The sequence below is a fragment of the Uloborus diversus genome, chromosome 3, assembly GCF_026930045.1.
Source record: "Uloborus diversus isolate 005 chromosome 3, Udiv.v.3.1, whole genome shotgun sequence".
Taxonomy (NCBI): Eukaryota; Metazoa; Arthropoda; class Arachnida; order Araneae; family Uloboridae; genus Uloborus; species Uloborus diversus.
Window position 1 is genome coordinate 105,624,214 of NC_072733.1, and position 144,179 is coordinate 105,768,392.

General features: G+C 34.2%; 1 protein-coding gene across 2 annotated transcripts; it reads left to right on the forward strand.

The window, feature by feature from the left end:
• The first annotated feature begins 2,506 nt into the window (after window positions 1-2,506).
• LOC129218055 (uncharacterized) lies at window positions 2,507-91,187 on the forward strand. Of its 2 annotated transcripts, XR_008580280.1 has the most exons (9): window positions 2,507-2,742; window positions 31,655-32,007; window positions 41,418-41,654; window positions 46,631-46,786; window positions 67,342-67,421; window positions 68,858-68,974; window positions 77,840-78,050; window positions 83,649-83,688; window positions 90,929-91,016. XR_008580280.1 is itself a non-coding variant. In XM_054852239.1 (8 exons), exons 1-8 carry the CDS (start codon window positions 2,711-2,713, stop codon window positions 91,042-91,044), a joined length of 1,131 nt encoding a protein of 376 aa, XP_054708214.1. In that variant the 5' UTR covers window positions 2,507-2,710; the 3' UTR covers window positions 91,045-91,187. The 2 variants fall into 2 exon arrangements, 1 of the variants encoding a protein (XP_054708214.1); XM_054852239.1 differs by lacking the exon at window positions 77,840-78,050 and having other exon boundaries at window positions 90,929-91,187.
• The last annotated feature ends 52,992 nt before the right edge of the window (window positions 91,188-144,179 follow it).

Here is a 144,179-nt window from a genome sequence, read left to right on the forward strand (position 1 = left end):
CGGTTATGTTTAGAGATATGCGGAGAGGGAGGTGGGCTAGATGTTTGAAATCTGTTGTGCGCCTTACCTTTTACTTTTTTTAACTGAAACACAAAACGATATTTTTGTTAATAATGTATTTTATCAATTACAATTTTTTGGGTGGGCCGGGCCCACCCTGCCCATAGCGACGAGCCGCCCCTGCCCTGTGGCCATGTATATGTACTGAATAAAATTGCTAAATAACATCACATCTTATGCTTTGGCATAGGCTTTCCTTTAAGCTCCAAAAATTGAAATGTATTTAAAATAAAAAATATTTACACCTCTTTAAAAACATTAAATTTTAAGGGGGGAGCAGGAGAGGACGATAATCCAGCTAATTTAGTAGAGAGATTTTATAGTTGATTTTCAGTTTCTCCTACCCTCTAAAACAGCGGACCCATCTAGATAATCAAAAAAATTTCATTTTTTTTTTTTGAGAATCCAAGCCAATCAGGGGTGCCCCCCCCCCACTACTAAAAAAAAATCTCGACTCTCTATTCCTTTTTTGTAGCTCATGTTTTTTTTCTGTTTATTTATTTACTAGTGGTACCCGCACGGCTTTGCCCGTAATAGAAAAATTAAAAGGTCGCCTGTATATTTACAAATAATGTATAATGAATTTTCTCGCCAATTGGCTTGTACCCATGTTACGGTTCCACGTTATGATAATTTCGTATCTCGCTAATTGGCTTATGCCCATGTTACGGTTCCGCGTTATGATAATTTCGTAATTTACTCGTCCATCTTATGATATTTTTGTTCTTAAAATTCGATCAGAAAAAGAACAAAATCGAATTTTCAAAAAATCGCTTCGAGGTGCACACCCCCATGCTACAAACTAAATTTGTGCCAAATTTCATGAAAATCGGCCGAACGGTCTAGGTGCTATGCGCGTCACAGAGATCCAAACATCCATACAGAGAGACTTTCAGGTTTCTTATTTAAAAAGAAAAGAAAAGAAGAAAGATAAAGAAGTAAAGAAAAGAAAGATAAAGAAAGATAATTTTCAGAACAAATTCTTCCCATTTTACTAAATTTCCGAGAAGAATGGGCTTAAAATTGGAATAGAAAAAGAACAAAATCGAATTTTCGAAAAATCGCTTTGAGGTGCACGCCCTCATGATACAAACTAACTTTATGCCAAATTTCATGAAAATCGTCCGAACGGTCTAGGCGCTATGCGTGTCACAGAGATCCAAACATCCATACCGAGAGACTTTCAGGTTTGTTATTTAAAAAGAAAAGAAAAGAATAAAGATAAAGAAGTAAAGAAAAAAAAAGATAAAGAAAGATAATTTTCAGAACAAATTCTTTCCCATTTTATTAAAATTCGGTGAGAAATGTGTTTAAAATTAGAATAGAAAGAGAACAGAATCGAATTTTCGAAAAATTGCTTCGAGGTGCACACCCTCATACTACAAACTAACTTTGTGACAAATTTCATGAAAATCGACCGAACGGTCTATGCGCTATGCGCGTCACAGAGATCCAGACTTCCTACAGATATCCTGACATCCTCCGGACAGAGACTTTCAGCTTTATTATTAGTAAAGATTTATTTATTTGAATATTTTTATTTACTTACTTATTTATTTTTAATTATTATTATAATTATTACATTATTCGAAAAGTGCCAATGACATGCCCCATATACCCGCACACACACGCAAACTAAAAAGTTAAATGAAATAAAATGCAAACAATAAAATGAAATAAATTTAAAAAATAAAATAGAGTAATAAATAAATAAAAAATAATTAAAAAATCCCCCCCCCACCCCGAATGCCAATTACAATTTATATGACTAAAATACGCAGTTGAAATTATCTATATTCGCTTTAGCTCCCCAAAAAAAAGTTTATACTTTAAAAGTCAGGTCACTAGAGCCAAATTATCAATAAATTGAGAAATTGAAACAAATGTCAATTATCAATTTTTTGAAATTTCATGCTTTATTTTAAAATATGTTTTCCCAATTTAAAGGGACGGCTGCCCTCCCTTGCCGCCCTCTAGATACGTCCATAGTAATAATGCAATTCGATTTAAAATATGTTTTTTATTTTACGTAATTTAAAAATGTGTAACATGGTTGGGTCCGATAAAACATTTCCTTAAAAGCACTATTCAAAGCTTATTATGAACATTATTTGGAGGGACATTCTTTCATTGAAGTACCTTAGAAGCTGAACTTTAAAGTATCCAACAATATTTCCTTTCATCTTCAATTTTATCAATTATTTTCTATTCAAAGCGAAAGCAAAACCGCTTTTTAGCACGCAAACATATGCAATCGTGCGGTTTGTTGGCAACGCTAAAAGCTCCATCTATCGGCTGAAACTGAACTATATTTCAGGTCCCCTTTCAGCTTCGGAAATCGGAGTACACCATTAATGAAGTAACTTAACTTGATCCGTAACGATTGTATCAAAAGAATTGCTTCATTTTGATTATCGCCAAATATGGCGATAAGCAAAAGAATCTAGCAACCTTTTTCAAATATGGCGGCTGGATTTTGCTGTATTTAACGGACGGTAATTTCAAGTCATAATAAAAAACCAAAAACGTCATTAATTAAAAGTGATTGCATTTGTGAATATGGAAAACATTAAGGATTTATTGCGTTGCAATATTTCTCCTGATGATGTTCGGGAAGAATTGAATTCTCGAAATATTTTAAGTCAAGTCCATGAAGAAATTCTTGCTCAAGTTAAACAATCGGTATATACCATTATTTTATTTCATTAATTCTTTTTTATCAGGGAAAAATTGACGTTTCGAAATTGCACAAGCTTAATTACTGTGTTTTTAATTTTTTCACAGATGTTAATGCAATAATGAAATTTTTTTTAGCATGATTTAAGAAGAGTGGATGTTACCAGATTTTTTAAATCGAAAATCGGGACATATCTTTGATGGGGGGAGGGGGGCAATGTCTTTTATTTTCCCTGATGTTTTATATGTTATGAAATTGAAGAGTTTCAGATCTTGCATGAGAAACTATTTTTGATTTTTTAAGAGTTTTGATTTAGCTTCTGGGTCAAGATGGAGTCAGGGAATCATAACTAGGTTTGAGAATCAGAAATATGAACCTAATCGTTCAGAAATAGAGGGGCTCCCCCACCCCTTCGAGAAGTTTCCGAAATCACAGTGCATTAGACTATCTTGGTAATGTTAGGGAGTATAACTTCAGGGACGTTTCCCCTGTCCATTTTTTGAAATTGAAAGTTTTTTTAACGCAATTACTAGCTCTGATTTGTTGGGAAGTGGGGGGGGGGGATAAGGAACTCTTCCCTTACCCCCCCCCCCACTCCCCAGTTGCTCGAATTCGTAGATCTGAAGTTGTACATCTTCTGATCTTTGATGATGTGGGCAGGAGAGATTCGGGGACTCTCCATCGGAAAATTTCTGAAATTGACCCAAACCCTTAATCAAATGTTTACACTAGAACTACAGCAGCCTTTGCATGCCTAGAAAGATGGGGGGGGGGGGGTAGTTTGGGTTTTAAAGAAAATACAATTTTTTGGAAAAATTTGTTTTGTTACACAGCACAATGATTTAGGTAAAGTCAAGGATTTATTAAGCTTTTTATGAAAATACAGAGGAGCGGTTAACAAAAAAAGTTTGCTTGGGGTCAAGATGGCCCCTCTTATATTAGGGAGCATGCACTATGTTGCAAAATATGATCAAGTTGGTGGTATTTCATAGATTTGATGATGGTGATGCCAAAAATCAACATTAAAATTTAAAACAATCATTCACTTTAGCGTGAAAAGCAATTAAAAAAGGAGATTTTTGTAAACAATGTCGCGTGACTGAAAACGCACAGCCATTGGGCCATGTCATAAAACACGATTCTTCCTCTGTTCCCCTACCGCTATGCAACAGTCAATGTTCGTTTCCCAACACATTGCTTTTGCTATCGCTATAATCAGGGTCCGAAAGTGGATGTCATTTCATTTTTTTGCTTTTTTTTGGCATTTTTCCTGTTTTAGTGAATTTTTCAAAGACGTCTACAGCACTTTTCGCTTTTTTTTAAAAAAAATTTTCAGGGCATTTTAATCTTATCTATGAGCCAAAGGTTTTCATCTCCGATTTTTGAGACCAGTACAATCTCGAAGGAGCTGTTTCTTCTTATCTGTGGGGGGTCGATAGTTCGCATTGTTCACTTTGAAAAGGAAAATAAGGGGAACGAACAAAAAGAACAGGTTCTGATACTCTGTACTGACTACATTTCAGATTCTGAGTGAAATCATTTTCTTAGAAGTAGATTTCTGAAGACTGTCCTTCTCAATACTGAAAAGCAACAGCATTAATATTTTTCACAAAAGGCAGCTTTGGGTGTTTGTGCCCTGATTCTTAGTTAAACAAACCAATGTGTAAGTTATTAAAATATTTAAACTATCAGGGGTCTGGCCAGAGGAAATTTGGGTCCGTTAACGGACCCTTCACAAAAATCTGATCAACCAAAACGGACCTTTCACAAAATCCCGATCAACCAAAACGGACCCTTCACAAAATTCTGATAAACAAAAACGGATCTTTCACAAATTGTTTATTGGAAGAGCAAATCTCAAATCAAAATAACGCAGCATATTTCCAACGATAATGTTTGGAACCTTTTTTAAAGTTTATATTAGAGGTATCAACGTATACAAAAAAAGAAAAAAAAAAGGCGCTCTTGTGACTCTCCTGCAAGCGATAAATAACTACTAAGGCCAAATAAATATAATGCTTGTTGTTGGTTTGTATGAAAGAAATTAACAGCTGAAAATCAGTTTAGTTTATAATTTTGCTTGTTTGTTTTATGCAGCGGTGTTGTTGCAAACTTAAACTTTTCTGAAAAAGTCAGTCGTAAGCACTTGTCTCCCCGCTCATGATTTAATAAACAATAATATACAGCAAAATGATCTTAGAACTGCAAAGAATAGTAGGGATGGGGGGGGGGGTGATCGCTTCAGATAGGGTTACCAACTTTAAACTTATCTCCACTTAGCGTCTGGCGGGTGTGATGTTTAACTGTTTATCGCTACTAAGCGTCTAGCGGGGGCGATGTTTAATTGTTATTTTGGGAGAAAGTTATAGGGGTTTGATTTTTCGATGCTAAAAAGGATAATTAATTTTAAATAAACTCTTATTCATCGTTTTTTTCTTTAGATGCCTACATTTTGAAAAGCGCAATCTTTTTAGATTCGATATGAGAATCATACTTTATTCTTTTTTCAAGCTAACTTCGCTTTATTAGGATGAAAATAAATGAAAAGTCTCTTTATTTTTGTAACAATGCTTATTTTAAGTTTTTAAAGCGGAAGTCTATTTTCTTTTATGAGTCATAAGTTTAAATGCTGAATCGATGGTTCATATTTTATTTATTTATTTATTTTTGAATCAACTGTGTCCAGACATTAATGAAATGTTTATCATAGGACTCTAAAATGCAATTCTAAAATAATTTTATCAGAAATATTTATTTTACAAGCCGTTTTTATACTTTTGATGTTTTCACTTTGAGGATTGTGATCTGTTTGCATCCGCTATGGGAATCCGATTTTTCAAATTTTCAATATTTAGTACGCTTTGTTAAGAGGTAAACAATTAAAATATATCTTTATTTTTGTAAAAATCATGGAGTTTATAAATTTTAAACGAATTTTGTGTTTTTTAACAATGTCTTGGTTCAAAAAGTTAAATGCTGAACCCCTGCCTGAATTTATTTATTACAATTATTTTAAATACTATGCACATAACATTTCTAGTATAATTTAACATAATGTAGAATGGTAAATAAATATTAATACTTGAGGGGTACCCATCTCCCATGAGCGATGCCGCCCTCCCCATACTCCAGTACTCGAAAAACACTCAAGAATGATATTCTCAACAGAAAAGAGGGAAAAAACACAACATTTAGTGTCAATGATGCAGTTTGCGCCATCTCAAATTCAAAAATTTCGTTCTCACAATTTTTTTTGCAAAATTTGATTTTTCACAAAATTAATTGATTTTTCACAAAAAACGAACCCTGTGAATAATCCTGGACAGACCCCTGACTGTTTAAAATGGGATTCTGGCCTCATTTCTGAAGTGCAGTTTTAAAAATTATGACAGGATTTTTTCAAATTTAACTGCTTTTTTAGGGTCATTTTTTATTTTAGTTTAGTTGGGTTTTATTTTAGAGCATTTTTAGGGTTTTACTACATCATCATCTTCCGGACCTTGGTTACGATCAGCGATTTATTTTTTGTTTTAATTTCCTTTTTTAAACGGATAAAACTAGTTTTCATGTAAAATGACGGAAGAAAGGTTCGTCAAAGACCAATCTGATGATTTGCCGAAGTTGGATAAATGACATTAAAAGTAAAAAAATGACCATAAAAACAGTTAAGTTAGAAAAAATGCAGTAATAATTTTTAAAACTGTACTGGAAATAAGGTCAGAATCCCATTTTAAATAGTTTAAATATTTTAATAACTTACACATTTTGCAAGACGTCCTAATTTTATATCCGAGGAAATGAAAGGAGTTAAGGCAATGAGTTGAGTTAAAAGCTTATACATTTGTAAAAAGGGGAATTTTTCTTCTGATAAGTAATTTATCAACAAAAAAAAAATAGTAATTTAAAAATCAAATTTTATCAGTTTTAACATCCTTCCAATGTGTAAAGAAAAATTGATGCCATGCTGTACTTGATTTTATCATTTTTAATAAGTTACAGGCATAGTTAAGCGTTTTTTTTTTAAATAATTTATAACTGAAAAATTTATTCATTTTCAACTATTTATACTATTTTTAAACCTCGACACACAAAGGAAGGGGGTTATAAGTTTGACATGTCTGTGTATCTCTGCGTCTGTGTATGGCACTTTAGCACCTAAACGGTTTTTGAATTTTTTTTTTTTCGAAATGCGAGTTGATCGAGAGTGTTCTTAGCTAGGTTACGTCTTCGGATGACATTAATTAACGAGGGTATTACTTAAAAATCTCTAAAAGGTTTTTCGCGATTTTTTCAGTTTAAAAATTTAGTACCAAAATAAAAAATAATTTATGCGTCTGATAGAATATGTTTGGACCTTCCTTGTTATATATTTTTCGAATTATAATGTTTTTTTAAAGCCTATTTTAAATATGGTTAAGCCTTTAACCACGCGATTGGTAACCAAATTCATTGTTGGTTGACAATGAAAGAAAATACAATGATTTAAAATGTTTACTTGTTGCCAGTTTATATTTGTTAACAAATAAAATACTTGTAATTAATTTTTAATAGAGAAGTATTTTGAAAGGATCTTCATATTTACCTCTTGACTCTACGTTTGTGACTCAATTGGTTTTTGTTTTAAATTTAAACTTTAGTTATTATATTCAACAATATTAAAACGCTTATCGATTTCTAATGAAGTACAATCTTATTAAAATTTAGTCACAATCCTCAAGAACATCGGAATTGCGTTGCAATTTGAAACTACAACATGATTTTTACTTCCTTTTACAAAAAAGGAAGTATTGTATTCGCGAAAAAATTTTCACTCAAAAATCGCCCTTAATTTCCATTTTGCTCACCCCCAAATGAATGTTGAGTTTTTTTTTCGATTCGACCACATGCGGAAAAGTGCCTAAGAATGTATAGACACGCGAAATATCCATTTTGACCATCACCGAGGTAATTACAACGACTTTTCTCGTGACGTCTGTATGTATGTGCGTATGTGTGTATGTGCGTATGTGCGTATGTGCCTCGCATAACTCAAAAATGGTATGTCCTAGAAAGTTGAAATTTGGTACATAGACTCGTAGTGGGGTCTAGTTGTGCACCTCCCCTTTTGGTTGCTTTCGGATGTTCCTAAGGGGGTCTTTTGCACCTTTTTGGGGGGAAATCATTGTTAATTTCGATGTAAACTCAAGTGGCGTTATAATTTGTCGGACACTTGGCGATATATCGCCAGTCTTTTGGTCGCCAAGTTTTGTCGCCAACTTGGCGACAAATTTGGCGGAGTTTTTTTTTTTTTGGTTTCAATTTGGCCATTGTTGGTGATATTTAGAGAATAAATATTGAATCACATTAAAATAGCGAATAATGGGGAAATGACATTAAATTGGAGTAAAAGGAAGTCATGTGATGCACACATCAGCTCGTTTCAATCGTAAAAAACCAAAACTATCCGAAAACCAAATTCTTATATCACAAAAAACTCGATGCAATAATAATATTTGTCGTTGAATATGATTCATTCACAAAAATGTCTTCTATTCTACATTTTTCCCCCCACTTAAAAAAAGAAAGCCTAAATTTTGCCTCAAAGTATAAAAGCCAGCTAAATGCTTTTAAAATGAGCACTCTTTCGTAACTATAAAAATCCTTATTAAAGGCAGAAAAAAACAATACATAAAGCCTAATGACTTGTGAAGCCATTATAACCACTGAACACGTTCAACTTATGCCTTAAAACTTGTGTTTGGAATGTGTTGATTCCATGTTCTCGGACTCCGCCATTGCAATGCAAGCAGAATGTACGCACGGGGAAAAGTGTTTATTGACGTCACAAGCTCTTTCTGCCCGGTAGTTTCGTTTTTGCGGGGGTGTGGCCTAATCGCTTTTAAAACTCGTTTTAATTACGTTTTAGTTAGTTTAATTGAGGTGTTATGGGTACATTTCAACATAGTTTTTCATGATCTTGCGTTTACAAGTAAGTTTGGAAATCATGCATGTTCCCTATTCTAGTGTAAGGACAATCGTCAACAATGTTTGCATGAGGTGGATGCTTTCCTGGAAAAATTTCAAAGTTTTTTAGAGGCTGTTGGGCAATGCTAGTGAGTAGATAAGTTGATGGATCCCCTCTCCGTATTTTCGGAAATTGAAATTCCAGAAATGCAATTTCTTATGATCTGCATTGATGTTATCAGAGGGTTCGGGTGTACGCCCCTAGAAATTTTTCCGCAATGGAAGCCCTAAAATAGAAAATTTAGAGAAATTATGATGACATTAAATTGAGGGATGGTTCGGGGGAATCCAAATTGAAGTTCTAATAAGGAAATTTTCGACTGAAAATTAATGGAAAGGAAATGTTTCTGGCGGATTTAGGTTAAGCATTTCTCAGGAATTTGAGTGGGGGAGTGATTGTGTTCGGGTTATACACCGGAAATTCAGTATTGTTCATTATGCTTATACCTCCCCGAACTCCCTCCCAGATTTGTTGGCGATTATTTTGCTAATTAACACAGGGTTGCTATTCCACAGAGAAACTTGAAAAAACAAAAAACATGCAAGAAATTCCAAAAGAAGAAAAATACTGAGAATTTTGAAAATTTCTTTAAAAACCTGATCGAGTGCTTCTCTCTTTTTTTTATTTTGACGTTGCAAATATCAATGCCTGAATGTACAACCTACCAAAGAAAAAAAATTGAAAAACAAATAAAAATGATAATTTTTCGAAGTTTTTTTCTTTTTTGTTGAAGAAAATAGTAAAATGCCCGTCATAAAAGCAACTCCATGTGGTGACCGGAGCAGAATAGTCCCAATGTAGTCCATACATGTCATAAAAAGTGACTAAAATGGATACCCAATCTAAGGTGTGAGGCACCGTGCTGATGGATGGATGGCATCTGGGTTGTATGATGTCAAAACGGTCCCCTCAAGGAACCGGGTGAAACCTTGTAATTTGCCTTGCACTTGTACAGGGTGGTTGTGCGGGTGTTGACCGTTTACCACTGCCCAGTTCCGAGCTCCTTTGGAGCTGGATACTGGCTTGAAGGAGAGAACCAGCAACCTTGCTGCTGGAGGAGGTGAAAGGTGCAGGTCATCAACCCACCGACTGGTGAGGGGGCATTTCTGCAACCCACCGACACTGCAGTAGGAGGGCAGGGGGTACTCATCTATGCAAAAAAATGCAACAGGCGCAGGCAGGAGAGGGGAAGCTGTTACAGAAGGCAAAAATCACTGGGCCAGCCATTCTCGAGAAGGTAAGAAAAACCAAGCATCATGGATCGGAGGTTTCAACTCCTTCGGCTGCACAAACAGCTGCATCTTAAAGAGTTAAGACTGGTCAACCAGTCCTATGCTCAAGCCATGCATATATTTAAGATGGCTGTTGTGAGAGAAACCTTCCCATCGGCGAGGTTATCTCGCGATGACATTGAACATATTCAGCTTGTCTTTCTTTTTAAGGAGGGCAGACCTGATTCTCTCTGAGGATCACGTGCTGAAAATGCAGTAGGCTTCTTAACAAAAATAGTATTAGGAAGGCTTTTGGTCTTCTTACTGGACTTTACACCTTAAAGAGCGGCACCTTGCTATAATGGATGTCAGTATTGATCCAATTTGCAGAGGTTACCTCTTTAAGGAGGAAACTATTACTCATACCCTGTGTGACTGGGAAGTGTTTTCTACCTATAGGTTTGAATACTTGAACCTTGCAAGATTCATGATATTCCTATTAGCTGTTTGCTGAATTCTGCTTCAGCTACTGGTTTGTTTTAAGATTTTTGTTTGGGGACTAGTACAATAGACCTCTGATCGCAGTGCTTGGTTTGATTGAGCCCCCCTTCATTCATTTCATTTCATCATAAAAGCAAAAATTATTTAATGTTTTATTTGTCATGCGATCTATTATCTTATTAGGTTCAAGGAAAGACTTTTTTATCAAGTTAAATATAAATATTTCAGCTTTATTAAAATCTTCTTTACTTTCCCTTATTTTTATTTAATTAGTAATTTTTTACCTGTAATGAAACTAATATGATATTAATGTTCTAATACAACTATCAGTGTTTGCTCATTGTTTGTAATGCTGCACATTCATAGGGGGAAAAGTTGTTTTTTTTCCCTCAGAATTAAGTGGAAATCCTGTAGAGTTAATCTCCTGGAATGGCCACTCTCCATTCCTTGAAAAAGTGATTGTTAATGGAGGTTGGTTGCTCTTAAAGTTCGTTTTAGTAATACAAATTATAACAATTGCACTAACATTATTTGTGTTCTGCCAGGGGCGCCGACTTGCAGAAACCACCTGGGGGGGGGGATGTTTTCAGGAGTCTTAGGGGGTATGTAATCCCAAGGAGCCCCCCCCCCCAAAAAAAAAAATCTGATTTTTGTTTTTTGAAAATGCCAGTTTACATTTACATTACCTTAATTTTTCACACAAGCATCTTTATTTTTAGGGCATGAAAATTATATACCTTGAGAAAGATATTTTTACTAAGTGTTAAAATGTTAGGAATTTAATTCATGAAAAAATGGGGTAAAAATTCATTTGGGAAGGTGTCAAAAATAGCTCCCATTCAAATTTAGAACCTGACTTGAATTTTGCAAATCAGAAATCCTTCCTCTCTGCTGCACGGTTTCAGGAACACATATTTGTTTGAGGGGCATGAGTTATTGCAGCATCGGATGTTTAGAGGGGATGGGAATGGCCAGCAGTGAATTGTGTGAGTGGGGCCAAGCTCAGATCAAGTGTCAATCTCTTTGTCTTCAGTTTAGTTAACGTCTATCAAACTGAGTAACGTAACATTTCATTAGTTGGTGAAATACTTTCTTAGAGCAGGAATTAAAAAGAAGGGAACAGGTCCAATCATTGACTTAACAAAAACTTACCCAAAGACCCCAAGTCATGTGACTCTACGACAATTAATGGTTGGCAGGTTTTGTGTGAAACAAGCAAAAAAAAAACCTGATTTCGTCCAATGCTTTGCTTTAAAATCTATCACATGACTTGGGGTCTTAGTTTCAGGAATGAAAGTCTTCATTCCCTCCATTTTATCTCTTCTCAATGGATACTTTATTGTTTTGAGTTACAATGGCTCAGTCTAAACAAGTGCAGACGAGACACATGTCGGAATATCCTCTTTTTGGAAGGTTTAGCAATTTGAATGAAGTTTCAATAGCTACTTAGAAATATGTAATGAAATGCTTCTGTTTTATTAGACAGGGTGTAAAATGTGCGGCTGGAAAGGATCCTGCTGTAGGTGAAATATCTATAACTAGTTTTTAGAATGGAACATATTTAGTAAACAGCTTCTTTCCTGTTGTCTCTAGCCAAAGAATTTCAGATATGATAAAAAAATAACATTACAAATGTAGGAATTTGCTGAAATCTAGAAAAAGAAGGTCTGACTCGATCCTCCTAAAATTTAGATCAGAATCTAAACGTTTGTTTGATATTGCTGCCTACAAGTGTCAAAACTTTGATACTTGTAGCTGTATAAAAGAAAAAAAAGTATACTAGTTTTTAGGACTCTACCGATGCATCGGCGCCGATGGTTCAATCAATTTAAGCCATCGGCATCGGCGGCCGATGCTAACTTGCTGGAAACATTGGCCCATCGGCCTCAAAAAACATCGAAAAGCCGATGGAGTTGGCCGATGTTTTTGAAAAAAAAAGGACCTTTGTTGTTTTACTTTTTTAAATACAAAGTAAAGGGAGTTATTGTTTTCATATAAAATTGTTTACTTAAAATTCAGTATGAATTTCTATTTTAGTCACCGCCGAAAGAGTTTTTGGAGCGTTCAGGTACCGAACAAGTTAATTATTGGGTTGTTTCTTACGGCTTTATGTACTTATGTATCTCTTATAAGTCATAACTCAAAAATGGTAAGCTGTAGAAGGCTAAATTTTCGCATGTGGGGTGTGCATACGTTCCAGTTGTGCACTTCCCTTTTTGTTTTCGATCGGGTGCTCTAAAAAGCCTGTTTACTCATTTTTTGTGGCTATTAATTACTTATTTTAATACAAAACTAATATAGCGTCTCAGACTGACGATCATTTGGTGATATATTGTCGAATTGGAGACCATGGAAACAAATATGAGATGGCGAAACCGGTGTTTTTTTTTTTTTTTTTTCATTTTGTTAGATTTCTGTTGAACCGATGGCAATTTTTCGATATTTGTAATATGAATCACAGTAATGCAGTCTTTTCTGTATCGCTTCGGTGGAGCTACAAGTTTGGGGCCCGTCGAAATACATTTTGGGGCCCTATTTCTCTATCACAGAAGTTGTAAAACATTTATCATAACCATTTTTGTAACTCCTACGGTGCCCCTATGTTATGGGGCCTCTCGTGCAATTGCAAGATTTGCTATATTTTAAATCCGCCACTGCACGTCAAAACAAACTCGGGTGCAAGTTTTAAAAGGGTTTTTCTGCTCAATGTTTATAATTATTTTGAACTCTACTTTTTATGACTATTTTTTGTACTTCCGAGAACACTTGCGTGCCCCTCCTCCCACTCATTCAATTTCTGAAATTAAACTCTAGTTGTACCTCTGAGTTGTTTAAAACTAACACCATTCATAAAATTAGAAATTTTTTCTTTTCAAGCTTTATCTATTGTTTAGGAAGAATTTAGAGTATTAATGTAAGAAATTGATTAAAGACGTTTTGAATGGTGACATTATTCGGAAATCAAAGGGACCTTTGAATTTTTTCTTCGGAAGTGCTGAAGTAGATTCAGAAACTCTTCCGAGGCGTTGGTGGTAGCGGTTCTGTATTAAAAAAATGAGGCCGAAGTTAAATGTTGTGAGTTACTCCAAAACCAGAGGGTGACCTCCCCCCCCTAATCCACCCTCGTCGTTTCAAACATTTCTTAAATATTTAGCGATTATTTATTTTGGTCAAGAAATCATTTTGCGCATTTCTTATACTTGTTTTACCTATATTTCGTAATACGCCATCTTTTTTGCATCATTAATAGAGATCTTTTTTTTTTCTGTTGTAAGTAACTATATTTATGTATTTATATAAAATCAATGAATAAGTTATTATATGTTATGGAAAAGTTTCAAGGATTTTCTATAATGCAATTTTGTAAATTTCAGAAAATTATTGTTGTATTGAAAAATTCAGTTAGAACTTGTTTGTAGTTCTTCATAAAAGATTAAACAATCAAATTGTTCAATACTACGTGTGCAAACATCAGATCAAGTAGTATATGTATTCAGTTATTAACTTGGTGTAAATATTGAGTTTGTTTATTGTAGCTGCGTTTTAAGAAGCCTCTTTTCATGGCTATTTCTTTTTTCCGCAAAATTTATGTCACTGTTATAGCTTTTATAAAAATGCAAACTTTTCTATTCATAAATTTTAAATAAGTATAAAAATATTCCTATTATGATTTAATATTGTAATTTATCTGCTTTTTTGTTTAATTTGATGACTAAAAAATGTCTACGAGCGATCTTTCCACTTGAATTGCGTAATTTGTCGACAGTTTCATAGTTTTATTCTTAATTTGTTTTTTGAATGATTAAACAACATAATTTAATGTTTTTTAACTATGTTTAGTGTACCTAAATCCATACATTATTACGATATTACTAAATCTTAGTTATGTGTTCAATTAAAAAAAAACAATTGGGTTATTTAAACAGTCTCTTTGTCTTTCTTCCTTCCTTTCTTTTTTTTTTTTTTTTTGGCTGTTGTTCTTTGTCTTCCATCATACATCAGTCAAAAAAGGAGAAGCCTAACTACAGATTGTACGTAGTACGATCCAAAAGTTCGGGGGACACGCTGTATAAAACATTCCACAGGATAGTTCACATTACCGAAGTACATCCAACTTCAAAAGGTCACCTTGAGGGACTATGTACTTCTGCCAGTGTTCATATAACTTTTGGAAACATTCCTGAAAGCCATTTTTCGCTACCTTCTGTGATGTAGCTTTATCTTCTCCTGAAGGAAGAAAGCGGCGTCCATGCAAATGTTTTTTTTTTCTGCTGGGAACTTGTAAAAGTCAGATGGAGCTAAGTCCGACGAAACGTTATGTTATTTGTTTGTCTTATCAGAGTATTGAGCAATCAAACCGTGCATCCTCAACATGAAAGTCGCCTTCTTCCCCACGATGAAGTTAAAGCAGCAGCGCAAGAGGCTTTACAGGAGGTTGCGATAAATGTCTTCCAGGATTCCTTCTAAAAGCTATTCGAACGTTGGCAGAAGTGCATAGTCGTTCAAGGTGACTATTTTGTAGATAGATGTACTTCGGTAATGTGAACTATTCCGGGTAAGGTTTTATACAACTTGTCCTCGAACTTTTAGATCATACTACGTACGTATGAGTTTTCAACTTACTATTTCATAACGTTTTTGAGTGACGCTAGTTTACGCGCATGAAGACATCACAAGAGAATTTGCGATAATTAACTAAGGAGGAGTTCAAAATAAATATTTCGGTCATCTATATGTTCTTTGGTACATATGCATGTACAGATGTGCCGAAAAAACTTGTGAAGTTTAAGTTGGGTGATTGTAAAATAGAAATTTAGGTCGAAATGTAATTTTTTTTTTTTGTGATTACAATTCCTTATTCGTAGAAAGGAAGTAAAGTGAAATGAATCAATGATCCTTTAAATCCCTCACAGTCTTATAAATTTATTTCTTTTGGATATTTATTTTTTTTTTGCCATCGGCCAACGGCATCGGCCATCGGCAATCGGCCATTTGGAGGAAAACAATCGGCCATCGGCAATCGGCCATCTTTAAACAATCGGCCAACAATCGGCATCGGCCCATCGGCCAAAAAATGCCATCGGTCGAGCCCTACTAGTTTTTTAACAAACGTTTCTCAAAGATCAATGTTCTGCCAGGAAAATGGTTATAAGTAACATATATAGGGAGCAACTACAAACGCCTTGCAGAAAGAAACAAGAAAAGCAAAAGAACAACAAAGAGCTACTAAACTTAAACAAGAACGGACAACTATTAATTGTGTAACAGAAACTGTTACTGGCGATAGTGATAACGTTGAAGTTAAAAGAGAAAAAAATCTCAATTTTTAAAGAGCAGCGGTGCTCATCACCAGAAGAGGAAAACCAGCCAGGGGCCCTTCAGATGTACAAGAAGATTTAAATCTACCAGGCCCTTCAAAAAAAAAAAAGGATAAAGATAAGATTTCAAATACATTCTGGAGCTTCTATTTGTGATCGTGCAGGGATATCAGATAGAGTTGCTGTAGCTAGTGCTGCTTTACGGGATTTAGGTTTAATCACAGAGGAAGACAAAACCAAGGTAATAGATGTCATGTAAATTAGATGCGCAAGAGCAAAAAATCAAAGAGATGACAGTCCTAGTCAGAAAACCAAAAATAGAGGTTTGTTTTTCGATGAACAAAAAAACAAAGCAAGTACAAGAAAAGAAAGGAACAAAGTTTTACAAAAAAGTTGTTTCAGATGTCTTTTATAGTAAATTATGATTTTTTTTTAAAACTGTATTTTGCAATTAATAATTTTTTTTTAATTTAATGCCTAAAAATGTATTGACTATCATATTTTGTTCCATTATATATAGTAGGTAGTGTGTATAAAAAGCCTCTCTCAAGCTGGAAGAAGGCAGTTGCAATCTTGCCAGCTGACAGAATAAAAATCCTTTTCATTGTTTAAGATGTTCTCATTCCATATTAAACAATATTTAGTGTGCGGTATATATTGTTATTGTGAGCGTATTATTGAATTTGTACCTGGTGAACTATAATGATATAGATACTGCGGTGAAAGCAGTGAGTTTTAATTGCGAAACTGTCTGAATGGAGCTGCTTGCCATTCCCTGGAGTTAGTGAGTGATGGCAAGCATTGGTCGATAGCCTGCTTGTAGTCAATAAATGTTGAACAATTAGGGAAATCTTGGTGGAATTGATTTTATTGCAATTAAGTAATCTCATTCAGTTTAGGCAGTATGTAACTAAAGTAAAACCCCACTAATCTGAACTAATTAGGACTTCTTTGTTTCAAAAGTTATAGAGTGAGGATATATTTCTTTCTTCCCTCTTTTAGAAACTACTACTTTAAAAACGTACAGATTTTCTTGTGAGTGGGAGCCAAATTTTACCCGGACCTAGGCATCACTTTGGCTTGATAGTGCCCTGAGATGGGTTCAAATTAGCAGGATTCTGCAGTATATTTCTTTTTGTATAATTGATTACTTTATGTAACAGTTAGAAAAAAGTTCTAAAGGTGTTGATGAATGTAGTTAGATTACATTGATTTAACTGCATTTCATCATATTTTGCCAGCTATACTCAAAATTAACAGTGAATCAGTTTAATTTCAGTTGCTATTAATATTAATAAAACTACTTCTTGTTTTAGTCTTCTTACAAAAAATTAATGGAAATAGCATCAAATCAATTTATGAATATTGAAGCTAAGTCTGATAAGATAGATGTTAATGAAGCCGATACAAAAAAAAATGGATATAGCTAAGTAAGTAATGAACGTTAGTTTTAATAATATTACAATCTTTTGCAGCCATTGGCTAAGTTTTAGGTCTAGTACATAATATGAGCTCTTATATTTTATTTACTAGGTTATTATTCTCAAGTTGTCATTTCTCCTGAAAAAATAACTGTATTTGAGGTTGGAAGATGTGACCCAACTCTTTTCTCATATGTGCTGTATGTTACTTTTTCATGTATTAGCCAAAAGTATCAGCTGGAAAATGTTTTTATTCTGAAAACAAGTAACAAAACCAGTGAAACACTTGGTTTTATCAATAGATCAACAGTGCAGAACTTTTTATCCGGGAATCAAAAAACTGGGAAACCAGAAAACCGGCAACTTTCCCCCGATTTTCCTGCCATTTTTTAAAAATACGCCATTTTGGCAATTTTTGAAAAATTAAGCATTTTTTCTGAAGTACCAAAAAGAACATTGAATGATTTCTTAATAAACACCCTATTACTCACGGAAAACTCGGGAAAATGTTTGCAAACACTAACTTCAAATGGTTATCCTTTATGCGGGGCAAAATTTCCGAAATATTTTCTTGAATTGAAAAGCACATTCGTAAGTCTGAAATTTTCGTGTTTTATTCTAACTGAAAGCTAAGGGAATAAACATTGTCGCATTCTGATGCAGTATTTTATTGAATTCCCTCAAATTAAAGGCGTTTGGTGTAAGTGACGTCGCAAAAGTGTAGGAAATGCCGAAAACCAGATTTGTGAATTTTCCGGATAGTTGATCGTGAAATCTAGAAATCCATTAAACCCAAGACTAATAAGGCTGCAGGAACTCATAAATCAAATTTCTGTTGATATTAACGAAATGCAAAAGCATTAGGTTTAACTACCATAATCGCAAACACAAAACCTTTACAAAAAATTAAAAAAAAAAACTCGATCATGAAAGCAAATTTTGTTATACACTATAGTAGGAAAATTGCACATTTAGGTTCAAAAACGTATTTTTTGCCCTTCCCTTCATTTTCTTTCGTTTTAAAACATCGAAAAGTGCTGAATTTTTTTTTCTTTTCCTAACAGAATGAGAGGGTCTCAAGTATTATGAATAACTTAAGTTTTTTGGTGTTTGAATTATTCTCTCACTATTAGTTTTTAATATTTCGACATTTATAAGCATTTCTGAACTGTTTTCTTCTTATTTTAATATGCATAACTATTTATTATAGTAATTTTAGTTTTACAAACAATAGGCCAATAGTGCTTTTTAGCGATCCAGAAAACCGGGAAATTCATATATCCAGGATAGCAATGGTCCCGCCCGCATAATTGATTTTCTACTGTATTTTAAAAAATGCTAACCTGGTCCTTCCAGCTGCCACTGGTGATTAAAAAAGCGACTATTGCTGCTATTTTGAAATGAGGTCTTACCAAACTTTTGTATCAAGGTAGAAGAACTTACTTAGAATTTTGTAAAATCGACGTAATGAAACCTTATCGAAATCCTCTTGAAGTTTTTTCACCCGTTCTTCACTGTCAGCAATCCCCTTGACTTTGACAATATCTGCAGGAATCTTAATATTCCCAGAGAGCTTTTGATTAATATCATTAATGAAAATAATAAACAATGGCCCTAAAACTGAACCTTGTTGAACCTCACATCAGCTTTTGAAAAAAATTACCCTTAACAGCTACTCTGTTTTCTCCCAGTAAACTAATTTCTAATAAATTTTAAAGTTTGCCCTCCTATTCCAATGCAAGCCAATTTGCTTAGCAGTGCAACATGTTTTACTTTCTTGAAAGATTTTTGAAAGTCAATGTAAGCAACATTTATACACTCTTTGTAATCTGAAACCATGGTAACCTTTGCGATAGAAGTGCAATAAATTATTTACACAAGATCTCCCCTTCCTAAAACCATTCTGCAAACCTGACAGCAGACCATTACCTTTAGTTTTAACAGAGTCCTATGCAGTTTCTATTAAAAACAATTGAAAAGAAGTAATTAAAAAAAAAAACAGCAACATCTCCATGCTTTTGGATTATGGTCCCATTCTCGTTTCCCAGTGGACAAACCTGACTGACATGAAGCTTTCCCCTAGTTAGCATAGGCAAAAAACTGCTTTGGATCCCTATCAATTTTTTCTGCAAGACATCGTTCTAATTCTTTTTTCTTACTTGTTTTTCCTTACTAAATACTTAAAATCATGTCTTTCCCTATGATACGATATCCTATCGGCATGATTATAAGTTGCTTTAAACTGAGGAAAATTGGACAGTTTGTAATTAAGAGCATCTTTTACCTCATTAGAGAACCAGGTGGGCCACATTTTTGCAGAAACTCTTTCTCTTGACTGAAGATAGTCGTCATTTTCCAAGCTCTAAGATAAAACCTCTTTTGAACTTTGCGAAAGTGCTACAAAATATTCCATAAACAGTATTTTTATTTGGAAGGAAATGGATCATTATGTTAACCATTAACATTCTTCTGAGGAGATAGAGGGGAAAAGTTTAAAAGCAAGAACATTTGTAGCAAGTTGTGAGAGTCGTAAGAGGCCCTCTGAAATATTGAAAAAGTCATCAATAGGGGCCCCGCCAACCAAACTGACAGTAGGCCCTTCCTGGCTTTTGGTGGCCTGTACCACTTGGTAATCCTGTGAACAGGTGTACAGAATACTTTTTTTCCATACATTTTGCCGCCCTTACTTAGATAATCTTAGTAAAAGAGAAGCATCCATGTTTCCTATATTGTATTTTAAGATTGCATTTTACAGGACAAATACATTTAGTTACTTTTATTCCAATTGTTCATTTATTATTATTATTAGTTTAATTTTTTAAAACAACGAAGGTCTTCCTTTTTTCTTCCTTTGTTGTTTAGCTAAAATGAAATTGGTGGCTCCATTTCTAAAAAACTGGAGGAGGGGGGGGGGTGATGGCCCTGTGGATGCACATGCACCCACATGAGGCAACTTAGTCCACTTTCATGGGTTCTGTTTAAAAATTTCTGTATTTAAAATGATCATTATAAAATATATTTTTTAAAAATCTTTAGCTCGGTCAATTTAGACATAAAAATAGTGATCAAATAACAAAAATTCCGGGAAAGTTAAATTTTTGTAGAGACCTTGGTTTTAGCAATACAAATAAAGTGCCAAAAGTTCCCGTCGATCCCATGTGAGCTAAAAAAGTTATTTGGGGTTGGGGTCAAAGGTCAAAATTTTAGGTTTTTTGGATTTTTCTCAAAAACGGTAAGTTTTATCGAAAAGTACCTCAGACCAGAGTTGTAGATTTCAAAATTCTCTATAAAAATGGTCCTCATGACTTTTCTCCAAGACCAAACTATTTCCCAGATATTGTGTACTCTCAAAAGACAGCTAGTCATTTACAGAATCCCCTCTACTCGCATGGCCTTGAATAACATCTGGCTATTCTAATCCGTGTGGCGTCGTTCACATACCCAGGGGTGCCCAACCCACTAAGGGCATGGGCGCACCCCTCAATATTGCGGAGCCCCCCCCCCCCCCCTTCAAAAGCAACAGCCCTCCTACAAAAAACTGAGAAAAATACCCCTCAAAACAGCCCACCTTTAAATGTTTTTTGAGCTCTCAAACTGTAACCACATTTCATACAATAAAACATAGTTTGGCTGGCGAGTCGCATTATTATCTTGACTCCTGACAATGTTTGGCCTTAGTGATACATTGTGGGTAAGATTTCTGGATTCTATTCTGACTCTAAGTAATCTATCTCTCTTGGTTAGACAACAAACCGTGGTTGACGCTTCTTTATCTAATTTTGCGCATCATCTCTTTGCTTTAGTATAACGTGAGGTATTGGAAATCATATAATTCAGTAGTTATGCCTCAAGCACCATTTGTTTTAAAGTTTTATCTGCTATTCCTTTTTTAAGAAAATGATCCGAGTTTTCCCACTTCTGCTTATCAAAGAACTCAATTTGAAATCTGGAATTGTAAATTTTCGCTATACAATCGAATTCTTCAAACTTGCCATCGTACTATGTTTCGATCATCAGCTCTCGTTCTGCAAATTGGTTATTTTGAGAACCTAAAAAATATAACACTAGGCATTGCGGATGACCACAGACGTGGCTCCAAGGGAGGGGCAGGGGGGGCAATTGACCCCCTGTCGGAAACGTCTTGCCCCCCCCCCTCCCGTCGGGGAAAATTTAGTATTTCGTCGGGGAATCTGTTTGCTTTGGCGTTTATCGTAAGTTATAAAAATTTTCTCAATGAACTCTAAAAAAAAAATTAGTAGAAAAAAGTAGAAGTATCTTATATATATATATATATATATAAAGGAAACAAAAAATCAATCCCCTTTGAGGCAAGGTTAGCCCGAGTCCGTATAACGTCGTCCAGATGGTGACCAAAATATAGCTATTGCTTCGGGGGAAATGGTGTGTTTTGATCCTTGAAATTTCTGTTTGTCGATGCAGGGTGTCGATGAGCTGGTTTTGACCTCAGGGTGTCCACTTAGACTAAAAGAGTACCATCCCCTCCCCGTCCCTGCAGAATGTAGTTTTGATTACCGATCAGATCTAAGGCGTTGTCATCGGGTTACGAGACAAATACATACGGAATGACAATAGCCAGGACGAAACGAGAGGGGAGGGGAGGGGGTTGTCATCGGAGAAAAAACATGCTTCGGAGATTTTTGCTTTTCTATTACATTCGCAAAACAGCTCTTCATCAGCATGTCAAGTGTGCAGACGCACTCATTGATTTGTTTTAAAGTACTTTTTTTCACTCAGAAGTTACAAGTAAATTATTACTATAGTTATTTACAACTTTTCTGATTATTGTTGGATTATTCTGCAACAAAACATATCGATGAGTAAACTATCCTTTTACCTCATACAAGGAAGTGTACTATAAAGATTTAATTTTTTAGTGTAATGATGTCTTGTCGGCAAATGCTAAATGCAGGAAAAAAATTCTTTAGACTAATATAATAAAAGCAAATAGATGTTTAACATTTTAAATACATTTTTCTCAAAAACTTATATTGATCTTGTTTGTAGGCTACATAATAGTTTTGTTGGGAATGACGAAGAAATGAAAATGATTTACTAAACATCGGGCTTGGCACAACCAAACAATCATTGGATTATTAAACGTCGGGTTGGTAATGCATCGGGTTTGGGTTCTTTTTGAGAAAAATGTCTGGGGGAGGGGCGAACCTTTTGGAAAAGGCAAAATTAAATAAATAAATAAATCATGAGCTAAAAGCAATTGAAAACATACATTTTGCTTCCAAATTTATTTTTTTCAGATGTTATCATGTAGTCGAAACTCATGTTTCTAACTTAAAGTAAAAGCTGCGCTCAGCCCAGACCGCTGTAATCATTTGATTGGACCAAGTCCAATTCAAAAGTCAACATTGCTCCTTCGAGATCGATCAAACCAACTTACAGACTGATACCAGATTCAATCTTGTTTAAGTTTTTTTTTTTTGCGAGCTATATTCTATTTTTTTTAATACGCTTTTTTTTCAAGTACTAAAATAGTGTAAAAAAGCAGTGCTGCGCAGTCAGAGTCGGACAGATTTTGGAGACAAAGAGTCTGAGTCGGCATTTGTAGGTTAAAAATTTCAAGAGTCGGAGTCATTTTCCCTCAATGCCTGTAACACTGCCAGTGATTGCGGGGTCGGAGTGAGAGTTGGAGTCGAATTGATTTTAAGGTAAAGGAGTCGGAGTTGAATTGTTTGTCGGTGAGTTGGAGGGGTGATTAAAAACTAATTGTATGGAAAGCCAATGTGAGCAAGAAGCAATGAGTTGTCTTTTCGTTTCCCGCGCTGTTTCTCTCTGTTGACTGCTGTCATTGGTTTTTCGAATCAAAAACAATTTTTACTGTGTATTATCTTAATTTTTGATATAATTTATAACTTAAAAAAAGTTTTGTTTGCCTATTTCTGTCCTCATATTTTTGTAGTTCCAACTACATCTTATAAGGCTTCAAAATGCAGAATTTTATATCTATTTTTCAAAATTTCCTCCGGGGAAGAAATCCCCGGGCTCCCTACAATTGGGAATATTTTGTACTCCACTTAAAAGGGAGTCATGTGTCACTTTCTTGATAACATTTCCCCTCTTAAGCCGCGACTCCACATCACCGGAAAAACGAAAACGGAAACTGAAACGGAAAACGTACGATTTTCCGTTCCGTTGTATTTCCGTTCAACTGGCCGGAAATTCTTACGCGGAATCTTGGAGCGCCATCTGGTGAAGGATTCTAGACATTCACTTTAATTTTGTGTATTTAGCGGGAAAGATGGATCGAAGAAAGAAAAAAGATTTTGCAATGATGAGTTTACATTTTCTTAATATAACAGCTCTGCTCTTGGATAAACAAAAACCATATCCACTCATATAGATGCATTGACTTCACAAAGCCCGTAATTTAGGGACAATTATCTTCTCAAGTGCCCTTAAATGATTGGCTTGCGTTATACAAATTAACCTTTACAAATTAGCAACATTTTAGGTAGTGAGGATCAAACGGAGTGGCAGTACTCAATACATAATTTTTACAAGGTGGGTCAAAACATTGAAACCACTGCACTTACACATTTCCCAACAAGATTTAATATCAAATTTTAACTAGAATGAAAACCTCCAACACAAAAAATAGGGTGCGTTTGCTGCCTCGCTTGCTCTCCCCTAGATCCAGCACCCTGCAATAGTAACTTTCAATTTTTAAATCGTTAAATTCGAAAATTACAGATCAAAGTTGATTAAAAATTTAGATAAGTGAAACAAAATTTAATTTTATATGCAGAAAAAAAAGCTATCAATGTATTTATTAGGCTAAATGAAGGAATGAAAGATATATTTCCAAATCCTGCATAAAATAACTATTCTTGTATTTTCTGATGAACACACATTCAGAATAGATTGCATTTGTTGGTACAGGAACCATTTGGGAACATAGACTGCAAGGGTTCCCTTTCCTATACCCAAACTTGTCCCTGACTTTTCTTTTTCTTTAGTAAACCGGTCCCTTTGAACTGTTCACTTTGTTTCTGCTACAGGACCTGCAAAAATTTAATTTGTTGCAGTTGATTGTTGATTGCAAACGCATAGTTCATACCATTCAAATACAGCGACTAAAAATGTTCGACTTACCCACTCAAATTGAATTTGGAGCCGATGACAGGCCACAAACTCTTCTTCATTTGGACATTTTTATAATTTTTCCTTTTTTTATTTATCGAAGAGGCAAGGATATTTCCTGACCTCTTCTAAAAATACTTCTAAATGTATCTTCATGCAGGCCCGTGTCCAGATTTTCATAAAGGGAGGGGTTTTAATCTTACCTGGGGGGAGGGGGATTCAATCCCTCACAACCTTCATAGTTTTACCACAAATTATCGACCCCAGTATGGCGTTTATGCACCTGTAAGTACTGCTGTACCCCCCCCTCTTCCCCTAGCAGAATAATTCTGATTGCTCAAGTGACCAAAGTATTCCTTCATTTTACAGGTTCACTTTTATAAAACCTTGCTTGTTTCTTTTTAATTAAATCTGTTAACTGTGCGGTTTATTGCAACAAGTGTTTAAAACTCTAAACGAATTCTTTTTATGTAAGATAATGCATATCAGATTTTATGTTCTGAAATAATGCTCAGAACGAGCTTATTGTAGATGCAAAATTACATTACTAAACACCATCACTAATACACCTTCATAGCTGCAACACCTGCCAAATTCATCATTACCTCCTTACAATAAGTAATATTAATGCTTTGTATCGGTAGATAATTCAACGGTTCTACCACCACTGTTTTTCCAAAATATTATTTCAGTCGGCAAAGCTTTAACAGTTGTAAATTACATAATATTTGAATGTTATGCAAAATTTTTTAAGTTATAAGAGAAAGAAATGCAAGCGTTTAGGTCCAACTGAGTTGAATTAGAGGGGAAAAAAATACAGAATTACTGAGTTAAAATTACAGAAAAACTTCAGAGAGAAAGGGGGGGGGGCGTTAAACCATGCTTTCACATTAAAGTTAATTTAAATCAATCGTTTTCTTCATTTGACATACTTTTTTTTTTCAATGAGATGGGTTTAACCCCTAAAACCCTCCCCTTGGACACGGCTCTGTCTTCATGGATCCACTTGCCGTCGATATTGCTGAAGAAAAACGTTGTTGACAATGTGAAGAGTTCCTATTGGCTGTTGCGAAGCGGATTCCGTTGCCAGAAACAGAAAAAGTTAAAAATGTTTCAACTCTCGATTCCGTCGTGTTTCTGCCGCTCGGAAAAGGAAACAACCGGAAGTGGGAAGGTTTTTCTGTTTCCGTTGTCCGTTTCCGACGACTTTCCGGTGATGTGGAGTCGCGGCTTTAAGGTCAATCCAACACAGGACATCAGGAAAAACACATTAAAACACGATCAACAAAAATTAAAGTATTGGTGTATGTATCAGATGAAAGAGACAGACATAGTAAAGGAGAAAAAAAAAAAATTAAAAAATGCCTCTCTCTCTCTTACACCACCGAGAGAAACATTGTTAAAACTACAAAAGGGGCCCCATACCTAAAATAGCTTTGGGCCCCGTTAAGTCTAAATCCGGCCCTGAGTTGGAGTCGGCCATTTTCCCTCCGACTCCGCAGATCTGCAAAAATGGTCCATGTAGATAAATTTTGAGGTACGACTTTGAATTGACATTTTCCTCCCTTAGTCTGGAAAGTGAATTAAAACTTAAAATTTGAAAGTATGACAGATTTCAACTGGCATGTTCAATAAAAAGTTTGAAACTAATGGTTATGCATTTTCGAATTATGAATGCTTCAAAAAATTTGAAAAATAAAAAAGTTAGGTATATAGTTAATTTTAAAAAAAAGAAAACCTTACCCAAGATAAACTTGTGCAATTAATGTTAATTACTTTGATACTTAATAGATTTGTTTATGGCGTAATATCGTCGGCACTATGCTGAACTACCGAATGTGAAAATTGGCTCTTTTCAGGGGAGCCGAAACAATATTTTTGTCCACCAGACGCTTTAGTTATTTTCAATGTTTTGATTTTTATAAATAACATTAAGTGTAAATCTTATTGTTTGAAGTACAGTAAACTCTCGATTATCCACGAGCGGATTATCCGCGAAAGTCTCGGAAAAAGAACTTAACCTTGTGAAGAAAAATTTTGTTCTGCAAAGACACGGATCTGAAATCAATTATTTTTTTTTCCCTTTCCCACGACAAGTGCTCCTTCTCAAAAAACGTGAAAGTCGAAGCATTGTCATCAACTTCTCTTTGACACGTGCCTCAAGGGAAAGCGTTCAGCTGATTTCGGTAAAACACATGTGTTTACTGATGACCCCTAATTTATCCCCTAAGGAGCGTACGACATTATCCTTATCATCTGTTCCGATTGAGAAAGGTTAGGAAAATGCCTACAGGTCTTCTGGGAATTCTCTGATGGGGTGGTCTTTTTTGGGGAACCGGACACAACGTCCAGATCCATAACGTCCACGGACATAACATCCATGACCGAAACGTCCAGCGGACAAAACATCCGAGGGACATAACGTCCGACGGACACAATGTCCGACGGACAGAAGGTCCAAGGACAGAACGTCCACATTTTTGGACAGCTAGGACATAACGTCCAGTTTTCTGAGCAGGCTGGACAAAACGTCCGGATTTTAAAGTTTTTCCTTTGTCTCAACCAATTTTGTTGAATATATTTGTGTTTGTGTGATACGTGATGCAATCACCAGCAAAAAACGAGTTTTTAATATAGAATGAGTGTATAGCCCCTCCCCCTCCCACACACACACTGACATGATGGAAAAACAAAATTTAAGTATTAGGGTTCCCCTTTTTTTAATATAAAATGTGTTTTATGACAAATGTAGCGTGGAGACGGCCCCCGTATTTTCTTGTGATTTTCCGCTTTTAGGCACATGCTTGTAAGAATTCGGAATCTTCCCTGCGGGTTGCCGAGGATAGCTGGGGATGCCTCATGAAGGTTTTTGTGGAGCACAGGGCACTTCAAGGTCATTGATTGGAGTGGGAGAAAAAATTTTGCGGATGGTAGGGCTTTTTAACAGCTGATTCTGCATCTGCGTAGAGACAGTAATCAAACTCCTTTCAGTACTTGCGGTGTACGCGTTCCTACTCATGATTTAAATTTTAGTTTATTCTAGTTCTGTTGAGCTTGAAATACAAATATTTTTTAATGCCGCATCTCTTTTAAATGTTTCACGTTTTATTTACAATACAATCATTCTCAAGCAAAAGATAATTTCTGTCTTCTTTAGCTCTGGTTTTAAACCTTCTTCGCATTATCCGCGGTGCCTGGGCCACTCAATTCCGCGGATAATCGGGAGTGTACTGTAGTAATAGCCCTTTTTGAGTACTATGGCAAACCAAAACCATTGAATTTGAAAAACGAGATTCGCGATTTTTCACCTTCGTTTGTTACCGAGTTTAGCATGGTGCCGACCATATTATCAAATTTCGTTTTTTGTTTTTCTTTTGGATTACACAAAACACAACGTTTTGTACATTCAAAAACTTAGAACCAACGGTGAGGAGTTGAAGTCGGACAGATTTTGAGGTAACGAAGTCGGAGTCAGGAGTTGAAGGTTTTAAAATTCAACAGTCGAAGTCGATCTTTTTCCCTTTTTTTGCAACTCTGCCAGTTCTTGTGGAATCAGAGTCGAAGGCTCTAAAATTCCCCCAAGTCGGAGTCGGTCATTTTTCTTCCGACTCCGCAGTCCTGCTTAGAACTACTGGTGTGACTATTCATTTCAATAATTTAAATCTCGCTCACTGCATTTTAACTTTTATTTTCTGTTTCAAACATGCTTCGGCGGCCCACACATTTTCCTCCAAATAGCTGTGATTTATATGATGATATTTTTAAAAATCTAGGAATGAAATATGTTCGCCGCCCCTATGAAACATGATCATGATTATTTATCTGATTAGCCCGGCTGCCCGCCGGCTCCATCCACCACCAGCTAAGCCTAATCGATGTAGACCTTTTATTCCCATAGAAATTAATTAAAAACCGTAAAAATTTGCACCTTTTCAAATTTTTTTAGCGCAAAATTTTTATCCGTTTCCAGTTTCTATTTGTTATCAACTAAAATACTTGTAATTGGTTTTAGCAAGCTACGCTCTTCAAAAGATTTTCAATTTTTTCTCTTGATTCTGCTTTTGCGCTAGCAAAAATTAGTAGTTGTGATCGCTTTCCCTTTTCCATTCTTTCCCAAGTTATCCCGGAAAACTAATATAATGAAAGAAAATATAAATAAATTTAATTTTATACGTGTTCTGACTCGTGAAGTGCATCTTAATATAAAGCTAGGCATCCGGCTCAAGTTTCTTTTGAATTTTTTAACTTAATATTAGTTACTCTTCTTCTATTTACTTAAGATGTGGGCTTCTCTGCTCCCTAATACCATATTTTGAGCTAGTGGATGAGCACCGCTATAACCTTGAGCCCTGGAGTTTCCACCACGTAAATATGTGTGTTTTTTAAGGTTTGATTACGGAAGGAAGGGGGGGGCGAGGAGCCCTCAGTATCTTAATCGGTCACTAACCCCATCACCCTAACGTTACCAAACATGACCTACAATTGCGTTTTCGATACTTTAATTTTGAAACTTTTTCGGGGATGCCTCGACTCTCACTCCCTATAAAATACCATTACAGATCGACTAAAATTTCGTTTATTGGACTTCAATTTCTTAAAATTCTTTGGGGGTGAGCACCCAAACCCTTCTCTCCTTGACATTACCGAAGATCATCTAAAATTGCGTTTTCAGAGCTACAATTTCAAAAATTTTGGACCCCCCTAATTTCTACACCCACAACCAAATTCCTGTTAAGTTTCTTTCTCTGCAAAAAAAAACTCTGTTGAGCACACATTTATAATAATTTTACATCATATTCAGATTTTTCGTCAAATTTTGATTTTCAAACAGTTCTAGTTTATTCATCTCGCGATGACCCTGTTCACAAACACCTAGTTTCATGTTTTTCATTTTAAATTTGATTTTTTCCCCTACATATTTCATTTTATCTATTTTAAAATTTTTATTTTTTGCTTTTAATTTTATGGGGAATTCGTGTTCTTAGACGCAAAGAATGATTAGCTTCTTTATCACCTGAATCTAGAAATATTAAGCCACAATACCATCAAGCCACAATTTCAATCGAGAATGAAAATTATGAGAATTGTTATAGTTCAACTCGCAGGCCAAGCATATGTTTTATTGTAATTAATGTGGTTACAGTTTGAGGGCTCAAAACCCATTAAAATTTCTTAACGTCTTTTGTTTCAAAGGGTGACTTATGTGGGCTGTTGCAAGCCACATTTTTTTTTTTTTTTTTTTTTAATTTTTATACTTAACCTTTGTTCTCTATCATAGGTAAATTTGACATTTTGTACCAAAGTTATGGGCTAAGTGGAGAATTAAATTTTTTTTTTTACTAGATAAGAAATGCTTTTATTGCTTATTTTTTCCGTATCTATGTAAGAATTAATTAATATGAAAGCAAACTTTTACAAATCATAACTTCTAATATTTTTTCTCCAAGTACGGAGCAACACGATGTTATTCCATTCTGACACTATATTGGTCAAATTCAAGATTCAACACATGTGTGGAACTTTAAAATACAGTTTATAATTAAAATGATCTTATGCAATGTGTAATCTACACAAAAAGTCTGCTCTTAAGAGCAATAACATCAAATTTATCAAATTTTGTTATTTGATGAAATTATTGTAAATTTTTCCAGTTTTTAAGCATTTATGATCAACTTCAAGGCTCGAGCGACACCTCAAGATATGTTTTACGGTCAAAATCCTTTTACATAACCAAATATCTTTACTAAAGGCAACTTTTCCGGGCTATTACTTAGCGTTTATCAGATTTTGATTTTCTACAATCCACCCTAATGAACATGGCCAGTACTTCAAAAATAAGTCCACCTCGTACTAGAGCGGGATTAAGTGAATCTGAATCCAGCTTTTGTTGTAAAAAACACTGCTTATTTTGTGGCAAGAAAGCGGATGAAGAGGCTGAGAAGAACAATTATCGCAGAAAAAATCATAAATTTTCTACACTTTCATTCAAAGAATCCCTTTTACAATTAGCTAAAGATCGTTCTGAGGTGTGTCAAAAGCTGCCTTTGCACGTTTAAATTTTGAATATGATTTAGTCAATGCTTTATGAATTTTTCTGCAATAATTCTGCGCTTTCTTCTCCTCAGCCTCTTCATCCACTTCACAGCCACAAAATAAGCAGTGTTTTTAAAAACAAAAGCTGGATTCAAATTCACTTAATCGCGCTACAGTACAAGGAGGACTTACTTTTGAAGTACTGGGCTCTTCATCCTCACGTTGCTGCAGAGATTGAACTTTTCCGGGTGTATGATTTTTTGCAATCGACGCGATTTGTAATGGACTTTTGACTTCTTTAATAATCAGCATTCTTATAACTTCTCCCAACACTTGCATCAATTAAAGTTGGCATTCCACGACTGCCCAGCACAACAGTTTCACCTTCAGTCCAAAGTTTATTGCAAATAAAGCAAAATTGTGACATTTTTCTTAAATATTGATCAGCACAAACAACAGTAGAAGCTTGTAATAAATATGTTTATTCACTCGAACAGCACGTTTAACTCAAAAAGAAGCAGGTACGTCAGGGGTGTCCACCTAGGAGGGGTCATGGCCCAGACTGCGACATCGAAATTTTTAAGGAGATTGTTTTGAGGGGTATTTTTTCATTTGGGGGGGAGGAGGCTTGCTTTTTGGGGATCTCTGCGATGATGAAGGGGTGCACCTTTGCCCTTAGTGGGTTGGGCACCCCTGGGTATGTGAACGACGCCACACGGACTAAAATAGCCAGATGTTATTCAAGGACATGCGAGTAGAGGGGATTCTGTAAATGACTGGCTGTCTTTTGAGAGTAGGCAATATCTGGGAAATGGTTTGGTCTTGGAGAAAAAACCATGAGGACCATTTTTATAGAGAATTTTGAGATCTACAACTTTGGTCTGAGGTACTTTTCGATAAAACTTACCGTTTTTGAGAAAAATCCAAAAAACCTAAAATTTTGACCTTTGACCCCAAATAACTTTTTTAGCTCACATGGGATCGACGGGGACTTTTGGCAGTTTATTTGTAATGCTAAACCCAAGGTCTCTACAAAAATTTAGCTTTCCCGGAATTTTTGTTATTTCCATTCTCTAAATTGACCGGACTACTTGTAGGATGAGAAATATGTAATTAGTAATATGTGCTAAAAAATCAGTTTTGTTTATTTTTTGATTACATAGAAAATAAAAATTGGAAAAAGTAGCCAATGTGCCCCTATTTAAGCATGTTTTTAGTTCAAAGCTGTTTTTTATATTAATAATAGCTTTTAATCTTTGTATTTAAATGCATTATTTTTGCAATCATGCCTGCTTGCTGCTTTTCTGTTATAGTGTTTTACTGTTGACAATATCGCTTAATAATTGTCTTCAAAAAAGAGTAAATGAAAGCTTAGAAAATATCCCTGATTCTCTTATGGAGGACATTGTTGCATCAATTGTTTCTAAAAAGCAACCTGAATCACCAAATAAAGAAACTTCATCTTCTCCAAAAGAAACTTCATCTTCTCCAAAAGAAACTTCATCTTCTCCAAAAGAAACTTCATCTTTTCCAAAAGAAACTTCATCTTCTCCAAAAGAAACTTCGTCTACTCCAAAAGAAACTTCATCTGAAGCTGATGCTTTGTTTCATGATTCACCATCAGAGGACAAACATTTTTTTCAAATCCTTCATCGTCTACTTGCAGGTTTGCCCTTTAATAATTCATTTATGTATATTGTTTTAAAACTGCAACAATTATTTTACAGGCAGTTGAAATTTTAAGAGCAAATTGTGTGAAGTAGAATTTTTTTTTACGTTGCTTGAACCTAACCGAAAATTCTAGCTATCATGAGGCTCATAATTTTTACTGTTAAGTGTTTCTTTATTAACTATTTGCCAGAATCATCTGAGTAGTTCAGGCAACTCACATGCGAGCGAAAATAATGATGCCCCAACTGATTTGGGGGGGGGGGGGGAGTGTTCCAATACCGTGAAACTCGAAGTGAGTTTGTTTTCGCATTAATAATACCCAATTCATTATTACTTTCATTTACAGTTGGTGTTGCTACCCCCCTCCCTTCCCCAATTTCAAGTACTTACAAGATATTTGAGAAAACTCAGCTTAAAAGTGACTATAATTGTTCCTAGTTTTTATTGATGGTCCTGAAAGCTTGAAATAATTGCACCTCACATCCAGGAAACACGAATGTAAGGAGTAGTAATTAGAAAATTTTTTTGCTATTTTTTTTCTTTCTTATTGGCCTGAGTTACAAAAAATGTGTTCTATGACACATTGTTCTTCACAAAATATATTACTATATTAGTATCAACTCTCGATAAGTCACTGTCCCAATGGACTGGCAAAAACCTTCGAGTTATAGGAAGTTCCGGTTGGCCTTCTCAAGAGTTTGGGATCCAATTTCGAGATGAAGGAATATTCGAATGCTCGAGATTTGTCTTTAGCAATTTTGTTTTTAAGTTTTATTACATATTTCCTTCTCAAACAAATTTTTGTTCTTTGAAAATGAAAACAAAGAAAGTTTTTTACTTTTAAAATAATCAGGATTGGAGTTATTTCATCTCCGACACTGGTTTTGGGCAGCACAGGTGGTTTTTACTATCCAAAACTCTGTGACTGTCCAAAGGTGTCTTAAACTGTCTAGAAATATTCTAAAGTTAAAAAGGTCTAATTTAATCAATTTGAACTTGCTACAGTAATAGTAGTGCATAAGTATTAAGAAGTTGTACCCAAATAAATGTTGGTAGTTATTTGAAAAGAAATTCATAGCATTAGCAATGAAACTAATTTCAGTTCCACTTATAACTCAAAAGAATGCTGTCGTGCCACTGACAACGTTGTGTATGCTTTCCGTTCTCCCGCTACAGTTTTCCTGAGTTTCTCACTTCCCCCGCCAGGGTTCACATCCTTTGCAACACGCCGGGTTTGCTCCTCCACACCAATCGTACTACTCGCCTCGTGTTTTAAAATGTTTTGGTTATGATGCGTCTGTTTGACAACATGTTCGACATCATTTGATTAGCGGTGCCGGATCATCTTTCTCTGATGGGAAGTACTACGGTGGAGCAGCTCTGGAATTGTCGAGATTTCATGATGTCGCCGATTTTGGACTCCACGATATTACCTGTGGCCTAGGAGATTTGTGGATTACCCCCCCCCCCCCACTGGTAAGCTTGTAGTCTGTATGGAGTGCTTCAACCCCTACTCAGTTCTTCAAAATGATTTGTTCCAAAATGTAACACTTAAAAGTGTGGTAGAGGGCAATGCAGCTCGAGTGTGTAATCATTTTTCCCAGGTTCGTAATGTGAGGGAATTGAGTTGCCGTGATCAGTAGTGTGTAGGTGTAAGAAGGTATCACATGGTTTCATTAGTGAGGTTCAAGTGCATTTTATTCTGGATTATCATCAAATAAAGCATAGCATAACTTAGCACATACAATATGCATACATCTTTACCCGTTGGTAGTAATTTCTACAGTAAAGTGTCATTGCATTTAGTCCCTAAATTCCTAGGTCAATTAAACAGATCATTTTGAAGAACTGAGTAGGGGGTTGAAGCACTCCATACAGACTACAAGCTTATTAGCGGTGGGGGTTAATCCACAAATCTCCTAGACCACAGGCAATATCGTGGAGTCTGGAATCGGAGACATCATAACGTCTCCAGAACTGCTACGCCGTAGTACTTCCCATCAGAGAAAGATGATTCGGCACCGTTAATCAAATGATGCGAACATGTTGCCAAACAGACGCATCAGAACCAAAACATTTAAAAACACGAGGCGAGTAGTACGATTGGAATGGAGGAGCAAACCCGGTGTGTTGCGAAGGAAGTGAACCCTGGCGGGGAAAGTGAGAAACTCCAGAAAACTGTAGCGGGAGAACGAAAGCATACACAACGTTGTGCAGCGGCATGACAAATGCTATTAAATCTGATATTTAGAAAGGAAACAAAAACTTATTATTTTTTAATGGTTACTGTATGATAGGACTGGGCAGTATCAGAATTTTAATTCTGCGATATATTGCTTACCAAATATCGATATTTTTGATGCATCGATATATTCCTGGAAGAATTCAAAGTTTTCCCGGGGGGGGGGGGGAGGACAAAATTTATAGTTCAGTGCACATTATATTGAAAAACAACAAAAAATACTACAAAACATAATAAATGCAATTGTTTTTTTAATTCAAAACTTTCCTGGAGGGGGGGGGGGCGTGCAAATAATATAGCTCAATGCATGACAAAAGTGCTTCGCAACAAAAAAGTTTGAAGATTCTATTCATTATTTTGTTTAAATCTTTTACTTTGAGCAGTCTTGATAATTTGAATATACTTAGAACTATATTTCGTATTGATATCTTAGTTTATTTTCAATCATTTGCCTTTGCATTAAGACTTTTTACTTCTTAGTTGAGTAACATTAAAGTAAAATACTATTGATAAATCTTTAAAGAATGCAGCTATAAATTTTGGAAACAATCACACCATACACCCACTAAGCACGCAGAACTATGAAATACAGTAAAACCTGTAAAGTTGACCACCTTTGTAAGTTGACCACCTGTCTATATTGACCGCTTTTGTCAGGAACGGAATTAGTCCTATCTTATATAATGAAGGAAAACCTCTGTAACTTGACCACCTCTCTATCTTGACCACCTGTCTATCTTGACCACTAATGAACACCAAGTTTGGTTTGGAGTATTGAAAAAAACCCTTTGTAAGTTGACCACTTGGTTTATTTTTTTAAATTTTATTTAGCCAATTTTTTTTTTATATAGCTTTCCAAGAATATTTTTGATGCCAGACCAGCATTTTACCAACTAAATGAAACAGCAACATAACTAAATCTCCTTTTGAGTTTAACCACCTGGGAAAACTACTAAGAACCCCTTTATTCTCCAAACTTGTTTTTCTTTTGTTGTTAAGCGAAAAATTTGTAATTTTTGATTAGCTATAAATTTTTAGGAACTATTAATATAAAATGAGTAACTTTTCATAAACAATAAGACTTTTTCTTTTTTGATCAATTTACTGAAATTTTAAATTTGCATGGCACATTATACGTCATTCTGGGAAAATAATAATTTAAGATATTATTCAAATATTTTTAGAGATTGTTTCTAAGTAATGCTAAACAATGAAAGTGAGTTGAACAGAAAGAGTAGGTGTCAATTAGTGAAGAAATGAATACATGGTGTAAGAATTACAAAAAAAAAAAAAAAAAAAAAAATCATTACCCCCTTTATAAGTTGACCACCTGTATAAGTTGACCACCAAAGTACTGCACCGCAAGTGGTCAACTTACACAGGTTTCACTGTATACCTTTACTTATTATGTATATGTCACTAGCTGCATTATCCAGCGTTCCACAGTCTACCTTGAAAATAAAAGTTTCGTCTAGTGAAGCATGTTTAACAATCAGGTTTTTTAAAAAAGAAAAAAAATAGCATAAACATTTCCCGTCAATGTGTAGAAGGAGCAACTTCATGACTCAAAATTCAATTAGATTTTTCGTAATCATTCCGTTTCACGGATTTTTCGGAGAAACCCTTAAAGGTGGTCCATCCCCACACACTCCACTGGGACACAAAAAACTTATGTGAATTCCTGAGCCTCAAACGACCGCAGGGCCATGCTTGCAAAAATCCAACATAAACTGGATTTGCATTAGGAAAACTCCTGGTTTGGTTTATTCGCATCCTTCCCCCCTTCCTTCACAGGTTTGCCAAAAGCCCTATAACAATTCTTGAACATCGAAGAAACGCAGTGCTTGGCGAAGATCCGTCGAAAACTGCCTTTGTAAAAGGAAACCCCTGAAGCGGGGGAGGGGGGGGGTCCAATTGCAGACAAAAACTACCCGATGTGAATTCTTCAGCATCAAAAGACCGCTGTGCCAGTTTGGAAAAAATCTGACATAAACTGGATTTGCATTAGGAACCCCCCCCCCTGTGGTTTATTCGCACCTGCCCCCTTTCCCTCACAGTTAGTAGAAAAGCCCTATGGCAATTCCTGACCATCAAAGAAATGCAGTTCTTGGCAAACATCCGTTGAAAACTGGCTTCGTAAAAGGAAACTCCCGGAGCAAGGGGGGGGGGGGGGGTCCGGATTATGATCAAAGAGTACCCAATGTGAATTCTTGAGCATCAAAAGACCGCTGTGCCAGTTTGGAAGAAATCCGACATAAACTGGATTTGCATAAGACTCTCCCTAGGGGTGTATTCGCACCCTTCCCTACCTTCCCTCATAGGTATGGGAAAAACCCTATGACAATCCCTGACCATCAAAGAACCGCTGTGCCAAATTCGGCAAAGATCTGTCAAAAACTGTGGATTCGTAAAGGGAAACTCCCGGTGGGAGGGAGCGTGGGGTGTTTCCGATTGTGAACGAAAACTACCCTATGTGAAATCTTGAGCATCAAAGGACCTCTCTTTGTTATATTTGGCAAAAATTTGATTCAAATTTGCTGATGCTGATCTAATTTGCATTAATAAAATTGTCATTTGGTTAAATATAATATATAACACATATGAAACTATTGTTTTTCTAATTGTTTTCTAACAATACGCATATTTTTTTAATGTTGATTTTAAAAATGCAATCAATTTTCCTTCAGCAGATCCAATCCAAAATGCATACTGTTAGGTAAATCAATTTTCTCATCAGTGACCATTATTTCACAAGCAATTTAACAGAAAAACGAATACGAAAATTTCTTAACTTTTTTAATTCCTGTATTTGACGACGACTCTTATAAACTAAACTCAAAAAATACCAAGCAATAGAGCTGCAATGAATCATTACGGCTTCAAATCCGTTAATGCGTAGAACTTACATAAAAACCCTATTTTGCGCATCCATCCAAAATATGCTTCATCTCGCCGAAAATGCGTAGAACTTATATAAAAACCCTATTTCGCTCATCCATCCAAAATATGCTTCATTGCCGAAAATTCCTAGAACTTAAATAAAAACCCAATTTTCGTGCATATTGCCGTAAATGTGTAGAACTTACTTAAAATCCCTATTTTCCCGCATATCGCCGTAAATGCATAGAACTTACTTAAAATCCCTATTTTCCCGCATCGCTTGGAACTGCCGACAACAGCGAAAATGTATCATTGTTTCAAGTGGTGCTGTGTGTCATGAATGGAATTTATGTTTTTCCTTTTAATTTCGTTCAGATCAGTTGCACTCCCTCTAGTGAGATAAATATGCCACAAAAGTAATCTCATCAGAATTTTTTTCGTTTTTCATTTTTTTTAAAATGAAAATATTTCTGTTTAGTATTTTTCTTAAACCTTTTATTTAGCGCAATATCAATAGTTTATGTGTAATTTGAACTATGAATTGTGTTGATACCTCAATCGATTATTTTTAATTGTTGCATTAAGATGCTTTCTTAACCAACACATATTCATTTTCAGAGCCCATGAGTGGCTATGTCAGCTTTGTCAGAATTTAGGGGTGTGGTCCTTGGAAGGGCCTCGCTCTGCGTCATAGTAGTATAAGTTTTGAAAACTTTATAGGGGAGGGGATTCGAGGGGTCCACCTTGACCTTCGACGGCATTGTTAATTTTCCCTTTTACTGTAATTAAATATTAAATAACTGTTTGAAGATAGCAGATAATTTCTTGAAATTTCAAACACTTACCCATCTTACCGAACTATGAAAGATTATGTTTTTTAGAGTCAGTATTTTAATTTCTCCGTAATTGAGTCTCGTATTTCTTCTTCAAGCGATTTATCTTATTGATAGAAATTTAAATATAGTTATCGCAGTATACATACCGATATATGACGGTATATCCGGATATCGCTCAGCCCTACTGTATGATAATGTTTTACATGATGTTTTTACGAATATTCTTTTTTTTTTCAAATCCTAGATTGAAAAATAAAACAAGCTAAATTTAAATTTTTGTTTCATATTTTTAATACACTATATTTCTGTTAAGTCAATGATTGCATTATATTTTGATCATTTGCACACATGTATTTGTATCGTGGTGGTTGAAAATTTTTGACTAGTATTTAAAAAATATTCTTTCAGTTCATGCGTAGGGTGATTTGCCAGTAGTTGACTATTTACTGGAAATTTCTACAAGTTCTATTTAATTTCACAGGAAAAAAAAAAACTGGAAAAAAATTGAAAAATTTTCTATGTGTCAATCAGGATCAACGGTTGCTGATCATTTTTCTGTTTTACTTACTATTTTTCAAATTATTTTGAATAGAAGTTAAAAAGGAAGATTTTGCCAGTAGTTGACCGCTCACTTCCAGTAGTTGACTAGCGTCTGCCAGTAGTTGACTATTTTTTAAACAATGTAAAATCTGAAATCTACTATATTAAAATCAGCCCGGATGCATGCTTGTATGTACTTATGATCCCTTAAAAGACGCCCCTGATTGGTTGTTGGGTGGATGATGTCATCACAGATGTCACGTGACTTTGATGATGGTTACACAACAGTGATGACTAATTGGTTAAAATATCACAAAAATTTCGTGACATTTCGTGCCAAAACTTAGTCACCAAAAAAATGGTGCCAACTTTTTATTATATATTCAACTTCTTGCCAAGTCTATAGAATACAAATACATATGATGTTATTGATATATGAGACATCGAAGGCACCTCAGACGCGGAGAATCTAGCCATCCTAGACTGCTCGGATAATGCTTAAATATTTACTAAAAATAATGCATTGATATTATGAGTGATCAGTGCATACAGTAGACTCCCAATTATCTGCAGAATAGGGTGACATGGTAACCGCGGATAAGTGAATTTCTCAGATAATCCGCAAGATAAATTAAAACCAATAGATAAAAAAAATCAACACTCGCACATACTTTTAAACTCTGCCAGTGATGACCTATTAAATTTTAAAAAGTCACAAAATTTGGCGACATTTAGCAATTTCTCGCCAAATTTGGCACCAAAAATAAGTTGCCAAAAATGATGCCAACTTAGCGATATCTCTTTAATTTCTCGCTAAGTCCATAGCAGCCACTCCAAGCAGATATGACGTCACCATCATGTAAGTCGCCGCAGTACCCGAATGTTACGGTCGACCCGAATCTAGTCAGCATAGCTGCCAGAATAATGCCTAAATATTATAATATTACTGTTAAGTAACACTTAAATGAAAAAAGTTTAATAGTTTATAGGGGTGTCAAAAAGTAAATTTCCTTATATATGGAGTCCTAGCGTCCTATTCGCTGAACCTATTGATCCAAAATTTTAGAACGGTTATTTGAAGGAATGCGTTTCCGATTGATGATTTTAAACAAAGCAGTGATATCATGGCCGCGGTTACAGTGATAGAATCTCAAAATTTTCAAATGACAACACCCAATTTTTCCTTGCGCAAATTGATCAGTGTTTGATGAGCCAGAAATAGCTTTAGATCGATCGACGTGTGAGGAAAATTGTTTGTTTGAAAATTTAAGCACCGACTGAAGAAACACGCTTTCCACTCTGCATTTTACTGATTTTTTCTTTAAGCTTTGCACATGGTGTTTAGTGGTTGGTGCTTTACTACTGTCTTACCTTGTGAGTTATGTAAAATGCTTGTCTTTTATACTGTCACTAGGATAAACAATTTTCATCTTTGCAATTTTTGTCACACGCCACTCATTACAACGCAATTTAAGGTTTTTCAATATGTGCATCAATTTGCGCAAGAAAAATGTGCAATTCGAAATTTCCGAAATTAGTTTACTATAACAAAATCTGTGTTAGTACTACGTTGTTTAAAATTTTTGTAATTAGGAGAGCATCTGTTTAAATAACAGTAACACAAATTTTGATTCTATTGGTTCAGCAAACAGGCGGCTAGTCAATTACTTGCAAAAATATTTTTTTTTTTTTGAATAAAAAAAGAATAAAATTTAACGTTGAGGAATATGATTAAACATTTTATCTCATGACAATTCTTACTAGTAAGAAAAGTGATTTCCTTGAAATTTTTTATGTGTCTTTGTAAATGTACCGTCCTAACCTCCATTCAAAACTAGTTACAACTATAAATTATAAGAGAACACTTCATGGGATGCTATAAATTAGTTCCAGCAGTCAGATTAAAATATCTACTTATTTATTCTTGTTTTGTACATATTAGTGCTCGAGTGGTCAACTCATGGGTGCAAGACCTTCCGTCTCAGGACGGATTTCCATCTTGGACAAAATTTCTGAGACGGAGGTCGGGGCGGAAAGAAATTCGATGACTTTCCTTCAGTTTTTACTAAAAAAGAAAAATTGAGTATTTGAAGAATATGCTTTAATTGCTGGACCTTTCTATAACCACGAATTTACATCCACATTCTCTCGATTTTCCGCCATGGGCTTGTTTTGTTTGCAACGTGCTTTTGGACTCGCGCCATTTGACTTTTTCAGGTAGCTCTGTTTTTTCCAACTCACTGCATTGCAGACCGCAGAGTTGCTCGCTATTCTCACTAATTTTTTGAATTGATGGCCTTTCGTCTTTAATTTTCACTTGCTATTTTTGATCATCCTTTCGTTTTTTTCTCATGAGCGTTTTTTTTTGCAAACTTGCGCATCACCGAACTTGCATTCATGGGTCAACTACTGGCAGGTGGTCAACCACTGGCAAATCACCCTACTCTAGTTGAACATTTTAATGAAGAATGTAATGAGATTAGAATTGGCTGTGTAAGTTTTCTACCATTTTAAGCATCCATTTGAATATTTTCATTCAATAAAATAGGTTTTAACTTAAATTCTAATGTTAACAAAATATTAATTATTCTAATACATTTTGTTCTGTGTTTGATATTTGCTCACAAAATAAAACTTCACTAGAAATTTAGTTTTGAATGCTTTTGGACAGGGTGGTAAACACCAGTTATTACACCATGTTAGTTTAAACGCCCTTGCTTCTGAGACTTGTAACCTTGTTTATAATGCAGTTAACTGAAATAGTAAATATGATTAATTCTTATGGGTTATTTAAAACAAACTGTCAACAATTGAATAATTTCTTAACAGCTGTAAATGAATTTGAAAGTTTTTATTATTCTTATTGTTATTTAAAATTAAAGTACCTATGCAAATCTATTTTTGAAGGTTCAACTGCAAGCATAGAATGTATAAAAAAACTTTTTGATGAAATAAACATTGAAACTGATTGTAAAGCTGATGCTACTGAAAGCATAATTGAACAGAAGGAACCAGATTTCAATTCTAAAGAAGATGGACAGAAGAACATTTCTTATGAAAAAACAGAAGATCTCTTCAGTATTCCTGAGTCTAATAGACGTTCAAAAGACATCCCAAATATTGAAGCTATTTTTGCTAGTGAAGGTAACTTGTTTGCACATCTTTCATTTTTAATTGCTATCCCTCTTTTACATAAATTTAAATTCTTTTAAGCTTCTGCAAAGTATATATGTTGTATAATTTATTTAAACAGCGAAATAGGATTGGTACATGTGAATATAATTTTGCAGAATGGTACATGAGAGTATGCATACTCTCTCAAATACATATTCAAACAATCATGAGAAAAATTAAAAGAACAGCTATGAAAAATTTTGGTACTTAACTAGGGTTCATATATTTCGTGGAAAACCTGGAATACTCGGAGAATTTCAAATTTTCTTAAAACCATTGGGAAAAACTCCAATTTTACTTCAAATCTAGAAAAAATGTGCTGATAACCTGGAAAACTAATTTTTTATAATGAACTCTTGAAATCAAAATGTGTGTAAGTTTTTTTTTTATTATCTTGTGTATATTTGAATTAAGACAAATTTTCTAATTGATGCATTGGTTTCTATATTTCTTGCATTAGAATCTTGTGGTGTCTTGTTACTTGTACCAATGTACTGTAACCCTGCATTTGATATCTTTTTGGCTGAGCAGCATATGTCCTTAAATTTCCCAAGATCAAAATACCATTTCCGTATTCAGAGGTTAATATGCTGCTGCACTTATGTAATATTGAGAGTGCATCTGGATAATTTGGGGAGTTGGTCTTCAAAATTCGAGTATAAATCTTGTTAATTAGTGCTTAATTATTTTCTAGCTTCAACCATTGAATTTGCAAGAAGTCATTATTTTGTCTTGTCTGTTGTGTCCTCAAAATACAAAATCACTCATTTCTGTGGGAAAAGAGCAAATTCACAAAAATGAGAAATACAAATTTAATGTCACAGTAACTTAAAAATTCACATCCCTTAACTATTTTTTTTTAAATATTTATTTCTTAGAAATTTTAAATGAAAAACTTTGATAACAAAAAGTTTCAGCTTTTAGTAATGAAGTAAACATATGATTTTTCTAATTCGGCTAGTTAAAATATCATTAAATATTAAAAGAGAAAAAAAAATCTTAAATAGGTAACGTAAAGCAAAAGCTCATCTAACAGAACAATTGTTTGATTTATTTCTGCTTTCAAAAATGGAGAATTCAAAGTAAAATTGTTCTTTTTTTTGGCACTTAGAGTGTACTATTTTTCTTGGTGTCTCAAACATTAAATGTGATGTGAAGTACACATTTGCATTAAAATTGATTTCTATATTCTGAAATTTTGAATTTAATTTATGTTTTTCACAATCATGAGCTGCCACAGGACCAGGGTTGCCAGGCGTCCCGGATTTCAAGGGACAGAGGGACAGTCCCGTATTTTGAAAAATTGTCCCGCGTCCCGGGGAACTTCCATACGAGACGGCTAAAGTTCTGTATTCTAGCTAATCACAATATCTTACGAAACAAGACATTATTTTATGGGAAAAAAATTAAGTAAAACAAAAAATGAAATAAAGAGCAATAAGAAAATCACGAGGCAGCAAACCCAAAAATTGTTTTCGTTTAGATTTGGTTTGTATGTTTTTATTTTGGTGGTAGACCATGAAGCTTACTCATTCAGATTTTCCCATTGGTTGGTGTGGCATTAAAAAAACAAGCTTTGTTCCACGATTCCTTTCATTACTATTTCAGATAAAGTAGTCATATCTTTATAGTGAATAAAAGTAAGGTTTCAAAGAAATTCTGGAAGGAAGTCTGTGGTGGACGTGCGTCCAGGAGACCCCATAGCACCTACAGCCTTGAAATTTTGTACAAAATTACTTCGAGCCCCGGAGGTGTGCACCAGGTGTTTTTAAAATTCGAATAAGTTTTTTTGTAATTAATTTTTTAAGCTCAAATTTCGCACAAATTGCCTATTATTGCATGTTACTTGCACATATTAATATTAGATATCATTGGAAAGGGTAAAATTTTCCGCATTCTACGCAATTTGTTTCAATGCTCTAACTTAAATACGGCGGGAGTTATTTTCGTTTTTAGCTCGAACTTTTTTAGGCTTAGCTAAAATTTAAGCACTACTTTCTTCATTAAATGTACCAGTTAAAAGCGAAGGAATTGTCCTACAGTTTTCTTTTTGGCACTACTGAAAAGAGCTGCTTTTTTTACTCGACCTATGGTCGAAAAACTGAACATCTATCTCCAAAGGAAAAAAAGTTACAAGATGTTAAAAATAAATTTCGAATATTCTTCATCTCCTTTAAAATTATTGATGTTTTATTTGACGTTGCCATAGTTACGTCTTTTCGATTTGCATGTTTCTTCTTTCCCTTATTCACAAACTTTAAGGGTTTCGATTTTAACGGAAAATTTTAGCTTGTTGGAATACTGTAGATTCAAGAGGGTAAGGTTATGGGAAAGGAGCTTGGCGCTAAAACTGACATGTTTCTGCTGTCTATAAAAAAACAGGTGTAAGCTCAATATATATATTTAATGCAAAATAATACAATTTACAAGCATAGTGATTTGGATGAATATATATACAAATGATATAGATACATTGTGTAAAAGTATACTGATATAATTATCTGCCTTTAGTAATGCGTAGACGCTTGTTGCATGCATGGCTGATTGGAGAGAAAATGCGTACTCCATTTTTGTTTTAATTTAATAATATAAAGAGCATTTATTAAACTGCTTAAGGGGACATCTGATGAGCTGTAAAATAGGTAAAAGGAATTAAAATTTCTATAGACAAAAATGTTCTAACAAATACCTTGGTTTTGTTGTAGAGACTTATATCAGGTGCATTTTATTTCTGCAATACTGAAATTGAACTGTGGGAAGAGGTTTAGCCATCACATCTGCAATAATCTCTTGAGTTGAAAGGCAAGTCTATGATGTTTTTGTTGAACAAGCCTTTAATGTGATGATACTTCGTATTCATGTGTTTGGTTTGTGAACTGTATTTTTCAGACTGTACCAGCTTTATTGTGGATTGATTACTTCAAACACTTTTACTGGCAATGACTGAGAAAGTTCCAAGTAGTTTGTAAGTTTTAGCAACCACAAAAGTTCCTGTATTGCTTCAGACAGTTCTATATATTCTGCTCCGGCTGATGATAATGATACTGCTGTTTGTTTTCTGGATGCCCATGAAACGAGCAAGTTTCCAAGAAAAGTCAGGCATCCAGAAGTTGATTTTCTATCATGTTGGTCTTGTGTCCAACCTGCATCTGAGTACACAACTAAATTTGATGATGAATTTGTTGTTAACTGCAAGCAAATGCCTTTAGTACAGTTTAAATATTTAATGACTCTCTTTATTGCATTCCAGTCTTTCTGTCTTGGGTTATAGCATTTCCTTCTCAGTATGTGAATTGCTGAAGTTATATCTGGAGATGTAACAGTTGAAATAGACATGAGACTTCCAATTGCTTGTCTGTATTGGTCATTCAAGTTAGAAGATTTTCTTTTTTTTCAATCTGTAATAATTCGTTTCCATTAGTGTGATGATGATTGGTCTAGCAACTTCCAATCCAGGAAAAAAATCTTTAAAATACAGAAGCAAAAGAGTTTCTTCAGTTGGTACTTGAATCTACCAATAAGCAAATTTCATCACACGCCTATTGTTTCAGCGCTAGTTATGGTTTTTCAATATGCTGAACAGTTTGATCAAGTCAAACATGGGTGCTGTCTTTTGAAAATTTTGAGATTTCTTCACTACAACCTGAACTTTGGCCACTGCATTCATTTAAATCATCAGACTTTCGAGCACATACCTTCAAATTATTATATCACAAATTTTAGCTCAATTGCTTCAGCGAATAGGGCTACATACATAAGGAAAGTTACTTATGAACCACGTTGTATATATTATTAAATACAGTAAGACCTCTATTGCAAACACCTATGGGGCATAAATATTATCCAGTTTAAAGGGGTGTCCGCTTTCCCCAAGGGACATGGAAAGTAAATAAAAAAATTGTTTTTAAATATTATCTACTTATTACAGAATTATTAATTACACTTATTAAAAGAAAACTTATTCTGGTATCAGAAGTTAGATGCTTGTAACTACAGAAGAATAACAAAGTGTGACAAATGCTTAAATTCCAGGTTTTCAAAAAATAAAATACTTTAAAATATGCAGAGAAAGAATAGAAACATACCTATATCAGTTTCGTAAAAAAAGATGTAATTAAAGTTTGTTACGAGTAGTTTTTGCTCATCATAATTTCATGATGAATTTTAAGTTATTGTGTTAATTTTACTCCTATTTCCTCATTTCTTTCAGTGTAAAAATGTCTTACTTCATCAATGTATTTTTGAGCATCACATAAGCTTCTAATTATTGTCTCTGTTCAATAAAGTGAGTGTCCTCTTGTGAGACAAACACTACATAGAGACATACAAATGGTCAGATTTTAATAGAATAGATTTTAGATTTTACTGTGTTTAAAAAGTGGTCAATTACTGGCAAAATCTCCGTTCTTAACTACTGCTGGAAATAACTTAAAAACTAGTAATAAAACAGAAAAATGTTTCGTTATTGTTAATTGTGATAGTTTTATTGATGTATAGAAAATTTAATTTTTTTCCTGTGAAATTAAGTAGAGCTTTTAGAAACTTTCATTAGATGGTCAATTACTGGCAAATCACTCTACAATAAATTCTATTGCATAATGCATAATTTGTATCTCAGGAATTTTTCATAAAAATGAATCCTCTACATGTATGGTTTACAAGGCTAATAATCTTTAAATTAAATAAAATATAAAAGTTCAAAGAATGCCGGATTTTCGTTTTTTTGAGCTGGGGCAAAAACTTGAAACATCCGCCTCTGCCCGTCTTCCTTCAAGTTGAAATATCAAGTTTCAACTAAAAAAAACATAGAAGTTTGGTAAATTTGCTGCCCCCTGGTAGTTGTTGCCCAGGGCAAGAGCCCTGACTTGCTCCTCTAGATCTGGCACTGTGAAGTCTCAGTGTGTTTTTGATGATATTCATGTATAAATGCTTTTTTTGTGTTATAGATATTGGTGGTGATTTCGACGTATTATTTGAGAGCAGTTCTAATTATTCAGTTAGCTCTGTACATACCAGTGATTTATCATCATATGATGATGCTATAAGTATTTCAACTGATGATGAAGAATGTTTGGGAACAAAACATATCTCTGTAAAAGAAGGTAAGTTCAAAAAATTTATTTTTATGTTTTATGTGCTGCATATTAGTTGAATTTCACCAAAGGATATGATTAGTTTTAGTCCTTTTTTATGGCCCAAAAGAAGATAATTTTCTGTTTGGAGGAGGGTATATCTCTCCCCCCCCCCCAAAAAAAAACAACAACCTTGGCTAGGTTCTTAACTATTTTGTGAAATTTACAGTTCACTTTCTTTTTTTTTTTTTACAATAATCAAAAAATTATTTTTCCCTCATTCAGTTTGTTGCTGGTTTCCTTATTGGGGGGGGGGGGGACATGTGATGAAATTTTTAATGCAAAGTGATTCTGTTATCAGGATTGGTTAAAAAAAAACATTTTTATTAAATGGGGACCCCCCCCCCCCAAAAAAAAAAAAATGTGTTTTTTTTTTTGTTGTTTAAACAGAATTTATTTAGTTTGAACACTATGTGTAAGAAAAACAGTATAATTTCACAAAAGTCATAAAGATTTTTTGAAACAAATGTTTATGAATAGTTAACATTCACACTTGTACTTAATTTCTTGAAGGTTAATTGTTTAACTAAAAGTCAAATCTCTTGTAATTTTACTTCATTAGCAAAGCTTTGCATAAGGGAACTATTGTTTGAAAAGCCTTATCTGTTAACAAATTACTATACTTAAATAGACCTTTGCAGCTAAAAATAAAATCATGCAAATTAATTGCCTATGGCAAATAAATAAGTAAATAAAGGTGAAGTTAAAATCATGTACTCTTAAGCATAAATTTGTGTATATGCCAATCATTTTGCCGCATCTACAAATAATTCACAAGTCTGATACACATTACACTCTTTAAAAAGCAAAAGGTCAATACCTATTTCTTTTAAAGCTCAAAAAAGTTACAGATCATGCAATAATTTACCTAATGCAGTAAAGAATCAATTACACAGGCCAACAAAAAAAAAATTTTTTTTTTTTTGGTGCCTAGAATTTTATAACTAATTTAAGCTATATTTGGGCCGCTGAATCTAAATATGAAATCAGTTTTTCTCTATCAGCTCTACTTTTTTAGATCAGTGATCATCTGATCACCCTTCTGATACTAATGAAGGTGACAGTGATTATGAGAGTATATCATCAATTCCTCATCGTTTCAAGCAGAATGAGTTAAATGACCACACCAGAGATCTCAACCAGTCAAATGAAGCTGCTGAATTACTGGCATCCAGGTTGAACGACAAACATTTGCTGGAACAAGGAACCTAAATCTCTTTTTACCATACAAGAGAAAAGGGTTTGCTACCCTTCTTCTCTCAAGAAGGCAATCTTGAATTTTTTTACAAAATTAAAGTGCTCTTGGAAACAATGTTTCTTCCTGAATATTTTCCAGATGATTGGCGCCTATTTATTGACAGCTAAAAGCGAAGTTTCAAATGAGCCCTTCTACACAATGGAAACAAATATGGTTCCATACCAATTGCTCACTCAATGAAATTAAAAGAAGAATATAACAGCATAGGTTTGGTCTTGGAGAAGATAAAGTATCATGAACATTAATGGGTAATTTATGTGAACTTGAAAATGGTAAACCTTCTTCTCAGACAGCAAAGTGGCCACACCAAATATCCTTGCTTCTTTTGCTTCTGGGATAGCAGACAAAACACACCACTGGGTCAGAAAAGAGTGGCCTCAAAGAGAAAACATGGAAGTTGGGGAAAAAAATATCATTTATGGCCCCTTAGTTAAAATCATCTTTCCTCCACTGCATATCAAACTGGGCCTTATGAAGCAATTTGTAAATCCTCGTATAATAAGGCTTGTATATATGGCTATAATGTAGGCTGTGTATGGCCTATGTAAAGGCTTGTATATAAGAACGGATCGTGCTTTGCATATATAATGGGAAAAATACTTCCTGCCTTCGTAAATTCGATGAATGAGGCTGAGCGAAAAGAGTGGACTTCATTTGTTGCAGTTTCAGAAATTTTCTTTGCAAACGCAAAGATGAAAACTATGTTGAACTGTTAAACGAGATGCTAACAGTTTCAAATCCCTTTGGTGTAACATAAGCATGAAGGTGCACTATTTACAGTCATTTAGACCGTTTTCCTGACAATTTAGGAGACACCACTGAAGAAACAGGTGAAAGATTTGACCAAGATATTAAAACTCTGAGGGACCGCTACTGAGGAAGATGGAATACGCACATGGTGGCAGATTACTGCTGGAATTTAAAAAAGGATTGTCCCATAATATATTCAAGAAGGTCACGAAAAAGAAGCTTCCAAAGCGTTCAGTGAATAGGTAGCTTCATTGAGTACTTTTTCCTCTTGCTTTGTTTATTACAAACATTCAAGAATGTCACGGAAAAGAAGCTTCGGAAGTGTTCAGTGAGCAGTTGGTTTCATCAATGATTTTTCCTCTATCTTAGTAATATATCATTATTTTATCATATATAATTAATATATTGTATTTGTATGTATTTATTATTATATATAAATATAATAATTTTTAAATTTGATAATAAAAAATCCGTGTTTAGTATATTTATTTGATGCATGGATTTAACTAAATAGTGTAACGTATATTTCACTAAAATGTTATATCTCAGAAATTCGAGCTCCTAGGCAAAAACTAATGCCATATTTGAATTCAGGGCATCAAATTCATATGAAATCAACTCCAAATACCCTGGCACCAAAATGTGTGTTGGCCAGTGTTATCCGGGATGTTCAGGACCATCGCTTTCCCAGATATATGAGTCCCAGTTTTTTGGGTTGCTAAAATAGTTTGTGGATAGTTTATGAAACTCTCTAATAAATAGTTATGCATCTTAAATTTTAAAGAACAGTTCAGTAATGTATATAAGTTTCAAAATACTAAAAAATATTAAATAAAACAACCATTTAAAAGCCTAAAAATGTAACAGTCTTAAGATTAAAAAAAAAAAAAAGAAAAGAAAAATATCAACATAGTATTTATTAATGTTTTAAAAAGAAAGAAAATAAATGGTAAAAAATCCGAGTATGAACTAAATATGCAATTTTTTATGTTAATGTATGAAAAGGTGATTGCTTGCATTTAATGAATTCAATAGAAATTTGCATTTTTAAGCTCTTGCAGCCTAATTACATTCTTTTGCTTAATGATCTCATAAATTCCACAGTATGAACTATCTGGAAAATACGAAAATGTGGTATTTGGCATTTCGCATTCTTTTTGCAGTCAGTTATACTTAAAATGACTTTAATTAACAACCGTTCAGAGCAGTGATTGCAAGTTCATGAAAAAAAATACCCGAGAATTTTAAAGAGAAAACAAGGGGAGAGGACTCATTTTTAAAATTAAGACTCTCAATACTTAAATATACATAATTTGATACATGTCACATTAATTGCTTTTGACAGACATACAAGACGTATTTCTTATATTCAAGTGGTTTCCTCAATCAAAATGTTTCGCACATGTTTAACTAAATTGGTAATGAGTTATAATGTCACTTTTAAGCTGGTAGTATACTGATTTTCACAAAAAAAAAATTGATGTGAAAGCAAAAGTCTTGTTTCTCGTAAATGCTTTTAAAGTAATGAAAATTGCACTTGCTACTGAATGTATTGAAAAGGATTTAACTACAATATCAACTGATTCAGAGATTTTTCTTTTTCGTTAACGGGTCTGGCCAGAGGAAATTTGGGTCCATTAATTGTCTCTTTACAAAAAATCTAATCAACCAAAACGGACCCTTTACAAATTTCCTATCAACAAAAACAGGTCCCTCCTAAAATTCCAATCAACCAAAATGGACCTTTCACAAATTATTTATTGGAGAAGCAAACCTGGAATCAGAATAATGCAATTTCTGTGCCTAAGCCGATTATTTTTGGGAAACACTTCTGTGATGCTTGCATAATATGCAAGGGATAAATCACTAACAATGTCAAAAAATATAGCGCTTGTTCTTTGTGTAGTTTGTTTCTTTTAAGAACTTAAGTCGGGTGTTTTGTTTTTATAACTTTTCGTATTTATTTAATCATAGCTGAATCAAAATTACTAGCTGAAGTGTTTTTGTTATAGATTTCTTTAAAAATGCAGTCATTTGCAGCTTGAAATTGCAGCATAAGGACTTTTCTCCCCACTCATTACTAGGGCTCGACCGATGGCATTTTTTGGCCGATGGGCCGATGCCGATTGTTGGCCGATTGTTCGAAGACGGCCGATGGCCGATTGTTTTCCTCCAAATGGCCGATGGCCGATGCCGTTGGCCGATGGCAAAAAAAAAAAAAAAAAAAAAGAAAGAAATTGATAAAATTGTCAGGGAGTTAAGGGATCATTGATTCATTTCCCTTTACTTCCTTTCTTCGAATAAGGAATTGTAATCACAAAAAAAAAAATCAAATTTTGACCTAAATTTCTATTTTACGATCACCCAATTTCTTCACAAGTTTTTTCGGCACATCTGTACATGCATATGTACCTAAGAACATGTAGATGACCGAAATATCCATTTTGAACGCCTCCTCAGTTAATTACCGCAAATTCTCTTGTGATGTCTTCATACGCGTAAACTTACGTCACTCAAAAACGTTATGAAATAGTAAATTGAAAACTCATACGTACGTAGTATGATCTGAAAGTTAGAGGATAAGTTGTATAAATCCGAACCCTGAATAGTTCACATTACCAAAGCACATCTATCTACAAAATAGTCACCTTGAACGACTATGCATTTCTGCCAACGTTCGTATAGCTTTTTAGAAACACTCCTGGAACACATTTTTCGCAAACTCCTGTAAGGCCTCTTAATCTGCTGCTTTAACTTCATCGTGGGGAAGAAGGCCACTTTCATTTTTAGGATGCACGGTTCGATTGGTCATTACTCTGATATGACAAACAAATAGCGTAACGTTTCGTCGGACTTAGCTCCGTGTGACTTTTACCTGTTCCCAGCAAAAAAACTTTTGGATGGACGCCGCTTTCTTCCGTCAGGAGAAGATAAAGCTGCATCATAGAAGGTAGCGAAAAATTGGCTTCCAGGAGTGCTTTCCAAAAGTTATATGAACACTGACAGAAGTACATAGTCCCTCAAGGTAACCTTTTGATGGTGGATGTGCTTCTGTAATATGAACTATTCTGGGTAAGGTTTTATACAGTTTGTATCCGAACTTTTGGATAGTGCTACGTACAATCTGTATAAGGTGTAGTTATGCTTCTCCTTTTTTGACTGCTGTATGATGAAAGAGAAAGAACAACAGTCAAAAAAAAAAAAAAAAAAAAAGAAAGAAAGAAGCAAAAAAAGGAGGAAAAACAAAGGGACTGTTTAATAACCAATTGATTTTTTTTTAATTGAGCATATAACTAAGATTTCAGGAATATTATAATGATGTATGGATTTAGGTACACTAAACATAGTTAAAAAACATTAAATTATGTTGTTAAATCATTCAAAAAAAAAAAAGAATAAAACTATGAAACCGTCAACAAATTACGTAATTAAAGTGCAAAGATTGCTTTTGGTCATCAAATTAAACAAAAAGGTAACAGATAAATTACAATACTAAATCATAATAGGAATATTTTTATACTTATTTAAAATTTACGAATAGAAAATTTTGCATTTTTCAAAAAACTAAAACAGAAACATAAATTTTGCTGAAAAAAGAAATAGCAATGAAAAGAGCGAGGTTCTTACAACGCAGCTACAATAAACAAACTCAATATTTACACCAAGTTAATAACTGAATACATATACTACTTGATCTGATGTTTGCACACATAATATTGAACAATTTGATTGTTTAATCTTTTATGAAGCTTTACAAACAAGTTCAAATTAAATTGTTCAGTTTAGAAATAATTTTCTGAAATTTAAAAAATTGCATAATAGAAAAACCTTGAAAACTTTTCTATAAAAAACGAAAATAATTTATTCGTTGATTTTATATAAATACATAATTCTTACAACAGAAAAAAATCGATCGCTATTAATGATATAAAAAAGATGGCGCATTACGAAATGGGGGGGGGGTCACCCTCTGATTTTGCAGTAACTCACACTTCGGCCCTAACCTCGGCGTAATTTTTTTAGTACAGAACCGCTAAAACCTACGCTTCGGAAGATTTTCTGAATCTATTTCAGCACTTCCGAAGAAAAAAATTCAAAAGTCCCTTCGATTCCCGAATTATGTCACCATTCATAACGTCTTTAATCAATTTCTTACATTAATGCTCTAAATTCTTTCTAAACAATAGATAAAGTTTGAAAGAAAAATCTCTATTTTTATGAATGGTGTTACTTTTAAACGACTCAGAAGTACAACTAGAGTTTAATTTCAGAAATTGAGGAAGTGGGAGGAGGGGCACGCATGTGTTCTCGGAAATTCAAGAAATAGTCGTAAAAAATAGAGTTCAAAATAATCATAAACATTGAGCAGAAAAAACCCTTTCAAAACTTGCACCCGAGTTTGTTTTGACGTGCAGTGGCGGATTTCAAATATAGCAAATGCGCGAGAGGCACCTTAACCATATGGACACCGCAGGAGTTAAAAAAATGCTTATGATAAATGTTTTACAATTTTTGTGATAGAGAAATAGGGCCCCAAAATGTATTTCGAAGAGCCCCCAAACTTGTAACTCTGCCGAAGCTATACAGAAAAGACTGCATTACTGTGATTTATATTACAAATATCGAAAAATTAAAAATTACCGTCGGCTCAAGAGGAATCTAACAAAATGACTAAAAAATCAGTTTCGCCATCTCATATTTGTTTCCATGGTCTCCAATTCGGCAATATATCACCAAATGATCGTTAGTCTGAGACGCTATATTAGTTTTGCATTGAAATAAGTAATTAATAGCCACAAAAAATGAGTAAACAGACTTTTTAGAACACCCGATCGAAAACAAAAAGTGCACAACTGGAACGTACGCACACCCCACATGCGAAAACTTATCCTTCTACAGTTTACTATTTTGGAGTTATGACTTATGAGAGATACATACGTACGCAGCAAGAAACAACGCAACAATTAACTTGTATGGTACCTAAATGCACTATTAAAAACTCTTTCAGGGGTGACTAAAATAGAAATTCATACTGAAATTCAAGTAAACAATTTTGTATGTAAACAACCTTCACTTTATATTGAAAGGTAAAACATCAAAAGTCCTTTTTTTTTCAAAAACATCGGCCAATTCCATCGGCTTTTTGATGTTTTTAAGGCCGATGGGCCGATGTTTCCTGCAATTTAGCATCGGCCGCCGATGCCGATGCCGATGGCTAAATTGTTGAACCATCGGCGCCGATGCATCGGCCAGGCCGATGCATCGGTCGAGTCCTACTCATTACTTCAACAAAAATATGTATATGTTTTGTTTCTAATGGGGCTGTATAAGAGGCCGTTTAGCTTTAACCAGACCTAGTACGCTCCCAGACAAGGCATCAGTATTTCGTGTGAGAAAATTATGTATATATAATACAGTAAACTCCGTATTATCCTCAGAATAGGGTGGTAGGGTAACACGGATAAGTGAAAACCGTGGATAATCGGAATAATGGGTAAAAAATGATACTACTGTATACAATAGCTAAAATCTATAAAAAACACTAATACACATACTTTTAAATTAGAGCTAAAAAAATCGTTACATGGCATCTACTGACATTCAAAGTAAAAAAAAAATACATATGTAAAAGCTAAAAACGAACAATAACACAATCATAAGTTTAAAAAACATTTAATGACAAAAAAATTAAACAATACGTGAAAAGACCTGTGGATATTCCAACTGCCGATAATCGGGAGCTTACTGTAATATTGATTATTAACCAATTGAACTTAGAACTGCAAACAGATAGCTGGGTGGGATAAAATTTGATCTCTTCAGATAACATTACCAGCTTTAAAATTCTTGCCATTTAACGCCTAGTTTTAAACTTTCATAGTGACTTGATTGGATAATAATCCAAGCATTTTACCAGCTTGGCAGTGTTTTTGCTTTTATGGTGAGGTGTTTTAGCTTTGTTTTGCGAGAAAATAAGATGGGTTTTGAACTTTTGACGATTGTTTTCCGCAGGCCCGGAACTCTTAATTTTGGTCCCCTCTGCAAAAAATCATCAAGGCCCTAATCGTCCACTGAATTGCTATACACCCCTTCCCTCAAAAAAAAAAACATTTTATAAACGAGTGATTGTTGTATGTTTTGAACTGTTTCAATATTCGTACTAAAAATTTTGAATTAGTTTGTTTAATCGTTTTATTCATTTAATAAATACTAATAATTAGTATTATTATTTTAATGTTTTTAACTTACTTGACTAAACACTTTTTAGTAGCTGTGTGAAGTTTTTTACCCTGGTTTTTGGAAACTCATTTTATTTACAAGTACAGTATAACTTCAGTTTGATTGTCAAGGGACTGGAAAAAGTTATCGTTAAATCAAGGACATAGTTAAATCGAGTAGTATAGACACTTAATCCAGTCAAATCCAGACCAGTAAACTATCATTTTCTTGAGAAAATCATTAAATCGGGTATCGTTAAATCAAAGTTATACTGTAATATCAGTAAAAAAACAAGCTTCAGATAACTTTATATTGCCTCCCCCCCCCCCCCCCCGTTTATGAGCTAAGTAATACGTGTTGAGTTTCAATTTTTTCTCACATTTTTAGCAAAATGTTTTTAACTATTAAAACTTGAGGATAGTTTTTTCAAATTTATTTTGTAATATTTATTTTTTTGGATTATTTGGCCGGATTCCATTAAGGGTGTGGGCCCCCACACTGCAAGGTCAGCGGGTACGTAGATCCGGGCCTGGTGTTCATAGGCGGATTTAGGCTGTGAATTCTGGGGGTGCAACAATATAGCAGTGGCGTAGCTAGGGAGGGACGGAAAGAGTGGTTCGCCAGAGGCGGCGTACTTTTCGGGGAGGCGATTCAGCACTTTTGGTGTGAAAACAAATCGAATAAAAGAATCATACTTTAAATCTAATACTGGAGGCAAAGAAAAAAAACCCCTTTGAAATGTAAGGTTTTGGTATAACTGAACGGTCATTTCAGTGTTCAAAGTTGAAATATTTCCGTAGTGAGCCCTTGAACCTTCCTCATTCACTTAATGTCCTTAAATTGTAATTCAATACTTAAATTGTATTTTTAAAACTTAAATTTCGGAAAATATTTAAATATGTAATATCAAATAAATTTCTCAAATATAACATCTGTTAATGTATATAAATATCAGATATATTTCTGTAAAAGTTGTTTCTTTGTCAGTGCTGAATTAATGCAGGGAAAAAAAATTATTGGAACCTTGTTACGGAATAAAAGCTGACTCTCCATCTTCCCCAAAGGCTTAAACGGATTTCAGTTTTGATAAAGATTCGGTAGAGAACCCCATTCCCCCAAAAGTTACTTTTTTAACGGCAATTTGTGATGTAAATTCAGAGTATTTCTCCGAGATAGGCGACTGACTCCGCTCCCTTTATTTTTGTAGGAAGAATACGGATTAAATTAGTTTCCCTTTGCTACTTGAAATGAAGTTTTATAGTGTGAGCGATAATTTTCAATGCTTTAATGTATTAGATATGTCTCAATGAAAAGGTGGCAAATAGAGGAACCCGCCCCGGGCGAGAGAAACTGTAGCTACGCCACTGCAATACAAAGCATGGGGGGGATACAGTACTGCAAATGGCGACTAAAGCTGCTATTCTGACGACTATTTTGATGACAAAAGCGAGTATTTCGCAATCAGTTGTAAAATACAGTGACTATTTCCTTTTTACTTTCTTCTATATCTAATACATAGAAGAAAGTATTGGATTCGTGCAAATTTTCGAATTTCGAATTTTGACGGATTCGAACGTTTTGAGGTGTGCTGAGTCCATTTCGACTATTTTTGGAAAATGTCTGTCTGTCTGTGTGTGTGTATGTATGTGTGTGTGTGTATGTGTGTGTGTGTGTGTATGTATGTGTGTGTGTGTGTCACGTCTGTGTGTGACCAGTTTTTTGTGGCCGCTCTACAGCAAAAACTACCGCATGAAATCGAACGAAATTTGGTACACATATGTGCCCCTATGTGAACTTGTGCCCATTGGTTTTTGGCGCGAATTCCTCCAAGGGGGGTGGAGCAATGGGACGTTTTTTGAGTTACGCGTGCTTGCTATTCCTCAGGAAGTAACTGGCGGAATCAGACAAAATTTGGTCCATATGTTGCCATTAACAGGAACAGGTGCTGATTCAATTTTGGTGTCAATAACTCAAACGGGGGTTGATCTATAGAACGTTTTTTGTCGTCAATTGTGACTGCTGTACCTCAAGAAATAATGAACAGAATGAAAGAAAAATTTATCGGCAAGTAGTCCTTAGTGGGTATAAGAGCTGATTTGATTTTGGTGTCTACAGCTAAAAAGGGGGTAGCGCAATCGCCCGTTCTTTTTTTCCATTGTGAGTGCCCTATCTCAAGAAGTAATGCTACGTTCTGGTTGAAATTTGGAATATATGTGAATCCATATGTAAACAGGCTTTGGTCCAATTTTGACGCCAATCGCTCCAAGAGGTGTTGATTTTTTTTTTTTTTAAATAAAAATAGCTTTATTAATGCAACAATAGGAAAGATAAATCGTAATAGATTGTCCTCTGCGTATTTCTCGTGATTTTAATTGAATGGAAATGATCGGAAATATTATCTCAATGATTTAAAATTTTTAACTGTTGCCATCTTATGTTTGTTAACAATTAAAATATTTGTAATTAATTCAAGCAAGGCTTTTAAAATAACTTTCAATTTTCGCTCTTTGCTTTGCTTTTGCAATAATTCAGACATTGGGATGGTAGTCAAGTTTTTGCATGTGTAATTTTGTTTTTTTGGGAATATTGCTTCCTCGTCAAGCATGGGGAGGGATCAGAAAAAAAAAAGAAAAATATAGAAGAAAGTTTCGTGATGGCCACAACATACTAGTTAAAGGTTGTTTGGAGAAAATTTACCCCATGTAGGTCTATCCCACTTCATGGCATTAAAATGATATAAATGCTTTTTTTTTTAAATAGGAGACTATTTTAGAAATTATTTTCTGTATCTGGTAACTATTTTGGAGACTATTATTCATATTAAAGGCAACAAAAGCAACTAATTTTAGTAGGGGAAATCAGTGATAGCACTGCCCCGCCCCCTTCAATAAAATTTTGAACTTTTACCGTGGAGATGTTAATTTTTAGTTTATTTCAGAGTGATTTTATTGTAATGTTTACTGAAATGATGTGTAAGGACTTTATATCGTTTTTGAGGGAGTACATCACAATAGCCATATTTTTGGACTTTATTAGGCATACTTGTTTCAAGGAAAAAGAAAAAATTGTAATGCTATACCAATAAATACGAAATTGCAGAGTATAAAATTATCATATAATACAGTACTGAAAAATAATTAAAGGAATGTTTTTATTTGATTTATGTAATTATTTATCATCTTTCTTTTTTTTAAATGGAGAAATACTTCTTTTTAATTCGTGTAGCACAATTTTTCTCGAACTGGCGATGTGTGGTGACCGGGTCTTACAATAAGCTGCCTATTATTGTATTTTTAGGTTTTCTTTCAAGTAAATTAACTTGCATTCAGCTGTAGAAAAATATAAGTTGTTTCACAAAATTTCTGAGGAGAAATATATATTTTCTCCCGATAAAATATACTTCATTTAAATTTTCTTTGAAAATCCAACCAAAATTGTTGGGGGTGCGGCGCACCCCCTGGCACCCCCGTAAATCCGCCTATGCTGGTGTTTCGGTAAAATACCTGAACCCTCCTATTTAAGCTGGAATAAAAATACTGTAGTATTGGAAATTCAGTATTGTTTGTTATGCTTGAATCTCCCCACCTCCGATTTTTTTTATTTTCTTACTTCAAATTTTCGGCGAATATGTCAGTGATTATTGATAATATTCATCATGTAGACCTGTTAAAATGCAATTCTAAAATTAATTTATTTTACTGAATTCTTTTATTTGCTGTCTCTACACTTTTGATGCTTTTACTTATAAAAGTGTGATCTCTTTGTATCCGATATGAGAACAAAATTTTACTCATTTTTTGTGCAAAATAGGCTTTGTTCAGAGGAAAATAAATGAAAGTTATTTTTATTATAAAATCATAATTTCAAAATTTTAAAACAAAATTCCTTGTTCTTTATGAGTATCAAAAAGTTAAACGCTGAATCATTGGTATATTTTTTATTTTTGCTTCAGCTGTATAGATAGATATAAATAATATATTTATCTTAGACCTCTTTCTAATGAAATTCTAAAATATTTTTTAGAAAATTAATTCTTTCATATGCCGTTCTTATACTTTGATGCCTTCTCTTTGCATTGAAAATTGGATTTTTTGCATTTTTAATGTTTACTACACTTTGTTCAGAAGTAAACAACTAAACTTTTTTTAAATTTTTATTTAAATTCTAAAACAAAAATTTTAAACAAAATTACATGCTCTGAAAGAGTGTCATAATGTCAAATTGTTAAATGCTGAACAGCTGCCTGAATTTTACTTTTGTTTCTATTACTTCACAAGTTTCACTGTACATACAACATCTCTAGTTAATATTTCTAGTACAGTGAAACTTTTGTGGAGCGACCACTCTCCGTTCCTGAAAAAAAAATGGTTGTTAATGGAGTTTGGTTGCTTTTACAGGGTGGCGACAGATCAGGGAGATCAGGGAAAAGTCAGGGAACTTTATTAATCAGGGAGAAATCGGGGAAATATCAGGGAATTTCGAAAAAATAACAAAAAATCAGGGAAAATTGATTTTATGAAGAAAAAAAAATTTTTTTTTTCACTTTACAAAATTAAATACTCTAATTCCCTACGCATTTTCCACCAATTATCTGTTAAAAAAAAAAAAAAGGTAAAATTAATGAGGTGTGTTTATACACTACCGCATATTTGTGCATCTTTTTTCCTCAACATCAAAGTATTGAATCTTACTTATTAACCACAGGATGAACTTCCTAAGATTGCTTCTATGTCTGTTAGGTAGTTTATTTTACCTAGCTTGAAATTTCCTTTTACGCTTTCAATGCTACGTAAAATAAACAACCGTACTGGCAAAAAGGAAGCCTTCATTAATGCCTTAGCTCCTTTGCCTTTTTTCATTGTTTCGAAGTAATTAAGTACTGTAACGATTTCAAGAAGAAATCTTTGGTTTTTGAATTAATACTATAAAAGCTTAAACTTATTCGCATTTTTAATTTAATTGCTAAAATTAAACTTTCAATTTAAAAAAACTTTGTTTTTTGCCGTTATACTATTTGTTGTCACCACAGATCGTCAGGGTTTTCTTTTCTTCAGACTTAAGTAATTCTTTAATTTTATAACCAAGTTGTATTCTTCTTTTATATATTTTGAAATTAACTAATTGCTTTTTTTTCCTTGTACAGTAGAGAACCAATTATCCGGGAAGTTCGGGACCATCGCTATCCCGGATATCTGAATTTCCCGGTTTTCTGGATTGCTAAAAAGCGCTATTGGCCGATTGTTTGTAAAATTTAAATTACTATATAATAAATAATTAAGCATATTAAAATAAGAAGAAAACAGTTCAGAAATGCTGATGAATATCGAAATATAAAAAACTATTATTGTGAGAATAATTTAAACACTAAAAAACTTAAGTTATTCATAATACATGAGACCCTCACATTCTGTTTGGAAAAGAAAAAAAAATCCACCACTTTTCGATGTTTTAAAACGAAAGAAAATGAAGGGAAGGGCAAAAAATAAGTTTTTGAACCTAAATCTGCAAATTTCTACTATGTGTATAAAAAAAATTCGCTTTCTATGCGACAATATTCATTTCCTTAGCTATCAATTAGAATAAAACACGAAAATTTCAAACTTACGAATGTACTTTTTAGTTCAAGAAAATATTTCGGAAATTTTGACCCGCATAAAGGATAACCATTTTAAGTTAGTGTTTGCAAACATTTTCTCGAGTTATGCGTGAGTAATATGTTGTTTATTAAGAAATCGTTCATATTCTTTTTGGTATTTCAAAAAAAGAAAAAAAAAAGCTTAATTTTTCAAAAATTGCCAAAATTGCTTACTTAAAAAAAATAACGGGAAAGTAGGGAAAAAGTTGCCGGTTTTCTGGTTTCCCGGTTTATTGGTTCCCGGATAAAAGGTTCTGCACTGTATTTCAAAGTTGTTTGTTACAAAAGCAATCTAAGATTTTTTTCGTTACATACTTAAATCATTTGAAATAGAGTTAACTTGTGTACTTAAGTAAATATCTTTATTTTTTATTGTTAAAATGCTGTATTCATTCATTAAAACCTATATTCTTGATTAGAGAAAAGCTCCCTATGAATGGATGTCAAATGGTTTCATCTGTTTTGCATAAATATGTCAATTAGTTATATAAGAATACTATTACTTGTTATTCTTGCAACAATTATTATACTGTTTAAAAACTTAGTTCAAAATAATTTCAATTACTTTTTAGTTCTGTCATAAGGACACATATGATTTTAAAAGTCATTTTAATAGCTTCTAAAAATTCTTATGCTAAGTGGTTTCAGGAAATGAAGTATTTTTTTTTTAATTTTCTATAATCTTTCCATGTGTAAAAATTTAATATACTGTTTTGTAGGTCCCCCCCCCCAAAAAATGTCTTTTTTTTAAAAACCATTTTATTAAAAAAGTAGCATCTTTTTAAAATATATCTTTAGTTCAACAAGTTTACACAACTTAAAACGTTTAAAATACTGCATTTTATACAAACATACAACGGACTTCAAGTAGAGCAAAGAAAGAAAACTATTATCATTGGTAACGTAAATCAGGGAAATTTGGTGAACTTAATCAGGGAAAAGTCAGGGAACTTTTTTTCACAGTTCCTGTCGCCACCCTGTATTTAGAGGTCATTTTTGAACATGCAAATATAGCACCATAGCTGTTAATTTACCTTCTTCCTGCTGTGCATTAATCAAGAACATTATGATAAGAATGTATTTAAATAAAGAAACTTTTAAAAAAAATTTTTTAATGCAAATATGATTTTTCTATTTAAAAACTAATTGCATTAAAATATGTGAAAAGATTCGCCTGCTACAGATTCTTTGTTTTTTTTTTTAAAACAACTTTAGTTTCTAGTTTAGCTTTCAGCAGAAAAAATAAATTACCAATATGTCCTTATTATTATTGCAAAAAAAAGGTTATCTATTTCTGTTAGAGTTTGTTGTGTTGACAGCTTTTGTCGTACAGTATTCCTCAGCATTTTCATCACCTTTATTTTCCTCATTGGAATCTGAGTGCCTAAAAGGCAAAAACATTTTTTTTAGCCACTAATTTCCTTTCTGATTTTCCTTTCTTGCGTTCATGAATTCTACACATTTCTCGAACATGAGATAACTCTTTTTTTTTCGAAATTTTGACTGTGATGTATCATGATGAAATACAAAATGCAACTTCACTGAAACCAATTCTTGAGCTATTCAAAGGCAATAAAAATAGATTTCGTCTACTCTGATAAGCTAGGAATGCTTCGACCTAACCCCCCCCCCCCCCCCCTTGCAAGCAACCAAGAAATTCCAAGAAACAACAAACAAAGTTCTATTCTTATCAACCTCCCTCAATGAAGGGTAATCGCTTAACTTGCCTTGAGATGTGCGTGTGCCACATTAGCCTCCCAAGGATCCGAAAAACAACGCTCTCTTTTTTATGACGGTTCAAAGCAGAGAGAGCAAGAAAACACATTTGGAGCCTCAGGAAAATAGATTTTAATCCCTTATTCTGGTTTCTTTCCACCTTCGTTCACATGAGAAACCTAATCTGTGTGCAAACTACATGTTCTATTGCTTTTCTTTTGTTTTTTTCTCTCTTTTTGAGTTTTCTCTAACAAAAATTCCTATATTTTTCAATGCTGAGGTTTATGATTTGCCAATCGTTGTGAGAGGTTTTAATGGTCTTTCCCATAGGTATTTTAACATTAGTCTTATATGGGGGAAAATCGGTGCCTCAGAAATGTGGTCTTTAATGGAATGGTCGCTATATAGAGGTGGTTGCTCATTGAAGTTTCACTTTATAACTTAACATAATGTGGAATGGTATATAGACATTGATACATCTGGGATGCCTATCTCCCGCAGAGTGATGGCACCCCCCTCCCAACTCAAATACTTTGAAAACCCTCAAAAATGACATTCACCTCAGGAAAAAAAACACCTGCATAAAAATTTCCATGAGTTGGTTTGAGCCATGAACCTCTTGCCCCCAGGCTTGTCATTTGGGGGAGGGGGAGGCGAGGGTCAGGGGGGCCCTGGTATTGAAACATCAATGTTTTTCTCTATAAGTTTGTGTCAATTTTATTTCTGTATAGAGTACACATCCATTACCCCCAACCCTGGAAAAATTCGAAATGGCAAGCCTGCTTTCTCCTGAAGACATTGCAACAGTCGGCCATCCATGTATCCAAGTAATATCTTTCAGACAAAAACTTCGATATATAGAGGCGAGCTTAATTTTATCGTAATTACTCCGAAAACATTCAAGTTAAATAAGATTTTTTAAACAAAACTTCATTTCTAATTTATTTGCTAGTTACATTTGATGAAAGTTAATTATTAAAAAAGAATCGATAAGAAAAAATTATTGTTTATTACTTTTAGATATACAGTAATCCAGACGTCGGTTAGAATCACCATAGTTTCATTCTATAAAAAGAAAAGAAAACTATGAAAGTTTTGTTGAATAGCCAGTTTTAAGAAAAGTTCACCAAAAAAGTTTGCATTATATTGAATTCACTAAAAACTTCTCTAGAAACATAATTTCCAAACTGAAGTCCAGGACTTAATGTTTGAATCAAATCGATTATTTCAATTTTCAATGGCATGGAAATTTTTAGATTTTCACTGAAGCTTAGTAGATTTAAAAATGAAAAACAACTTTCATAAAAAAGGGGAATAGTTATAAAATTTATAACTATTCCCTTTTTACCAAACCAATTTGTAATAAATTGGTTTTACAAAATCAGTCGCAACATAAAATTGAAGAGGACTTGGTTGTTTGTTCTAAAATTCATAAGTTTCTCCATTGGTTTGTGCCTCCCTTAACACCCCCTGACTTGTATGGTTTGTAGTGACAATCACTAAGCTTTCTTTTTCTCCTGACTTGAACTTTTGTGAAGGAAACAATCTAAAGTCGAACATAATGTCCCACGATGTTCAAAAAATATTTCAATATATGTAGATTTTTTTCGACATATGAAAACAGTTTTTTTGTGTTATGAACATGGAGATGTACTAAAAGTTATATAAATAGCAAATTTCGATATGTGAAAGTTCAATATATGAAGACTTGTCTGTATGTGTATAAATTTGAAATTTCAAATGATCCTATTTTTCACTAAAATATTTGTTTTATAAAACTATTTGATTTCTGTCTACTTATTTGATTTTTTACAAAATTACTTGATTTTTCACACAAAAAAAAAAAAAAAAAAAAAAACCTTGTAAAAAAATCCTGAACAGACAGACCCTTAATTAATACAGAACTGAAACACTAACTAGAGATGTTGTGTATGTATTTAAAAAACTGAAAATAATTGAAACAAAAATAATATTCAGCCAGTGATTTAGCATTCAACCTTTTGACATTTGACACCCTTAAAGAGCATGGAACTTTGTTTAAAACTTTTCAATTTAATGATTTGAATAAAAATTAATTTTATTTCTTTGCTTCTTAACAAAGTGTAGTAGTCCATGGATGCAAGGAGATTAGGATTTTAAAAAATGGCATATGAAATTTATTTTAGGTAAAATCAGTTTCTATAATTGCATTTTAAAGCTGTATAATAAATGTTTTAATAACTATCATCATAATTAAAGTAAAAATTAAATTAAACTACAGATTCAAATTTTCACTTTTTGACATTTTTAACTTTCTTAAAGAACACATCATAACTCTTGACAATTTTTAACTCATGATTGAAATAAGAAATTTCATTTATTTGCTTCCTAACAAAGCATAGTAAATATCAAAAATAAAATTTGATCGGCATATCGGATGTAAAGAAATTTCATTTTTCAAAATGAGGCCATTAATAGTTCAAAAACAGCAAATAAAAGAATTCATTAAAGTAAAATGATTTTAGAATGCCATTTGAGCAAGTCTACCCAATGAATAGTATAAATAATTATTGAATTAATCACCAAAAATTCTGCAGTAAGGATGAAAATCTTTGGAGGTGGGAAGATAAAAGCACAACAAAAAATACCCGGTTTCCAGCATTTGCACATGAAAGAATGCTAGAATTACGATGTACAAGAACACAATTCTGCACTACCCTAAATACATTATTGTGACAAGAGAACAGATTAATTCACAATTTCATATTCGATTATTTTAAAATTCGGAAAAATTAGGTTTTTCTGAAAATGCTGGAAATTTAGTAAAATATTTGAACACAGCATCCCTGCACTTTATAAAAAATTGCAATTGACTGCATAAGTGTTTATTTCTTCAGTTTTTAGGCAGAATAAAATATGAAAAATGTCACAAGTAATTTCATTCAGAAAAACATTTCACAAATTTCCCCTGGGGATAGGATGATCCTTCAATTTTGAAGTTTATTTTTGTACAAAGTTTCCCGAATTCTAGTTGAATAATATGGTATTCACAAAGGAACCTTTTATATTCTTTTTAATATTTTGAAAAAAATGAGCACTTTTTCAAAAACTGCCAAAAGTATATTTTTAAAAATGGCAGGAAAATCCAGCAAAACGTTACCAGTTTTCAGGATTCTAGATAAAAGATTCTGACTGTATACCAATGAGAACACTTACATAAATAAGAGGAATAAGCTTTAAGAAAACTATTATGTTTTTCATTGCAGACATTATTCCTCCTTGTTTAATATGTTTAGAAAACCAATTTCTTTATTTGAAAAGAAATCATTTTGGTTAAAAGCCGTGAATAAAAAGACAAGTTCCGAAGTCTTTTCCAATGTAAACATTTTTAAAACCATTTCCAAGAAATTGATTGTCACAAAAATTAATGTTTTTTGATTTATCCACCTTCCATGCAGGGCCACTACTGTTATTATAATGGGATCAAAAAAATTTGCAAGGTGAAAGTTTGGCATTAAATTTTACTATAAGTACACAAAGTTACACAAATAGTTTCTGTTTTCAAAATTTGATACATCCTTTTTTTTTCTATATCTGATTGTACTGCGGATACATGCTAAAAAGTGGGTGATGGAGCTATTTTATACCTATGCTTTAAGTGCTCTTGTACTTTTTTGGGTATTCTTTTTATATCTTCATTTAAAAATTATTCAGAGTTATATACACTACAGATTGCATCAATGGTACTTGATGTACACTCAGTGGACAAATTATTACGACCGCCCTCCTCAATTCAATGATGAGCCACCTTTTACCCTCATGTTGCATAAATTGTTTTTGGCATGAACTATATGTGATATTGGTTGGTGGTATAAAAGGTTTGTTTGAGACCATTTGCTAAGGGCCTGTGCTAAGCATCTGCCACCATGCCAAATGTGATAAAATCATAAATTTGGCTGAAAAAACTATGATTTTGCAAAAGTATTGCCAAATAGATTTTCTAAAATTACTGCAAGGGGGAAAAATGAAGATTTTCCTCTTGATCCTCAAAATTGTTGGAAATTCAGCTAGAAAAATAACAATGCCAAATTGGGAACTCAATGTCGGTAAAAGGCATTGCTATTAAATTTTTGTATATTGCATATTTAAATTTATACTTGCATTGAAAATTTTAAAAATTTACTTTTTTATCTGATTTCCTTATGCTGCCATTTTGCTGATGCTGATTCCAGCACTTCATATCTAAAGTCATCCTCCATTCAAACTTGGTTAACTCATGTTTTTTGCTGTGCAACTGAGTCTATAATCATCATGCATTCTTTCTATATAGCTGTTATCTTACTCTCTAGAAACAAAGATGGATAGGTATAGCCAATCTGCAATTAACTTGTATTGCCTTGTACATTGCTGCATTGTTTAGGGGCTGTCCATAAATGATATCACACTTTTTCTTCTAGTTCAACTCTTCCTTTGTGTTATACCTCACTTTATCCCTTCCCTCCTCCTTGTCACATATCATGCTATATTGCTTAAGCATATTGTAATGAAAATGTGGGATATTTCACTTTTTATTATCTCCTCCCTCCCTCTTGACAATATCGAAACCCCTTCCACCCCTCAAAGTGGGACATTATTTGTGGGCAACCCTTAGAAATGTTGTGTTTTGATTTCAAAAAAGATTTTAGAAACTTGGATTACATTTTTTAAGTGTTACAAATTGTAATTGGTCTCCAAAGCTTTGTTGGTTCTTTTATATGGATTGGATTTTAGGTTTTCCAAAAATGTGAAATTCATGAAAACATTTAGTGAAAAGGGGGGGGGGTGTTTAAAAAAAACCAACACAGTTTTTAAATGAAGGGGTTTAAACAAACATGGCTTAAACCAAACAGCCCTGACTGCTATACCTGGAATAATTTATGCAATCTTCGATGAAAATTGAAGCATAATGTATGTAATTTTTTGCTTTAGCTTTAGAAATTTGTTATGGTGGTCCTGGTGCATCAAATGAGATTGTGGAATGTTGCAAGAAGTCCAAAAAAACAACTAAGGTAATATATTTTTAAAAATCTAATAATTAAACCTCATAGAGTTCAAACAAACTAAGGTGTAAAAATTTTATGCAATATTTTTTAACTAGTTATACTAGAAAATTCTTTGTAAATCAGTGATAGCTAGTATTTCTTTAAAATCAGAGAATGCTGAATGTCTGATTCCTGGAAGTTAATCCTTTCTAATATGTGTTTAACCAGCAGAAGTAATACAACTGACTGGAAATTTGGTTAAGAAAACTTCATAAAATATACCAATAATTTATTGACCCTTAGAAACTTAAAAGAACATGAACAGAATATAACTTAAGGAAAATCCCTGGCCGTAAGTAGAGGCAGAGGTCAGATACCCTGCAACTCCTACCAGGCTTAACATCTGACAAGCATGCAAAAAGTGCAAGAGAGAGAGAGAGAGAGGTTGGGATTGAGATCGCTCTCTATTTATACTACCAGTTTCATTTGCATTTGGTTGCTCATCTTCCAATTGGACACTCGCTGATGCCACCCAATAAATGCAACTTTTACTTATTTCGGATTCAAATGAACTCTCATCCCTAAATGTAATGAATACATCAATATTTAACAGACCCAGAAGAGTTCCTATTTTTCCTACTTTTTAGAGCTCTCTCTTTATTTTCCTACTTTTTCCTTTTTTCCCCTACTTTTTCTTTCTTTAGTATAGCAGTTCTAATTGTGCATTGATTCTTATTTTTACAATGCCACACTGATAATTTTCTGCATGTTTCAATTTTGAAAAGTAAAAGAAACAAGCGGATACTGAGCTTTTCATTGACTGACCGCAGTAATTTCTGGAATGAAGTCCACAGCATCTGCGTGTTTAAAAGTTAAATTTTCGTAAGTGACTTTTTTGCCATTTCAGCGTTTAAAATCAATTCAGTATAGTTTCAAATCAAATCAAAGTTTTAAATCAAAAATACTGTTAGTATATTTTACATTAGAAATAAAATGTATGCTAAATTTGTTACCTCTTGACGTGTGTGTCGTCCTATCTCTTCCAGTTTTTTCCTACTAATTTAAGTGATTAAGTGATTTTTTTTCTTACTTTTTAAATGTTTGATTCCTTATTTCCTACTGCCCCCCCCCCCCCCCCAATCAAACAAACCACTTTGGAGTCTGTTCATTACCTTAAGCTTGCTCTTAAATATAAAATCACACTTTTTCATCAATTGCCCTTTTTATTGTTTTAATTAGCAAAAACAGCTCCATTTTTAATTTTTTAAATGCATATATTTTTTTTTACACTGTTCACAGAAAGATAGCGATTTTTTTCTCTTTCCTCCCCTGCGTGATTCATAAGCTAAATGAAACATGTTTTTTAATTTTCATCTTTTTGGTTTTTACATGATGTAACAACACGTATGTTTTCAAGCATAAAATATATGGTTTTTAATTTCTAATTAATGTTTTACTTGAAGAGTACTCAGATTGCAAGAGAAATGAAGCATCACAAAAAACAAGCATCAGCAAATTGGAATTCTGAAAACATTTCACCTTCTCCAAAAATGAAAAGAGGTAGAGGACGCCCTAGGAAGGTGAGCTTTTTTCGTTTTTTCTTGGAAGAAATTGTTTTAAGAAATCAAAGGTTTTCAACAGCAGTTTTGAACATAACTGAACTGTATTACGAGGGTTGATCCAAATGTAAGGTTCCCATCAATTTTACAAATGTACAGCACTCTCTATTCTCATTGAAACTTAAATGGATGGAAAGAAAAACAATTCTCTTATTTTCTTTTATATAATTGCCATCTTTTTCTGTGCATTATTGTTGACGGTGGCTTAACTTCTGTATCGAGTGTCACAGAATTCCACCGCCAGAGTGGGACATGACAGTCGGCAAACCACTCCGTTCTTGATTGCAGTCCGGAGCTCAAGTCTATTGACTACCTCTTGTTTCCTAAATTTAAGGAACACTTTGATGACCAACGTTTCCGAAGTGATGACGAAGTCAAAAAATTGGTGAAACGCTTGCTCAGCCGGTTGTCGGTGGAGTTCTGTGACACTCGATACAGAATTTAGGGCACTGCATAGGTGGATTTACGGGGGTGCCAGGGGGTGTGCCGCAGCCCCAAAAATTTTTGATTGTATTTTGAAAAAAAATTCAGTATATTTCACCCAGAAATGCAGCTGGGGAAAAAAAATTTCATAGCTGCTGTACTAGTAATTTAAATAAAAAAAAATGCAGTGTATCACCACATGTCGCCAGTGTGAGAAAAATATAACTGTACTCATATTAAAAATTAAAGTAATTTTAGTCGTGTGAAAAAAAAAAAACCCGCAATAAATAATTTCATGCAAATAAAGATATTTCTCAAACAATTTATTGTTCAGTGCTGTGTTATTGTGTAGAACGATTGTATGCTCTGTAATTGGGTATTTATTTGTATATCAATATAAATTCTTCTATTTGAAACAACTATGGCTAATCAAGTCAAAAAAAAAAACAACTTGCAACAAACTTTATCAATAAAATCTACTCTGAAATCAACTAAATATCAACAATTTTAAGGTACATTTTCAAAATTTTTTGAAGGAGGACTCCTGGACTTCTTGCTGCAGTGGTGCATTCAGGGGGGGAGGGGCACAATTAACTGGTGACCCTCCCACAAAATGCCGAGTTGATGTTTTTAAATAAATATTCTTTATTATTGCCCCCTCCTCACACAAGCCTCTTTCTTTCATATCCTCCCCTTTTTTTTTTCAATTTTTTTCTATTTCGTTTTCATTTTTTCTATTAGTCCCCAAAATTTTTCTTCTCCGAAGCCCTCTCTCCAGCCAAAATTATTACAGAGTGTCTCAAATTTCGTTTCTTGGACTTCACTTTCGCCAAATTTCCAAGGAAGATCCTCTAATCACCTAACAACATCAAAAATCATTTAAAATTGCGTTTTTGGAACTTCAGTTTTGAAAAAGTGCAGTGTCCCTAATGTTATCAAATATGGTCTTACACTCACATGTGTATGACTTTAATTTTGGAAAACATTCAAACAAGGGCCTCCGACTCCCTTTCTCTAATACAGTAACCCCTTGTTATATCGCACTTTTCGAGAAACAAAAAGCGCAATTTATCCGAAAGCGCGATGTAACCGAGTTCATTAAAAATAATTATCCATCCAACACATGCAAGTAAATTAGCAGTCACTCGTTTTGACAGGATTTTCAAATGGTTTCGATATAGTTCACGAATTTACTATCACACGTTTTGAAACTCATACAAGATTTAAATTTGAGTAAATTTTCAGCATCAATATGAAATGGCGAATAAAGATGATCTTCATTAGCTACAGCCTCATAAGAGTAAGCATTCCAATATCCTCTTATTCCCTGTAGACCTTCTAATCCCTTCGATTTGCAGTAGAAATGATGTGAAAGTAAAAGTAACCAGATTGTTTCATGAAAACTTTTTCGCCCGTTAAGAGCATTCTTCCTTTCTTTGATGCAAATCCTGATTTGTGCAACTAAGCACAAATCTTTTCTGTGCTAACAGGTAGTCAGAGAGGGCATATGTTCTCTTCTACTTGGACCAGTATGACACCTGCCTGCTGTCTCTCATTCATTGTAAAGATTTTAGTATCAATACAAAAGAAAACGTCAAGTAGTTTCCAAACTATGTATATCTTAAACTGAAATATACTGGGCAATTCCATGAAAAGTGGTCCTGGCACATCCAAAATTTTTTTTCACATATCTGTTCTTTTCAATTTGAGCATCAATTTTGTGTTTAAAATATTTTTACATCAGATTTTAGCCTCATTTGATAATATTTAGACAAAGTGAAAAAAAAAAGCATTGTTAGTGAAACAAATGCAAGAGCCATTTTTTTACTTAATCGTCAATTTTTTTTTTTTAAAAAAACTATGAAGTATCATAAACATAGATGCTTTACTACAATTGCGTATCATATTTTTTTAATAAATTCTTTTGTTAAGTTTTACACCCCCCAAATTATGCAGGTCACTTTTTGTTGATCACACAGGTAACGCAAAAAGAACAAGTTTTCCTCCAAAGTCAAATCGGGAGACTAGAAGAAAAATATCTCATATCGTAAAAATTAACTTGATACATAATACCTGTAACCAGACTTTCATCTTCAAACATTCAGCAGAAAATTTTTAACGAGGCTTTTTGAAAGATGTCACACAATGAAACACTCCTGAATGGTTTTCATTACAAAACCATTTTTGCATACCATTTTTATGGTATGCAAAAACCAAAATATTGTGTGCCAACTAAACATATTGTGTGCTGGCATTGAAACCAAGGCTCAATGAGTGTTAAAAAATAACTAATAACAATAATTAAAAAAAATATTTATAAATAAATAAATAAGAATTGTTTTTTTCATACCGAAAGAGCAATTTAAACTAAGTATTCGCAATATAAATACTTTAAGATCAAAACTACAATGTTTTATTTACCTAAAATTGCATTAATATTTTTTGATAATTTTTGGTTTTGAGAAGAGAAGTGAATAAATTCTACAGATAATTTGAAATATTCCAAATAGTTTTAAACCACATAAGTAAGTGTTAGCAGTTTGTGATAGTTTATAAGCTTTACATTACTATTTAATTTGAAAAACAAATAAAAAATAATTGTACTTTATTCTTTGTTTTGTGAATATATCCTTTCACTTTAAGTATTTACTGGCTGTGTTGCGCGACGTTGCATGGTCTACCTTGAAAGTAAAAGTTGTGTCAAGTGACGCATTTTCAACAATCAAGCTTAAATAAAAGAATAAAATAATGTATAACTTCCCGTCAATAAGAGCAATTTTATGCCTCAAAATTTAAATTCAGACGTCTTAGGCTTTTTTTTTTTTTAAATTCAAAAAAGGTTATCATTGTTGATAATTGGCCTAACTAAACCGTTTCAGGGATTTTCTGGTAAAAAACTCCTAAGGGTGTCGACATCTAACCTAAGGGAGGCGAAAATACCCCTATGTGAATTCTTGAGCATCAAAGGAGCTCTGTGCCAAATTTGGGAAAGATCCGATGTAAACTAAATTTGAATTAGAAAAATATCTGTGGAGGGGGGATCACATTCCCCCCAGGGAGGAAAACCTCTATGTGATTTCTTGAGCATTGAAGAACCTCTGTGCGCAATTTGGCAAAAATCCGACGTAAACTATGGATTTTTATTAGGAAATCCCCCTCAACTGCTGCAGGCGGTCACACAGGTAACGCTAGTAAAAAAATTTTTATTGCTGATGTATGAGTTTTAGAAAAAAAAAAAAACTGATTGAATACTTACTTGGTATAGTTAGACAAATTCACAAAAATTACTTTTAATTTACCTTTCGAAACTTCACAGGAAATTACAAAATAATATCAGGTACAGCTTATTTTCAGATTTTCTGAGTCACACACATAAGGCTGCATTTAAAATTCTATAAAATTTTTTTAAACTACCCTATTAAAAAAACACTGCCACCTAATAACTCTCAGATATGTTCTGTAACTCCAATAGAAACTATTAAGAGATATTTAAAAAACATCATATTGGTTTTTATTGTTTTTTGTAATGAAATGGTGTCAAAAAGTCACACACGTAACGCTGGAATGGCCCTACTGCATGTATGTACATTTGGATGGCAGGAGTTGTCGCTGCTTTTCCAGCAAATTCAGAAGAATAGGAGCATCTTCGTTTTGTTCATTGACAAAATAAAGAAGATAAAGACCTTTTCTGAGTAATACCATATGTTTTCATGAAAGCTTTCAAGCTTAAAGCAAGGGTTTTATTTTTTAGGTTTTAATATTTTGGGGTACAGAAGGATGGAGCATTATATCAGAATGAGCGATATATCGAGGTGCGATATGACTACTGTATCATCAAAGATTGTTAATATTTTGGTTCTGAAAACTATTATTTCATAATATTTAAGTGGGAGAATCTTTTGGGACAGTAGCCTTTGAAATCCTTTTTTTAGTACCACGGAGTATTGCATAAGAACTTCATTTTCAGGACTTCAATTTCAATAATTTTCTAGGGGAGAGCTCCAGAACACTCCGTCCGGTAACAGCATCAAAAATTGTCCACCATAGCGTTTTTGGAACTTCAATTATGAAAAATTAAAGAGGTAGTGGGGGGGGGTACATATTTTTATCTGTTTTTCAAAAAATCGATTGGGGACAGTCCATAAGTCTCATTCCTAACCCAAACCATAAATATAAACTATAATCACATTTGTAAGACTTAAATTTCTAAAAATAGCCTAGGAGCCCCACATACCTTTCTTGTCCCTAAAATATTACCAAAAACTGTAAAACTGCTTTTCAAAACTACCATTGCAATTTTTTTCTGGGGCGTGAATCCCCTTCCAAACCAGAAGCTGGATTCGCTCTTTGCTTCTAACAACATCGACTTTCGTTTAAGACTTTTTCTGCAGTTTGAAATGTTAAGAACTGCAGATCCCCTAATGTTACTAAATATGGTTTACATCGCCATTTTTAGACTTAAAAGTGTGCCCTGCCCTAAAATTATTTTCTGATTTCGTCACTGCCTTGTTGTTCCAGGAATCCCCCCCCCCCGGATCCCTGTTATTGTTGCACCCCCAAGATTTTCAGCTTAAATCTGCCTATGAGGCACCATCGACGATAATGCACAGAAAAAGATGCCGTTTATATATAAAAATAGAGAAACGTTTTTTTCTTTCCAACGATGAAAATTTCAATGAGAATAGACAGTGCTGTATATTTGTAAAATTGGATGCTAACCTTACTTTTGGATCAGCAATAATTATGATGAATACAACTGCTGCAGTAATGAAGACAAATTTAATTTTGCTGATATAGGAGTATTCTTATGCAAAAAATTGTTAACCATCACAGCAAACCAAATCATAATTGATTATAAGCTTACTATTGACTATTTGCCATTAATATTCTCTCTAACGAGGTTTATATGTACAGAAATAGAGTTGAATGGAATAGGGAAGTTGCAACCTATTAAATGTTCATATTTTGGCTATTGGATATTGTTAATTGACCCTCAAAACTAAAAAATTCACCATCGCCGAATTTTAAAACACGGTGGTTGATTTTTAATGAATTTTTAAAAATCCACGCGCAAAAGTGCGCGCTTCTGAAACGTCACGAGCCTACGTCACAGGGCGCGAATGGGCAGCCTTCCGCCGAAGATCCCTTGTTTTCGATAGGAACATTTTGAGCGCGCTGATATTTTTATTTTTTAGAAATTCAATAATCCTTTTGAACACACTATGGAGGCCGGATTCGTTAAAGCACAATCTAAATAATCTTCCTCAAGTAACACCAATGAGATATTCGAATATTTTCGAGAGGATGAGAGGTTTAAATGTTCCAGAAACGCGAGGAGTTAAATGCGAGGAGAAAGCGTTTTACGTTTCATCTTCGAAGTCGAATGCGTGACCTTCGCATCTCCCCCTAGCGGAAGAGGGGATGACGTCACTTCCTATGCCATTTGACGTCACAAGAGCTTGAACTTTAAAAAATAATTTTAAAAAAACTACTTATCGTATGGCAAAAAATTTTTCACCTGTGATGTTCATACATGTTACTCTATCATATAAAAATAAAATTGAAAAATCGAAAACTTCCCTATTGAGAACTAAACGAAACGAGTTTTCCGCATGTCTTCATCGATTTTCCACTTTAATACTAAACAGAGAAAAATGATAGTGTAATAATGAAACAAATTTAAATAAGTAGCATTTGATAGATCATAGCAAAATAGCTCTGGAAGCATAAATTATTTGCCCTGCTGTCCCCGTTATCAAAATATAAAGTCTAAAAGTCTGCAGAAATTTTAAGAAAAGTCGCCAAATTTCATGAGTTTCAATGAGTAATGAAAGGCATCTTTTACACTTTTACAGGTGAACAGTAGACTGCGAAATTTGATGGCTTCAATTTCTTGCTAAGTCTTTAAATTTGAAGCTTTTCTTCAAACTTCAGCAGATTTTGAGACCTTATATCTCGATAACAGGGGCATGAGGGCAAATAATTTTGCATCAAAAATAAATCTCAATGTGCTCTTTCGACTGCTATCTATTTAAAATTCTATTGCATTGTTCGTGTGCAACTGTGCATCTTTGGTAAGGCTTGTAACTATAAGTTTTCTCTGAGGGTATCTAAAACTCCTTGCAAAATATTCAAAACAAATTTTTTAGGGAATATTTTGTGAAGAGAAACTGCTTATTTATGCATTGTTTCTTTTCCATTAGGGTAATGGCACCAGTAACAGACATGCTTAAGACATCACTTTCTGGTTAACTTAATTTTCTGACCCTTTTAATGTATTTAGACTTTTAAAACTTTTTCTTCCATGCAACAACATCTCATGTAACATTTGGCTGCTTCTGGATCCTCTGAATTAGTGAATCCTATTTTTATTTTCTGAATTTTCGAAGAAAGCTCCAAACCCCAGTAACAGACACCAAAAAATCTTATGATACCCAGTAACATACTGGCTAAAAGGATGAGTAACAGACAGGATGAGTAATAGACAAAATTCCCTTTTTCTCTTAAAAATTAACAAACATTCTTTATTTCTAGTACAAAATCCTTTAAATTAAAATGAACAATAGTTGAGTACCTACTCAACTAGAAAATTTTCATCACAAAAAAAAAGTAAATGAATAGATTTAAACTTGTGCAATTATCTGTATTTAAACTTTCAAATTGGAAACATTTTACTTGTAATACAGGGTCTTTATAATAAGTAATGAGACCAGGGTTGCCAACCTCGGAGAAACTATTTGAGGAGTATCTGTGGTGATTTTGAGGAGCATTTTGAAATTTTGTTGAATAACTCAGTATTTTGTATGGAACTCAATATAAAATTTTGAAACCTCTACTCTAAATTTTTTTTTTAGCTTGGATAATCATATACTTGCATAAGAATAATTATTTTTAAATTAATAAAACAGCTTTGAATAAGCATCTTTAATTTCCCATATTTATATGCCTGTTATCATTTAACTAGCAAAATATAAGAAAAATAAATTTTATTTTATTGGAATCTTTGGTAAGCCTGGTCAGAATTAAGACCAAACTGGAAATGCAGAGCAAAATAGCTGCGGAGTTTCGTTATTTTTTTGGAGCAACTCCGCAAAATGTGGAGCAGTTGTAAACCCTGTGAGACTCATTTTTCTTGATGCCACTGTACCTCTCAAGTGAGCAAAAATTGGTCAGATCGGTGCTGGGGGGTTACTGGTGGAACTAACTCTGGTCCGCAGTTGCCTGGGAGTCTTTGTTCGGGCAGCATCGTCGTTATAGTGTACCTCTGTTGCAAACGTTGGTTCCAGCTCCAAAATGCAGGGAACATTTGAGCATCGTTCCGCAATAAAGTTCTGTATGGAACTTGGTAAATAGGCCTCAGAGACATTAGAGATGTGTAAGCAAGTGTTTGAAGATAATTGTCTGTTAAAGGCGAATGTGTTTCGGTGGCACAAATGTTTCAAAGATGGCCGAGAGAGCGTTGAGGATAATTCTCAAACAGGGTGTCCATCAATCAGCAGAACGTATGCAAATGTGGAAGATGTGCTAAATTCAGACTGCCGATTAAGTGTGAGAATGATTGCTCATGAAGTTGGACTTGATTAAATGACATTTCACAGCATCATCGCTGAAAACTTGAGAAATGCTGGAAACTCCTGCTTCATCCTCCAAGACTTCCTGGTCAATAATGGTATCTCAGCACTTCTCCAGCCTGTCTACTGCCACTATTTAGCTCCAGCAGACTTCTTTCTATTCCCGAAGATGAAAACATCACTTCAAGGGCATCACCATGGAACTCTGGATGCCATGAAAGAGACTTTTAAAGGGCATTCTGGAAGCAGACTACAAAGCAGCTTTCGAAACTTAAAAGATTTGCAGGGATAAGTGTGTGCTATGCTGAGGGTCCTATTTTGAAGAATTTTAGGTGTGAGTACTAATATCTGCAATAAATTCCTAGAACTCAGCTCAGTCTCATTACTTTTATACAGACCCTGTATAAGTAGCAAGGTAACTTGCCTAACAACCTCTTTACTAAACTTTGCAAATGTAAAAATAAAAATATGTAGGTAATCACTAACCAGTCATCTTCATAATTCTTCACCTCCTTCTGAACTCAAACTGGATTCCACTCTTCTTCTTCTTCTGTAGATAACACTATCCTCTCTCTGTAATTTCATGGTTTTGTTATTGGATTTTTCTGTTCTCTCCTTTTCTTCATCTTTTCCTCTGCTTTATTTTTCTTGATGTCTTCCTGTTCCTCCTTTTTTTGAAGTCTTGCTTCAGCGGGTATCTTCTTTGCATCTTCTTGTTCCTGTTTGTATTTTCGTTTTTTTTTCAACACCTCGCTTTGCCACTCTTGTGAAGTAATAACTGCTACTTGTATTCTATTGTTGCTGTTAGATTTTATATTTACACTCTTGGCAGGTGCAGAAGCGGCGGGAGCCCAAACAAGGGCTTTTTTTTTGAAGGGACTCTGAATACCGCCCAAGACACACTACTAATGGTCTTATCATTATCACCAGTCTCACAGGGTTTGGATGTTCCAGGTTATTGGATGTTTTGACAATTACTGGATGATTAGGGGACGAATTTAAGGTGACACTTAGAAGTAACGGATCTTGAGTTGTGTTTGATGGTAAATGTTCTTGAAATCAATGTTTCCCGTTTCAGTTGCATTTGTTGTGGTTTCCATTAATTTCAGCATCATCTCTTGAATCGCTTGTTTCAGTACTTAACTCTTTACCACTTATTTCCTCCCATGATTCTTTGAATGCTGATTCAATTAATTTCTACAGTTCATAAAGGGGCTTATCTTCAACTTCCCCGGAATAGAAGGCACCCATTTCTTTTAATAACACTAATTTTTCTGAAGGAAATTACTTCTCCATAATGCTTACAGTAGTTTTCAACTGGCTTTGTTCAAGTTGTTTAATCTCTTTCTCCAACGTAATGCTTTTTCTTTTAACTGAAGGATCTGTTAATTTTTTAGGATTCCAAGGACTGAGTCCACAATGTTCAAATCCTCCTATAATTACCTATCATCTTAAAGTACTTATTGTCTGTTCCAACAAGCCAGGAAAATGAATTTTTTTAGCAATAGGTCCATCTGAAGAGGTTCTTCTCCATCGATTCACTGTTTTTCTCCACTTTGTTTTCAAGGGCTTGAAAACAGAAATGTCCAATAGCTGTAAAATATGATTAACATTGAGGGGTAAAGCAATCAAAACTATTTTCTCTTTTTCACAGAATCTGCTTGTCTGAAGTGTTAAATGAGGTACATGTCCATCTACAAATGGAATTATTGGTTCTGAATTCAGCCTTTGAGTTTTTAGCCATGGCTGAAATACATTGGCCAGCAATTCAAAAAATGTCTTGCTTGTCCACCCTGAATCCGACTTTCCTAACCCCCCAACCATGAAGCATACTGAACTTAATGATACCTGGGACTCGTACTTGCTTATGGATCACTGTTAGTAGTAGAAGATGCTCAGCAGCCTTTGCAGTGAATAAAACTGACACATTCGTTTTCATCATTGTTCATAACTTGGTGTACATTTTTGTCACCTTTAATTGCAAGCACTCGGGATCCCTTTGAGTTGACAAAAAATGCAGTTTCGTCGCAATTAAAAATTTGATTTTTATTTTATAAAATGCCCAGGTGATTGTTGTCTTTTAAATAGTCGTGAATGGTCTTGAACCAGTTGCCTAGGCTTTCTGTGGTTACCTTTGGACAGGACAATGTGAGGTTTTCACTGATCCTATGAGCAACTGAAGGGTTCCGTTTAAGAAAAGCACTGTACCGTGATTTCCCAGGTCTTCCATCAGTAAAAGAATTATTTCTCCCCAATTCCTTTAAGAGCAGCTGCACACTGTCTAAAAATTCTTCTTTTAATATCCGAAACCCTGCTTTAGATGATGAGGCTATCAAGAGTACCAGTATTATCTCCTTGTCCTTTGAAAACTCTGGGTCTCGGCCCATCATTCTCATACTAGGATAAACCTCTTTCACTTTGCTCAAAAGTGTAACACGTGGGACTCTAGTTTTCCTTGCTGAAGCAGTATCACTCATACCATTACTATTTATATCCAATAAGGCTGTTTGCATCTGTTCTTCGCTGTAACAGAATTTCCTGACAGGGGAGGGGGGGGCATCCGGAACTGAAAAATAGAGGTGTATTCACTATTCTGAGGTTCCAAAAAAAAAAAAATGTCATGAGTAACAGACACCCTTTTGAACCAGTAATAGACACCCTGTCTGACATAACCCCCCAGGGCCCCCAGATCCTATCACTTTCGTGACATACCAGACAGGGATCCCTCGGGAAAATATGTCTCTTCTAGAGAGAAAGAAAAGGAAAGAATAAAAAAGGGTGCATTGGTGATGGCATCAGGAGCAATATTTGATCAGTGAATTTGCTATTATATGTATGAGGATAAGAACTAGAGTTTCGCAAAATGCGGGATAGGATCAAAAAGTAATAGGACTGAATTTTTCTGTAAAACGAATGGAGCAGTGGAGGGGGTTTGGACAACCTCAATGTGCTATTGGGGAGCCTTTTGAAGATGCCAATATGTTTTTCAGTCATTTGCAGGAAAGCAGAGAGTATAAGCACGTTGATTTCCGTGAACTTTTGTTAAGAATTGTCATTGCAATCCAAGATGGAGAAAAATATCCAGCAGCTCTATGTCGTCAAGCTCTGCAAAATTAGGACTTGGACCTTCAGAATGATTAAACTTGCCCACGGGGATGCTGCCATGAGTTGATCAACACTGTTTGAGTGGTCCATGAGAATATGCAGTACCACACCGCGCTGATGGTTTCGGTGTTTCTGGCCAAGCACAGGGTTCCTACGTTGCCTCACGTCCCCTAATAATATGTTTTTTTGCATGTAAAACTAATTTTGTACCTAGATAAAAGTATTGAAAGTGAAGCAAAAGCTTTACAGTACCATAAAAACTTATGATATCATCACAGTGGCGTAGCTACACTTTCTGCCGCCCGGGGCGGTTCCTCAATTTGCCGCCCTTTATGATGGGAAATAGTTCACACATTAAGGAGTCAAAAATATTTTAATATGATTTTAATAAACAAGAAAAGAAACTTATTTTTTCTCTTCTTATTTTTCTTGAAGAAAGGGGGGGGGGAGGAATTTAGAGCAACACCGAAACATTCCAAAACTTAAGTCAAAATTCGGAATTTTAAGCAATTTTTTTATTAATGCTGATAGAAAAGATGCTTTGAGCTCCCACCAGGTTTTTTTTTTTAAATTAAAATTAGTTTTATGCATTTTTTGGCGACGTGAGGGGGTAAGGACTTTTCAAGGAAAATTTTCGAAGTTGAAGTGTTCAAAAAGCAATTTTAGGTTATTTTTGGATATGTGAAGACATTGGAGAAGGTTCGGGGGCGCTGTCCGGAAAGTTTTTCAGCTAAACAGAAAAACACGTAAATGTAGGAGGCTGTCTAGTAGTGTAAGGCTCTCTCCTAACTCCAATACAGACTGTATTTTCCTGCCGAAATATTTTCAAACTTGAAATCAATTTTAGTCCATCTTTGATGACATTAAAGAGAATAGGGAACATTCAGGAGCTCTCTGAGAATTTTTCGATGACGAAGTTTCAAAAAAGTGCAATGGGGTTGTTTCCTTCAGTCAAATGTACTACTTTTATTCACAGAAATTGATAGAATAAGCAAGGAAAAAATAACATGGACCCAGAAAATACTTTCATTTTCCCGACAGTTGTTTTTTAATTAATTTATTTAAATGTCCAATTTTTCAAACAAGGCGTGATCTTTATGACGTCACAAATGATGTCCTTTGGCGCATTTTTCACTGCGTTTCCACGTTATAGTAACCAAGCAGCGAATTAAAAATTGCCTCTACGCTTGCTATCGACCATATTGTTGCCAGTACACGTGAGTAAAGAGGCGAATTAAATATTGTGCTCTTCTGAATGGCAACAGTGAATGGCATTTCATTATTTGTGATGTCATCGGCAGAAGCGTTAAACAATGAAAGCGGGCAGATTAAAGTAATTTTTGAAAAATATTAAACTTAGTCAAATTATTTAAAAAATGGTCAGATTCTATGTTTTTAAGCATGCTCTTTCAGAAAAAAAATACGGAAACGACCCCATTGTAGGCTATCTTTGATGGCAATAGTTTCCAAATGTTTCCAAAAATGTTGGGAAGTCAGACGGTTTTTCCGTCTCCCCTTCAAACTTTTCAGATGACGCCCTAAAAACGCAACTTCAGCCATTGTTTGACGGACAACATTATGAGAGAGTTCAGAAAGGGGTTTCCCACCCGAAACCTCTTTCGAAACTGTTGCTCATTTTAAGCTCTTCACTCCTGAGAAAAAAAGGGTTTGCAGTCTTCCCTCAGAAATTTCTAAAAACAAAATTTGGAGCCAACTGTTATGACGTTAGATGATTTCATGCACATCTGGGGTCCCTACCCTTAGAAATTTTTTGAAGTTTAAGTTTCAAAAAGCCATCTTTAAGCTAATTTTGGTGACATTGGATGACATGTCGATTTTAAAGTTCGAAATTGATGTCCTAAATACACACCTTAGATTATCTTTAATCATTATACAGGAAGGATCAAGGCTAGACCGCCCTCACGAATTTGTTGGTATTGAAGTTATAAAAACTCAATAATCAATATTAGGCTAAAAGATGAGATGTGAAGGGATGGGGTGAGCGTTATCCCTTGGAAATGTTTCGAGACTCAAGGCCTAAATCTTCACTGTTGGGCTGTTTGGTGACGTTAAGGGATAGGAAGTTTCGGTTGCTCTTTCCGAAAATGTGACATTTATTGAGGGTTTAACAACGCAATTTCAAGCTGTCCTCATTAGATCGTAGTTCTCTTTCATCAAAACACGTTTTAAAGCTATCTTTGACACACTTTAGACAACGAAAAGAGAGTAGTGTAAATGGAGCCTCCCAAAAAGCTGTTTTAGGCTATGTTTAGACAAATTAAGGGAGGAATGGATAGTAAGTGGCTCTCCTGTGTAATTTTTTCAAAATTGAAGTCCTGAAATTGCATTTTAAGCTTTGCGACAATAGGAAGAAGCGTAAAGGTCGGGGAAATTTTCCTAATTTAAAGTTTTAGAAACGCAAATTTAGGGTCAACTTGGTTTCTCAAAGGGAGTTATTACTCCCTTTTGGATCCGTGCTTGAGCGACTCACCTAATGTTGACAAACTCAGAAGTTGCCATCCAGGGTACGAGCAAGACTCACCCCCTCCCCTTCCCTAGATCCGGTACTGCTATATTACAAAATTTGAATGATTTTCTTTTTCACTAATAGAGGTCGAAATGTTCTAAGTCTTTTCCCGGAGATCGTTTTACTAATTAAAAACCTTTCCTTAAAATAAATGACTAAATGTGAAACTCATTGTATATAGGAATTATTTGATAAAATACAGTAATACAAGCAATTATTATTCGAGTTGTGGATAATTAATTTTATAATATGAACATAAAATTCATTCTGTCTTAGTGAAAATTTTTGTAGTCTATGACCAATCAAAGCAATAGTTGGAACAGGTAATGCTATCCTGAAAATGAGCAAGAAATCGCCCACCATCTATCTCCTTTTACTCTTGTTGTCACTTTCCTTTAAAAAAAAGTTTTTTTTTCTTTTCTTAAATACGGTGGTTTCTTAGGAACTTACTTAAAATCAAGTGGTAGCTTCATCATATAACGAAAAGTTATGAAATGTATTGTTTCCTCTGTAATAGTTAACCTTAACAACAAAAAGAAAAGAACAAAAACGTGGTCCCTTGATTTTACACTACCACCTCTTTCAGTCTGTAGCTTCAGACGAAAGAAGAGGACAAACAAACAATAGTGCTGAGATATATACAAGAAAAACACATGTTTTGTATTAGAGTAATTTTATTACCATAGTTGTACTAAAATTTTACAATTTAAAGACTTTTTCTTCTTTTTTGCCACCAGTAATAGATAAAAAACATGATTTCCTTATTGGGAAAACGCGTTAAATTTTTTTGCATTAAAAGTGTAAAATTGCCGCCCCCCAAAAAGTGCCGCCCGGGGCGGACTGCCCCCTCCGCCCCTCCCTAGCTACGCCACTGGATATCATTAATAGTTAGAGCTATAAATTGTTCATATACAACCATCTCAAAAAATAAAAATTGTCAATTTTGCATAAATGTTTTATTTTCAGAAATATTTTTAAGTGTTTAAACTTATCTTTTTTTCTTTTTTAGAAAAAAAGTGAATTAGAAAGTGCTGAAAATATTTCGTCTAGTAAGTATATTTCTTTGAATTCTATGAGTTTAAATTATTTTATCCTACAACATTGTTGCTATATTAATTGAGCATGAACTATTTTTTCACTCAAGGCAATCTTTTGATCTTGCTCTGGACAGGGGTCAATCTAGATAGAAATTAGGTCCGTTTGCAGACCCTTTGCCATATAGACTTTGCTAGACATTTTTCTGCTGTATATGTGTGTGTTGAAGGAGTTGATATTAAATAATAATCATATTCAACAAAATTTTGTAGTTAGATAAAATAAGTGTTATTTAAACAGTAATTTGCAGATCCAATTGCTGGTTTCACTATATAACTTTATCACATATGCAAACTTTTATTTACCTTTGTTATGAAGTAATTGAATATTATAATTATTTTTAAAAAGTAAAAATGCAGTTTTGCTGCAAGAATTGCCAACACATATTTCTGGGCTTGAAGAAAAACCTTCTTTATTAATTCAAAGAAATGAGAATACTAGAAGGTTAACCATACATCCAATGCAACTATCAGAAAAGAAGCAAATTAACTAATATACAGGGTGATTATAATTAAAGTTCCACTTCCAAAACGCTGTAAAAATAAAACCACTGGTCAGAATGACCTCAAATTTCAACGGAATATTATCGAAGAAGGGGGAAAACATATGACAAAAGAAAAATAAATTGTTGGAATTTTTAGCAATAGATGGCGCTGCAAGTGTCAGCATATGTCAATCAAAGCACCTGTCATGCGCCCGACTCATTGAAGTTGTTATAAAAATGCCAAATACAAGTTTTTTTTCTCATTTCGCATCTGAGAAGTTCACTATGACTGTCTCAATGAAAGACCTGGCCGTCCCGATCACCTGATCTTAACCCGTGTGACTTCTGGATATGGGGCTATCTGAAAGCTGTTGTGTTCAGTGCTCCTATTGCAAACTTTGCTGAGTTGAAGGCATGCATTGCGCAACACATTCTAAATGTGACCCCTTAAACACTTCAATCAGTCTTGGAACATGCTGATGCTGTTTCTCGATTTCAACTTGTTACAGAAAACGAGGTATATTATATTGAACACCTTTTGCGCCAGTCTCACGAAAATTAAAGACTGATTTGATTTTTACTGATGCTTTTTATGTGGTTTTCAGCCTCAGAACAATTAAAAACCAATTTTTCCCATCCGATGTGATATGATCTTTCCGTGTTGGATGGGCTTACTTAACTAACAGTGTCACACCAATTCCCTCGTGCACGCTGAGTAGTACAGAGTTTTAACGTATAGTTTATACCTTAGGCAATATTTTTTGTTTTATTTGTCATTTGTAGTGGACCAGTATTAAATATGATGTTTACAGCGCCATCTATTGCCAAAAATTTAAACTATTTATTTTTCTTCTGCCATCAAGTTCCCCCCTTCTTCGATAATATTCCGTTGAAGTTTGACGTCATTCTGACCAGTGGTTTTATTTTTATAGCGTTTTGAAAGTGGAACTTTAATTATAATCACCCTGTAAACGCAAACCATTTTAAGAACATAAGCTTTCTCACAGTTAAGTGGTAAAAAGTAAATAAAAACATTGATGGTGGAGAAAAATCAAAAATGAAGCTCATAAGCTTAGAGAACTAAAAGATTTTCTTGTAAGCCAACTAAAAATGTGTCATAAAAAAGTGAAGGACAAATTTTTAACAATTAAAACAAATTGGGTCAGAGCATTTCTTGAGAATTTTAACTATTACGTGCCTCACAAATTAAAATTGTATACTCTTGCCCCAGTTTTCATTCCCTACAGATATTTGTGTAGATCTTTATTTGGTCAGTGGCTTGGGGGTAGTGAATTAAGCAGGCAATGAGTGCCTTCGGATCAGGTTCTATACCTGGCACTTAGAATTGTAAGTGGTATGGACTGTAACTGGAGGGGCATTCACACTCCCCTATCATGGGGATAAATCCTTGACATTCTCCTTGGATATATACTATTAGTTCTCCCCATGAAAGTACCCCCACTCCAGTTTATCAAACAAATTCAACCATAAAATGATAGAATATTTGCTCAAAAATAACCTTGCTTACAAAAACCAGTTACCATATACCTATTTCCAATTTTTTTTCAAAGTAAGATGAAACTTCCATTAAAAGCCACACATCACCACAAGTAGATCACTAATGAGCATTCCAGTAACCTTTCATTTCCAATACAAGAGACACATGATTCAAAAAGTAGCAACACTTCCATTTGGAAACATCAGCAGGTAGAAGAGACAATTGTAATCTGCCAAGGGTACTGAAATCAGAAGCGAAAATCATTTCAAACAGGAACCATGGGATAGTAAAGCATGTAAGGGGACTTTGTTAAAATTCTGATTAATGAAACTAATAAAAGAAAAAAGAACTTTCAAAATGCTTTTGAGACCATTCTTGCTGATTGTTATGTAAAGTGACCTCTTTTTCCAAGTATTACCCCGTTTTCTCTCATCACCGACCACTTTCTGGAGCTAGGGCCTCCGAATGTTTCTCAGTTTTTGATAGTTTTATAGTCATTATTATTATTTGGAGGGGAAGGGAGCATTATACAAGGTGTTTCTGAATGAATGCCGGGGATTTAACGCTTTGTAGTATTTATTAAGTATAACTTAAAATCATAATACAGTGGACTCTTTCTATTCTGAACACTCATGAGACCGAACAGAAGTGTTCAGATTGTGGGGGTCTTCATTATATAGAGAGACTGCAAATGCATGCATATGTATTCTATTGTGTTAATGGACTATATTCAGTACTTTGCCAAGGGAGCTATACCAGTTATTGAAATAAAGGTGCTGAATTTTGGATTGGAGGCTAGTGCAATATCTGATTAAACTCAGTAGGACATAACTCTTGCATTTCTTTCTTTTTTAATTTAAAAAGTTTTACATAAAAAAAAACTAAAATATTGCAGTATAGTTATTAGTCCAATACTTCTATTTAAAAAAAAAAGAGGGATTTTAATGTGTTTTTGCATTGTGTATTCTCTCATGAAAGGTACATGTTATCATCTAATTGTTTAAATGAGAAGGTTTTCGGGTGATTCTCAACCGCTTATTGCTTGGAAGTAATCGTGCTTTAAAGATCTTGAATGGTTGAGTTCTTGAAATATTCAGTTCTTTGGCAGAAACTTCAGGTACATATTGCTCAGCTGAATAATTTTATGAAAGGCAACAATATCCACGAAAAGAATCTTTCTTTTTCCTCTTCATCTTCTTAATGTTCTTTAATTATTGTGATAAAATTGAGAAGGTATTTCAGGTTTTACAATTTGATTACTAGGAATTTCTGAGTACCGATTGTGAATATATTCAGTGTATAGAATGGTAATAATTGAACTGGTTAAAAATAGCATTCATAATATTGGCTTGTTCGTATTACAGGGTGTTCAGAGTGCAGCCTATGTTAAGTCTATGGAGATTTGTCGGGACCATCAAAGTATGTTCAGAATATCAGGGTGTTCACATTAGAGAGTGTTCAGATAGAGAGTTCACTGTTGTTGCTAAAAACACAGCCCCCCCCCCTCCCTTGTTGCAAAACATGTCATAAGGCTTAAAAACTAAGCTAAGCAGCTGTGCCCATGGTTGCGTGAAAAGTGTTAAATATTCAAATGAAAAACACAACGCATAGGAATATGAATATTAAACCTACAAAACATATAACAAGATCATAGTAATAATTATAATAAGAAGAAGCAAAAGAAAAAACAAATAATAATAGCTCTGTATATAAGAAGGGGAAAGAATATAGTCCACTGTCCATGAAATGAAAGAGAACCTCAAACAGTTCATAAGTACAAGCTTATAAACGCTCAATGAGAGAACCTTTTGTCCCATGGCACACATTAAGTCAATAGCCCAGTTCTTCCCAAATTTTGTTTTGTGTTTGTATTGTTGCAAACAGTAGCCTCAATCCTGTTTCTTAGATTGAGTAGGTCAGCTGGTAGTGAAAAAACTTATACACAATCCTTTATGAACCCCCACTGGTAGAAATCACATGGTGTGAGGCCCAGTGAGCATTGTTTTGCATGAGGACCACATTTGCCAGATCTCAAGAATGTTTCATGTGATCTCCTGTGATTTCTACTTGTATACGGTTCATAGAGGATCGTGTGCATGTGCCTCCACTACCAGCAACTAAACAAAGTTTAAGAAGGAGTGGGCTATTGACTTGTGTTTTGTGTGACTAAAAGTGCTTACATTGAGCATTTGCAAGCTTGTACATATAACTGTTTGAGTTTCTCTTTCATGTCATGTATTAATTATGGTTTTAAGTTTTATGCTATAAAACTACAAAGTGTTAAAGTTCTCTGTAGTTTGGATAAGTAGTTTGTAGCTGATATTCATTTAGAAACCCTGTATTAAATGTAAACATTCTTCTGAGGAGCCAGAGGGGTGAAAAGTTCTGTGCAATAAGGGGAGATCAATGGGGTATTCCCCTCCTAAAATATTTAAAAGATCTTTTTAAAAAATCTTCTTTTTGTATTTAGAAAAAGAGTTCACTTACTTTTAGATGTAAAACCAGAGTATTAGCCTAATAGCTATGAACCCCATGTCTAGAAAGATTTTCATGCTGTAAAATTTAGGAAAAATAAATCTTGCAAGCATAGCATGGGTCATACAAGTTGCATTGCATATCTTCAGTAAAGAACTTTCTCGTATTATTTATATTTATCCAAGTTATATACACAGATAGAATTAAGATTAGAAATGAAATTAAGCATGCTTAATATAGTGTCGATGTATATTTATATTTCTGGTGACGTACCGCCCCTATTGCTTGATCTCTATATCAAGAAGTGAAGATATGGGTGCAGCATGGTAAATTTTGTGAGCTTTTCGAAATATGGGCTGTTTGTATGTGTTAAACCACATTTATCTTGGAAAGACAGAATAGCACAATATACTAAAATATACTATATATGAGTCAAACCTAATCTGGCAACATCAATGCTGCAATTAGGATCTGCATGTCAAGTTAGGTTTTCCCCAGCTATAGAATATTTTTAATTATGTGGGTGAAAAGATAATCTAGGAAGAGCTTAAAGAAAAGTCAAGGTTTTTGCAGTTAACTAGTTTCAAATACTGCATTGGCGTAGAGCTATTGATTGACCGCCGTGAACTAGGAGTGTTCCAATGGAGCTACTGGTTAACTGGTTGTTACCAAAGTTGTTCTAATAGCTTCTCCGGTCGATCCACGGATTGACCACAATTTAAACTGATTGATTGAACCATGTGATCATTGCATATGTACTGAAAGAACAGATTTCACTTCATGTCAACATTTCTTTTATTGATATCAAGTAGTTTTTTCTTTTTCTTTTAATATGATTTTTAATGTTTTGAGAGACTCCAACCTTTAAAAACTTTTTATTTCTACTTTTTAATTTTATAAATTCACTTATTATGAGCAATAAACCTCCATATTACAGAAAAACACATACAGGGTGGCGACAGATCAGGAAGATCAGGGAAAAGTCAGGGAACTTTATCACTCAGGGAAAAATCAGGGAAATTTCAGGGAATTTTGAGAAAATAACATACAAATTCAGGGAAAATTGATGAAATGAAGAACAAAAATTATTCTTTGCAAAATAAAGTATTTTTACTCACTCACTTGGCGTTTTTAATTTAATAGCTAAAATAAAATTTTGATTGAAAATGAATTTTTTTTTTTGTATGGTATTATTCGCTGTCATTTCAGATTACACGAAGGTTTTTTTTTTTTTTTCAGACTTTAAAAATCTTTTATTTTAAAACCATATACATATATATTTTGAAATTAATTATTATTTTTGCATTTCAATGTTGTCCATTACTAAAGTAATCTAAGATTTTTTTTTTCGACAACTAATGAAATCATTTGAAATTGAGTTGTGTACATTAAATAAATATTTTTTTTAACAGTTAAAATGCCCTATTCATTTATTAAAACCTATGTTCTTGATTAGAGAATAGCTCAATATGACTGGTTGTTGAAAGATTTCAATTTGTTTCACATAAATATGTCTATTAATGATTTACCTAAGTAAAACTACATTACTTCTATACTTTAACTATCACTTATCATTCTTGCAATAACAATTATACTGCTTGAAAATTCAGTTCAAGATTATTTCCATTCAAATTTTTTAGTTGCATCATGATTAGATATGTCTTTAAGAGTGGTTTTGATAATTTCTTAAAATTCTTATGTTAACTGGTTCCTGGAAGTAAAATATTTGTTTTAGATTTCCTATAAGATTTCTGTGTCGAAAATTTAATGTACTGTTTTTACCAAAAAAAAAAAAAGAGCATCTTTTCAATATATATTTTTAATTTACACCTTAAATCATTTTAAACACTGCATTTTATTTAATATGCAATGCTTTTCAGGTAGGACAAAGAAAGAAAACCATTATCATTGGTAACGTAAATCAAGGAAATTTGGTGAACTTAATCAGGGAAAAGTGAGGGAACTTTTTTTTCCAGTTCCTGTCGCCACCCTGTATTAAAATTTACAGCTGATGTGTTTGTTTTTATAAATGCTATTACATGCATTATTACTTATTAACACTCATTTGATTTATATATACACTTACATAAACTTCAACTGATCTTACTTTTTAAATTTTCACTTTAAAATATTTTACAATCAATTGTTTATGTACATATTTATGTATGCTATTTTTATATTAAAATATTACTTGAATAGGAAGAATATATATAATTATTTATTACTTTCAAAGACTTCAACTTTTTAGCTAAAAACTTTCAGTTACCTGAAAAAGTGGACAAAATGGATAAAATGACATTTTTCCAGGATGATTTTTTCCAGATTCTTTCCGGGGTAGACAAAATAGGACAACCCTGATCATAAGACTAATTCCACCCCCAATTGCACACTTGTGCAAAAAAGAACGCGTTCTTGGAAGAATCCGAACAATGGAATAAAGGCGTGTAAATGCATTCCAAGAGACAGAACAAGAAGGGTACAAATCTTCCGATAAACAAAGCGTAGATAGGCAATTTAACTAAAACTTTAAAAAAATTTATCGCGCAAAAGTGATAGGTGCATTTCAGGTTTCACACATAAATGAACTAGAGTTATCATAGTTTTCCTATATCGCTGGCCAGGCCCATGAGAAAAACGCGCATAAGTGAAAAACACATATAACAGAGGTTGCATGTAAGCGAGAGATCACTGTAAAATGAAAAATTTGAATAATAGTGATAATGTTCTTATTTCACAGGTTCTGAATTCCCTGGAAAAAAACTGCCTGAACGTAATAGGAAGCTGAATCCTAAGTACAATTCCCAAAGTATAATTCCACATTCTCGAGCTAAGTCCAAGAAAGTGAAGAATTGATGTGTCTTTTTTCCTTAATTAAACAAAACCCAGACTACAGAAAAATTACTCTGTTGTGCAAAAAACATTCAGATATTTCAGTGCAATTATTTTTAAATTCTAATAAATTTAATAAAGTTTTAAAAAATATTTCTTTTAATGTATCATCATGTATGGAGCTTTTTAATAGCTTAGAACTTATTTTTTGTGTAAACATCTTTTTAAAGTAGCATTTAATATTTGATGATGCCGAAATTATTCCTCAAAATCTGTTGAATCTCTTAAGTTGTTGGGTTGTGAAGGAACTACGAGCAAGCCTTTAATTGGTTATTCAAGAAACCAATGGGAGGTATACCCAAGGGCGTTGCAAAGAGACATATGCCCCCCCCCCCAGAGTTTATTTTACTTTACAGGTAGAGACACCAAGTTTCAAAAATTAGTGTGTGTGTTTCAAATAACATCATTAAAATTTAAAAAAAAAGCAAATGTCAAAATGTATGCTTGAAAATATGTTTCTGATATTTTTTAATGTTACGGTAGGTATTTCTTTAATAAAATAATAATTCCCCCCATTACCAAGTTTCCTTTCAAGTTAATACTTGTTACGATGTAAAAATTAAAATTCCATGCACAAAATTGTGCATCATAATTTACGTAACTATTTGATGTCTGCTAACTTTTAAAGGTATAATTTCAAGGCATATAAAACTGGTCAGTAAAGTCAGTTTTAATTTGCAAATTTACCAAATAATTAATTTTAATGATAATGCAACACATTTTTTAAAATCATTTTCTCATAAACTTTTAAAAATGCCAAAAAAGCAATTAATTGCAAATATAGCAAACCAGTTTCGCCAACCTGGTAATCTGCTTTACTTGTTTGCTATTCTTTTATTGGATTAGTATGATCAAGTTTTATGGCAAACCTGTACTAAATGACATACATACACCCAAAGGCCCCCCCGTTCCTATCACTTGATGACATACCAGTTAAGGGGGCCCCGGGATGTACTAAATGGCAGCCAGGTCACAATATTGATATTATTCATGTTGTGCTATATATTTGTTGTGTTAGGCACATAAGTAGGCACTTTGTCTTGCTGAAATGCAGAGTGCTCCTCCTGATAAGTATTAGAGGGCCATTTTATTCTAATGCAAATCCAGTATTAGAACAAAATGACCCTCTAAAATTTGGTGATGGTTGTGGGAGTTCATTTTCTTGCTACAAATAGCAAGAAATACTTATTTATTGAATCTAAAAGCTTCTGAAGTCATTGCTGATCATCCATCTTGCCCAAAATTAAATCCAATGTAAAACGCAGGGCAACATCTAGCACCAAAATTGTATGAAACTGGAAGCCACTATTTTTCAACACAGGACCTTAAATGAAAGACGGAGCAAGCATGGTACAAAACATTCTAAACTCTTTCCATAGCTAACGCAAAACTTGATACTTACGATGGAAAACAGTGTGTTTGAGGTAACAGGGGGTAATGGAAACCCAATTTCTTATAAACATTTGTAACTGTGTTTCTGAACCTTAAATATAATTTATAAATTTATGTGTTTATAATTATAGGACATGCTATTTTTCAGATTTCTCAGCAAATTCAGTACACAATTTTTTTAAAAAATCTATTACCCGAAATTGTGTTTCATCTACTGTTTATTATTATACATATATGCGATAAAGATCCCTTCATTCCTGTTTTTGCTGTGAATTGTATTTTATGCTTGTTATGTCTATATTTTTGGGACAGGGTGTAGTTTTTGTACATTCAAAAATATTTGCTTGTTAGTAACGTATTGTCCGACATGCCGCAATTTGAGGGTCACCAGATTTTCAATAAAGCTAGCCTGGTCCTTTCCAGCATGCCGGAAAAATCGAGGTTAGGGAAAAAAAAATACTATAAAAAATATAAGTTCAGCTTAAAAGTTTAATTTTGTAAAAATATTTACTAACAATGTCATTTGTTATTTTAACAAGAAAAATATTGTTTAATAAGGAATAATTTTATAAAAATTTAAGCAAACATTAAAGCAGTAAGTTACCGTCCCTAAACCAGTGCTGAAGAATTTACCATAACTCAATAAATAAAACTTTAACTTACCTCTAAATGAACCAAAAATAATTTATTTTAAAAAAATATGAACAAATTGCAGTACTGATAATTGCTTCTCAATTGATTACTTAATTTTGCATATAATTAAATCCATAAAAAATGACCTACCATAAATAAGAAGCACATATTATATGCAACACACATTTTTTTTTTGAAAGAAGGTTATTTTCGGGATTTATTTATTTTTTTTCTTGCAGTAGTTTGCTTTCTGATTGGAACTGAATGGGGAAATTTACTTTTGTTTTGTTGCAAAATACACCTCGAATTATCCGGTAAGCCGGAAAATTCCAGTTTCCCGGCATGCTGGTCAACTTCGCTCTTTTCCGGCATGCCGGATAATGTGAGGTTTATTTTAGTAACGTAATTAAAAGGGAATTTGACAGAACAACCTTCAAAATTTGTTCTAAAAATGTTTTTAAATTAAAAGTTGACAGGGTAAAATGTACAACTTATGTGTTTCTTTCATTTTCTGTTTCCTGGATTTTAGGATTTTTTTTCAAAGTTGTTTTCCAGTAAGTTTTCAAAGAAAAACAAATGCGAATGAAAACCGCTTTTAGTCACTTAATAACATTTTAAATAGTTGCAAGATCTTTTAAATTTATATTCCTGTTTTATAAAAGTTTTATTCATTATACAATAAATATATGAATTAAATTCACAACTTTCAGTCAAAATATGTACCAAATTAGCTTTACATTGTATTGCTGAACATAACAAATAAAGCTAGCGTCTATTTCACTAAATATGATACTCTTTTATGTTATGCCAAAGTTTGTTACATTTTTGAATTTTGATCAGTATTTTATAATTTTTTCTCAATAAAGTCAGTATTTTTGGCCCTCCAAAAAGTTTGACTCCCTAAATGTAGAATAGTTTTTTTTTTTTTTTGAAGTTTAGGGTGCTGAATCTAGTGAAGTGCAAATACGAGTTACTGTAGCTCATTGAGGGAGAATTGGTAGAGGAAGTGAACACAAAGAGAGTTGCTGTTTGGCGCCAACATATCCTATTGTCAAGAATTGCTTATCAGAATGGCAATTCTTCTGTGGAACATTTTACTTAGCTGTTTGGTGTTGTTTTCGCCATCCCATCGCTAATCTGACAACGCTATCGCCAAGTGTTACGTTGCTTTGTTTACTTCCACTATCAGTTCTCTCTGAATTCACTATAAGTACATATACATTAATGAAGACCATCAAAGATTATAAATAACTAGCTGCGTGCCCAGCATTGCACGGGCTACTTAAAAAATGAAAGAGATGTCCAATTGGTGTTTTTGTATTACTCTGACAGTTTCTAAAGTGTTGAGGAATAAACAAATACGTGTATTGCAATGTTTTTCAAAATATCAGTAGAGCATATTTTTGGCAATAATCTCTTAAACGTTAATCATAGTTATCAATGATACAAGTTATGAGTATTTTCAATTAGCACAAAAGATGAAAATATATGCATTATCAACTATAATCTGTGCTCACGTTAAAATGAATTACATCTGATAGACTATATCTGAAATATTTATGTACAATTACAATCGGCTTTTTACATAAAATGAGACATACTGTGTATTTGATTACGTGAAACTAAAGCACCAATTATAAATAAATACCAATAAGCATTAATTTAATACCAAGTCATCAGATTCCAATTTAGCTTTAGTTAAAATCCTTAAAAACAAATCTTTTTTGTTCAACTCTGTTTCACTTAAAGAAATCCAAACAATCTTAATTTAACATGTTCTTTTAACGATACAAACTGTATTTCAAAAATAGAAACAGGAAGGAAAAAGATAGTTATTACTATTCGAAAACTCACCCATGTGACGGGAGAAAGTTCAACAAAATAAACATAATTAGTCGCACATCCTAAATGTACCATAATATGAGGTCGGTGAATGATAAACTTACACTACAATCAATAAACACAGCTAAAGAAACAACTTTCATATGCTGAAAAGAGTTAAGAACGTTGAATGTAAAACATGAAAAACGGACAGACGATAAAATAAAGGCTATGTCCGAACAGAGCAACCATTTTTAAACTAATTTAAAATGAAATTCTAGATGGAAATGTTGTTTTAAGATTTGGACAGCAGCCAAAAAAATCTCTTTTAAAACAATTATTAGAATTTTACTTGCTCACCCATATGCAAAATGGCAACAGGAAAAAAATAAAAATTCCTGAATAACGTTATGTAAATTAACGTTTTAATTAATATCTCCGCTAATTAAAGTTGCACAATCACGAGATTGGTCCTATTGTTTTCTTTGGAAAATTTCGAATTGATCGGTATCTCGTTTGACTCTCGATTCGCAGCGGTTCTCGAGAAGATCAATCTTCAGACAGATAGACGGACGCGAACAGATTTTAATATTATATTGGCTGCTAATCAATGCTCTCAAGGTGGAAAATCAGCTTGATACTGATTGAATAATGAAATAACCATGAGGAGAGCAAGATTATTTTTAAACAAATGGAAATTAAACAACTGGATATTTGTATAATACACGTATTAAACTACTTGATTGATAAAATTTTAAGGTCAAGAAGAGGTTTTATTGCACCTTTACAAGGGTGATTCTCGAAATAGGCCAAATAAGAGTTAAGAAAAAAATTTTCCATCATCTTTTTTACAAATACATGATTGTTTTTTTATGAGTAGGGAAATTATTGGCCAAGGTCAATCATATTTATTTTTTTGTGTGCATTCCCCCCCCCCCCCCTTTTTTTAATATACAAATGAGGGGAGAGATGCCTCTCATAACCTTTACCTAAGTGACAATGCTGCAAGGTTGGTCTGTTTATTAGCATTCATTTTATAACAGCAATAATTTAACTTTAATTCTGTAACATAAAAGCCTAAATTCACCACTTCTTCATAAGTTACATCACTCCCTCACTTATGAGGGAGTGGGGGTAGCAAAATGGTCATTTATTTTTTTATAACTATCTGAATTGATTAGGCTCAGTAGGTTTTAAATATACCTAAATACATAATTTAACCATACCTTATAAGTCAATAGTAATAACACATCTTCATATATATACAATACCAAATTCACTGATCGAGTAACGCTCTGACGTTATCAACAATGAAACTCGAGGGGTTTTTTTTTTTTTTTGGTAATGTTTGACATGCAGGGAAATTGGGGTGGTTCAAAAACACTTTTTTTCAGCTAGAGTTCAGGACACACCCTATTTTTTTTACACTTACTAATAATATTATGCTGTAAAAGTTTTAGCCTCTTACTCAAATTTCAAGACTCCTTAATTTAACATTAGCCGTATCATAGAAAATGCCACAAATCGAGAAATATTTAATTTCCCCAGCTGTTTTTTTTTTTTGTAAATAATTGTTTTATTGCAATGTATACGCGTATTTCTAATGTACATTATAATATGTAGCATTGTTTTTCAGTTCAAAGTTTTCTAACCCCCCTCCCCATACTATTAAAGTTTGTGGGAGGGGGGTTGAGTTTGTCTTTCAGTTGAAATAGGAAGCTAAAATTCTTCCAGTGTATTGCTATCCACAAGTCTAAAGCCGCTATCTAGAAGAAATTTTGAACCACTCTAAGGGAAATTCATTATTTTGACTAGGCTGAACTGGATCCGGTAACTTCATTATGTTACTACATTGTACGACTATCATTACATTGTAAAACTGTCATTTTAGGAGAGTGAACAAACAAAAAAAGTGGTCAAGAATTAACGCTATCTACTGGAGTTTATGGTTAAGAGCCAGTTTTTTTTAAGGATCAGGCAGGCTAGATAGTTGACATTTTTAATTTTGCTGAAATTTTCAGGATATGTCCCTTATTAAAAACTACTAAACATGTGTTTTTTTATTTTTGCAAAAAAAATTTTTTTCTTGACGTTTTCGGAGGTCAAATTTGTACTTAGTTCGTTTTTTCAAGAAAAACATACCGATTTACATGGGCCAATACTTTTTACTTTCAGAGTGAACCGTGGCACTGGCAATTATTTTGTGTTCTTACTACATCCTCGATATCTGTTAGTACATAATTAGTTGTGGTTGACTCCTTTCGCAAAAGTCAGGGGTCTCTCAAAGTTGTACGAAAAAAAGTTTTTTTCTGCAACTTTGACCCTTGAAATCTTCTTGCGCCAACAGTGAACCACAGTAGTACATATTTCAGTAAATACATACCAAATAGAGTAGTATTCAAAAAGAGAAAGTTTTGTGTGGCTGACATTTGGCGCACCGAAATATTTGACTCTGAAAATGCAGAAATCACAAAATTGCATGAAAGTTTTGTGTGGCTGACATTTGGCGCACCGAAATATTTGACTCTGAAAATGCAGAAATCACAAAATTGCATGACTTTCAAGGTCATTAATTGCTTGCGCCAAGCGTCAGCAGATATGAAACTACCTGGAGAATAAGCCTTTCTTGTCATAGAAACACAATCAGTTAACAGACCTATGGCTAATGTTTCAAATTTTACATAATTTGACTCTAAACTTCGCTCAAAGAGTGTTTTTCGGCACTTGTGAAAAAATGCCAATTACCTGCTTTTAAGTATTTATTACTATTATTTGTAACAATATTATAATAACTTTTCATAAACTAACTAAAGTGGTAACAAAAGACAACATAAACTAAGAACCAAATTGCAAATTAAGTCCATAAACTACTCAGTATGCAACAAAAACTCTTTTTGTCTAAGTTAAATAAATACCCTTGTGAATGAAAAGTAAAATAAGAAATAACAACGTCAAGTAGCACGAATGGCAGATTACTGCAGACACGTGTTTCGGCGTAACAAGGAACAAAAAAAAAAAAAATATCAACAAAATCAGCTTATGGATGAAAGGCATCCGACAAAAGACATACTTTTTTCGAATGTCTTTTCATCCATAAATTCATTTCTTTTGCGTTGAAAAAGGCGTTCCCTCTAATGCCGAAAAACGTGTCAACACACCTTGTCATTTCTTATTTTCTATTTGTCTACTTGGCCAGACGACTTATCTTGAAACATCTTCGTCTTCCCTTTTCCACAGGGGCGGCTCGTCACTATGGGCCGGGTGGGCCAGGCCCACCCAGAAAAATTGTACACAACTAATAGATCATGTAAAAATAACGTTTAGTATTTCGCTAAAAAATTTAAAAAAAACAACAAACAAACAACGAATTGAGGACATGAAACACATTTCAAATCTCTAACGCTCTGCATATCTCTTCTAAAATGTGAAAAAATTTCCAACTGTTAGCGTTTGCGCTTGCAAGCTCTGAGAATGATTCTTGGGGCTTCGACTGATTTGCCCCAGGACTACCCCTGCCACACCTTCACTCCTAACCAATCACGGCGATTCAGCCAGACACTAAAACGGCAAGTCCGCGTCACCCCGATTCCTTCTGCATGGGCTCCAGCTCCCTAGCCCTCCGAAAAATAGCTTGACCCAATAGCAAGTAGAAGGGCAATAGCAGGTGGGGAAGGATTTGACATACGTCGTTTGTAAGAAACAACATCTCAGAAAAAGGCTAGCCCACTGAATGAAAGAAAGTGCTCTTATCGTTTTCCACCGTCCTTCTTTTGTAATTGTCTTTAATCTTAAATGGCTGTTAATATCTGGAATTGACATTTACCATTTTATGGGTTCCCCCCATAGGCGGCTTTTGCCTCAAAAAAGTGGGGGGGGGGGGCAAAAGCGATGTGAGTGCGTGGTGGGGCGCAACACCCTTCAAGCTTCTTTTCTTTTTTCTTTTCGCAAAATTGAGCAGTAACATTAGATTTTAACAACATAACAAATAAAATGCCCTACTCTTATAAAAATTCGGTTCACAGTCATAGACGGATTTAGGCTGTAAATTCTGAGGGTGCCACACCACGAGTCGAGGGAGGGGGAAACCCCAAGAATGACAGGGGACCCCGCAATGGCGCCACCAGAAAATAATTTGAGGGAGGGAGGTCTGATTTTGCTCCCCCCCCCCCCGTCCCTCATATGTTAGAGTGTCTAAAACAATTATTAGGAGAGAAGGTTGTTTTCATGAAAATAAAGCTGCGTTGTAGCTCTGAAAAATATAAATGACCAAATTGTATTTCCTAATGAAATACATTTCATTAGGAATGAAATTTCCTAATGAAATACATATGATTATTGATTGATTTATGTATTTTTTTCAAAACGCAACAACGCAACCAAAAAATATTAGGTACCCCCGTAAATCTGCCTATGTTCACAGTATCAAAAATTGGAACGGATGCCTAACGTAGATGCTTTTCTTACATTTGGAAGTTTCATTTCAATTTTTTAAAAATAATAAATGTAAATCATACTTACTAAGGCGATTCTTCTTTCTTTTAATCGATGAATAATGTCATCACATAACGGCACACTCCAAAACAGAGAGAGCAGGTCAGCAATACATTTATTTATTTTATATTATATACATACATACATATATATATATATATATATATATATATACACATTTGTGTATCAAATTAGTAAAACGATATCCTGCGATTTTTGTTTTTCGAAAATTGCTCTATTACTTTAGTAAAATTAATAGCTATAGTGTTTTTCAATCTTCAAAACAGCAAGTGCAGAAAGCCTCTCTTGACACTACTTCTCAAGTACGACTTTAACGATCTCAAGCATGAAAAACTTCTCTCACACGATGCAGTTGAGACTGGTATCACAAGGAGAGTTAATTGTGTTAGGTATGGGAATATATTACTAAGGTCCTTTTCCACAAGAAAATTGCAACTTTTTCTCAGTTCCGTTACCTCCGAAGATGCTTCTGGTAAAGAGTTGATGTATTTTTTGTACATTTTCTGAAAAATTTGGGTCTCTCCTAATAATTTTTCCATGTCAAGATCATATGTTTCCGAGACTTTTTTAATGGATTCATCTTTTATAATCTCTGATGGATCGAAGCATACGACATCTTTGAGCGATTGTCGTATATCCAATTCATTTTCTTTGAACTTTTCAGCTATTGTGTTTAAAGCAGCATCTATTACTGGAAAAGCAATTTCCGTTCTATAAAATGATTTGACATCTTGTGACATGCTGAAGGAACCCCCGCCTAGTTTCAAAGACACCTCTCTAGATCGCGGAAGTTTTGGTCTAGTAAAAGACTTTGCTTCACAAATATCGTTAACATATATCCACAACTTTTCACAAAAAATCTTCACTTCATAATTCATTTAAACATTATTTTGTTGTATTTACCAGATCCTTCACAGTTGCAAAAAATAGCGATTTTGATTGCAAAGCTTTTGAAAGCGTATCTGTAACTTTCAAAACTCTTTGGATCAGAAGTAGGCAAAAAATGAATTGGAAATTTTCTATGTTATTCAGTAATGCTTCAGCTTGCGATCCATTTCTTGAATCCGTTTCTGATATTTTCTGTAGAGTATCCACAATTTCGTCAAAATTTTGCAACACTATGTTGCAAGCTTCTACACGACAACTCCATCTTGTGTGCCGCTTAATGATTTAAGTGACTTGTTGCCTCCAACAAAGTCCTTGTTTTTTAAATTTTTCTTATATAAAAAAGTTCTTTTGGTTGAAACAGCAAAAGAATTGTGCAATTCTTTCAAGATACCCTTAGAATTTCTAATTTGTACTTGTTTGCTGCAAGCGTCAACAATACACAAATTCAATATATGGGCATAACAGTGCACATAGAATGTGCCAGAACATTTTCTTGAAGAATCCTCGCTGCCACTCCTTTGTAGCTACCCCTCATATTTGCTCTCCATCGTAGCATTGAGCCCGGATTTTTGAAAGAGGAAGTCGAAATTTTTCCAACACATCTTTTATCAAAATAGCTAAAGTTTCTCCTTCCGTGTTGCATGTTTTGAAAACGCCCAAAAATCTTTCATGCACGCTGAAATCTTCGACTTTGACGTAGCGGATTACGATTGCAACTTGTTCATTATGTGCTATGTCGGCAGTTTCATCAACAAGTATTGCATAACAACCCGACCGATTTGCTTCGCTAGCTATGGATTCACAGACCTGCTTGCCCATGAGCTCTAAAATTTCATTTTGAATTTTCTTACTACTGTAAGAAAAATATTTTTCTTTTCCTTTAAAGAACTTTTTAATTAGAGTATTTTCCTTTGAACGGAGATTCAACAGTTCTAAAAAAGTTCCTCTGTTGCTTGCTTCTTCCTTTTCATCATGTCCTCTTAACGCAATGCCTTGTCTGGCACAAAACAACAAAGTTTCACAAACGGACTCGAGATACTTTTTGTTTTCCTCAATTTCGGTTGCTCTTTGGGAGATTAGTTGAAGAGACACGCTCCCTTGTCTCAATGAAGTTTTATATGCTCTGAGTCTCTCAGCAGACGACTTATGAGCTTCACTGTTTTCGTGGGATTTGAATTTCTCAACACCTTTTTCATAGGCGGATTTAGGCTGTGAATTCTGGGGGTGCAACAATACAGGGGATCAAGGGGGGGATGCAGCGCTGCCAATGGCGACTAAAGCTACTATTTTGTAAACAAAATCGACTATTTCAGTCAAAATATGGGCAAAAGCGACTATTGCAAAACACGGTGACTATTTTAGTAAGTGACTAAAATAGGTAAAAAAGTTAGGGTTTTTTTTTTTTCCTTTTTTCTCCTGGGAGAAAAAAATTAAAAAAAAAAAAAAGAAATGGAAAATCGCTTTCATGTTTACCCCCTAGTTACCGGAGGAAAAAAAGGAAAAATTTTACCGCGTTTAATTTTTGAAAACATTCGTTTTAAAAATGGAAAAATGAAATGAAAATATCATTCATGACCAGAAGGGATTTTTATAATTTTTCATAAAGAAAATTTCATTTTTACCCCGATAGCGATTTTCGTAAAGGTATGGTTTTTGTGAGTGTGATTTAGTTTTTGCAATCGCAATTTCTGAAAAAAGTTTGGTTCCACCACTACTTTTTATAACTGTTTTTTTTTTTTTTTTAAATTTCTTGCATTTGTATTATACATTCATTTTTTTAAAAAAACGAGAGCTAATTTTCTTTCGATTGGAAATATCACGAATCGAGCTCTTTATATACAATCAGTCTAAAACTGTTTACATTGTCTTTAATTAACAGTTAGACAATGAGAAATTACTCTAGAATGTGTCAATACTGCTTTCTCTAGCATTTTTCAGGGTTGGGCTCAAGTTTCGAAAATGTTTTTAAAGTTTTCCTTTTCAAAGGTTGTTTAGAGAAAATTTGCTCCATGTAAGTCTTTTCCACTTCATGGCATTAATATAATAAAAATGCTATTTTTTTTTAAAAAAAAGGAGATTATTTTAGAAGCTATTTTCTGTATTTGGTAACAATTTTGGAGACTATTTTTCATATTAAAGGCAACTAAAGCAACTACTTTTAGCAGTGGAACTCAGTGTCAGTCCTGCGAGAGGGGGAGGGCCTTCTTTCAGAAATTTTTGAAATTCTACAATGAAAATGTTGGTTTTTAGTTAATTTCTGATTCATTTTATTGCACTGTTTAGTAGAATGATGTGTAAGGATTTTATATTGTTTTTGAAGAAGTATGTTACAATAGTCATATTTTTTGACTTTATTAGCCATGGTTGTTTCGAAGAAAAATAAAATTGTAATGTTTTACCAATATATACCCAATTGCAGAGTATAAAATTGTTATATAGTGCAACACTGAAAATTAATTAAAGGAATGTTTTTATTTGATTTACGTAATTATTTATTGTTTTTTTTTCAATGGAGAAATACTTCTTAATTCGCGTGGAGCAATTTCTCTCGCACGATGTGTGGTGACCGGGTCACACAATAAGCTGCCTATTATTTTAGTTTTGGGCTTGCTTTCAAGTAAATTAACTTGCATTGTAGCTGTGGAAAAATATAAGTTGTTTTACGAAATTCCCGAGGAGAAATATATATTTTCTCCCGATAAAATATATTTCTTTTAAATTTCCTTTAAAAATCGAACCAAAAATGTTGGGGGTGCAGCGCACCCCTTGGCAGTAAATCCGCCTATGACCTTTTTTCCAGTTTTGAAATCCTATTTATGTGAATGTTTTTTCTGCACAACCTTGAAGTTCATTTTGGTACATTCGACATGGAAAACAAAATGCCTTGTTCAGTTCTCCATAATATTCCAACCATGGAAATTGGTCGAACCAGTTTTTCTGGAATTTCCTCCCATTATTAACTGGATATTGAATGTCCAAAGGCTGATGCGGACCTTCATTAACTTCATTTTTTCTGATATCATGGTTGTCGCAAGATGTCGTCTCTTCATTAACTATCGAGTCTTCTGTATTTGTATTGATTGCCGTCGTTGGCATGGAATCAGACAGTGTTGCATTAAGATTTAAAAAATCCGCGTCTTTCGATTGACTATCACCTGCATTTTTCACAGTAGGAATCTTGCGGAAACATGCACTAATAGTAGGTTGGTTTTTAAGTCGCTTTGCTTTTCGAAACATTTTGCAAAAACAGAGACGAAACAAAGGAAGTTTGTAAATGGAAAAAAAAAAAAAATAATAAGCGGCACCTGCTTCGAATTCGCATAAGAAAATGAAACGTTCAAGTGCTCCTTACAGATGACCGCCCTTTGAATGTTCCGGGATTTTTCATCTCGACCCAGAAGTACATACCGGTTGACGACAGGAGCTGGAGACCTTTGTGTGGCACGCATCAAGCGAACACTTTAAATAATAGACCAGACACGGAGGTATTTGCAGTGACACCGCAGAAAATTGAAAGAGAAGCATGGTGACGTTGCATGATGTCTCCTCTTTGTGTCGTGGCCGGACACTCCAAACATCACAGGCAAGGCTACACAAATGAGAACTGTCCATCGCATAGGGACAGTTCTCATTTGTTCCGCGTAGTCCCTAGTTCCTGTAGGGACTACGCGGCGCATTCGAAAAGGGTGTCCCATTAACTCCTAATGCACAGAACCTCGTAAAAGCTAGAACCGCCATTGCCGTATGAGAAATGAGTGAATGTGTTGCGCCATTGGCACATCAAACTCCAGACTAAAAAAAAATTTCCGAACACTTCACCTGTTTTTATGACGATAGGGACTTTAAGCTAATTAAGAATTTCAAAGATGTTTGGTGGACCTGCCCGTTTTTTTTTTTTTTTTTTTTTTCAATGGACTATCTTGGCACAAAACACAATAAGTATCAGATAAAGGTGTAATATTAATGTCAAAAATCAATTAAAATTTTAGATTATAGGTAATGTGGAAATAGGAACTAATTTATTACAAAATGTATTATTTGTCATATTTTAGACTAAGTTCCTTAGTGGGGATGCACCGATATATGCAAACTGACCTTTTGTGGATTTATCGGTAATAGTCAACAGTTGATTTATTAAAATGTACAGTAACTCAATCACCATATTTATTTATTTTTAAAATTTCAACTTTTAAAAATTGGTTATTAATTAGTTCATTCATGTGAGTGATAGTTTATTTTTGATTATTTTCATATTTTTTCGCAAATAATGTTTCGAAATTTTACTCAAACTGTGCGCAATGTTTCTTATCATTGTTCATAAAATTTCATTCTGTTAATTGGACCAGAAAATTCTAATATTTGGTTAGTAGTCCATGATCGGCAGGTATTTTAAATTTAGAATTGATTTCTTTTATTATTAGTAGCCATTTAACCACGAACGTTTAATTATTGTGAAAATTATAAAGCATTCTTAAAAAGATCTACACCGTATGTTAGATGGAACGAAAAGTACTAACATAAGAGACGTGTGCAACCTTCCATGCACATATGTACAGATCAATATAATAAATTAAAATGTCTTTACCGTTAATTTTTGTGAAAAAACTTAAAGCATATTTACTAAATTTTATGAAGTCAAAAATTTTTTAATAATACAAAGTTTTTGTTGAATAAAAAGGTTCTAAATTGGAAAATTGTTAAATGTACGTTGTAATTGTATGTATAAACTTTGAATGCAATAACTGGCGGAAAAAAAAGACAGAGATTGTATTGTAGTTTTCCATTAATCGCTTGGGGGACGGGGAGGAGGAGAACTAATCACAGTCACATTTTCTTTAATGCAAAATATTTCAGTAAACTATTTTTAAAAAATAAACTAAGAAACTTGTTTTAAATTCGGTATATTTTTTTTATGAATTTATTTATTGCTACAAATCATCGTATTTAAGAAAAAATACACGTATTAATTGTTTTTTAACTCATTCAGCATAATTTCTTGCTTTAATTACAGTTATTGCTTTAATTAATCTAAAATAAAAAATGATATATCAACCGATTAATGGGTAAAATCTGCCGATTACAAATAATCAGAAAAATGGCGCTGGTTTCCGATTAATCCGTGTATCTGTGCAGTTTGCCAAATGTTCTAACCTGAATTGCATTAACTAAAAGGGCTGGAGAAATTGATAAATACTTTGTACTAAAAATGAAAAACTTCGTTTTACTACGTTATCTTATTTTGCTCCGTTCATTTGAAATCTCTCTCTGTCGTACGCAACATTTTCTACACAGAGAAGTCATACAAAAAAAAAAAAAAAAAAAATAGAACTTTGTAATCCGAATGCATTTAACGCTTTTCAACAAGTGGCACAATAACGTCCCTTCCCCCTCCCCTCGAGGAGAACATTGCACAAGTTGAGAACCGCCGAGTTAAAGTTAATTCACGTGATTGTTTTTGGAATTATAGAAACATTTTAAAACTGTGAATGCAAGAGGAGAGGATAGGAAGCTAAGAAGGATGGTATATCGATCGTTTAGCTGGAATTATTCAAATGCAGTTTTTCGCTTTCCTAAAGTAAAAAAATGAAAAAAGTCACTTTTCGCCGATCATTAATTTTGAGCTTTTAAAAGTGGGGGGCGAGCCCCCCCCTGCCTCCCCCGCACGAGCCGCCTATGGTTCCCCCGATTCTACCGCATCGCATGCATATTTTTATTTATTAATTTTTCTGTTTGGAACTAATATGATCGGAATTTCTGAATGAAGCGTTTGTTCTCGAATAGTTAGTTTTGAGTGTGAAAAGTTCTAAACTGGTCGTAAACTTTTGCAAAAAAAACTTCAATTGGGCGAGATCTATTCAATTTTCTTTTTTGTTCTGATATTTGGCTAAAGTAATAAGTATTAAATCGTATAATAGGTCTTATCGATATGTGTTTTCTATTCTGTAGTACTCTAAGGTGGAACAAACCTAAATTATTTCAATTTGATCCGGTACATCGCTTTAAGTCCTTAAAGGCGTAGGGCCACATAACCTCAAAAATGACCAAACTATTCGATTTTTTTATTGTTTATTTTAAAACTTCAGATTGTTTCAAACTTTATGAAGAGAGTTTCAACGCTCTAGTTGAATTATTTAAAAAGTTATTAGCTTAAGGTCACTCACACTAGATGCACCTTTTCTCGATTTCGAACTGTTTTTGAGCAATTCCTAATTGTTTATAGTTTTTACTTGACCGTTGAATGACGTCTGCCTTTGATTTTATTTTTTTATTCTTATAATGCAGGAATCCATGTGCCTTGGAATCAAATTATTTATTATCGACCTTCACAATTTTACACAATCCTTTTTACGTGAAAATAGTATCCAGCACATAACATACAACATCCAGCCCCTTGCATTCATTTTAATTTTGATGTCATGAATTCAAACTATGGTTGCGATAAAAGTCAAAGCCAGTAGTAGAAAAAAGAAACTCCTCCTATCGCAATCCGGCGATAGTGAAAACCATAATTTGAACTCAAGGTCTCAAAATTTATACTTTTAAAAAATTGAAATATTCTTCACTGTTTTGATTTTTGTTTAACAGGCATGAAAGTTGATTATTGGCTAATAAGTAAGCGTATACAAATATTCCAAGGAATTGCATATTTTATTTAAATGTTTTAAAAAGTGCTATAAATGGGATGTGACCCCTAGGTATTGTGATGTAGTTTCACACAATAAAAATTGAAGGTAATTCTAATTTTGATATATGAAGAATATACTGGCGATTGAGGAAACTGTTTATTCTTCTAGAAGAAAATAGTTACCAACTAGCAGTACCCGCACAGCGATACCCGTGCTAAAAATTTAATGGAAGTCTGTTGAATAAAAAAAATTGACGCCACCTCCCCCTCTAATGTGAAATGATCATTTTTCTGTGTATAAAATGCGTACACACCTTTTCAAAAAAAAAAAAAAACTATTTAAGTTTCTTTGGAATTTAAAACTTTTCATCAAATAATTAAATTAGATTTACAGTTGCTTTAAAACTCTGTTTAGCGAGTGAAGCGGATTTTACTGTAATTTAAAATATTTCGCCAAATAAAAAAAGAAAAAAGAAATCAAATATCTTTCATATGTAAAAATAATTCCGCAACTCTATCGTTTATCGCAAAACTTGCCCAGCAACCACGCTATCATAATCGATCCGTCTAACGAAAAAAAAACCGTGGAACATTCAAAAATCATCGTCAGAAAAAAAAAGAAAATGTCGTACATTTCACTCGGATAAAAGCAAATCAAAAGTTTCTTTTCTTTCAAAACAAATCGCTAAAACTTACACTAACGGTTGCCTTAAAATAATAATCCTAGACCGAACCGCTCAGCGCCTAACGAGCCAAGCGACCACGCTACCGGAACCCAGCCCTTTTGCGAGTGAAGCGGGTGTTCTTTCTTTGGCAATTTAAATGCTTCACCAAACAAACAAAAAGGTATAAAATCACATTAAGCTTTCAAATCTTTATATATTAAGAACTGCGTTGCTCGGCTTTGCCCGGTCTACCTTGAGAATAAAAATTGTGTCTAGTGACATATATTCAATAATCAGGCTTAAATAAAAGAAAAAAAGATTAAATGCAAAATAATGAAATAAGCAATGGATTCAAAAAGCGTAACCGTGGAAACGCGAAAATAAAATGGTTGACAGCTTGAATCAAATATTTCGAAATTGATTTAAAAACGCTTAACTTTTTTTCCTTTGAAGCTAGAAGTTAATTTTTTGGACCACAAGTCGAGAGAGATCTGGAGTTAGAAATGTCGCTTTTTTCAATGGTGTCAAAAAGAAAACTGTGGGACAATTCCTTCACTTTTTATTGATAGATTTAATGAAGAAAGTATTGCCAAAATTTCAGCTAAGCCTAAAAAATTTCGAGCTAAAAACGCAAATTACTCCTGCCGTAATTAAGTTAGAGCATTGAAACAAATTGTTTAGAATGCGGAAAATTCTACCCTTTTCAACGATACATAATATTAATATGTGCAAGTAATTTTTCAACCCTTTAATAGCCAATAATAAGCAATTTACGTGAAATTTGAGCCTAAATTGGGATAAAAAAAGAACTATTTATCGGATTTTTTTCGAATTACAGCCTATGTTACTCAGTAAAAAAGCATCTTTCATATAGTGAAGAAATTTTTCAAATAGGTGCAGTGGTTCCGGAGATTACCTCGAACATATAAACACACAAAAATCCGCCCTCTCTCTTTATAATATTAGTATAGATTTTTCCATAATTTGACATATAAGGAAGCATGCTAAATCGAAAGTTAATGCTGCTGCGTGATCATGTGATCGTGTTGGCATCAAAAGTGTAATGTAGTAGTTTGGTTAATGCTGTGTGTTGTATATTACTAGTTGCATGGGGTGGGTGTCTTTAAATTTTGGTTGTTTACCTTGACATTATAATAAAAATGCTCAAGTGGATATTTTTCTAAACAATTTCAACTTTGACGCTAGAAGAGAAGTTCAAAATAAAGAAACTGCAAGTCCAACATTACTAACTGCAGTTCTCTCCATTTTATCTGTATAAATATTATTGTGAAAATTTTATACAGCGAGCCCACCCGCTAAATTAAGGCACGAGCCGCCACTGCTTTTCCATTTCAGAATTATGAATCTGCTTGAGTGTATAAGGTTCAAACTAAACCAAGAAACCTTTTTATAAAGACCACGAATTTCAATGGATTTCTAAGAGGTTAGGCCCTGATCCGCCATTTTGGAGCACTATATTTTGGAGATCCTAGATACTCAGGATTCGAATCTGGAAAGATGAAAATTTGCATAGGTTAGTTTCAAAGACATTTCTACACCTCTATAAAATTTCATGCCATTCGGGGATGATCGAGCAGGGACAGTTTAAGAAATTCAAGTCAGTTGACGTGGTATCACCCTGATATAACATTGTGACAATTCACATGCATCTTTTGTTATTGTTGACTTTATAATGATCATAAATCAATGCTATATTTTAGGAAGAGGATTGCAATTGGGTAAGAGATTGAGTTCATAATTACAGTAGAATTTGCATATATACTACTTAGTAATAAACTTTTACAAACAAACAAATTTATTAAATAAGGCTCAAAAGTAAAAATATAAATATAACGTCAAAAAAAAAAAAAAAAAAAAAAAAAAAAAAAAAAAAAAACAGGTTTGTTAGACAATAACAAAAGATGCAGGTGAAATGTGTATGATGATTATATCAGAGTGATTCCACGTCAACTGACATGATTTTTCAAACTGTCCCCGCTCTATCATCCTTGAATGGGAGGAAAAAAAATTATAGAGGCTTAGAGATGTCTTTGAAACTATCCTGATGCTAATTTTCAGATTCCGAGGGCCGAATCCTGAGTATCTAGGATCTCCAAAATGGCGGATCAGATTTATAAGAAGAATTGCCATGTTGTGGTCAAGGTTACAGAAAATTTTATTACACTGGAAGCATGAAATTTTGGGAACTTAAAATTCCAAATGTACTTTATTAAAGTACATTTAGCTGTTGATTCGTTCTAGTATTTATGTGAGTTTGAGCTCATAAGATTTTGAGTAGTACGCATATAAACTTGTGAAAAAACGCTCTTTTATACAGAAATCTTCATTTTTGATACCGTTTAATTAAGTAAGATAAGATCTCATGGTTTTCTGACATGAGTCTAAAACTACACCACGTAGAAGCATAATTACAGCTCTTGCTCGAAGTTGTTGACTCAGGCGTTTTAGAGTAATTGACCTAAAACTAATTATTTTTGTTTCAAATTATCAACTTTGAGACCGCGTAATTAAAAAAGTTGATTAGTTGCCATGGGTTTCTAACCTGGACCTTAAACTACACCACTCGGACTATAACTACAGCTGTGTCCCAAATTTGTTGACCCGTCGCGATTAAAGTTATTGACCTCTAAACTTGGGCATTTTTTAAAAAAATCATCGACTTTAAGATCGTTTAACTACTTAAGTCAAGAGAAACGGAAGCTATTTTATATTTTTCTTAGTACTATACTGTGGTGAGTAGTTAATCATATACTTATTTCCGAGTGTTACTCACGGCTTTAGCAGATATCCGGGCCTAAACAAGGCAAAAAAAAAAAGTAAAAAAGTAGCAGTTTCAATTGACCTTTGCCCTTAAAGCCATGAGTGAGCCACCAACGTACACTGGTGTCCAAAAGTTAAGCATAATTGTTATTTATGTGAGTAATGTGTGAAATATACATCGAAATAGGGAGAAACGTGATATGCGAGTGCAACACGGTTACAAAATAAGGAAACTACTCAAAAAAAAAAAAAAAAAAAAACGGTAATATTTACTTTTATCATGCCAAAAAATAGTTTAAATGAAAATTAGGCATATGAGGAGTTTACTCTTTGCACAAAAATTTTTCTTTAAAAGATGATGCTGAAGTTCAATTCTGTGTATGGCCACCTCTGACTGCCAGGCACGCTGCACAACGATTGCTCATACTTTCTATGAGGTGGTGGATGAGTTGTGGGCTAAAACAGTTCCAAGCATGCTGCAGAGCTCTTTTTAGCTCCGGAGCGGAGCTTGGCGGGGGCGACCAGGCTGCAAGTTGTCTCCCGAGCATATCCCAGACATGCTCAATAGGGTTCAGATCAGGGGAGTTCGCAGGCCACGTCATTCGCTGGATATTTTCTGATTCGAGGAAGTCATCGACCACAGCTGTTCGGTGACATGGCGCGTTATCTTCCATGAATTTAAACTCAGGACCAACAGCACCTCGAAACAAGCGAACATAAGGCTCAAGAACCTCGTCTCTGTATCTTTGACCAGTGTCTGAGCCTGTTTCAAAAATATGGAGGTCGGTGCGGCCATCCAACATAATGCCCGCCCACACCATTACTCCTGCTGGCGCAAAGTGATGTCTTTCTCTTATGTTTTGCGGTTGGAAACGAGTCCCCTTTTCTCTCCAGATTGTTACCTGACGAGAATCACTCTATAGAGTAAAGCGGGACTCATCACTGACCATCACATTAGCCCACTGTCCCAGACTCCAATGCCGATGTTGCAAGCTCCAGTTTAAACGAGCGCGTTTATGCGCTGATGTGAGAGGAATGTAAACTGCTGGTCTTCTGGCATACAGACCGACATGATTGAGTCTCCTATAAACAGTTTGCCTCGAAATTGTTATTCCTGTGACGGCACTGAGCGCCGAACCCAGTTCTCTGGCACAGCTGTCCCTATGACGTCGTGCAGAAATTGCCAGAAAACGATCTTGGCTTGCGGTTGTGACTCTTGGTCGACCTGGTACTGGCCGGCGGGTAACATCTCCCGTATTTGAAAACCTCTGCCACAGTCTCGAGATTACACACTGAGGCACATTAAGAATACGAGACACTTCAGTTTGTGATCATCCAGATTCTAGCATTCCAATGATTCTTCCTTTCGCAAACATGTCCAATTGGCGTCAATGTTTCTTGGTACAGCAATTGCATGAAACGCGCCTGAACTCTCTAAAACGTGCGAGCTGTTTTATCCACATTCCGAAACGCGCACCTAATACGCGCACCTAATTCGCGCATGACACCATCGACTATACTATTTTGCATAAACATATTGTTTCTTCTTCAACCAATGAATCTCTATAAGTAACTTTATATAATTTTACGAAAATTAACAGATTTTTCTCGCATTTTATGAATTATGCTTAACTTTTGGACACCAGTGTATTTATGCTAGCATGTACCTAATATCTAGTTGTATCCTTATTTAAAAAAAATAGGCTTGCTTTTGAAGCAAAGCAATCACATATTTAGCTCTTTTTTTTCCTTAACCTTAAACTTTGACCCCTACTCAAGGACAAACAAATCAATTTTTTAGAAAAAGAAACTTCACTTTTTCTTATAGCACCACTAACATATCCTGAAATTTTTGCGAAAATTGAAGACATCAACTATCAAAAATGTCCAGCTTAAAAAAAAAAGACTCTTAAAGCATGAACTTGCATTTGCGCATAAAAAGAAACGGTTTAAGTGTAAGTAGAAATTTTCGAGGTCAAATCGTGGTGTTTTCGTCAGTTTGAGCATAAGTCAACAAAAGACTTACAGTAGGAGGCTAATTTTCTTCCTGTCGTGGTTAGTTATGCAGAAGATTAAAGTGTTAAGGTTTAATCCCCCTCCGAATCCGAACTTTTTCAAAACTATTCCAAGGAAAGCTTTTTGTTACACTTTTTTGATTAAAAAAAATTATTAAATCATTTTATATTTATTTATTTATTTATTTCTTTACTTCACTTGAAAAATTACCCGCATCTATCTATTCTTTTGAGTTGTTAAAAAACATCGAATATTTAACAGGAGTGAAGTTATGTACACATCAGATTTTTTTTTCTTCATTTAATAGATTCTTCATCTTTTACGTTTGCTCATTTTTAAGCCCTAAAAGCAGAACCCTTCATTGAAATAACCTATTGTAACAAAAATCAATAGACTATACATATGAAATCAAATTTATTGATCATAGTCATCACGGGTGCCCCCCCTCCCCCCCAAGGTTAACGGCGCAAATCCCCATCCCTACAAAAAAATCTCAACCCTCTTTTCCTTTTTTTATTTATTTATTTTTCGAACATATTTTTTATTTATTTATTTATTTTTTAATTACTATTATTAATATTATTTTATTAGAAAAGTTCTATGCTACGCCAATGACATAAACACACATTAAATAAATAAATGAATTAAAATATAAATAGAATAGAATAAAATACAATTCATAACAGGGGTGCCCATCCCCCCCCCCAAGCTCAATGGCGCAAATTCCCCCCAAAAATTTTCTCGCTTTCAAATCGGGTTAAACATAACAGTTTTTAGAGTGTTTAATTTCAATCAATTTCACGGGGGAGGGGAGGGGGGTAGCGCTAACAAATACCATTTCAACTTAAATATTGTTGGATTAATGATCTGCCTTGCCTTTCCAAATATTACAACGTGGACCTTGAGGAAACAAGTTTTGGTTACCCCTGAATTTTTCTAGACTTTTTTTTTTTTTTTCAAGCGTATGAATATTTTCAGGGAGAGTGGATTCAACTTTCTAGCTTAGGATGGAGTCATCGCTAGATGTATACAGTATGAATCTTGAAACGGAAATTTATTGTTTTTCAAGATATTGGGTCCGGGGGTTTCTCCCCCGGAAAATTTTCGAAATTGTAGTTTTAAAACTAGTTTTAGACGATCTCTGCTCTGGTGATATTAGGGGGGTAAAAGGTTTGGTGGCTCTTTCCCGGTAATTTTTCAATATTGAAACTTTAAAAGTGCAATTGTAGATAGTCTAACGCTGTGTTAAGGAGGGTTCTCCTTTGTTTTCAAAATTGTAGTTCTCAACACTCAGTGTTAGACTATTTGTGGTAATGTTAGGGAAAGAAGAGATCTTGGAAATTTTTTTAAATTTAAGGTCTTAAAAACGCTATCTATGGTTGGGGGAAAAGCAGTTTTCTGAATTTAAAGTTCTAAAATCGCAACTATAGCCGACCTTTGTGACGTTAAGAAAAAGAGTTTTCGGAAGCTCTCCCAGAATTTTCTCGATATTGAAGCCTTGAAAACCAAATTTAAGACGGGTTTTTTAATAATGTTGACGAGAGTAGAGGGAGGGGGGATGACGCTCCACTTAAATTTTGGAACTTGTAGTTTTAAAAACGCAGTTTTGATAGATCTTGATAATGTTAGTGGAAAGTGAATATCGGTGCCTTTACCCCGGCAATTTTTTTTAATTGATGCTCCAAAAACGCAATTCTAGGCTTGTCTTTGATCGTGTTGAGGAAAGAGGGGGGAATCAGGGGCTCTCTCCTATAATTTTTTCAAAATTGCAGTACTAGAAACGCAGTTTTGGATGACTCTCATAAGGGTCACACGTCGAATCGTCTGATCCAGCTTTGAAACGAACACCAACTCCACGCTCCTTTATTGAAAAAGAGACAAGTCATTAAATTTTGGAAAGCGTACCAGGGCCGTCGCTATTTCCAAAAACTTGGGGGGTGGGGGGGAGTACGCTTTGACGGCCCCTTAATTGTTTCAAACGCATGTTCTAATATGCAGAGAGAGAGAGAAAGATCTGGGTTTCTGGTTTAGCAGGGATAGTCATATTACTAGACCTTAGTACTAGTAATATAAATTTAATCGTAAGGAGGATAATATTCAGTCAGAATTAGGGGATTTCGGAGGGCTCTACCTTCTTGCAATATTTCGAAATTGAAGACATACAAACACAGTTTTAGACTATATTTTAAATTGGGAGGAAGGGGAGATGAGGTCCAGGATAGTATCTCCCGATATTTTTTCCAAATTTAAGTTTTCAACATAATCGTAGGTTATATTTAATTTTGTTCAGAAGAGGGGGTCCGGGGGCTCTCCCCGGGAATTTTCAAGATTGTTATTTGAAAAACACAGTTTTAGACGATCTGTGGTGATGTTAAGGGAGGAAAAGACTCGGGGTCATCGTTCTATAATTTTTCAAAATGCTAACTTCAAGCACGCATTCCCGATTGTGAATTATTTCTTATTGTGACACGTAAAGGAGAGTTCGGGTTTCCACTGTGAAAATTGTAGTTCGAAAAATGCAGTTTTAGACGATCTATGGTGATATTAAGGAAAAGAGTGATGCGTCCCCCGAGCCATATCTCGAAATTTTTTGAAGCCTTAAAAACGCGATGATTGACTTTTTTTGTTAAAATGTAGTGTCCCGCCAGTTTCTAGAAATTAAAGCTCCGAAAACGTAATTTAATCCAACCTTCGATGAAAAGGGGAAGGGGAGTTTTGGGCTCGCGACCAGAAATGGTTCGTAATTGAAGCACTAAAAGCGAGATTTAAAACATTTTTCGATGATGTTGGCGAGAGAGAGAGAGGGGGGGGGGGGGGCGAATTCTCTCGAAAACTTTTCGATTTGTTGAAACCGCAGTTTTCGAAGATTTTTGGTAATGTTAGTGGGTGGAGAGGGAGTCCTCCCATGGCAAATTTTCAAAATTGAAATTCAGTTAACGCAATCGTAGACGATTTTCAACACTCTTAGAGGGGTAGAACCCACCGAAACATTTTCTGAATTCAAGCCTTAACAATGAAATTTTTGAGAATCTTCGGTAATATTTGGAGAACGAGAGTTTCAGGTCGCCTCAGGGAGTTTTTTTTTTTTAAATTAAAGTAGGAAAGACGAAATTTATTCGGCGTTTAATGATGATGAATGATTAATTGAGAGGGCGTTTCTCGGAGGTTACGTTGGGAGCACTCTCACGGTTTTTCGAAATTGCAGTCCTAAATACTCATGTGTGTGTATGCCGTCTTTGGTTACCTTAGGGCAAGGGATGGGGTTTCAGAACGTTTTCCCGGGATGTTTTCAGAACCTAAGTTTTAAAAACTCACTTACAGGCCAGCTTTGGGGACGTAAAAAGAAGGGTTTGGAGTTCCCCACTCTTCCTTTCAGTTTGGCTACGTCCCTCCTATCTTCATTGTAAATTTTAGTTATTGATAAACATATTGTGGTAATATTTTCTTCCAATTTTCCTTTGCTAAACACGATGATTTACTTAAATTTTCCATAATGAAGTTTTCTATTTCCCGCCTAATATTTTTGATTTCTTGCAATACAAGCGTTTGCGGCCTTAGAAAAAGGACTTATAACATTTTAAACGGATGTGGTAATTTTTTGCGGTACCCTATAGGTCTCTATTCCACTTCATTTTATTTTAAACATGCCTTTTCCCACTTGCATCTCTTGATCAAGCTTTGATTTACTTACGAGTTTTGCATTCAAACATTTAGAACTTTTGTTGTGAGTATTCATTGCAATATTTTGATTCTCCACTAGCATTGATTTTCAGGACAACATTTTTCATCAGAAAAAAAAAAGCGGAATGTTTCGGCGACCCCTATCCTTTGGGCTGCTTTAATGAAGCTTTCCTATTTATTTATGTATTTTTTTAACTGAAGAACCATGAAGCATGGTTTTGTATAAGCAGGGCCGCCGAGAGACAAGGCGTGCACCATGTTACTTTGGTCGGCGGTCCTCCCTCCCGTTATGCTAATTTTACTCGATGCATAATACTTTAATTTGAGTTAGCTCATAGTTTCCGACTAGGCAGACAAACCCACTCTGCGGCCTAGTGAAGAGTGTATTGTTCTGAATATTTTTTTTTTTTTTTTTTTTTTTGCGTTAATAAAAATGAAGTGTACATCTTTCCGCCGCTCGTACTTAGATACTCTTAATAAAAGAGAATCATAGGTGTTCTAAAATTGTATTTTAAGATTACATTTTCTATTCTGATTTCACAGAAAAAATACATTTTTAGTTATATTATTTCAATTGTTCATTTATAATTATTATTTTAATTTTTTAAAACAACGAAGAGTTTCCATTTTTCTTCATTAGTTGCATCGCTAAAATTATATTGGCGGCCCCACTTCTGAAAAACTATATGGGGGGGGGGGGGTACAGTGATGGCCCTCAAGAGTAAGCGAAAAAGTATTGTTAATGCATCTACTTCTTGTTGAATGAGTTTAAATATTTTTTCTTTCCAAAATTCAAAAATGTCATGTTCTAAAGAAAAAATAAGCCTTCTGAAAAAAAATCCCCCCCAAAAATTTTGATGGCTCAACTTGCGCCATAATCCCCCCCCCTGTGGGCACCCCTGATTCATAATTCAAATTTTTAATTAATCAATAAATTCAAATAAATAAATTAAAGAATTTAACCCCCCCCCCCCAAAAAAAAAGTTGATGGCGGAACTTCAGTCATACTCCCCCCCCCCTGTGGGCACCCCTGATAGCAGTGGCGTACTGGGTCCAAAATGTGTACCGGGAAATACACTTGACCGGCGCCTTGTTCTATTTTCGTACCCTCCCCCCCCCCCCCCCGCAATCCACCAAGCTAACTAATAAATTAAACTTGACGAACTTCCTATCAGAGGAGTATATAATCTTCATCGCCCTGGGAGAAATGTAGCTTTTGTCACTCCCCCCCCCCCTCAATCCACAAGCTCTACTAATAAATTAAACTTGACGAACTTCCTATCAGAGAAGTATATAATCTTCAGCGCCCTGGGAGAAATGTAGCTTTTGTCTCCACCCCCCCCCCCACCTCCCGTTTGACGAAATGAGAGAAAGTTTTTCTTTTTAATCTTCCTTCGGTGATGTTAGAAAAAGGGGTGTTCTGGGTCGGGGTGAAGGAAATATGCTCAATCGGAAGTTTTTCGAAATTGAAGTCCAAAACACGATTGTGGCAATCTGAGACAACGTTAGTGAACGGGGAAGGAATGCGGTTTGGGACTCTTAGAAATTTTTCGAAATAAGTCTCAAATATGCAAAAAAAAAATTTTTTTAATAATGTTTGGCAGAGATAAGTGTCTGGGGCGGAAATTATTCAAAATTGAAATCCTAATTACATCTTCGTCTGCTATCGTTGATGACATCAGGTGAAAGCATGGGTTTCGGGGACTTTTCCTGGGAAATTTTTAAAATGGAAGTCTTAAATCGGAAATTTTAGACGATCTTTAATGGGGGAAACATTGCGTTTGAAGGGTTCAACTGTTTTCCACGAAAGATTTTTGAAATTGAAGTATCAAAACGTAATTTGAGACCTAGGCTATCTTTGATAACATGAAAGGAAGAAATGGAGATCGGGTACTCATCCCCGGCAATTTTTCGAAATCGAAGTTCTAACTTCTAAAAATTAAACTTTAGACGAGGTTTTATAACTTTGTGATAGGATTCTTGTGGACGGGGGAAGAGGAAGCTTTCCCACAAAATTTTTAAAATTGATGACTTGGAAACGCTGTTTTATACGTTTATAATTGTGAAACTGTTGCTACACCCAGGAGCGCCCCCCCCCCCCGGTCTTCCGCGAAGTCAAAAAAAGTAGGGTGAGTACAGGGGTGGATACAAAAAAAGTTTTTTCAGGGGGCGACGGTAAAGTAAAAAGCCTCCCTCCCCCCTCCACTCATACAATTTTAAGGGGCCACCGGACCTTGAAAACAAACTTTTTTAATTATTGATGGATTTGCATTAAATTTTAACCATATAATTTAAACACTAGTACAAGCTTAATTATAAAATTTCATTAAAAAATTTTAATTAGAAGACCAATTATTTAAAAAAAATTTAAATAGCCTTAACGATAATTAACAAAACTTTGAAAAGTCCCTTGCGTAATTATTTTGATTTCACAACACTGAAACTTATTTTAAGTCATTCTCTATACTATACTAAATAAAACAAAACTCACAAAATTGTCCTCATATTCAAATAAATTCAAAAAATAAAAATTTCAAAATTTTGACAAAAATTTCTTCCTTTTGAACGTCCAGTGTCCCCTTAAGCTTCTCGCGTATTCAATTGTGTCCCCCCCCCTAAAATGCTCTACTACAGGTATACGAAAATGGCGGCCCTTTAATTGTTTCAAACGTATCTATACTAATAATATAAAGATGAAGAGTTTGTTTGTTTGAACGTGCTAATCTCAGGAACTACTGGTTTAAATTAAAAAATTATTTTTGTGTTGAATACTCCATTTATTGATTAAGGCAATAGACTTTTTTTTTTAAATCAGATTGACTGAAATATTTGTAATTGCAAATTAAATGTTTAATTGTTTAGTTCTATGAATTCCTAATAGATGGCGGAGTTAACTCATCGAGTTGGCGCTGGCCGAAAGTGTCGATAGCTGCGAGGAATCATGCCACACGACTCAGATGCTACGCTATTGTGGGTTTGTAGTGGTCAGCGAACAGATTTTGGAATGCGTTTTTTCTTTTTTTTTTTTCATGTTTTCAGGTACATAATTTGATTTTGTAGGCTTTTTCTATTGGGTTTTGTTTTCCTTATATCTTCAACGTTTGTTTTTGTTTTTATAAATGAAGATAGTTACTTACATAAGTAAATAATTTGATTTGTCGTTTTATTATTATGGGGTTGTTCTTTACAGCGTTTTCATTTAGTATCGTTTGTTTGGCGAAACATTTTAAATCGCAGAAAAAAAAATCGTTAAAGGACAGGGTTATGGTAGCGTGGTTACTTAGCGAGTGAAGCGATGAACTATACAGTTGAAGGATTATTTTGAATTGTATAGCTACTGTTAATCTTTTAATGTGTTTTAGCATAATGGGTTTTAAATTCCAAAGAAACTTGAATAGGTTTTTTTGAAAAGGTTGGTACGCATTTTGATCGCAGAAAAATGATCATTTCACATCAGAAGGGGGGGGGGAGTTTTTTTTCTTCTACAGACTTTTTTTACATTCCTAGCACGGGTATCGCCGAGCGGGTACTGCTAGTTTTAAATAAAGAGAAAGAGAATGTCTTTATCTTCTGGTTTAAGAGTCTGGTTATTACTAGATCTAAGCATTGACTATGAACCTAATCATGAGAATAATATTCACTCAAAAATAAGTGTGGGGTGCGAGGGCTTCTCCCCCGAAATTTTTTTGGTTTTTTTCGTTTTCAAAATGCATTTAAATGATCTTCGGTAATGTTAGGAGCAGGAGAAGAAAGGGAGCGCTCGTCTATTTTTCGGAATTGAAACCTTAAAATTAAATTATCTAGAATTATGATAATGAAAGGGGGTCTGGGGCTCCCCCCTGGAACATATTAGAAATTTTAGCTCTGTTTTAGACCATCTTTGGTTGTACTATGGAAAGGAGATCGAGGCCCACCCCGGAAAATGTTGTAATTTGATTTTAAAAGTGCATTCCAGATTGTCATTGGTAATGTTAGGGGCTGAAGAAGTTCGTTGATGCTCCGCGACCATATTTCGAAATTGAAACTTAAAAACGCAATTGTAGATTATATCCGATTTTTTTAAGAGAGTGTGTTGGGCTGTGCTCTCCCCCTAAAACTGTAGCTGTAAAAACGCATTTAGGCTATTTGCAGTGATGTTAGGGAAGGAGAGACACTAATCGCCGCGCAACTGTATACTTCAGAATATCATGAAACATATTTTAATATTTTAATATATATATTTTTGGGGGAGGGAGGGGGGGGGGTGGCGAAAGGCAAACAAGCTTGGGAAAAAAATGTTTCGAGAAGAAATTTTCCATTCGCCTTTCTTTTCGCTCCCCCCCCCCCTTTGTGCTCGGCGCCCTACGTGTTCGCATGCCAGACATCCTCGAATCAGCGAGTAGATAGTATAAAATGAAGTCTTCAAAAAAAGCGTGTGTTTGTTTAAATGCGCTAAACTCGAGAACTACCCGGCCGATTTCGCTGAAATTTTCACAGCATCTTTCTCTTAGCGCCGGAAAGGTTTGCACACATGTTTGAAAAAAAAATTTGAGGAGTATTTTTTTTTTCCAATATAGACCCAATTTTCACATAAAATTCCGAATATGGGGGTGAAAAATTATGCACATATACTAATATTATATATCATTAGAAAGGGTAGTATTTTCCGCGTTCTACGCTATTTGTTTTAATCATCTAACTTAATTACGGCGGGAGTTACTTGCGTTTTTAACTCGAATTTTTTTAGGCTTAGCTGAAATTTAAGCACTACTTTCTTCATTAAATCTATCAATAAAAAGTGAAGGAACTGTCCCACAGTTTTTTTTTTTTTTTTTTTTGACACCATTGGGAAAAAGCGATATTTTTTACTCCAGATCCATCTCGACTTATGATCGAAAAACTAAGCTTCCATCTCGAAAGGAAAAAAAAAAGGTTACAAGCCTTTTTAAATCAAGTTCAAAAAATCTCTTTCCCATTGAAATTGTTAATCATTTTCTTTCGCATTTTAATTCCTTAAACTTATTTTATTTTGTGTTTCCATGGTTACGCTTTTAAAATCCATCATTCTCGATTTACTTTCTTTAAAGTATTTTAATATCTGTCGTCGTTGTTTGGGAGGGAAATTTTGCATGATGTTTACTTTTAATTTATTTATTTAAACCTGATTGTTGAATATACGTCATTTGACACAATTTTTAGTTTCAAGGTGGACCGGGCATAGCCGGGCAACGCAGCTAGTACCTTCTATATAACACAAGCATGTAACCTGTACTTTTGATTCCCAAACTCTTGGGGGTGGGGGTAAATCAGAGCGCAGTGAAATTTTCATGGGGGCGCCGTGCCAACGCTACGGAATTTTCAATTACTTCACTATAATTAGAGAATTATGAAACAGTTGAAATGTTCCGCAGCGCTTCTGAATCATGAATAACACTAAAGTGCTATGCAATGCTGTTAGTTATGATTAGTTATATGAGTGGTGAATCTAGGGAAGGAGCTATCGTTGAAAGCGATCCCAAGACGATATAAAAATTTTTCGTCATCAGTCCCCCACTACTCCCCCCCCTCGGAATCCTTGCTTGCTACCGAGTTATAGAGAGAAAGGCGCCGTAGGAAAGTCAGATGTCTAAAATAGGCGCTTTGGTTCAAAAATATCTTGGAACCATTGCAAAATATCAGCCCCGTCCCTTAAAATTTTACATATGGGCGCCCTTATTAGCCAAGATTTTTAATGCAAAAGTTTATTAGTTTCAATTGAGTTTAAGTCGGCGCTGAATGGTTACTTATTGTGTTTTTACAATTCGTGAATTTAAAAGGGAAAAACTCCGCTATATACCATTTTTTTCTTTGGGAAATAGATAAATTTGGAAAGGAGGGAAATTTGGATGAGAATGAGAAAAACAGAAACCGATAACGAAAGTAACTTTGATTTAAAAAAAAAAAACTACTTAGGCACCGGCGCACTAAGTGCACCGGCGCACCGGGAATTTTCCCGGTATCCCGGCGGCCCAGTACGCCACTGCCTGATAGTCATAGACAGCAGAGCCGTGTCCAAGGGGAGGGTTTTAGGGGTTAAACCCCTCCCATTGGAGAAAAATAATAAATCAAATGAAGAATATGTATGTTTGACTTTTATTTAATTTTTCTGTGAAAATTAGTGTGCACCGCTTCTTTATAATTCGTACTGAAGTTTTTCTGATATTTGCGAGTGTTACAGCTTTACCAACTAGAAGAATATTTTTACACTATGGTGGAAGAACCGCTCAGTGATTTGTCAAGACAAAGCCTTAACTGCGTTAATATTGCTAAAGGATGATGTAATGATGAGTTTGGCTTATGTTGCAGCTATGAAAGTCCATTAGTGATTGAGTTTGGAAACGTAATTTGCATCTGCAATAAGCTCTTTATTCTTTAGTTTATTAAGAACTAGCAGTACCCGCACAGCGATGCCCGCGTTAAAAAATTAAGGGAAGTCCGTTGAATAAAAAAATAATCGACGACCCCCCCCCCCCCTGATGCCTGATGTGAAATCATCATTTCTCTTTAACAAAATGCGTACACCTTTTTAAAAGTACAATTCTTTGAAATTTAAAATAGTTTACCAAATAAATAAAAATTCCATCAAAATTACATTTGCAGTAAAATAGTTTGCAACTCAAAATTCATCGCCAAATTCGCCAAGCGACTTTCTAATTTAAAAGAAAATCGATTAACATACGCAAAATGAATTTAAGATAAAGCAATAACAGTAAATTATTCATAAGCAACAAAGGCAACTTTCCCCAAAATGTTCAAAAAGAAAGTAATTGAAAATTGTCTGGAAAATGAACCTAGTGTTATAGTTGAAAATTGTCTGGAAAGTGGAGCTAGTGTTATAGCTTTTTCTCGAAAGAGAAGCCTTGAAAATTGGCTCAATTAGAATCGCTTATATCTCCGGTTCTAATTAAGTGAGAGAAATGAAACAAACACATTCTTAAACAGAAAAAAACCCCTTTACAACGATATATAATGTTAGGGGGTGGGGGGATTTTTTCAACCACCAATTTGGCGAAACATGTGAATTTTTAGCTTAATTAATTAATTAGAAAATAACTAATTCGAAATGTAGAATTCGGGCTTCGAGTGCAGACCCCGGGGTACATTCGAATTTTGTGCCAAGTTTCAGGGCTGTAGGTGCTATGGGGTCTTCTGGCCATCGGGTACATACAATACAAACAAACAAAGAAAGAAAGAAACACCGTCACCTTTATATATTTAGATTTGAAGAATCTGTGGATATCCTCATATATATAATATCCAATGATCGAGTAACCCGCGAGTTTCAACAATGAAACTCGCGGTATGCCAATATAATTTGATAATATGTTTTGGTAATGTTTAACATGCAGGGTAAGGCTTTATTGTGACAAGGCTGAACTCAATCCGGTAACTTAACTATTTTACTGGTGAGACTGTGTCGTTTCACGGGAAAGAAGAAATGGTCTACAATGAACGCTACCTACTGGTGTTTAGGGTTCATCCACTGGCGTTAGAGTTACAATTTCAACTATCAAAATATCACCAAACAGGCAATGGCTTCGTTTAAATGTAGAAGCAATTTTCACCCGTCATACCTTTACGGGCGATTTTCTAGTTTATTAATACTTCTTGCAATATACCACATTGTGAAAATATTTGATTAAAAAGCAGCAGATGTTTTTTAAAGAAACAAACAAGATTCAATTAAAAAGTCTGTAAAATTAAGGTACACTGCAGTCTCTTGTGCAGCCAGAATTATCCTTCCAGGGTGGGCAGGGGTTACAGCAGTCTGTAAAGGTGTAGAAACGCCATACTGAGATCGGCAATTCAGCGTAAAACTCAAGTTTCCGTGGAATTCAACCCCCTACCACCACCACCTACCCCTCGGGTAAGGACGTAGAAGCTTTAAAACCAATCCCTTTATGAAAACCTGGACACGGGCCTGATAGACAGTGATGTTCCCATCAATTTTTCTGAGGATATACTCCCAGTAATCCATTACGCACAATCTGGGTCATAGGTTTAATCTTTGGTAAAACTTTTCCTGAAACAAAAGTCTGACTCAGTGGTTGGAAGTAGCGCGCTACAAGTAGCGACGCTACTGTAGTAGCTACATTTTTTAGTAGTTTGTAGTGTAGCGCACTACTTTTTTAAAAAAGTAGAGTAGCGAGTAGTTAGCTACAAAAAAAAGTAGTTTGTAGCGATTTCTGGAAACTACTTTTGAATCAAGTTTAAAAAAAACGCATTTTCAAACGAATCTGACTGGTGCAACTCTTACGCGAGTAAAAGTTGCACCAATCAGATTCGTAAGACTGAAAAATTCGAGCTGACCTCTAACATATAATTTTGACGTCATGTGTTGTATCTGTTTGACGCCATTACTTTGTTTGGCATAGAAACTTTCACATTTTCCCAATATTCGCCTTGAATAGAGCATGGCTTAAAAAGAAAGAAACGATTTTTTTCCCGTTTCCTGCAAACTTTGCCCGTTAAGCAAAAAGCTTTCGGTATTAATGCCATTTGCACATGCAGTCGAACTAATATTTAGTACCCAAGAAAGAAGGTGATATAAGCCCTGCGCTTCCGTTAAGAAAATTTTCGTGTAGCGGGTGAGGAATTCGTGTCAGCTGCAAAATTCGTTCCTCGAGTAAAACTCGCTCTATATAGACATTTCGCGTTAGTCGAATTGCGTTGTAGCCCTAGTCCACTGTTGTTAAAAATTGCACATTGAAGTAAAGTAATCATTTTTAGTTATGTTTCATGTTTCGGATAATTAGTAGTACCGATTGGGATATTTTTCATTTTTCTTTATTTTGTCTTTTTTACTGATTGAGTGTTGATATATTAACATATTAAAAGTCAATTATTAAATGTTGTGAGTTTTTGAGGTTATTGGCAAAATAGAAAAATGCTGTTATTTCATTTTATCAGGGGCGTAAGAAAAGAGATGGTGTCCAGGTCTGGAACCCTAGCTTCAAGCTCAAAAGCAATCAATTCCTATGAAATAACTAATGTTATCCTATGAATCCCTAACTATGAAATATAAGTTCCTTTAAAATTAACTCATATAATGAAAATTTAAGTTTTTCTCTTTTGTTGATGCACTTCATCATCTAAATCAATTTTATGTATATGTATGTCTAGTCTATGTAAAATTTATAATTAAATTACGATTGGATTTATCTCAATTTCAAGTAGCCGAGTTGCTCTTCTTGAATGAAATACTATTTACTGTCAGGAAAGGATTAAAAATTTGAAGGTTGAACTCCTTCCACTTTTAAATCCTTTCTTGCAGGGAATATTCGTGCAATTGGTAAAAAATGTTTCGATTGACGAATCGTTTCAGTAAAGGAAGAAAGAATAAATAATTTATAGCAATATTCCATGTTCAAATGAGCTAATATATCAATCTGAAAATTTTGTTAATTTTTTCCTTCAATCTCAAACGGTGTGTATGTGTATGTTATTTATTTATTTAATTTTTAAAAAGTAGTGAAGTAGCGACTACATTTCAAAAGTAGTTTGTAGTTGCTACATTTTGAAAAAAGTAGTTGTAGTTGTAGTTAACTACATTTGTGCTAAAGTAGTTGTAGTTGTAGTTCGCTACAAAAAAAATGTAGTTTTTCCAACCACTGGTCTGACTACGGCCCTAGGATTAAGACTGGTGCTGACATCTAGTAGCTTTCCATGAATTTAAAAATGGTTTATACAGTCGGGTGGTTCTTCAAAATCCTAACAATACAGTCGACTCCAGGGCCGTATCCAGAGGGGGCAGTGGCGGATCCAGAGGCCTGTTTTGGGGGGGGGGGGGCGATTTTATCCATGGGCGATTGGTCCACAAAAAATTTGGGGGGGGGGGGGGGGGTCAGAGAAGTCACGGGAGGGGGAGGGGGGCAGCGCCCTTATTTATTTATTTATTATTTTATTTTAAATTTTATAAAATTGGGCTATGGTATTTTTGTTGTTGGTTAAATGATCGTCTCAAAAAAAAAAAAAAAAACCCAGGGACACGACCTGAAATCTCGAGACAAATATCAACAGTAGACTTCCTTCTTTCGATTCAAAGCTCCAATTTAATCTTCATCAAAAAACGTGACAAACATTTAAAGTACCCTTATTAAGTCAATTCTTCTTTCTTTAAACACGTGAATCGATCAGCACCAGCATTTTCCAGTCGATCTATAACTTTGAAGTTAGAAAAACGGAGGGGCAGTGCCCCTTTGTTTTTGAAAAGGAGGGGCAGTTGCCCCCACGAGCCGCCTATGATTCCATCCCATCCGTTCTCACATGCGCTCAAAAGTATCGGACGCACAAAAGCTATTTCGTTGCGAAGATCATTCATGAGCTTTTAAATTGAGTCTTACAAATAAAGGAAATACATTCCCTTATATCGCCATTTTTTATATATTTTCTCTCATCCTGTTACGGAATGAAAAAAAATAACATTCTAATGTAACGTGGGATTTTCAGAGATCGATATGACATGGATTTATGAGGCATTTCTATGAATCTCCTCGGTAATACATTTTTGAATAAAAATAATGTCTAATGATTGCAGAAAAAATGAAAACAAGCAACTACCAAAGTTCACTATAACTACAAATAGCGGCAGTAAAAAACGCGAAACAAAAGTTTAAATAAAGATATATCGAAATAAATCTTGTAACAAAAATTGCTTTTATGATAAAACCAGAAGCAAATAAAGCGGTTAATTTTCGTTATACAAAACATAATTTTCCACTATTTAACCAGTATTGAAATAAATTTAGGATCAAAATAAAACGTTTTAAGTGTAGTTTACTTTTGTTTGAATAAGATTTTACTAGGAAATGCGAAATACAAGAGACAGAAAAGATCTTTTAACAATTAAAAAAAAAAATTGATCTGTTAAAAAACCATATTCTGTTACAGCATTGTTAAATTACACTTAATCAGTGGCGTAGCAAACTTGGATGTCAACCGGGGTGGTAATCTGGGCTATCACCCCTCACCCCTCCCCATCAACCGAAGGCGAAAAAAAACCTTATTCAATGTTCGATGAAAGAAACGAAGTTCATACAATATTCATAAACAAAACGAAATTGTGCCCCCCCCCCCCCCCCCCCCCCCCCCCGCCCCACTCCATATGAGTACCAGCCGCCTCAAATGCCCTTCTAGTGAGACCAATATGTTTGATAGAAAAAATAAAATATTTTTTTTTCATGTTGGAAATAAAATTCAGAATTGAAACATCGAAATTTCTCATATTCATTTTAGTGTCACACTCTAGGGGGTGTCACTCGGCTTAGCCCCGCCCTGCAAAATAATTTTTAATATAAATTGAAATGTTGGGGAATTTTTTTTAGAATTGAAGCATTTAAATTTTTCAAAAAAAGTTGAAGGTCAATTTCGGGTGCCACCTGGGGCAAACCCATCCGTGCCACCGTAGCAATGCTACTGACTTCATCAACTAACATTTATATATAAAATAATTAAATTTATCAAATAGATAAAGGAGAAAAAAAAACCCGTATTTTCATATCAATCAACTAAAAAACCGCAAATTAAGGGAATATGTAATACCCCCCCCCCCCCCCGGAGCAAAAATAAAACTTATGTATGGCACCAGTTATAAATATGCAGGAATGATTACACCTTCGAACGATATAAAACAAACGCTGAGAAGGAAATACGCTTTCAATTTTTAACATTTATCATTTAAATTTTGAGCATAAATGAAAAAAATTTAATGTATAAATTTTGAATTTGAAAAAAAATTAGATTATTCTTCAGAAAGTGTTCAAACAAAAACGATTTATTTTGGTATGCAACCTAATAGTAAAAAAAAAACCCACGAAGTCTGTTGGGGGGGGGGGCGATCGCCCCAATCGCCCCCCCTGTGGATCCGCCACTGAGAGGGGGGTAGCCCCCCCCCCGAAACCTGAAATGTTTTGTACCGTAAAACAGAAGAAAGTTTTTTTTTAATTTCCAATGTCAGAAAAAGGAAATAACAAAGTTATTTTATTCTCAATTTTGCAACTATTATCGAGTGAAAATTTATAGAAATACACAGAAAGCAATTCTAGTTCTCATTAGCTGCAAGCATACTTGAAATTTAGACTTTAACTTCCTGCTCTCTTTCCGAATTCAATTCAGTTCCGTCCAGGGCCAAGACAGGCAGGGACGTAACTAGGTCATTTTCGAACAGGGGCAAGACCTCGTTTCGGCGCCCCCCCCCCCCCATACAAAACAAACAAAGCAAAAAAAAAAAAAAAATCCTCGAGAAACTTCATAACGTCAACACCAGGGCCCCTCAAGTACATTACAGAGAAAATACACGCTCCCTATATATATATATATATAAATATATATATATATATATATATATATATATCGATATATATATATATATAATACAAGTGAAGAATATTGAAAAGACTAAACCAAAAGCCCATAGATGCGCAACGCAGCAAAACTAAAAAGCCAAGTAAATATATAAACTGTACAAGCCAAAGAACAAGTTTTAAACAATTTTTAAGAATAATACTGATGAGAAAAAGAAAAATACAAGCAGCAATTAATAGAAAAAGTTGAAAGGTTGAATCAAGAGCTCATTAGCCGTGAAGGATTCAATAAGTATGGTAAAAAGACCAAAAAATTAAACTACAAAGTAAAAAGAAGGTGTTTAAGCTCCAGTATATGCACGACAGAATATCATATTGGGCTAAATGCACCACATGGTTAACTATGTACAATAAACAAGAACTTAAACCTAAAATTAAGATCTTAAATAAATCTTAAATTTAATTCTAACTATCAAATTTCAACGCAAATGGAGCAGAATCACGGAGGAGACGGTTACATTTGAGGCAGTGAGTAGCGAAGGGATGCAAGTGGCAAAATTAAAAAGTTGGAGATAACCAGTACACATAGTAGGTGAACCCCTTCTCCGTCTTGGGGCAAGAGATAGTACTAGTAGCCCTGGTAGGTGCTGCTGTATAGCATGATTTAGAAAAAAAAATCAATGAAAGCCTACCTAGGCTATACGCGTTTTACTCAAAACTTGAAAATGTCCACTTATATCCCTTTGCTTCTCACTGACTCATATGAGCCAAGGACGAATTTTACACAAAATGCATTTGCAATTTATACATGTCTTGTAATGTAACTTTTCGTTACACCGTGATGGAGTGCTCTTAACCAGTAGAACAAATAGATAAATAATATTCCATTTGGTGTAATTTTTGAACCGTTTCACCACTGGAAGCCATATTTGAATTAGGCAGTAAGAAAGGAGTCCGCTGCTTATAATGCCATAAGCCTTATAAATGCCACTTTTACGTAATTATAAGTTTTTATATAACTTTATCACTGTATTGCTTTTTTAAAAATAGCGATAGGGGGTAAAATCATTAAGTATTTTATTTATTGTTTTACATACAAAGTTATTCAAGGAAAAATATTTTTGTATTTCCACAAGAGAGTAATTCACAACTCGTTGCAATATTGCTTTAAAAAAATTAATCAAAAATTATAACTTCAATAAAACAAAGATTTTCAATTATTTATTTTTCAGTATTTTAATATACTACTATGAAGAAATTCGCAAGAAAAACAACAATATTCAACTACAAAAGAGCAACATATCGCAATAATGGGTGAAATAATTTTAAATCCGATAAAAAATTTAGTAGGTTGTTTGTTTTTGTTTCTTACTTCAAATTAATTTTGAATATTACTATACTTGGCTTATCCTGACTTTAAGCTGACATCTTACTGTAGTTCAAAAGGACATATTATCTTATTTAAACTCTATCTTAATATTTTTGTGCAACACTTTTTAAATTTTCGCAATCTGTACAGTTAAATATTAATTATTACAAGAGCTAATTTTTATAAAGGACGCACGTCCCCCAACTCTGGTATATAGTATACATCTGAGAAACAGTTAATAGAAAAACAGAAACCTAATGTGCTTGAGATCAAAACTCTTTCTGTTAACCTTTAAAAAAAAAAAAAAAAAAAAACACACATATCTTAAAAATGTTAAATATTATATGTTTTCAGTGCGCTTCCGTTCCGGTCATTTTCATTTACAGTACAACTTCATTTTTCCGAACTAGCGGGGACCAAAGGCAATCTGGATAACGAAAATCCGGGTAATTTGTAAAACATATTCGTAAATAAGAAGACTTATCTTTTATAACAGCAAAAAACGCTGTAACAAAATTACATAGGATTGTTACTCGAAAACACTTAAATAGTTCAGCTGCTGTGGTGTAGGAATGACACTCCAAATATGCCATGTTGTTTATTAGATGACTATAATTTATTGCACGTCCTATACATTAGTTGTGTATTTAATCAAAATAAAGAACAAATATTTGGTACATTGACGGTTTCGTTCCGGCTATCATAATTTAGAAGTATTTTCATTTCAGTGAATATATTTTTTAACTTTAAAAATTTGATCTGGATAAGCCGGAGATCTGGATAAACGGGGGCAAGATCAACGAGGTTCTACTGTAATTATAAATATGCATCAAAAGTACCAAAGAAAAATTCAAGTTTAGAGCCGTAAAAAATAGCTGATTTCTGGCACATTGATTGACGTTGATGATTTAAGCATATTTAAAATATTGTGTGGGTGGAAAAAATATATTGAAACTAAGTCGAAAATTTATCGTTTTAGTTCAATTTATTCTCAAAATAACCCTAGTATTTTCTAAAGAAATATTAGCAGCCTCCCGAACTTTAAATTAAATCTCTATTATTATAGTGCGAGATTTTTTTCCAAGTATGTTAAAAATTATAAAGTTCAACAAATTTGTATTACATCATTCAAATTATATAAACAATGCCTTATCTACTCTCCTATCGTCTTTAGCATTTAACCACGATGATAAATAAGATGAAGATTGTTAGGAGCCTCTTTTTCGTGGTCTTTCGCTCTCTTTCTGAATTCAGCTTCAGATAGTTTTTTCGACATATCTTAAAATTGATTTAAAACTATGCAAGATGAGCAAAAAATATTCTGAGAACGGAGTAAAAAGCAGAAAAAAAGTTTGTGGTACGAGCTAGAGAAGATTCTCTTTAGAGAATGGTTCTACGGCCAAGAGAACAAACAGTGTAACGATTTTCCCTTAGGCCCTTGGGGTGGAGTAGACAAGTTCTCGTCATTGTAAAAGCTGAGAGGAAGACATCATGTTGACAGCTTTATGACGTTTAATTGTAGAAAAAGGACATTTGAGCATTTCCGCTGTTTTGTATTGGTGTGTACTTCCCTCAGCTTAGCACCCATATTCCTCCTCCGAGACGAAAATTCTTATAGATAAGATACAACAAGTACTGGTCACTGAGAAAACACATTCATGCTATTTACAGCACCCTCCTACTCTCTCTCTATTTCTCTCTGTCTATCTTTCCCACTCTTTATCTACATTAAACCATGCAAACTTTCTGCCAGCGCCTGCACAGCGTGATTTTTTTTTTTTGGGGGGGGGGGGGGTAACTTGTACTTTTTTTAAAAATTTAATTTAAGCATTTATTTAGTCAGTTTAGCGCCCCCAAAATCTGGCGCCCGGGGCACGAGCCCCGTCTGCCCCCCTCTAGTTACGTCCCTGAAGACAGGCCCCTTGTCAGTTTGGTAGACTTTGCCCTCCTCTAGGGGCGAGCACAGAAATTTGGGGTCCGTCACAAATGACTTTTTCGGGTCCACTCCATATTGTTCACCCCTAGTTTAAAAAATATTGGGCCCCTTCAGGCTCGGGCCCGGGCCAACAAGTGTCCCTTCTCCCCCCTGTGCAAACCCCTGCCCTCCTCCCCTTCAAACTCTTATGAAACTTACACTGCACCAATTTCGTGCCGGGCCCTTAGTTTTCGATTAGGCTAGTATCTGGTTACCAAGATGTGCCAAATTCAGCTACTTGATACATCCTGCGTAAAAAAAATGCAAAAATCATCACTCTCGCGTTTTTGTTGTATATTTTTCAAGATAACTTTTTGTGACTGATATGTTCCATGTCTTGCCATTTATTTAATACCAAATTCAGTATTTTGGAAGTTCTTTTGTTATTACTTGTTTTTATCTTACTTTTACTTGTATACTGTTAATATCTTAAGCATGAGAAAAAAAATGACACTTACTCTACTCTATTTCATTTTCTGCACTACTTGTGATTGAAAAAAAAAGTTTGCTTTGAGAAAATATATTTTGTTATATTTATTTTTAATTTAAAACTGGTGCAGAAATGTGCCAATTGCGCCAATCGCCGATCTTGCGCCAAACTGCTCCAAAAGACCGTCAAATGGACTTTTCTGCGCCAAAATCGCACAAACTTTCGCCAAAAGTGCAATTTTGCATTTAATGTAGTAGTTCCTTCGGTATATTTGGCAGTTTTTGAAAAATATCATCATGTTTGTGCATTTGGAGCTTGTTTTTGCAATTTTTTTGACTTGTTCCAGATTTTTTGCTCATTTCAAAATCTAATTGCATCTGCTTTTGAAAAACTCGATCGTTTTAATTTTTCATGTGATTATGTTCCTTTGACTTGAAAAATTTTGTGTTGATCATTATTTTCAACCTTTCTTATCTTTTGTTTTCAGAATATGAGGACTTGTAAGTTCGTCTTCTTGTCACGCCCACTCGAAAATATCAATCCAGTTGCATTCAAATTGATTTAAGTGAAAGCCATCTGTAAAAATTAATATTGTTCAGCAGTTTTTAATCTTAGGTTTCTTTCTGTTTTAGAACAGAAAATTGATCTTTAATTTTGGTTGGCGACACTTATGATAGCAAAAATTGAGAATGTTCTGGTAATGAATATGCATTTCAAGTTTCTCAGATTCAGGCACTTTCTCCATACTCTTAGTCTGTCTTGCAATGTTTATTTATTATTTATATTTTTATTTTCTCACATTTTTCATATTTTTTTCAAGTGTATTTTAAAATTCCTTTTTTTATGACATCATTTCTCAAAATCATTTTTTTAAATCATAATTTCATTATTAATTTTGTGATTAAATATCAAGCAGTTAAAAATAAAAAGTATTAATGTTGCCTTTGCTTGATCTTCAGATTTGTTAATCAAGTAGTTCAGTATATAAACATATGCGCAAAAATAATAATAATAACAGTAATAAAGTCAAATATAAGTAAATAACTTACACATACCAAAAAAGAAAGAAAGAAAGAAAGAAAAAGATTAATTAATAGCTCTTTTAACTCACTTGTAACTTGTTGAAGTAAAGTTTTTAAATTTAACCATTCTTTTTTGCTTAAAAAAAAAAACTTTTTGAATATGTTTTTGAGTTACATGTATATATATATATCTTATGTCGTTTACATGAAAAAATGAACACAAAAGCAAACAAATTTTTACAAAAGGTATCAAAGCACTCTAACTTAAATGTGCACAAAAGCTTTAATGTTTAAGTCACAGATGTTTCTGTGTGTGAAATATATCAGGGCTCGAAAATTATATTGTCCGACGTGCCCGGGGCATGTAAAAATTCCGATCAGTAATGAATCTTTTACACTTACATGCCCGGCTGGGCATGCAATTATAATTTTTAGTATTGGTAATTTTAATGACGACTTATTATGTACTATTTAATTAAACTTTTTTTCATGTTTTATATTGAAATAATTCTTGATTCAGATATAAAACTTTTAAGTTTTTTGTCTGATTAATGCTGTATGACAAATTCAAATATTTTTGTTATGATACAATAAAAAAACTGAGTATGTAAAAATTTTATTCGGGTATGTATATTTTAGACAAACATGCTCGGCGGGGCATGTCAAATTTTAAAGTTTTTTCCAGCCCTGAAATATACATAGTTGCTCCAAATTGATGCAAAATTTAAATTTTTGCTGCTGCAGACTGCTCCAAATTTGCGGTTTTACTGCTCCAGACTGCTCCAAATTCGCCATTTACTGCTCCATGGTGCTCCAAACTCACCATTTTCCTGCTCCCAAGAGTGCTTCAAAAGCGAGTTTTGGTCGGCACATCCCTGCGGGTGTGTCTTGCAAAGTTATACTCATTTTGTAAGACTGTGCAATCAACTTCTGAAAAGTGCAAAAAAAGTGCTTTAAACAATTTCAACTGTTCTAGAGTCTTTGAAAATCATTTAAGTTTTTGAAATTCCTTGAAAAGTTCTTCAATTTTGTCTCTTAACAAGAAAATAAAGTATGAATTGTCCAAATGGCCAGAATATTACTGTTTCGTTTTTATTTTCTGAATCTCTACACCATTTCTTTTAAACCATTTTATGTAATTTTTATACTGTAGGGCATTTGATGAAAAGGAGAGGGCTGATGTTGGGGAAGTGATCAAAAACAAACTACACAAAAGCTGATATGAGCAAATGATGATGTGCTTCTCTTTTCTCCTCTCTCATTATTCTTCTCTGTCGATTAATGTCAACGATTTGTCGAGCAAGCAATTTTTATTTTGATTAATCTTGATTTGCAAAAGAATGCATAACTTTTAAAGACTTTCTTTGCCTATTTCTTTTCATATTTTGTAGTCTCAACTACCCCATACAAAGCTTCAAAATAGATTTTTATATCTATTTTTCAAAAAATTTCCCGGGGGAGGAACCGACGGACCCCCTGAAATTATGGATGTTCTACATCCGACTTAAAGGGACACTTTCCTGTTATCCTTACCACTACAAGGTAAATCAAAAAATAATAAGAAATTAAAATAAAAATAACCACAGTCCAACAGTGGAATCATTAAAAATCAAGACTAAAAACATCTTCCATGTTAAATATTTTTATGGCGTGTATGTGTGTCTATATGTATATATGTATGTGTATATGTGTGTGTTGGGGCAATGTGCGAGTCCGGGCCCCCTCTCGAAAAAAATTTCTGGATACAGCCTTGGTCGACTCTCGATAACTCAAAAGTCGAAGCCTTATGTAATTCGAATATTCTTTTATCTCGAAGGTTTCATTCGTTCCCAAAATAATTTAGTTTCTTTCAATGTTAAGATGTCTCGATATCTCTAATGTACACCTTTTTAGTCGAAGTTTTAACGAAGGTTCGTTTCTATTTTATTCATAAAAATGCAGCCAAAATAAGAAAAAAAAAATTTTTTCCCCTTTAACACACTGCTTTGCTTATCAGCTTGTAGGAGAGGCATAATTTATTTATAATATTGCTCCTTAAAGAACACAGTGTTGCAAGATATCTTGAAAAATATCTGATTGGGCTACTTTTTGCCATGGCTGACGACCTAAGATTTCATTGCTGACTAATCATTGAAGAACTTGAAAATTTGTCAAAAATTGAAAATCAAAAGAAGTTTAAAAGCAGTATGAACTAAAGTCAAGAAATCGAGTCTAGGACATAAACAGTAGTTAAAACTGCTTTCAAAATAAACTGCTAATAAAAATTATTATCTTTATAAATGTTTTAATGTAATACTAATAATTAACTTTATCCAAACTATATGTGTTGGGGGTCCATCTATTATGAAGTAATTCTTTGAAATAAAATAAAACTTACTTATAAGAAGGCTCGGAACTTCTGATAATTCGAAGGTTTTAATTGGTCCCTTGAGACTCGGAGTTTTCGAGAATTGACTGCATTATGTTCCAGGAATCTAATATAAGAGCTGTTTGATCTCGATTTTTTTTTTCTTTTTTTTAATAGTTAGAAATAACTTTTCCGATGTTATTCTATTCATAGTAGAACAATAACTTATTTATTTTTTCCCACAAAAAGTTTTGAAAAAACAGAAAGCCATTCTTCTGGCGTGTCTCTCTCAATCAGTTTCTCAAATGTACTTAAATTATTTAAAAAATTTATATCAACATTCCAAAAATTCAATGTGTAGTACTAAATTACGCATACTTAAAATTGTAAAATAACAATCTTGAAAGAAATTTAATTTTTTAAATAATCAAGAAACATCATTTTAAACTTTGTCCCCAGATTTTCATGTCATTCTCCTGGACTAGGAATGAGATTTATTATCAGCATTTTGTTGGATTCCTTGAGATTCCTTGTTAATAAGATTTGTCTACTGTTCTTGAAAAATTTTGAAGTTCAAAAATGGGGGTATGTAATATTTTACTGTCATTCTCCTGGACAACATTTTTGTTTTAAATAAAAGAAAAATTTTAACTCTACTTTCTAGAATTAGGTAAATGCTTTTCTAAGTTAGAGAACTAGGAATAACAAACAATAGAACTTAATGTGAAAATTGTTCTTGAGGAGCTGGTTTAGAATTTTAATATAGCAATTGGAAAATCGTTTATTTATTTATTTATTGTTAAAATAGTTCTCCGTTATTCGAAGTGTAAGCTATTTAGAGTGAATAATATGGAAAAACCTATATGAAGGTACTGGAATTCCAAGAGATGTTCGCTATCTGAGTGTGTCCGTTAAGGGAGGTTTTACATAGATTTTGTTTTGTCATGCAATAAACATACGTTTTGATTTAGGTTATAGTTAATTGTTCATTACTGTAGTTAAATTTTTGATAACCTTTGCTGAAACTCATTTTGTCACGACTGGTGCGGTTTGTCATTCTCCTGGTGTGTGAAAATGTGATCCTCCGTTTCGAGATGCTTATCATAGTTAAAGTGAGTTCCCTCTAATAATTGTGAAATTTCGAAAATCGAACAATTCAAAGTTCAAAATTAATAATCGACCGAAAAGTTATAAACTCAATTGATTCACGGATTTAAAGAACAAAGAATTGACTTAATAAGTGTGTTTACTTTTCTCATGTTATTATTTTCTAAAAATGAAAATGGAACTTTGAATTGGCAGGAGGGAATCTTACTGTGGCCAGTAGGGTTTCCAATCCCGCAATCCTGATAACGAATCCTGTGGGATCTCGCATGGTATTTTGCGGGCTTAATCCCACGGGATTGAGAGCAAAATCCCGCAAGATTTCCAGCCCCGCAAAGGTTTTCCATGCAATCATTTTCGAACTTTTTCCGCTCGTAAAACGAATATTTTCACAAGCATCATCTGAAGCAGTAGTATAGCGTCGCTACGAGGAAGGGGAGCGGTCCGCCTCGAGTGTAACCCGTCTGGGGGGTGAAGCCCAAAGAGGAAGTGCAAATTTTTTAAAAATATAAAGTTAAAATGCATTTTTAAGACTACAAATTTGAAAATTTCCTGGGGGGTGGGGGAGGGGGGTCACCACAAATTACCGCCCCGGGTGTCACCCGTGCTAGGTACGCCACTGTCTGAAGCTTAGATCACCTTCCTCCTATTTCTGCAAGAAGAGCAAGAAAAACTTTGTGTCTCATATGATGAACGGTGGGTTTACTAATTAAGAACACAATAAAAATAGAGTACATTTTTCTGAGAATGAATTAGTATTCTCATTCAAACGTTTCTGTTTCCATACCTTCAGCAATTGAAAAAAATGCGTAAACATCATAAACGTTTTCGAAAACCAAGACTAAAGTTTAAAACCTAAAAAATTGCGTTTTAGAAAAATATTAGTGTATTACGGATTGCAAAATTCGTTGGAGTAGCTTTAAAGCAACGTTGGAACCCTTCCGGAAGCTTTAGAAATGCAGGATGCAGTCAAGTAGGACTGCAGTCAGTCTTACTAAAAATGCACATCTCCGAAGAAGAACACAATGAACACCTGACATTATTTAACTAGTCTAACCCGTAGAAAGTGCCTGCTGATGTCTTTGTCACCGTGAAGCTGATACGAGGGGGGGCCCAAACCGAACTGATGGTGCGATGTCAATCCTATACAGTCGTACTACTTCGCGCTTCGACTTTCGCGGCTTCACTACATCGCGGTTTTTTCTAGGTTTTTTTTTTTTTTTTTCAAATATAGTAATTAGTATTTTTATGCGCTCGTGTAAATTTTTTTCTACAAAAGAATAACAAAGAGTATATGTCTTTTAAGTAAGGTAAGCTTTTAAGTAAGGTCTGAGGGGCTAGTTGTACGTGGAGGTATAAAATCGCCGAAGAAAGCGTAAGGAATCGCTATCTCATTTTAACCGTTAAGCACTAACTGGAAAGTATAAATCACTGTCCTATTACTAGGGGATAAATACATCTTAGTCCAGTCAATAGATACATTTTACCTTACAAAAAATGGGGTCAAAGATTTTTTTTTTAATTTGTACATATTGATGCCGACATGGGAAAACCAAGTTATCCAACACGAAAGATCCCGGGAGAACTTTTGGGGGCCGAAAAACCTCAAAAATTTATGACTTTTTTTGTTTTTTCCAAAATATCTCCGAACTGGTTCAACTTAGGAAAAAATATAAAATACAAAGTTTAAAGAACATTAAATTTCCTACAACTTTCGTATTTACAACTTTTTTGTAGCACAAATAACAAACTTGCTATAGCTCTTTGAAAACAGGCAGTTTTCCTCCACTCCGCAAAAAAAAAGCATTTACACCAAAAACAAAGCGTTACAATTATTAGAACTCGAATAAAAACTTAGTTTCAGAGAGTTTATCGACAGTTTGAGTTTCCTGCTCCTTCCCCACTGCTCACGGACTAACATTTCCGGTCTGACGGGTAGTCTTCATCAAACTCCAATAACAGATGATATATTGCAGTTTGTAACTGGACTACACATTATATACATTCATTTGAGGCATATAATTCGTACATTCTAGTCTAATTATTACAAACAAAGATGCGATCTTTAAATATTAATGTGAAGGAATGAATATTAGGCAGCTAATAAGCAAACTATCAACACAATCATGCATCCTATGTTGATACAATAATAATAATAAAGCCTCCCCCCACCGCTCATGAACTAATATTTCGGATCTGATAGAGGTAGTCTTCACCAGACTCCAATATTATTTGATTTATATTTCAGTTTGTAATTTAATTACATACTCTACACATTCATTTAAAGCACATAATTCGTACCATCTTTTCTAACTATTACAAGCGAAAATGCGATAGTTGAATATAAATGTGAATTAATAAATATTAGGGTGCTAGTAAGCAAACAATAGACACAATAATGCACAAATGAAGGTACAATAGTAATGCGTAATGAACACTTTGAAAATATTCTACAGAAACTGACTTTTTAAGGCATGAAAAACCCAAAAGAATTACCTTTCAAAATGAAAATCCAACTGTGGAAGTTTAATACGTACATCTAAATTACAGGGAGATTCATTCGACCAAATAGAGAAAAGACAACAAAATACGCTGTTTATCTTCTTCGAAGTCGTTTTGAAGGCCCAGGTTCTCCTTGTTCAGAATCTGTAGGGGGTAGAAAGAATCTGTGGTCCTTGAATTGTTCATCTCCTTGTTGCTGTGATTCCAAAAGCTCCTGGGACAAATCATCTTCTGCAGTCTTATCCAAAGATGAAATTTGTGCAACATTTTCACAATTTATGCCACTGCAGTGTTTGCACATGCTGGAGCTTTTCAAACCCACCTTGCAACAAGAACAGGCTCTAGTACAATTTTTCTCTTGCAGGTACAATAAGATACAATCTTCAAAAGAGTCTGAGGAGTTGAATCACTTTTCAAGTCAACAGGCAATAGACCTTGCATTCTGTGTTCCCAACCCCATTTCCCTAGATCAATTATGTTGCCCAACCAACTTAGAATTTGCTGGTTGCACCAATATGAATGATAACGTCCAGCATTTTTTTCTTTTTTTTTTTTGCACGCTGGAGGTAGCCCTGCAAAATTTATTTTGGCTCTGTATATTGGTTTTATAAAAAGATTAAATCGTAAAGTATCCAAAGATAGGTTCAAATACCTTAGGTCACCTGTGTATAATATTTTCAAAATATTTTCTCCAGCTGCAGCTACGGCATCATGATGACTGATTGGATCCATAAATATTTCAGTAGCTTCCGAAATTTCCGGAATTTTTTTGACTATGTTGCACAACTTAATTTTGCCTTGACCAAAGATTGCCGATGTCGTATCACACCCGCTAAACGCATAGATAAAAAGAATATTGCTGGGGTCAAACTTAAAGGATTTTGGGGGAAAAAAACAAATCACAAGTATTCCCTCTTCCGGGTTTTAAAAAGAACACGTTGCTGAAAGGCTGTCCTAAAGCCGTCATCAGCACCAATAGATCCATATCCTCGCCCGCTATAACAATCTTTTCAATTTCCTTCACCTTTGAAAGAACAGTAAGTCGGCATCTTCTTGAACCTGCCTGGCTTCAATGTCACCCTCTTCGAAATACGTCTTAAGAAGTTGTATGAGACGATTTTTGTTGTTATAATTTGCCAGAAATCTTTCTTGAGGAATTTAGCTTACCAAGTTAGGTTAAACCATTACTTCAAAGGAAGAGATTGATTGCTCATTGATATAGCATTTGTCACAGGCAATGTGAATTGTCACTTCTTTTAAGTCCTTCAAAAATCACTGATGATCCTCATTTTGACGTTTTGCACTGCATCTCTGAAGATTTTCTATTCCCTTCTCCTTCACAATCCTTATTTCGCCTTCATTCAAACTGATTTTGCAAATAAAAAAAAACATCTTGGTCAGGCGTAATCATTTCTACAAAAAAAATTGTAATACAGAACACACAAATTGATAAAACATACTCTTGCTCGAACTCTGAAATGACCAATACGAGTAGCTATTGAGTCAATACATCGCATTTGGAGAAAAAAAAGGGATAGAATGGGGGTGTTTTGTTTATGTTAAAGGGAACAGAGGCTGATCTACCCTCAGCTGCGAAAGACAAATCATTTCCAAGGTCAGGGGTCAGGCAGCCGGTGTTTCTCCTTTTTTCCTTCGTTATTCGATGCGCCTTTACGCACTTTGCTGAGGGGTTAAGAAAAAGTGTGACTTTCAAGAAGTTGTAACTCACTTGCTTTTCATGCTACAAAAATGTTGTAGTGACAAAAGTTGAAGGAAATTTAATCTTCCTCAACATTTACATTCGAAGTTTTTCTCTAATTTTAACCATTTTTGAGATATTTTGGAAATACTACAAAAAGTCACAAATTTTTGGGGTTTTTCGGCCCCCAAAACTTCTCCCGAGGTCTTTCGTGTTGGATAACTTGGTTTTTTCATATTGGCACTAGTATATACAAATTAAAAAAAAAATCTTTGACCCCATTTTTTGTAAGGTAAGCCTGTTTTTTTCTACCTATTGACTGGACTATCTGTAAATGGTGTTCAACAATGCACTAGCTTTTTAAGTTGTATACGTAAATGTAGAGGAAGAACGGGGGCTCCTACGGTCACTAACGGGCAATTGATACATCATCGAACAAGTTGAGGTTTTTTCATAGACTAGTAGTAGTGTGTAAGAACTGTGTGTGTGTAGTTTATTTCCTAATAATTAACAATGTGACATCTATTACGTCTAACATATCTAATTTTCTCATATTTTGTACAATATATTAAGTAATACAAAATGTAATGGTGGCTAAGGCTGCCGTTTGTCTAAGGGTACTAACTATGATAAAAACCTATTTAAATTGCCGTAAGTAAGTTTTATGCGCTCTAATTAGAAAAATATATGCAGAATCCTACTTCGCGGAAATTCAGTTATCGCGGTAAAGGCTCGAACCAATTAACCGCGATAAACGAGAGTTGACTGTATGTAGTAGAGTGTTCTCTAGCTAGATGGCTCAAGTAAAGACCTTCACAAAAAAGCTGTGCAAGTGGCGTCAGTTTAGTTGATAATGTCTGATCGTAGTGTTGTTGCTTACCGCCTGCGAACTCATTATGGCAGATTTAAAAGATCAAACTGTAAGCTTGAAATTTTGCTTCCTGCTTGAAAAGTCGGCAACGGAATAGCTTTCCAAATGCTTCAACTAGCTTTCAAGAACGATGATATGAGCAGTACACAAGTTTTCGAGTGGTTTGGGCGCTTTAAACGTGGTAGTATGAATGTTGAAGATCATGCTCGCTCTGAGCGTCCTTCAACGTCTCGAAATGATGAAAACGTTGAAAAAAATCCACCAAAAAATCAACGAGAGTCGTCGTTTTACGATTGACGAAACTTTAGAAGAAACAAGAGTGAGTTGGAGCTCGCACGGGCGATCGGAAGAATGGTTCCTTCACCATGATAACGCTTCCGTACACACAGCCTTCACCATTAACCGCTACTTGGTCTCTCAGGGGTGGCCAGGCGTTCCTCGAACCCCGTATTCACCAGACCTAGCCTCCTGTGATCTTTTTCTGTTCGAGGATGAAAAAAATTCTGAAAGTGAAGCGTTTTGATGATGTAGAGGCTGTAAAAACTGCTTCGCAACGAGTACTGGACACGGTCAAAGTTAAAGAGTTCCAGGGGAGCTTCTAACAGTGGAAAAAAAGAATTAACAAGTGTATTGCATCTAAGGGTGAACACTTCGAAGGAGACTAAAGAAATTTTGTGAATAAACTAATATATAAATATTTTAGAACAAAAATCCGGTTATTTTTGGGTCCCCCTCGTATTATAAATGTGGGTGGCACCTTGAAAATTATGTTGGAGGAATTAGCTGAGCAATTTTCAATATTCGGCTCAGAGGCGACAGAAACTTGGATGAAACACAGGATGACTCGCATGACAGTGCAGTACGTTAAGCTGCTGAAGTTTTTGAATGTATCTTTAAAATTGGCGAAGTTTTCCAAGAACATCCATTGACATCCTTTTGAGTTTATAGCAAGCGAAAAGGGAAAGAAACAACGTGGAGCAGTTTTTGGTAAAAACATAACATGAAATGACAATGGCATTAGTAATCTCAATTCTTTACGGACAAAATACCATCTGTCGTTTCTTTCAATTATTTAATTTTTCTATTTGTAACGGATTATTACTATGTATATGAGGAAATTATGTGTAGGGTTTAGTTTCTGATTGGCTTAAGATGTTGTTTCGAAAAAAAAAAAAAAAAAAAACTATGTCCTCATGCAAAATAAATTATCTCACAATTTTTTTGGGTGCAAAGTAGATTAAATTGAGCAGTAAATTACCGCCCTTTTTGCCATCAATAAACGAGCTGAACCACACCACTGCTGCGGACTTTCGCTGGTATATTTAATTAATTTTATCTACCAGTTTGTTGCCACTCTCAGCTTCAATGAGATGACAGCTACCCCCAGCTCTGTTATTGACTATTCCAGACTGATGAGTCCATAAGCAGGTCAAAACTGCAGTCTCTGGATGTCATAACCGGGCTGTCGCCTGTCGGTACATTGCATGTAGATTAAATTGGTTTTAAGAGATGGCTAAAAAATAAATAAATATGTAAAATAAAAAAAGAACCTTTTATGAGCACATTGTTATGAGTATCACTTTATATTCTCCAATGCCCTTTCCCCTCCTCCCAGAAATTATTTCTGGATCCACCCTAGACGTTTAGAGCCTCAATGTACCTTACCTATGGTATATGCCAGGGGTTCTCAAACTGTTTCGATTCGCGGCATCCTTTGAAGAATTAGAATTTTCTCGCGGCACCCTTGCTTATCTCTGTTACATTATATGAATTGATACTGTGGACATTTCGTGGCACCCCTCGCCTCAACCTGCGGCACCCCAGCGTGCCGTGGCACTCAGTTTGAGATCCCCTGGATATGCAATGAATAAAATGGTGTGCAGTTGCAACTCTACAGCATTTTCGGACCTATTGTCCTGAATTTTTTTAATTGGTTCCTGAACGATGCTAGTTATGGAGTGTCGCGAAGATTTCATCTCGTTAATCAAAACAAAGGAAAATTTTATGGTTAAATGGCACCCTGTTTTCTCTTAATGTTAAGTTGCTAAACTTAATGCATCTTTTTCTCAAAGTTTTAATGATAGAAACTTATAATTTTCACTGTGTTTTCAAGAGTGTTCTGAAGGTATATTTTAAGGAAATTCCGCTTATTTTATAATTTATTGAATTTCAACCAATAGCCACTTTTTAAATGAAAAAAAAAGACCGTTTTTGACCATAAAAACAGCTGTTTAAGGAATAGTGTGTGTTCTAAATGAAAAATTTTCCCTTCAGTATAATTATGAACCTATCAAAAAAGCAAGAACGGATTTAGGAGAGGGTCAAAGCGTCAGCTGACCCCCCCCCCCCCGTGTGTCAGGAATTTTACTATGACTACAGTAAAATCTCGATAACTCGAAGCTTATAAATCGAATACTCCTTTATCTCAAAGTTTTTATGAGGTCCC

Bases quoted from the DNA above. Each gene is read 5' to 3' on its own strand.
- LOC129218055 (XM_054852239.1), top strand. From the start codon at position 2,711: ATGAAGAAATTCTTGCTCAAGTTAAACAATCG. The intron at 41,655-46,630 runs GTAACTTGTTTG...TTTGTGTTATAG, and splicing joins AGCTATTTTTGCTAGTGAAG to ATATTGGTGGTGATTTCGAC. The intron at 68,975-83,648 runs GTGAGCTTTTTT...TTTCTTTTTTAG, and splicing joins GTAGAGGACGCCCTAGGAAG to AAAAAAAGTGAATTAGAAAG.